Source organism: Harpegnathos saltator, unplaced genomic scaffold (genome assembly GCF_003227715.2).
Source record: "Harpegnathos saltator strain DR-91 unplaced genomic scaffold, Hsal_v8.6 scaffold91, whole genome shotgun sequence".
Lineage (NCBI taxonomy): Eukaryota > Metazoa > Arthropoda > Insecta > Hymenoptera > Formicidae > Harpegnathos > Harpegnathos saltator.
The window spans coordinates 1,339,374-1,483,552 of NW_020230719.1; the positions used below are offsets into that span (position 1 = coordinate 1,339,374).

Here is a 144,179-nt window from a genome sequence, read left to right on the forward strand (position 1 = left end):
CCCGCGATCGCCATTATAACGATTTTAATTAAACGTGACTCCAAGAAGACTCCCTTCCCGGCCCACCCCATCCCTCGTCCCGACCCCAGCCCACCCGTTTCACCCGTCGTGTAATGGAGCGACAAATTAATTGCAGTTCGAGGAAACGTTTGATCTTTTTCCGCCGAGACATCGGGCGGCAGACGAGCAGGTGGGGGAGGGGGGGAGGCCGAGGAGCGAGCAGCGTTTGCATCGGCGAGCACGACGCATTCTTCGTGCACGCTCGACGTGTCGCGGGTACTTCTGTCAATATTTTTCCGGAATGTAACTTTCCCCTCACGAGCGAGAGAGCCGCTTCCGCAGGTTCCAGGTCGGGGGCGCGGAAGAGAAGCCGTAGAGAAGGGCGAGCTCGAGCGTCGATCTTCGGTCATTCCGACTCGACGGCGATTGCATGCCAAGTGTGTGCCTTTTTGTGCAAAGACTTTTGACACGCTCACGTCCGCGCTTACGGCATTGTGCGATGTAATTTAACGCGGAAACGCGCGCCGCTCGCGGGAGAGGGAAGCGGAGGGAATTCCTGCCGTGGCGAAGGAGAGCTCGTCTCTTGTTTTTCGTTTCTGCTTGACACTTGTACTGTTTCCTGCGGAAGCTTCGCCATTCGTCCTACCCGCGCGAGGCGTTGAACTATAAAATGTCGTTAGACGGATTAAATATCCGCGCTTTGAGTCACGTTTCGCCCATTAATGCCGCGCGCACGATCTCTCTCTCTCTCTCTCTCTCTCTTTCTCTCTCTCTTTTACACACGAACACACACACGCGCGCGGTAAATATATAGAAAAGGGTACCTCACCGATTTTTTTCATTTTGAAATATGTTATAAAGGATGAAATTCTGAGTGACTTTTCCTAATACAATTATATGGGGGTATTATAATGTCTGAGTATCTTATGGTATGGCTTATGGTATGGCTTATGAGGGGGGCTTATAGTATCTGAGATATTTGACTTTAAAGTTTTATAATTGTACGTTGAAGTATATCTGAAGTAGACAAGTAGTTTTCATTCACTTTAAGTGTAGGAAACAGTACATATAAGCGGGAGAGGGGCTCCGCCCCTCCTCCGCACTCCCTCCCCAAACAAATCCTAACCTTTACCTAACTTACTGCATCTTTATATATTTTTAGACATTGTTGAAAAAAGTTCTCTTAAGATCTATCATCTGGCTCAACTTAACTTATTATAATATCTGCATATAATTAGGTGTTGTGGCTTTTAAAGAGATTTTTTCAACATATATAAAGATGCAATAAGTTAGGTTAGGTTAGGATTTTTTTGGGGAGGGGGTGCGGGGGAGGGGCGGAAACCTTCTCCCGCTTAAATTTACTGTTCCCTATATTTTTATGTATACACTATGTTTGGATTAACTGTTTGGATTGTACTGTAAATAATGTCAGCTTGTGATATCTGGAATTCAATTCCAGGATAATCAAAATTTCAAAATTTTAAAATCAAATATCTCGGAAACTATAAGCGATCCCCATATAGTTTTATCAGGAAGTCACTCAGAATTTCATCCTTTATAACACATTTCAAAATGAAAAAACTGGTGAGGTGTACCTCACCTTTCTATATATTTACCTCTACTTCAAATATACACTGAGAGAAAAGTATATGCTATTTGGAACTATAATGATATAGTAACTAAATTATAATCCGAAATATCATATTTATAGTAAGTTAATACCATAATATCGGTAATAATTACGATATAGGCGTAGTATAACCAACCATATAATATTTTTACTAAGAATTATAGTAAGTTAAACTAAAATTATTGTATGGATACAAATATAAAATGGTAGGTAAAGTAACTCTTTTACATAGTCAATATTATGCCAGAATATTTGCTAAATGATGACAGATGTAACTATATTAAATCTCACTATATTTGTGAATGAGAAATTATCATATATGTGGTAAAAGTAACTAAACAATTATTTAAGACAATCATTGACTATATATTTGTGTTTATTCTACTATATTTTGCAGATTCTACGAACTATAAGAATATGGTTGACGCTAAGCTATAAAATATAGTGAGATTATAATTAACTATAAAACTATAAAACAATAAATGAACTATAAAGTATAGTGAGATTATAATTAATTCAACTATATTTTTCTATCAGTGTACTTCAACGTACAATTACAAAACTATAAAGTCAAATATCTCAGAAACTATAAGCGACCCCCATATAATTGTATTAGGAAAAGTCACTCAGCATGTCATCCTTTGTAACATATTTCAAAATGAAAAACGTCAGTGAGGTGTACCCTTTTCTATATATTTACCACGCGCGCGTTTGCAAATTTCCTCCCCACGACTAACAGTTGACAATCCTTACAGAAAAAAACCTTCGGAAACGCCGCAGCGCGGAGATCCGTTTTCTCTCACCTATGCGTCAATTAAGCGAGCGCGATCCGTCTTTCGTATCGCGCTATAAACCTCCGATATGGACGGAGGGAAAAGGAGCAAGTAGTGCGCATAAAGGGACGCAGAGAGAGGGACGGACCGACTTTATTTCCGTCCAAGTTTCCGATTAAGTGACACTTAATATGAATTAATGCTCACTTCCCCGAGCGAAACCAAAACGGAGCGCAAAGCGATTCGACGAGCCGAGCCGAGCCGAGGCGAGGCGCGGCGAGACGCGCGAATATATTCTGCGAAGTCGAAACCACAGGCGACCGTGGCCACCAAGTTACAAACTATTTCGAGTCCCCATCGATCAAGTCGAAAGTCGCTTGTCGGCCGAACGAGCATGAATCAGCGAGGCTTATTGAGCAGGACGCAGGAGCACTCTCCGCGTCCTCTCTCTCTCTCTCTCTCTCTCTCTCTCTCGGCTTCTCGCGCTCTCTCAGTGTCGCGGGATCCACACCGCGAGATTGGGAGAATCCCGGCGGAGGAAACGCGAGCGGCTGGGTGAACGTTGTTTGTCGCTTTCCGGAGGAGAGTACGAGAGGGCCGGGGACGCGAGGGATCGCTGAGAGCGGGGACGACAGAGAGAGAGAGAGAGAGCAGAGCCGGTTCGGCGGCCACTTAAAAATTGATCGAAACCTTTTTACGAGTGGTGATCTGTACCGGGGTGGATGCTCCGAATATCGTCGATCGGTCGGTTGGTCATTCGCTCGTTCGCTCGTTCGTTCGTTCGGCTGCGCTACACACCGGAGAAGTGCGTCTCATTTCCGCGAGGGGCTGGGAGGAGAGACCGGTTCGCGGTTCTTCGTGCAAGTTCGGCAATCGAATCGCAAAGTCGTCCACCCTTTCCTCTGTCTTTCCCCCCCCCTTTCCTCCTATCTATCTATCTATCTATATCTCCGTCTGCCTTTCCGGCTGTATTTGACTCTCCGTTTGCTTCTTTCTCTTTTCCTCCCTCCCTCTCTCTCTCTCTCTTTCTCTTTCTCTCTCCCTCTCTCTCTCTCTCTCTCTCAGCCACTCACGACGACACCCTCTTCTCCCGCTCACCGGGGGTGCACACAGCAACGACGGACGACAGGCTGTAGCGGCAGCCAGAACGAGTATGCGCCGCGTATGCGTGGAGAGGAGAGCGCGCGCGGAATAGTTCTCCCGTGTGAGAGACACGCGGCTTTCTCCCTCTCGGAAGCGATCTCTCGAGCGGGATGGAGACGCGCGGCGGCTGATAAAGACGGCCATCGAGAGGGATGTCGAGGACCGTCCACGATTCACGTAACGCGCTGTATGCTCGAACTAGTTTCGGACGTGCGTTTCCCGGCCGTCGGCGTCTCCCTTTCTCCCTGCCTCCCTTAGCCTCCTGTCCACGCGTTTCCGTCGAGAGACGTAGGAAGAAAAGGAGAAAGAGAGAGACTCAAACACGCGTGGTCGCGATTTGCGAAACATTGCGCGGACGTTGGACTCCTTGCCTCGAGATTGATGATGAAATGCGTTTCATTAGCGCTGCGACGTCGCGCGCGCGCGCGCGCAGTTACATCCTCAATTGAGAGAGCCAACAGGAACGCTCGATGTTTGTGTTAGACTCCTTAACTCGGGATTGATTGTTAAATAAGTTTCAATGACGTTTGTGACATCACGTGCGCGCGGTTACACTTCGGTTACGCCGAGTTACCAAGTCTAACACGAGCGTTCGATGTTTACGTTTGATTCCTCAGCTCAGGGTTCGTTTATTAATCCTTTTTAAAATTCATTCGGACGGAACTTCTTTCGCCGCGGTCCGATTAACTTCACCTTTTTTTTGACTCTTGACTCTAAATTACAAATTACAAAATGTCATCGTTGCTCTGTCTCAATATTACAGGTATAATTTCGATTAGTATAATATCGATTACGATAACTTTGACTCTTCGAAACAAAAGTGATCTCCCGAGAAATTTTTAACGAGAAACGGAAAAAATAGTAAAAAATTCCTGTGACTGACAGGCATCAAAATAAGTAACAACTGCAAACGGAAAAGAAAAAGAAATATTTCAGCCCTATAAACATGTATTATGAATATACCTATCTTTCAAATCTTCGCCTTACCAAATACATGAGTCTACGATATATTAAAAATAATTGATACTAAAAAGATTAACAAAGCCCCTACGCGAGATAGTGCTAAAAATCGTAAAAGGGGGAATATTAAAAATCTGCTTTTTGGAAATCGATAAAAATACAGTCTTGGCAGTCGTAAATTATTTTTTACTTTTATAAGCAGAAATATGGAGTGTATATGCCTTTATATTTAATATAAACTTATTAACAATAACAAATATTAATCATAGAATTTTCTTACTACATGTGCTAAAAATCGCAATCGGAAATATTAAAAATCTGCTTTTCGGAAATCGATAAAAATACATTCTTGGCAGTCGTAGGTTATTTTATTGTATTTTTGTAAGCAGAATGTAATTTTTAACACAATATACATTTAAATATGGTGTGTACACGGCTTTATATTTAATATAAACTTGTAACAGTGACAAACATTGATCATAGACATTTTTTACTATTTTTCTCGTGTTAATATTGATGATAAAATTTCTTTACTATTTTCCCCATGTTTCTTGCTAAAAATGCTTCCGAAAAACCACTTTCATGCCGAGGAGCCAAATAATCTCCTCAATTTATTCGCGATAAGCAAATTGATCTTAACATCGGATTTGACTTTTGCAACGAACTGATGAGGATTGACCGCGGAACGTACGCAAGATTTTCGCTTCGATGGAAACCGTGTCTCGACTCACCTGCGCGAGAATCCAACAAAGCCCCGTAAAGAAGCAACGACACGTCTCGGGAGTGACACGCGCAGGCTCTCGCAAGAATATCAGCGCGATCAAAGCGCGCCCTATCGATCTCGGCATAATCAAACGCGCCGGGACGGAATTAAAAGTTCCGCGAGAAGATGCACGACCCGGTACCCGCTCCCCATCCACGCGGGTAAACAAATCCGACTCGCGTTCAATTATCAGCCATGTCCGATTGTTATTAAACAAAGTTCGATTATCGCAGCGGCGGGAATACAGAGAGACGTGGGCGCAATGGCGATACGTATTAAATAACCGCTCGTCGCATGCGCGTGAGAGAGAAGAAGAAGAAGAAGCGAAAAAGAGCGAAGGAAAGGACGAGAGGGGGACGGGGAGGGGGAACGGGGGCAGCGAGAGCGTAAATAGGACCCGTTTCCCCGACTTGCATGCGCCCGCGCCGGTGTGCAGCGATACTTTCCTTTCCCGATGCTAATACGGACATCGATATTTTTTGTCGGCTCCAGTAACGAGTGAAGTGTCGATGTCTTTTTCCGATACCGTGTCCGTAGCCCCGTCCCGCGCCAGGATCGGCGAATGGCGAGAAGATACAGACAGGTTGCGTGCAATGCCCACCGCTCGCTCGCTCGCTCGCTCGCTCGCTCGCGCGCGCGGCACTACGAAGCGCAGGATGTCCTCGTCCTACCCCGAGGTCCTGCGGTAGACGCGTGCTCACTCCACTTGGGTACCGCTCGCAGCTGTGTACGTGTACGCGCACGCGTGCATGTATGTGTGTGTGTAGATGAGAGCGCTGCCGCCACCGGCGCGCGCGGTGGGGGTAGAAACGATTGGTGGACGCTGCGTCGAGTTAGATGCTGAGGAGATCTCGCTCGTCAGTCGCGCGGTGGCCGTCGTAGCGAACGTTGCGCTCTTCGCCGTCGTACGGAGGCGATCTCTCTCTTTCTCTCTTTCGCTCAGTTTCCCCCTCGTCACTCTGTGTCAGTAATTGTCCGTTGCTCGCCGTTGCGCAGCTAGTGGAATTCGCGTCAGTCGCGCGTCGGCTCGACACTCACTCTCCGCTTCGCTTCTCTTCTCATTCACTCCGCGTCGGCGACGCGCCCCCCTCGGAAGCGGCCCTTACGCGCGCCGGCTGAATTCGGCCTCGGGGCTTTCCGTCTCGGGGTTTTCTGCTGTCCGATGGGCCACGACCGGGAGTCCCAGACGCACCTGCTCGGCAACCGGATCGCCGGCGAAACAGTGTGATGCGCGGGAGCTTGTAATGGCATATCTCGCGGCGCGGAACGGCGAGTTCGCACGAGACGCCAATGTCGGCACGCGGATAAACGCGAGGCAGCAGCACGTCGGTCTGATCGCAAGTATGCGGGATGCCGTAGCGAGACGCGACGTTAGCTTGTCAGCGAGTCACCGTAAGCGGGTGACATTCTGATACAGGCCGACAGGATCGATGCCCGTCGTCGAGCGGAGCCTGTGACGCGTGACTCGTGGATACGAACTGGCTCCGTAAGCGGCTCGAACCGCAGCTTCCGCTCTCGGAATCAGGAGATAATCGGAGGGTGCTTCGTCGTCTGATACAAGCCGGAAGAAGGGAAAAGTACTTTCCCCACCACGGAAGAGACCGGGAGGAGGCAGACGTGATCCGCGTCGGGCTTGAACGATTTCCATCATTCACCGATTAAGCCCTGAGCCCCGAGTGCATCCCAAAGTGTAAACAATTTCGATAGCCTTAATTGGGCTTAGCGCGCGCTGGTGCAACGAGTCGCGACGGCCAACTTGCCGGAGACTTCCCGAGCAACCGAGCGCGAGCGCGCGCGCTCGCGCGCGCGCCTACCGTCGATCCTTGAGTGAGTATTTCGGCGGCGAACCGTGACAGTCTCCGCAAGTGGGTTCTCTAATCGGGATCGAAGTGAACACCCTGTCGTGCAGCACACCGTCGCAGCAGCGAGCAGGCAGCAACGAGAGCACACGTACGCGCGACGCCGCCGTCTCTCCCGGCTCGACACGAAGCGGCCCGCTTCGGCGAACGCGCGCCGACCAAGAGAAAGAAGAAGAGCAAAGAGGAAAAGAGAGAGAGAGAGAGAGAGAGAGCGGGGTCGGTCGTGTGATGAACAAGAGACAGCGGAGCGGTACCGAGCGCAGGCAACGAGTTCGTTAAAGATGCGTGGCCTCGTCGGTGGTCTCGAGGTTCCCGGGAGATTGCTGCTGCTGTCATTGGCCGCCTATTACTGCCTGCTGCCAGTGTGCCAGCACCACGTGTTCGCGGTGACCAGCGAGCTGCCGCCGCGATTGGACCTGCCGGAGCATTGCTCGTGGGATTCGCGGCAGGATGGCGCGCTCACCTGCGTGCACCGGCACGCGGGGGGCAACGACTCGCTGCGGACCAACTTCTCGCAGGTGACGAGCGAGTACGTGACCGCGATGAACGTCGTCTGCGAGGACTCCGATCTCGGCGACGAGAACGGGCTCCTAAGCGTCGACGGCTTCCTGCACCTGTGGCGACTGCGCTCGCTCAAGCTCACCGGCTGCAAACTGATGCATTGGCCAGCGAAGCTGCTGAGCGGTCTGCGGGATCTTCGTAACCTGACCGTGCGGACGCTGAACGGGCGCAAGACCAAGTACAGCCTGGAGCTGGAGAGCGGAGCCTTCGACGGCACACCGCAGATTGAGAAACTCGATCTGTCGTGGAACAACATCTGGCAGATACCGGACCGCTTGTTTTGCTCCTTGTCAAACTTGGTGACTCTCAATATCTCGTGGAACACGCTAAAGGACATCTCCGAGCTCGGCTTTCGCGACGACGGCGGTGTCGGTGGCGGTGCTGGCGGCGGAGGTGGCGGCGGAGGCGGAGGCGGAGGCGGAGGCGGAGGCGGCGGCGGCGGCGAGAAGCCGCCGCCGCGACGTCAACAGGAATCAACGTCGGCGCCGCTCTCGTGCTCGTTGGACGTGCAGTCGTTGGACGTGTCGAACAATCAGATCTCCGTGCTGTCGAGCTACGGATTCTCGTCGCTCAAGCGTCTGCGGGTATTGAATTTATCCGGCAACGCGATCTCCATGGTAGCCGACGAGGCACTGCGCGGGTTGAGGTCCCTGGAGAGCCTCGACCTGTCGGCCAACAGGATCGTCGCGCTGCCGACGGAAATGTTCCGCGACGCCGCCAAGTCGCTGAAGGAGCTAAGATTGCAGAACAATTCCATCAGCGTACTGTCGCCCGGTCTGGTGGCCGACATGAATCAACTGGTCGCCCTCGACCTGTCGCGCAACGTCTTGACCAGCCAGTGGATGAATTCGGCGACGTTCTCCGGTCTGATACGGCTGGTGCTGCTGAATCTCTCTCACAATCGCATCGACAAACTCGACCCGGCGCTCTTCAAGGATCTCTACACTCTGCAGATCCTGAATCTCCAGTTCAACGAGATCGAAACGATCCCGGCCGACACGTTCTCGCCGATGAGCAACCTGCACACCCTCGAATTGGCGCACAATCGTCTGGCCTATCTGGACGCGTACTCCCTCAACGGGCTGTTCGCCCTGTCGTTGCTGGCCCTGGACTCGAACCTGCTCGAGGGCATTCATCCCGACGCCTTTCGCAACTGTTCGAGCATGCAGGACCTGAATCTGTCCGGCAACAACCTCGACAGCGTGCCGGTCGCGCTGAAGGACATGAGGATACTGCGGACTCTCGACCTCGGCGAGAATCAGATCAAGAGCCTCGGTAAGCACGGCTTCCGCGGCATGTCGAGCCTCTACGGGCTGCGTATGATGGGCAACGAGATCACCAACGTCACGCAGGAGGACCTCGCGGAGCTGCCGGCGCTGCAGATCCTGAATCTCGCGCGGAACCGCATCGAGTACGTGGAGGACGGCGCGTTCTCCGCGAACCCAGCCTTACAGGCGATACGACTGGACTCGAATCTCCTGCAAGACATGTCGAGCATCTTCGCGAGCACTCCCGACCTCCTGTGGCTGAACATGTCCGACAACATGATCGCGCAGTTCAATTACAGCTACCTGCCCGAGAAGTTGCAGTGGATGGACCTGCACAAGAATCTCGTCAGCGACCTCGGCGTCGCACCGCGGACCCTGAAGCTGCAGACCCTCGACGTGTCGTTCAACCGGCTCACGCGGATACACTCGCGCTCGATCCCGGACTCCATCGAGCTGCTGTTCGTCAACGACAATAATATACAGTCCGTGGAGCCCAAGACGTTCTTCGACAAGATTAATCTCACCCGGGTCGACCTCTACGCGAACATGATCGTCAAGATGAACCTGTCGGCCCTCCAGCTCGGGCAGGTGCCGGCCAGCCGGCAGTTGCCCGAGTTCTACATCGGCGGCAACCCCTTCATATGCGACTGCACCACCGAGTGGCTGCAGAGGATCAATTCGTTGACGCTGCGGCAGCATCCGCGGGTGATGGACCTCGAGTCGGTCTACTGCAGGCTGCCGTACGACCGGCACAAGTCCTTCATACCACTGCTCGAGGCGAAACCGTCGCAGTTCCTCTGCACCTACAAGGCCCATTGCTTCGCGCTCTGCCACTGCTGCGACTTCGACGCATGCGACTGCGAGATGACCTGTCCGAGCAACTGCACGTGCTACCACGACCAGTCCTGGTCGGCCAACGTGGTCGACTGCTCGAGCTCCGGCTACAAGAGCCTGCCGGGCCGCTTGCCGATGGACGCGACCGAGGTCTACCTAGACGGCAACAACTTTGGCGAGCTCAACTCGCACTCGTTCATCGGCCGAAAGAACATGCGGATCCTCTACGCGAACGACAGCAATATCATCGCGGTGCGCAACCACACGTTCAGCGGGCTCAAGCGGCTGCTGGTGCTCCACCTGGAGAACAACAAGATCGCCGTGCTGAACGGCGTCGAGCTGATGCCGCTGGAGAACCTCAAGGAGCTCTACCTGCAGAACAATCTGCTCACGTACATCGACAATGGCACGTTCCTGCCGCTGCGTCAGCTCGAGGTGCTGCGCATGGAGAACAATCGCCTCGGCATCTTCGCCCTCTGGCAGCTCGAGCAGAATCCATATCTTATCGACATCGGTCTCTCCAGCAACCCGTGGAGCTGCGAGTGCTCGTACCTGGACCGCGTGCGCGAGTGGATGTCCCGCAACCGGCTCAAGATCAACGACTGGCGCAGCGTCACCTGCTCCCTCGGCGTGCCCATAACTCTGCCGGCGAACGGCTCGGCCATCAATTGCGCCGCGTTAACCGGCACGACCTCCGCCGTGGAGAAGCGGCCGATCGAGGCGTACCTCGTGCTGATGCTCGCCACCGGCCTGCTCATCTTTGTCACGGTCGCGGTGATGTGCGCCGTGTTCCGCCACCGGCGTATCCTCCGGACCTGGGCCGCGAGCAGGTGCGGCCTGCGCGCCTGCTACAAGACCGCCGCGTTCGAGGACCAGGAGAAGCCCTTCGACGCATACATCTCGTACTCCGCGGTCGACGAGGCCTTCGTCTCGGCGATCCTCGTGCCCAGCCTCGAGAACTCGTACAGGCTGTGCCTGCATTACCGCGACCTCGGCGCCGGCAGCAACGTCGCCGACGCCGTCGCCGAAGCGGCCGACTCCTCCAGACGCACGATTCTCGTACTGTCCAAGAACTTTCTGCACGGCGAGTGGGCCAGGTTCGAGTTCAAGGCGGCCCTGAGGGACGCTCTCAAGGGCAGGGGCCGTTCGGTGATCTTGCTGTTGGTGGGCGGTGTGTGCCCGCGCGATCTCGACGCCGATCTCAAGAAGCGGATCTCGTCGCACACCGTGCTCGTGTGGGGGGACAAGTTGTTCTGGCAGAAGCTGAGGTTCGCCATGCCGGAGGTGTCCCCCCTGCCTGTTCTCGAGAGGCCCTTGCCGCTGCCGCCGCCGCCGCCGCCCCCGGGGCATCAATGGACGTAGAGCTGCCGTTACTTAGGTGAGCGAGAACGTCTTCTTTATCGTGCGTCAGCTCTTTTATAGCCTTTTAGCCTTAGCTCGAAACTGCGCACTCGCTGCGCGCACATACCTTGGGAATTAAGGAATTATGCGTTGGTAATTATGAGACTGCTGGTGGATTCGCTGATCCATTCGTCGCGCGTCGCATCGGAGGAATCCTCTCTGTTGCAACCCTTGCATCTCGCTCGAGATTGGCGGGTTGGAGTCACATTGACACATTGTTGTTGACGCGGTATATCGCGAAACGGATCGAACCTCAGTTCCGTCGGAGAACTTAATCGAGAGTCTATAAGGCTGTGATTATGTTGCAAACAGAGAATCGAATAAATACAATGATTAAAATTCACACAATGCGCGGCCCGGCGCGCGCAAAGTGTGAATCGTTGTTTCGCGTCTTCAACGTCTGAGAAAATTGAGAAACGCCGTCTCGCGTCGACAATGCGTTAAGGAAGGGGGAGGGGCTGGTTTTCTCGAATCTCTACGATCGTATCTGACATCAATTTGACATTGCTGCGACGCGACAGACTGATCGGTGCAGCAAAGACAATTGCTCTATGAAACTATGATGGAAAATTCCTTTGTCGTTTTGTTATCGGAGGGTACTTGTTTAGTATCGGATTGTTATCGGAGGGTGTTGATTAGTTGCGCCAACGACAAAAGTTGCTCAACGCGCAGCGATGGGAATCGCTGTTAGCAAGGTTAGAAAATAGTTTTATGTGATTTTTCAATTTTCCAGAGCAAGGTTAGCCAAGTAAGGTTATCGGTAGCAATATCGATAGGCCAATACTTTGATCGGAATATTACGTCGTCTCGTTATCATTAACAAATGAAAATGGCTGCGGAAGTTATACACGAACTTTCGCAAGCATCTCATAACTTAAAAGACGAAATAATTCGCCACCGGTGTTACCCTGACAACCCGCAACGGCAAGATCCATTCTCAGCGAGTCGCAGCGACGCGATTGTTTCGCTTCATTGTCAACTATTCCTGTTTCACCCGAAACCTTTGGGCATTCGGCTGATCCGATTTTGGCAATACCTACTGTTTGAGAATCCACTGGAATCCTTTGTGAGTCCAATTCCTTCGTCCCACTCTTAGAGACACACTCGGGACTGTCGCTATTGACGATTTAGCGTTGCAAATTAACGTTTTTCATTTCGTGAATACAAGTTGCGTCATGCGCAATTTTGAACGGGCCATTTTCTCCGAAACGGCACGTCGGTCCACCTTTAGGACCTCTGGGACCTTTGGGACCTTTGGGACTCGCACATTCGTGCACCAGCGCGCCGGAAACTACAGAACGAGACCAATCTCCGGGAGACCTTCTCCTTCAGAACCTTCCTCTCAAGAAATTGGGCCACCGGCCTCGGCCGCACTTTTTCAGCTCACCCGTCCGGCGTGGCTTTAGGATTTGCGATTGCCAAGCGGCGACAGGTCGCGTGCTCGCGCGTGAAACGCGCCTTTTGTATCGACGAGCTGCAACAGCGACGCAGTAACGCTGCTGCGAGTTCCCGGCCGGCCGGGCGCGATCGAAAGTCGAGCGGGCGCCGAAGTCGTTTGTCGCTAACCCAATAGAATTCGTAATCAATGCCCTCGCGGCCGCATAAAGGCCGAGAGGGGCGCGCTCTCCTCGCGCCGCGGTGCCCTTGCGTATAATGCTAACCGTTCGAATTATATATAATTCCTAAACGACAAGGCTAACGAGGCGCGCGCCATTGAGCGCGCGCGCGCGCGCGCGCGTCCGAACGGCCCCCATTTAAACGGCCGCGCATTTCGGGCTATTGTGATCGGGCCGTGAATGAGGCCATCTTTGGCGCGACCGGTGTTGCGGCGAACGAGCATATGGCCCGGGCCGGGAAATGCGCGAAAAGTCGCCTTCGATCCGAACGCCGGGAAATTGCTCGGTCCATCGATCCTGCGCCAGGCCCAGATTTGCGCTCTCACCCAATTAGCGATCGACTCCGAAGGCCCGTGTCCCCCCGTCGGGGGACACGACCGATCGCAAACCTGCCGTTCCCCCACCGACGGAGTGCCGACCGCTCCGGATAGGACGCGCGGCGCACCCTCGCACATCCTTACACACCGCCGTAGATCGCGTGTCCGTGTTGGGGCTGACTTTCACTATCCGTCCGGGCGGACACGAGTCCTGCGGAGATCCTCCGTCAAAACAAAGCAGCGATAAGGTAGCTCGAGTACGAGCGATAAATAGGAGAAGCCAATGGGAGCTCGCGCTGACGCGTTGCTGTGTGCGGCGGATGGGATTTATTATATATACAGAGTGTCCGGGATCTTTTGGAGACGAAAAATTGTAAAGATTAATCAGATCAAGCTGAGAAGAAAAGTCATGTGTCATTTTGCAAGAATTGCAAGTTAGTTATTAAGTCATTAATGATTGAAAATGTCTAGCAACAGTTATGAGTGTATGGAACTTTGAACGCTTTGATTCTTGAACTTGTCGCTGTATACATAATAACCGTCATATAATTAGAAATTAGGTCATTCTGAACAAAAAGTCCTTTGTCATTTTGCAGATAAGTTATCAGCTAAAAAAGCTTCTGAATGTAGTCATTTTCAATTATCAATAACTTAATAACTATTGCGATTTTTGCAAAATGGTACTTGACTTCTCTTCTCAGTTTCATCTGATTAATCTTCACAATTTTTCGCTTCTAAAAAATCCCGGACATCCTGTATTTCGTTTTCTTTTCGCTTAATTTTTTGTATCCCGACGGTGCTTGAAAATACCGTTCTATATGAACGTTCATATGCTTTGGAATTTTTTCTGTGTTTTACTCTGACGGTACTTGCAAGTGCCGCTTTAAAATTTAATCATTAAATTGTTATAAAATATATTTTCCCTTGTGTCTATAATATGCCAAGAGCCATTTAATTGCACAAAAATTTAATGAAGTCTTAGATAAATTAATTCAGGATATAAAGGGCTAATGCCTAAGCGCGTAGCACATTGTGCGTTTCCGATCCTCATGTTTACGATCCTCTTTAAAGTGCGACGCCTCGGCACTCGGCGCCATAACTCGAGCTTGAAAGGTAATACGTTCAAAGGCTATTTAAAAATGGCGATTTTAAAACCATCCTCAAACCGGTATGGACCTGCGTTATCCAGTCGTGGGGTACAGCTAGCAACAGCAATGTCGGAATCTTAGAACGATTCCAAGAAAAAGCTATTAGAACCATGCTGGACATACCATACTAGGTAATAAATACATCCTCAACGATTTAAAATTCAACACTGAAAGATGTCAACACCTACAGCGAAAGGTACCAAAAAAGTTTGCGTCATCATCTAAACGTGTCTATCCGATCTGCGTCTAAACTAACTAATGATAATGTTCGAATTCGAGACACTTAGAGGATGGAATATTCCGACACTACCTATTAGATTATAAGCTTCGCCATGACTCGACATCAATCACAGAATATTAATTAACAGATTACATTTTTTTTTAATTTTACTCAGGGCTGAGTAGTCATTTATAAGAGTTATTTACTGTAATTAAGTAGATTGTAACGTTGCAGAGAGGTAATAAAAAAAAAGAAAAAATCAAAAGCCGCCGGCGTTTGCTTTCTCGGACATCATGGGGAGAGACATGTGGAGGGAAGGAATATGTTATAATCGGGGTTGCTTGTACATTTTTTTCTAACGTTGAGACGTGTGTAGATAGATGACTGCATGTAGCCAATTTTTATTTGTCTCATTTTTAGCTAACCGATCGAGTCGCCGCGCGGAGGATTAGCGATACGAAGTTTCGAGTTGAAATTTTCATTCTACTTTGGACGTCAATGTTTCATTTAACGATAATTTCACATTCCGAGGTCTCTGCATTAACCCCTTCTTTTGTGACACTTAACCCACAGCTTTGCCGAGGAGTTTCTTGAAGAGCCTACAAGCGGCACATTGTGCGGTTTCCGCCATTTTGAGTAGACGTTGAGTAGGAGACTTTTGTTTCTACATAAATTAAATCTCCATTGGTCTCCTCTAAAATCCAGCAATATTAAACAGTCGAGATCGAAAATAGGACGAAAATTCTCGGGTTCTCACGATTCCCGAGACGTTTCCCGTCAATACATCCTTTCCGGCGTTTTGATCCAGAAATATTCACGGTACTCGTCACCGTCGCGCGTCAATCACCGCATCTCGAAGAAGAGAACGACAAGAGGACCGACAGAATCCTAAGAATCAAGCAACTCGACGAGTCGATTGGATTGATCTTGTAACCGTTCTCAGAGCTCCTCCGCGCTTTCTGCATTATTTAACGCCGCTAATGCACTTGCGCGAATTAGTTATATTCTCAAAAGTTTCATAACGAGATTCGAGGGCGACGTGATGAAGAAGTAACGCGATAAACTTTGGCTCTCTGCAGCCGAGATTACCGGAATATATAAGAAAGACTGCGCTCCCCTCCCCCTCCCCCTCCCCTCTCTGTCTCTCTCCGGTGCAGCGCGGCGTCGAAAAGAGAAGGACAGGCGACCGAAGCGTCGTTACTAATGTGCGACTAACGTTGCCGTGTAAATCATCGCACGACATTGTGCAACGTTCTGTCGCGGAGTTTGCGAAAGAGAGCGACACCCCGCCGGCTAATGTTACGCGCTTGCAAAATTCTCGCCCGCGCGCGCGCGCGCGCGCACGCTTTCCCCAGCTTTTACTCGCGCATTTCCTCGCTCTCGTCCCCTCTGTCGGGCCGTGCGGGCTTTTCGTCGCACGCGTGTCGCACAGTTCGGATTTCTGAAGGAAATGCGTTAGCCCGATGAAATTTCTCGCCAGCTCGCACGCTCCGCCAGCCGCGCCGGCGACGCGCTTCGTCTGCGCGACACGGCTCTGAGCAATCTTTTTTTTTTTTTCTTTTCTTTTCTGCCGACTGCGCAGCAGAGACTCGCTCACGCGAGCACACGGGGTTCCTCTAATTTGCTCGCGACGACTTTGGCGACGATCTCCTCGCGCTCGCCGGCGTGACACGGCGCTTTGCGTTTTAATTGCGTCGGTTATTCTTGCGGCGAGACTTTACACAAGCGCGAGTTTAGAGTACGGTGGAGAATAATTGAAAATATTCGCTCACAATTATTCCAACTCGCCATGATTTGTTAAAGATCGCTTGAGACCTCGGTAGGTCTCTCACTCCCCCTCTCTCTCTCTCTCTCTCTCTGTAAATTGATTATTCACGCTACATTTACGCGCCAATGACGTTCGCGTTGGCTCTTGTTTGCCTGCTCTGCTGCCAAATTAGGTCATTAGAAGACTGCCAAGCTTGCGATATTTTGATGATAATGAGTCATTAGCGAGGAAAGAATATTAATAATACAATACATCGTCGCGCTGTGCAGGGCAATGGTAATTTTCTTCTTCGCATTTTCCGTTCCGCTCAACGGTGAAAAATATGGCGGCTGAATACATTATCTTCCTACCGCGTTCTCCCAATTCTCTCCACTTTCTCATTCAAAGCGAAGAAATTTTTAACAAGGATTAATAATATATAATTATACAATCCTCAAAGGGGCGCGGTATAATTTTTTTGCGACCGTCCGCCGCCCTTAGCGGCGATTTTATTTCGTGTTCTACTTTCCCGCATCGGCAAATCGTGCGATGAGCAATTTGACGATCCGCCCGGTCGCCCGCCCTCCCGACCGACCGACTCGTGCCTTTGTAATCACCAGGCCGAATAGAATTATCTCCGTCGCGCAGATCGACAGCGTGGAAAAGGGAGAGAGGTCGAATACGATGCGAATACGCGCGCGGGCGCGGAACGTTACATTAAAGCCGCGCGCGAATGAGCGAGCGAGCGAGCTCGGCGAAATTAGGAAAGTCAATTGATCGTCCGATTCCCCGCAATCCCGCAACAATGCCTTGCCCCCGCCCCACCCCTCGCGCCCCTGACCGCAGGCTGCGCCGGGCCCCCCTCGCTCTTCTTTTGTATCAGCTGGCCATTCGACCCGCCGGGCCGTCGCGTGAAACTTTCCGCGACACGCTTGAATTTCAGCTGCCACCGCCGCGAAAAGGGCGACGGCCGAAAGCGCCGGGGAGCTCGCCGCATGCTATACGCCGGGTCTCTGAAAGCTCCCTTTTTACCCCATAAACTTCCACTTTAGCGCCTGCGTGGTCGGCGCTTCCATTAGAAGCTAAGCCGCCGATAAGCTGCATCGATACCGGCCGCGCGAGGCTCTTTTCGCGCCTCGCCGTCATCGTCTACCCCTCGAGCCGCGCCCTTCTCTCTCTTTTTGCCCTCGTCCACCACCCACCCCACGGGATTACCAGGGGGAAGATATTTAGGAAAGACGATACGCGCGCACGCTGAAACGCTCAGCGGCCCGGGCGATTTGACCGGCCGCGGTTGATTATCTCTCCCGTGCGAAAACCGTCGATACTCTCCACTGTGATCTCGCGTAATGCTCGTTTCTACCAACCTTGTTAACCCTTAAGAGCTGCCATCAAACGTCACTCCAAGCTAACTTTTCTTGTTTCTTATTGCTGATAGCAACGTATAGAGTATAATTTCACCCAGAAGCCTTCAACCCTTTCACTGCTGAATTAACTTCCCTTGAGAAAATTATCAAAATATTTGGTAGTCCTACGTTTTTTCAGTCGCTGATTACGAACCTAAAGTCAGATTTGCAACATTCAAAATGGCGGACTCAATATGGCGATCATGATGTACAAAATTAATGAAAATTCCAATTATTATTAAATAATGACCAGGTCGTAATAAGAACATATGATTCTAGACGATAGAACTCGATCGAGCTAGAAAAAAATTTATGTGGGAAAATGTTCAATACTGCATATTTATGCTTACTAGAGATTAAACATTCATTTTTGTGCAAAATAATATTGACAAGTATATAGATGAGATGGAGATACAGAAACTAGGAGATACAGAAAAAATTAAGAAAATAGAGCTAAAAAGTGCAAAAAAATCAAATTTCGGCCGTTTTTGTAGAAATATTTGTTTATAAAAACAACCTAAGCTGCAAAAGAATACTGAAAAAAAATATATGTTTTTGTACAACATCAGAAAAATATTTGGTGAAAATTTTGGACCTCTACATTCAATACTCTCCGAGAAATCGATTTTTCCCTAAAAAAAGCATTTTCTTTCAACTTTGATTTGTTATAAATAATCACAAATGAATAATTTGTGTATAAAAACCTATTGGAGTATGTTGAATAACTATTCAGTTTTCTGGAAAACTCAAATCCCCGATTAGTTCTTCAAAATTATGTGATTTACAACGCAAAATTGAATCAAGAAAAGGTGGGAAGTATACTTCCCACTAACAGTGAAAGGGTTAAGCGTTACCTTAACCCTTTGATGCATAGTGGCCTTCTCAGAGTGCCACTTATCATCCAAGCTTGTTTTTCCAATCATTTAAATTTTTTAGCATATCTTTCAGCATTTCCTTAGCATATTTGGTATTGTTGGACAACTAAGATGTTTCTCTATCCTTAAGTAACAAATTTTAAGCGAATTCGGCCGATTTTGAACGTTTTGTCCATATTGGATCCGCCATTTTGAATTTCGTATTTGTCACACCGGATTTGCATTCGGCGACCCTAGAAACCCCCGAGTAACAAGTTTCACAAAATTATATTCATTAAAAAAGAAACATGTACAAAAGGCTCAAAACAAGCTGACCAATCGTACCTGTCAGTATCAGCAAGCGCGATTGGTCGGTTCCGGTGGAACAACCAGCGGGTTAAATGAACCGCAGTTGCCGGAAACGGGCGCAGGTCGCGTCTGCCTGTTCATACGTCTTAGTGTTCTTGCGCGCGCTATGGGCCTTATCGCGGCGCGCTGTCGCTCAGTTTTCAGTCCCCTCTCTTCCCATTCCCGCGCGATTCGCGGCTGCCCGGAACGGTCGTAACGCGAAATCGAGCGGAGAGCGTCCTCGCCGGGCGCTTTCACCGGCTTCGCCGAGAAAAACGATCCCTGGCGCGTCCTCTTCGTCTCTCTCTCTCTCTCTCTCTCTCCCTCTCTCTCTCTCTCTCTCTCTATCTCTCCTTTCCTCTCTTCCTCTCGTTTCTCTTTTTCCCGGCTTTTTCTCTCTTCATCGTGATTTATCGTACGCTCCGTATACGCGCCCTCCGTACGCTCTCTTCGTACGCCTACCGTTAAGGGCGGGATTTCGTTGTCAGTTTCGCTTTCGAGTATGATGTACGACGCCACGCACGCGCGCGCGCGCGCGCGCGCGCGCGAGCGAGCGCGCAGCGGGGGGAAACAACTTTTTATCGATTGACCCATCATACGGCGGTCCGTAACGAGCGTTTAAGCGCTCGTCGCGGCGATTCGCTAGTGCTCCGCCGTTCTCGTCGCCGTCACCGGCGAGAGCTCGTCACCTTCGACTTCTCGACCTCGACCTCGGCGGAGGAAACTTACCGCCATGTAGAATAGGACTCGTTAGGGGTAGTTTGCCCGCGCGTATTTTCGGTGATGGGATTTCGCCGCCGAGGGAAGCCTCGCCCCCATCTACCGGGCTCGCCCGCGTGCGGCGCCTGTGGGTGGCAGAGAGAGAGAGAGAGAGAGAGAGAGAGAGAGAGGGGGGGAGGACCGTTTAATTGCGATAACGTCGTCCGCGACGACGACGACAGCGAAAACTTTTCAATCTCCGTAAGGAGAAAGGCGAAATCGCGATGACGCGGAGCGGACCTTAAGAGGAGCTCTCTCGCGTCGTCGACGGCGGCGGCGGCGGAAGAGAACGGTATTTCTCGGAACGTCTGCGAGAGACAGAGAGAGAGAGAGAGAGAGAGAGAGAATATGGTGGAGCGGTTAAGGAGGGTGAGGGGGAGGGCAGGTAGAAGAATCTCTTCGATCGTGTACCTGCGTCGGTCGGTCCGCGCTTGACAAGGGCGCTCCCGGAGTCCAGAAGACAAATGGCTTCGCCGTCGACCTTGCGTGCTACTCCGCGGAGAAAAGGAACGAGAAATTGAAAAGTGATTCGTACACACTAATTCCTTGTGCGCGCGCTTGAAATTTCGGGCGTATCCGAAGCGTCGCACGACGTAGCACCTTTGTTTTCGGCCGCTCTGCCAAAGTGTGTGTCACGACTCCTGCGAGTCCGTCGTCTTCGGGAAATGGGGCGCAGCTGATGCACGTCTACCCGACTTCTCTACCTGGACGGACAGATGCGTCCTAATTAGAAGATGCTGTTTAACCGGGATCCGATGGGAATGAAGATGAGCAGGTTAACGAAACAGAGGCCGAGAGATCAAGAGGCAACGATGTCTCGGGCGATCGCGATTGCTTCTCCCCATGTTCTCCTCTCCCCATCCGCTGCAGAGGGTTATCCGTAATGGCCGGCGTTGTCTTTATTCGTTGCTTCACGTTAACTATTATAAGTAATAAAGTAAATAATAATGAGACAATACTCTCTTAAAGCGAGTCAGTAAAAATGCTTCTGGTGACTGCGAGACAATATATTATTAATCCTTGATTGTACCAAGGGGAGTCCTTCGAGGATCCTAAAGGGTAGTCAATCATAACTTTTGGCGCATTGTTGTAATTATAACGTCAAACGATGCTCAGCCTAAAGTGCGTGTTAAACAACCTGAGAAACATAATTCAACTACAAAATCAAACAATCGAATAACTCCCAAAAAACGATAGAGTCTTGTGGGGACTCCGGCTTGGTAGGCAACATTGATTGAAGACGCTTGGAAGACATCAAGAATTAAAGTAAGTCTAAGTCTAAAAGATGCCTCCGGTAAAAGAAGCATATTTCGCCAATAACGAAACAATGCTCTCTTAAAGGGAGACGGTAAAAATGCTGCCGACTGAATCCGTAAAAGAAATATTTCGCCAATAATGAAACAATCTCTCCTTTAGAGAGGGAGAGAGTCAGTAGAAATGCTTTGAATTGAATCAGTAAAAGTTACATGTTTCACCAATAATGCGAAACAATACAATGCTCTCGAAGTGAGTCAGTAATAAAAATGGCTGCGATTGAATCGATAAAAGGGCCACATCGCCGATGATCAGCGTGCAATCGCTAATCTCCGGCGAGAAACACGCTCACTTTACTGCTCCGTTTTACAACTCAACCGGCTCCGACCGGTGGAGGTAAGATCCCGCCGTACCCAAAGTCTACAATACACAAATTCGTTACACGCTGTGGCAAATCCAACTTTCGGCGTTTGCGGCGCCGGAATTAATGGCTTCCGTGCGCCTTGCGCGCGATGTCGTTGTCTGTGTTTGCAAACTGCGTCAACAATGGGAACAATCGCCATTATTAAACTGATCCTTTCAGTGAGGTTTTACACTGTTATATCTGTATAATTGAACCAGCAGTTTATAAGTTTCGGCCTAACACACTCGGCGATTGTACCTTTACAAAGCGAGTCACTAAAATCATAATGCGCTGAAATTCATACGTCATACTTATATACAGGGTGTTTCAGAAATAAGTGGCCAAACTTTAAGAGCACTCCCTGTAAGGATGAATAAATGTCATGTAAACGCTTCTTCTCCAAGCTATAAACATTTTTCATTAAGCACATGTTCGGCACATTTCGAGAGTTTCTGAATAACAATTACGTCAACAAATGGATCAGTAAAGGAGAACCCGTTGCTTGGTTTGCACGATCTCCCGATTTAACTCCTTGGATTTTTACTTATGGTGGCATCTTAAGACTCTTGTTTATGAAGCTCTTGTTGCTTGTGCCGTGGAAATATTAGGAGTATGATTTAGTTTTGAAGGTTTAGCAAGAGACGGCACTAATGTCAGTCATTGTCGAAGACATTCCAATCGCAGCTATTGTTTCTTAATGCTTTAATATTAATTCATGATATTTAGTCATTTACTAACAATAGATACGGTAAAAATCATGTAAATACCAAAAATCTTAAAAATGGAGCTTCCTAAAGAGCATTCTTGACATGTGTTGCTTTTGTTTGTTTTTTGATCAGAAGAAATCGGCGGTTGAAGGTCATAGAATTCTGATAGAAACTTATGCTGATGTTCCATCGATTAAGACACGCGAATATTGGTTTAGACGGTTCAAAAGTGGTGATTTTAATGTTAACGCCAAAGATCGCTCGGGACAATCAGAGGAGCTTGAAAATGCAGATTTGCAAGCATTATTGGACGAAAATCTAGCACAATCCACTTCAGAATTTGGCAGAGTATTTAATGTTGATCGTACAACAATTACTAAACATCTACATGATACGGGAGAGATTGACAAAGAAGAAAAATGGGTTCCATATCAATTATCGGAAAATGCTAATGCAAACCGGTTGAACATTTGCACCGTTGCTTCGTTGACCGCCAGACAAAAAATCAAGGGTTTTTTGTATCGAATTGTTACTGAGGATGAAAAATGGTTCTATTCCGATAATCCCAAACGAAGAAAATCATGGGTTGATCCAGGCCAACCAGCAACATCCACTTCGAGGAGCAATATTCACGGTTCAAAAGTATCGCTGTGTATTTGGTGGGATCAAGAAGGCTGTGTATTATGAACTGTTAAATCCGAATGAAATTGTCACCGCTCATTGTTATTGACAACAATTATACAAATTGAAGCGAGCATCGGAGCAAAAACGATCACCAATTGCGAGCAAACGACGCAAAGTAATCCTTCTTCGCGACAATGCTCGATCTCTTGTTGCATTATCAGTGAAGCAGACGCTATTAGAGCTGGAATGGGAAGTCTTGCCACATCCCGCGTATTCTCCAGACATTGCTCCATCCGATTATCACTTCCGGTCGATGTAACATGTTCTAGAGGACACACACTTTCATAACCTTGAACTACAGATGTGCGAATCAAGAATTTTTACGTCGAATCGAATCGAATCGAATCGCATTTTTTAAATTCGAATTCGAATCGAATCGAATCTATGAAATTTCACTCGAATTTGAATCGAATCGAATGAAGTCGAATCGAGTCATTGAAAAATTTAGCATGACTATTAAACATGTAAATAATGATGGTAGATTTTAATATGAAAGGGAATATTGATATTGTCATTGTAATATCATCTTAAAGTAAAATATATATTTAAATAATTAAAGTAATTTGTAATTAAGTTATTAATTATAAGTCAAGTTAATTACAAGTTAAGGGTTCAAACCTTAACACTTAACCTTAACCTTACAGACCCAGATAGCCCGTTTTGTAGCTTTGTTTTGATGCACGCAAACGATAATGTATTTGATCCCTATTCGAATTATTCGGATTCGAATCATAGGGATTCGGATTCAAATCGAATCGAATTATATTAGATTCGATTCGATTCGAATTCGAATAGTTGGCGCATCTCTACTTTGAACAAGTGCGAAAATTTGTTAGAAATTGAGTCAACTCCAAAGAAGAATCTTTTTATCGCCGCGGAATTCATCTCCTGCCAGAAAGAAACGGGAAGAAAGTTGTAGAAAATGAAGGAAAATATTTTGATTAAGGTGATTCGTTCATTAATTTTTGAGCGCCTTCGACAATCCGTGAGACATCGATGCGAGGCGCGCGGTGGCGATGTGGCAGGAGATCATGCCCAACAATTTCCTCAACGAAAAGTTCCTACCAGAATCTATTGTAAATGAAGAGTATCTATTGGGTTGGCAACTAAGTGATTGCGGATTTTGTCGACAGATGGATTTTACACTTTCTTTTGTTTCATTAACGTGTTCAAAGTACCTAACCTATATTTTTTTCTTATTGTTTGGACTTCTACCTTTCATTTAGTACAAAAATTATATCGATTAGTTGTTTAGTTTTGTTTTTATCCCAATTTAAAAATGGAAGAGCAAGACGTGCACTTGAGACATATTTTATTGTATTATTTCCGAAAAGGCAAGAACGCATCGCAAGCACACAAGAAGTTATGTGCCGTATACGGGGATGAAGCCTTGAAAGAAAGGCAGTGTCAAAATTGGTTTGCCAGATTTCGTTCTGGTGATTTTTCATTGAAAAAATGCTCAACGATCTGGCCGTCCAGTTGAAGTCGATGAGACCAATATCACGGCCATTATCGATTCAGATCGTCATAGCACAACGCGTGATATTGCAGAGAAGCTCAATGTATCGCATACATGCATTGAAAAAAATTTAAAAAGGCAAATTAAAAATTTTGAATTTTCATTCTTATTTAAAATCCGCAATCACTTAGCTGCCAACCCAATATAACTTAATAAGCGTAAAATAAGCGTTTCTCAACTCACGTTCCTACGGCTTTGCTTCATCCTTACGGTGAGCAGAATATGCTCTCAAAGTTCGCCCACCTATCTCTGAAACGCCCTGTACGATATAATGATGCCACACCTCTCCGCACGTCGGAGTATCTTCTATTTCTGTCGGCGTGACTGACTAAATCATATTTATGGAGCCGTTACGCGGAAGTAACACACACGTCCCCACGTATCGAGAGACACCTTGTCGCCGCGGATCACCGGCTGCGCGCGGCAAGAAGCTATTCTCGGCGGTGAGTTTTGCGCGAGAGCGCGGCCACCGCGCCGTGCGCTTTGTCACGATAAATCTTATCTTAAGCAGCGCCTCGCATACGTAATCGAACGGTTGAAAGCGTGTTTGAGAGACACGCGTGATAAGGGAAATAGGAGTGACGCGCTCGAGCGGCCGAATGTGTTCGGCTTTTTCGTACGTGCGGCGCAGGTAAATCAGCCGGGGCGAGCTCGGATCGGAGATAATCGACGGAGGGGATATAACGCTCAGGAAAGAAAGAGCAACTGGTAGAGGGGCGAGGGCGCGGGAGGGGGCTGGGGGTGATTGAATATTCGGACGCCAAGTTTCTCCGTTATTAGTTTTGTAACTGCGCCCTAGTTAATCGTGACGTTACGCAGAGGGAAGGATTCCTTGCACTCGATATTTCTGACATAATATCTGATGCATCTCATATATTTCATATTAAATATTTAACATTTTTGTTAGCGAACGAGTAATACGATCTCGTGCCGGATGTCATTTACTCGAAGTTTACTTGAAGATATTAAATCGCTTAATATTATTCAGTAAATATTTCATCATTCCATCGAACTAAGCACAGTGCTGTTTGAAAGATTTATTGTTATTCTATATTTCTTTCTCAAGTAAAGCCGTTCGACCCAATTTAATATTCGCTTGAAAATCCAAGAGCAATCGTAGCGTCACAGTGATCTGCTAATTTGCATTATGTCGCGTATCACCTGTGTTTATGTTGTCAAAACATGTCAACAAGTACACCGTAATGTTTCCCGAACGCTATGAGGATACATTGTAAGGCCCTGTTCAATAATTGTGATTGTGGAATACATTAAATCTACGCGAAACGCAGCATGGGAGCAGCATGGGAGAGTTTTGCACGCGTGTAAAATGATCAGCGCGCAGTAAAGACAAAATATCAGTTGTCTCCGAGCGATTGAAGTAAAATAATGAATTGTCAAACGAGAAAATCGAGTAAAACGAGATGTCTGCTGCACTCGACAATAAAATATATATATTTAGAAGGACCGATGATAGGATATATTTCTCTCTTCAAAACATTTTTAAATATTTTCAAACGTTAAAAACACCTCTTTTGGAGTTACACTTTGACAGATATTTCTTTCAAGCTCGATCCGATTTATTAGATTTTAATATCTCTCTCTCTCTCCCTCTCTCTCTCTCTCCTCTCTCTCTCTCTCTCTCTCTCTATCTATCTATCTCTCTCTTTCTCTCTGTGTGCCAGCTCGCGTCTGTATGTGAGTACACTTTTCTGCGTGCGGATCGATCACTGGACTTGCGCGCCTCCCGAAAGGCGTCTCGTCGTCTCGAATTAATTGGAGCAGACGTTGTAACACGGTCGCTCATTATAATTTTCTACGCGTTGTACAAAGTACACGGATAAACTCGGCGGCTCGTACGACCACGAGGGAGATTGTAATCCGGTCGTCAATTATGGGCGCATGGGGAGAGAAAAAAGCATAGAGAGTTTCGAGGCAACCGAAACGCGCGAAGATCACGGCGAACTTGCGGCACTCGCCGCACTCAAATTGCGAGGACGAATTTATTTATCATTGAGAAAAGACTCGACGTTTTCCTAAAATTTCAAGATGGATATGAGAGGTGGAGGATGGAGAGGGAGGGATATTGCGGAAGCTCCCGTGCAACGGAAATGCCGTGTCGCGGAGATTAAAATGGAACGGCGGCAAACTCACGGTTTCGCGTCTCGAATTAGTCTTTGTTAAATTTATTCGCCGCTCTATCCAAAAGTATCTGACAACGCTAGTCACATTAGGGGAGTCATTGTGTATCTCATTAGCCGCATATATCATTGCCGAGTAGAAGTTTATTAATTTCACACACAGTTGAATTGCCGATGAAAACTACCAATTATTATGTTTTCATTTCCTGTTCCGTTCTCTTTCGAATTAGTAAATTGTTATTATTAGGTATATTTGCGAGTATGATGAGACCAAGAATGGGATTTATATACATATATACATATATATATATATGTGTGTGTATATCTAAGGAGCCAGAAAACGTTTAGTTATGAATCAACTGAAGCCATATTTATTTCCGTATAAATGTCTACAGCTTTTCACACGATATTATATTTCTTTAGTATCTCGCAACTTAATATAATTCTAAACAAATATTATCAAGATTAATTAGTGACGAAGTAACATCGTACAAATAAATTAATAAATAAACGTCTCACGCTATAAGCACGCAAAACTGATTTTATTGAAAGCATGAACACATTTAGAGTTAATATATCATGCTTTTCTAATTTGTGGAAAGTCTTTTAATTTATCTACAACATTTTCTCAGAAATAACCAAAACATCATTCAGTGATATAATAGTTAAATATATGATATTAATCATCAACTTCTGAGGTGTAATAAGGCGACTAACCGTCACCGTCGGCAGTATGCTTGCGATATTTTCGCGATACTGTGAGTCTTAATTTTACTCGAAACTTGTCGCAACCGAAAGTATATAAAATTTAAATTCATATCAGCTAATTTATTGAAAAAGAAAAAAAAAACAAATAGAACTGTTGCAATTTGGCAAACTGTTCACCTTGTGTCCGTTTTCCCTGTGCAATTGTTAACTTATAAACATTAATATTTCTTCTTCATTAAAATACTGCCTCGGTCGATAATATGTCAATTTCGGATGAAGGACACGTGCTCAGAATAAATACAGACTCGTGTATTAGCCGATCCAGTTACGGAAATCGGACTGCGCGACTGTTGGCAACCGGCGCGTCGCCCCGCCGAGGTAACAAGAAATGAACAGCTCACGCAGGCTGAAGCCGCAGACAACTGGGACACTTCGCGCGATATTAACCGCGCGTAGAAAGAGAAACCGCCGTCCGACAACGAGCCCCACGTCGCGCTCGTCGAAGAACGAATCCCCGCGCACGTCCCGGAGCGTGACCCGATGATCCGGAAGACCTCGGCGCCGGGGAGGATCACAAGGAGAGGAGACCTGACGAGGGTCGTCCCGATGCGCATCGAGCCCATGCGTATCGACAACAGCGTGGCGTTACATCCCCGAGATTGGCGTATCAGAGAGACAGAGCGGGCGACCGCGAACGGTGGTGGGCATTGTCCGTCGTCGACGTCGAAATGCACTTCGGAAGCGCCCCGCGCGCGCTCGCGCGAGCCCTCTGGCCCTCTCTCATTGTCAGTTCGACGCGCGGTGTTTTACGGCGGCAGCTCTCTCCGTGGAGGAACTCCCGCCCCCGCCCTCACCCACCGCCACCGCCGCACCTCCGTATTGCTCCGAATTGTGCTGCGCACCACGTCGTATACCTCCGGGAGGTCCCATTCTCTCCGGCTGTTCGCCATTGTGCGCCCGCCTTTAGTGCGGGATCCCGTCGGAAGCCGGTGGAAATGTAACGCCGTGGCGCGCCCGTACGAAACGAGTCAAATAAGCCGGTGACGAGTGAAAGAGGGAGAGAGAGAGAGAGAGAGAGGGGGGGAGCACACGCCCTCTCCCTCCCCCGTCTTTTTCACAATACCCCCTCGACTGCGAGAGAGTCCCGGAGACCGGCGTTGACGCTCCTCCGAGCTTGCGGCGGCGGCGACGGCGACGGCGACGGCCCGGTTGTAAAAGTGCTGCAACGCGCACTCGGGAGATCGTTCCCGGCTTCCTTCGGCGTCCCGGCTGACAGCCGAAACGTGCCACGACGCGGCGGCCGCCAAATTCTCCAGCCACGACGAGTCGCCCGTGGAATGGATAAGTAACGATCGGCGTCGCCTTGACGCAGACGGAGAGCGGCCGAGTCGCCCGCTGCGACCGGTCTCGTTTCCGCTGATATGCGACATCGATATCTCCAAGTGACGGAATTTCCCTTCCTCCCCCCCCCTCCCCCTCCCCCGCCCCTTTCTCCTCCTCCGCCACGTGGATACAAATTGGATGCGAACCTGCGAGAGAGTCTACTCGGAAGTCTACCATCGTTCGGTCCTTGAGTCGCCGGCGATTGTTATGCAGAAGCGTCATTCAGGCTTAACTGGACTTGACGAGACTAACGGAATATTGCTCGCGCTTGACTGCGCTTTGTCGCGCGACCGATTAGGAAAAGGACGAGGGAAGGACTACAGGGTCGGCTATTAGCTTGCGCTTGCTCCGATACCCGCGACGTGTTTGATAATTTCGTTGTGTTGTCTGATGCGTAAGTCGCGTCTGTTATTTACAGGACACTGTGTATAATTTTTCCTTCCTAACGGAGGTGTCATGGAAGAGAGATTATTACCTGCAGCGAGTTCTTGTTAGCACTTGAAAGCACCTGAGCATTCGGTCGGACGATAGTTCTCATAAACTTCCGCGAGTCGGAGAAACAAGTGACGAGCATAAACGGAAGCGACAGGAGGCACGTTAGGATTTTTCTTCTTCATATTCAATGAGTGACAATTCAACGTATCGTTATCTGCGTGTAAATAAATTAAAGAGGAATTAAATGTCTCATCGCAGTCGCACGTGAAATCCACGGGACGTTCCTCGTACGATATACAGGGTGCCCGGTAATACGCGTCACAGCGCTATTGGTGATAAAAATTTTTATCAATCGTCTCTTAGCAAAAATGCCATTGTTTGTAACAGTTTCTCAATTTTCAACCGAACATATCGTCGAAATTGAGTCCCGGATTAAAAGTTTCTTCGAAATAAAGTTCACTCGAAACTGACCGCGGGATATCGTTTCGCCCGGATCCCGCTTGCACCCTCGATGTCTCGGGGCACTCCTGTCCAGAGAGGAACGATAAATTCCGCGTACACGAATTGCGCGACACTCGGTATATCTCGGGAACTGCGTCAGCATCTCGGCATTAGTCGAAAGCGAGTCAAAGTCGGCCGAGGAATCCGTTATTGAAACTGAGACCAGCGCGACACACCGGAACAATCCAGAGATATACGAGGCGGGCGAATTCCAAAGAGAAGCCGAAAAAGAGCGAGGGGAAAGAGGAGGGGGAGAGGGGGACGGACAAACGGCTCGCAGGCAAGACGGAAGTGGACGTGGCTGTGTGTAATATTTCTAAAACGAAGCGCGCGCGTGACGGATCGCTCGCCCCGGCGCGACGCGGCGACGCGACGCAGCAGGTATGCGGCTCTCCTCTCCCGCTCTCCCGGCGCGGCGCGGTGAGCCCGCGCTGCTTCTTAGAATCCTCGCTAATCTTGTCGAGTGAAACGGTACGCCCGTAAAACACCTGCATCCGCGCGCGCGCGCGCGACACTTAAGAAGCAGGCGTGCTCTTTTATGGTGCTTTTAGCGCCGCTCCGCACGCACGTCGCCGTCGTCACTGTCGCTTCACGACTCCTCTCGCTCTCTCCTTGCCTCTCCTGCTCCCTCTCGCGTCCTCTCGCCGCGCGAGGCGCACGCACTTATGAGAAAACAGTGACGGGACGGCTTCCCGGCGAGGTCATTAACGTACTTATCTCGCGGTGTGTTTGGTCAATTTGGAGAGAGCATCTTTTCCCTTTAGCACCCCACGATTTCCACAGCCGCGACTCGCCACGCCCGTCTCCCGCTCTCCCTCCCCCCTCTCTTCTCTCTCTCTCTCTCTCTCTCTCTCTCTGTCTTTGTTTCTCTCGCGCGCTCTCCGCTCTCGCGTCTCACTTAAGCACCCCATTCCGACTTTTAATACGCGCGCCGCCGCGCTCTTCATCTTATCGCGACGTTTTTCTCCCGCCTTTTTATTAGCGCCCCCGGAGTTGCCCTTTGCGTCGCGAGGCTCTCTCTTTCTCTCTCTCTCTCTCTCTGCCATTCTGCCCTTAAACAATGGAAGTGGGCGACAGCTCGCGCGAAACGACGCCGACGACGCCGACGACTCGAGGGGAGTGCTCTTGAAAAATTTACGCGGTCCTCTTGCTCCTGCTCCCCCTTCGCCTCCGCCTGCACCGCCGCCGCCGCCTCCGGAGACGCACCCCGTTTGCGATTTGTATACTTTATTTCGCCCTCGCGCGCGACACGCCGATCTTAATAGCAAAATATTTGCCATATTAATGGATTCTCCTTGTACGCGCTAAAACCCTCGGCCATCGATGTATTTGTACTCGCGCGGGCATAATGGGCCCGGCGGCGGAGGGGGGAAGGCTGGGGGGAGGAGAGGGGCGCCCTCGCGCGCAATTACGGGCGCTTCTTCCTTACCGAGATCGATGCGTCGCGCGCGCCGGCTATGGATATAAATGCCGACGCCATAAAATATGGTTACATTGACTACCTTTTTCTTTAGCTCGTGTTCTTGCGAGCAGCCGCCGCCATTCCGCCGCTCCGGGCGGATGGCCCGTGTACGGTTTGCGTTTTGTCTCCCCTCGGTCTAACGCAGAAAGAACGGCGGCGGATATGACTCACCGCACTAAGGCCGGAAGAGAGAGAGAGAGAGAGAGGGAGGAGGGTTGAAATTTCGGCGGATTCATCGGCGGTCGCACAAATCGATACGTTCTGCGCCACAAAGTATCGTCGCGAGACTGCGTGGCGAAAGAGCGGCGCGGGGGGGGGGGGGGGGAACGCGATACTTTTCCCGCGCGCGCGCGGAATCGTTGCGCTGCGTTGCGTTGCGCTGCGCATATATCGCCGCGCGGAATCGACTCGCGAGCGCTGCCCCGTGTACGTGATTTACAAATTTACGAGCGCGGAGTTAATTTGCAATTTACGCGTTGCGAGCCCGATCGAGCCGAGAAACGCGCGGCGGGTAACAAATATCGAAGTTAATTCGCTCCCCGATTCCGCGATAAACGAAGTTAGCGCGCAGTCACGCGCGTTGCGCTCGCGAAAACGGGAGAAAACAAGTGAGGGGAGCGGGGAGGGGAGGGGGGAACGGACAAAGAGGCAGAAAAAGGGAAGAGCGAGAGGAGGGAAGGGAGGGGACAGAAGGGGCCTTAAACGCGAGGAGAAGGTTTCACCTGTTATGAATGAAAACAACGCGCAGTCTATCGCGCCCCGCAGCCGTGTATATACCGTTTTATTTCGCAAATGAAAACACACGCACGCACGCGTTTCGCTACGTCGTCGTCGTCATTGCTGGAACGAATCCATCTTTCAGGCGTCTTTCCGTTCGCTTTTTCAACAGCGCCTCTCCTCCTCCCCCGTCTGCTCCTGCACTCGAGCGTAAAAACATTTCTGCTTCGCGCTGAGAAAATCCACGCGCAATTTTTAATTCGGCAAGTAAGACTCCGTTTATCACGGAATGGTAATAAGAGATATTTGTAATGTAAATAATTTGTACACATTTATCTGTAACTTTTTTTTATACATGTAACATGCCGATGCGATTTGACCTATACTGAATATGTGTGATTTTTGTACTCGAAGGTAGAAACATGGGAGGTGATTATTTCAAGTTACTATCTTATAAAAATTCAACAAAGTTGCCGATAATTATAGCATATTTTGATAATTTTCCACTGAGAAAAACTTGTGATAATAATAATATTTGTGATAATATATGCAACTACTTGGAAAAATAAATAATTTATAATCTGAAAGTAATTTTTATTCGGTATCAATAATTTATTATCAACGATAGCGTTAACGATGCAATAAAGTTACCAATAAAAGTGTCACTTGCGCATGCACTTTGATAATTTCGCACTGAAAAAAAAAAGTACTTGTGATATAATATAATTACTTAGAAAAATAAATAATCTATAATCTGAAAGAGTAGTAATATTCGGTATCAGTAATTTTATATTATTTACGATCCAATAAAGTTAACGATAAAAATGGCACATTTTGATAAATTCCCACTGAGAAAGAAAATTTGATATTTTTCTATAACCACCATAGAAAAAGAAATAATCTGTAATTCGAAAGTGATATTTGGTATCCATAATTTATCATTGACGATAGTATTAACGGTCTAATAAAATTACCGATAAAAATGGCATATTTTGATAATTTCTCGTTGGAAAAGAAAATTTGGTATTTTTTTATAATATGACTACTTAGGAAAGTAAATAATGTGTACAATTTGAAAATGATAATCGGTATCCGTAATTTATTATCTACGATAATATTGACGATCCGCCGATTAATTATCAGCAGAAACAATCATGGGCACTTTAATTACAGTCAGTTTGGAATGAAATGGACAATTTTTTTCCCAAGTGTGCTCAAGAACGCCAACGTGCTCGAGGCTGCCTACTTCGACGTAACGAAATAGGCGAGCAATTAGGGATCGCATAGGGTGGCGTGCAGCCTCTGCGGTATCCACGTAGGGTTGATTAAAATTTCGGCGGGCCGAACCGCGTGGCCACCGCTTGGGACTAATTGGAGAACGCGCGCGAGGGCCGAAGTGGCGCGGCGCGCGTCCCGAAAACGCGCATCGTAGGGGAGAGATTAATAAGAGCCGTAAATAATATTGATTGTCGCGCGGCCGCTTAACGCGCTCGGGTTACGCAATTCGTGCGAGCACATGCGGCTGCGGCTTCGTGGGCTTGCCGATGAAGTGCTTACGCAGGTGACGCGCATCGCGCGACGCGACGCGAGACGCGACGCGACGCGGCGCGATGACGATTTTCCGGCGCGCTGCCGTGTAATTAACACAACTGTAACGCCACAATGTTGCGGCCAAAGTTTCAGGAATGTAGAAGGCGGCGGCAGAGTGGCGGCGGGTCAAGTCTATTACGCGCCGCGCAGCCGGCAATGGCAGACTAATTACTGAAGCTGCTAGAGCGGCTGACGCACGCGTTACCGTGTCGTCGTCATCATCGTCGTCGTCGTCGTCGTCGTCGTCGTCGTCGTCGTCGTCGTCGTCGTCGCCGTCGCTGTCGCCGTTGCCGTTGCCAGTTAGGAAATTGCCGCCGTGAGGCGAGATTATTATATGTCCTGGTCCCTTCTCTCTCTCTCTCTCTCTCTCTCTCTCTCTCTCTCTCTCTCGTTGTTTTTAAGTGAGCCACACCTTCCGCAACGTCGAGAACAATCCGGAATCCCAGCCGCGGAAACGAAACAGCGACGTGGGGCGACTGCTGCGGGCAGCGGTGGGTGGCGTGTTAAAAGGAGGCGTAGCTCCGTATAAAATCATAACGGAGCGCGCGCGATGGAAATTCGGCCGTGCTGTGCTAACAGCTGCAACGCAGCCGACGAGAGAGCGAACGAGCGGGCGAGTTAGAGAGAGAGAGAGAGAATTTCGAAATGCAATCAATTTATCAGAGAAGCCGGGTACGGCGAACGTGACCAGACTTAAGCATATGGCCGATTTAACGATGTCGGCCGAGGGAAGGGATCCATGACTACTCTTAGCGCCGGGAGATTATGCGTTCACGCTGTTCCCGGAATATATTTTCCGCGTCCGACACAAAGCCGCACGTACGGGAAAAAGAGGGAGGAGGAGGGCGGGCGGGGGGAGAGGCGCGACAGAAACGCGGAGAATCGCGAGAGAAAGAGAGAAGAAAGAGACGCACGCGTACGCAAAAGGGAGGAACGACCCCAATTATGCAGCGCACCAGCGACGAATTTGTTTCGGCCGGCATTGTAACCGAACGTAACAATGAGAGAGAGAGAGAGAGAGAGAGAGAGAGAGAGAGAGAGAGAGAGAGAGAGAGAGAGAGAGAGAGAGAGAGAGACCTCCCTCCGACGGTGAGCGACGGGAGTGGAGATTTTCGAATTAGCCAACGCGCCCCCGCCGGGATTTGCCTCGGTTGTCGCATCGTGCCGGCGATCGAATTTTCTGTATCGGTGATTTCGCGATTGCCGGTGAGCGGGAGGGGGGAGGGAATTCAGTGGGGCAAGGGAAAAGGCATAAGGAGCGCGTGATTTTCGCCGTAACGAGTCCCATGCGTCGCATTTCAAAGTCAATGCGTCCGACTTGGACCGGGCGAGGGGGCGGCAGAAGGTGAGGGAGAGGGGGCAGGAGGGATCGCCGCGCTTGGAACGTGCGGCGATAAAGTTCGCCCGCGGAAACGTCTCCTAGCCGGCCCTTCGCCGCCGAGCTTGTCCCGCGCTCTCTGCGTCTGGCGCGACGCAAAAACGGTCGCAAAAGCGGCCGAAGTGTCCGGAACCCACTTCGGTTTTTGTCGCCCGGAGGGTGAGCGAGAGAGCGCTGCACGCGAGTTTGCCGGGCAGAGGCCTCGGCATCCGCGAGAGGATGCGACGGCTGCACCGGGACGTCGAAGGGACGCGCGCTTCTCCTGCGCCCTGCCTGGTCGCCGCCATTGTCAAACGAGCGGTTTGAAGAGGGACAAATTTTTTCGAGAACGCCTTCGTCGCCGATCGTCGGAATCTAGGACGGAAGGGCGGCTGCGCAGCGTGTGGCGGATTCCTTTCAGGGTGAAACGGCTCGGGCTTTTGGCGCGCGGAAGCCGGCAGCACGACATTTCCCCCTCGCTCCCCCCCATCTCCCCCGCCGTCCTGCCCGCCCGTCCTCGGGCCGTTCTCAGGCCGGCTTCCTCCTTAACGTGTTCCCTTGTTATTTCAATTGCCGTCTCTTTACCTGTCACCGTGGCGTCAGTCAGGCCGTGTGGCTCCTGAAAAGAGCAAAAGCGAGGGAAGAGCGGCGGAATTTTCTGCGGCCATTGAAAGCAAGATAAGCGTGATCCGATGCCTCCAGCGGCGAGCTGAGAGGCGGAGGGGGGAGGGGTGAAGGAGGGAGACGGGGAAGACGAGTGGCCGTGGGACAGACAGAGAGAAAGAGGAAAGGCTATCTCTCCTTTCTCTCTCTTTCTCTCTCTCTCTCTCTCTCTCTCTCTCTCTCTCTCTCTCTCTCTCTGTCTTCCTCTCTTCGGTTTTCTCTCATCGTCGGGAGAATCCGCAAAATGGAGCGCCGCGCGCGGTGCCTATCATAACATCCTCGTTTTACGGTAACAATGCGGGAGGGTAACAAGACGTTCAGCCGAGGAACATCGAGCGTGAAAAAATAACGCGCACGAATGACTCGCGGCGGAGAGCCGGCTGGCGGACCGGAAAAACAGCCGCATAATTTTGCAGCGTTTCGCGGCGCGCACCGCGCAGCGAGAGCCGCATGACCGGCGGAATAATTCCATAATATTATCAGGCGTTCCTCCGGTGTTTCTTTTCGTGTTGGCTGCCAACTAAAGTCGCCGAAAACTCGGGGAAATTCCGCCCCGTTCCCCTCGTTGCCTGCCTCGCTATTGCAGGATGCGCTCCCGCCTTCGGAAGCGTCCACACGTCGTGCCCGAAGAGAGACGGACAAGCGGAAGATATCCAGGAAGATCGCGGAAGTTTCCAGTCGCGAACTTCGATTCGCGCTGCGACTCGTGCTGCGAAAAATGACACGGCCGCGCAATTGTTCGCAATTATCGCCGGGGAAACCGCATCAGCGAAATCAGAGGCGTTTCCGGAGCTTCGCGTATCCTTTGAACTTTCCTTCAAATGGAGACGCCACGTTTGCCTGCTCTTGTCTGTTTAATTGTTTTCTTGGGTGGTGCAATATACAGAGTGTTTAAAAAAAGCGGTCCAAGACTTTAAGGGCAGATAGCACTCGCAAAATGGAGGAGGGAGGTCCAAGTAATCATGGGTCGAAGGATTGGTATTGTTGGAGCTGTGAGCAATTATTTATATTTTAATTAACCCCTTGTCCTACGCGCTAAGTCTCGATGGCGCGGGCCAGAATCAACAAGAAGATCGATCGCGCGTCGAGCTATTTAGCTGTTCACCTGTGTGCTCGAACTTGTGCAAATCGTATGCGCTTGTGATATGTATATTTCGTCGCAACGAAAGGAAATGTGAAATAATAAACACGTTTCGGCACAACTAATTCTTTTATTATTCTCATACATGTGTGAGAAGGTACAACTGATTTAATGTTGCAAGATGCCTGGGAAGCAATTACGATCGATTCATCAGTGAACAAAAATGATTTATTATTTGAAAGTGAATAATGTATCGGTAACAATTTGTAAATAAATGTTAGTTCAAATTAATAATGTTTTGAGAAAAACTCGCAGAAAATTAATAATCTACCACGAGCCAGGCTCGTGTTTCTTGTTTTTGGCCCGAATTTCTTACCACGAGTCTTACTCGATATCGTAAGTTAAGGGGTTAAGGCAAGTGACTCTTACTCGTTTCTCATGAAGTGCATTTCTGCCACTTCTTGATTATTAGAGCATTTGCAATGTCATTCTTGCCGTACTGTGAAAACTGACAACTCTCTGCGACTGTTAATTGCCCACGAGAATGTGCGATTAACAATCGCTTGGTGAAGCGTGTGTACAAAAGAAAAAAATAGATATTTGTTTACATGTCCGAGCAGGAGCGAGGAGACTTTTCGGGGGAGAGTCCTTTGAAGCATAGTATTCTCATCATCGATAAATGACATAGATAAATTACATCAGATGATACAAAAGCGTCAGAAGCGAGCAAGTCACTTGCTTTAATTAGGATAAATAATTGTTCATAACTCTAAGAATATTGATTTTTCGACCCATGTTGATTAGGACTTTTTTCTCCATTTTGTGTGTATTATCAGCCTTTAAAGTCCTAGACCTTTGTTTTAAATAACAATGTATAATAAATAATGTCGGACTTCTCGCAGATAAAGTCAATCATTTCTCCGCACTTCTCTATCGTATCGGCGCAGATCGCAGATCGACACGGCGCGTACGTTGTTTCGTGAAATTATAACGACGTGGAGAAAAGCGATCGTTTCGATCAATCACCAGAAAGAAAGCAAAAGAGTCCGAAATCGCTTACTGCACAACTCGGTATTTCCTGCGTCGTATGTGCAGGCAGACAAATTGCTCCAGCTCGCACCTGCGTTTCTCGCGAAGACCCCCGCACGACGCACCCCTATATTTATCCCGTATCTTTTTCATACGGATTTCATACATCAGGAATTCGCAAAACGACACACACATACACACGCGCGCACGCGCAGCCTATCATAATATTCTCGCTCTCGCGAGACGGGGACTTATCCGACGCGAATAACGTAAGAGGAGCACAAAGACCATCGGGTGTACGAGGCGAGCGAATGGTCCCCGGACGAACGCACGGAAGAGAGGAGAAAAACATTACGCGCGCAAAATAGCCGTTTCCGGGTGTATCCTAATTGGAAAAAATTCCGGAAATATTCCGATGGCACGGAGAGAGCGAACGCGCGCGCGCGCGAGACAGAGAGATAGACAGAGAGAAAGAGAGAGATAGAGACAGAGGAGGGGAGGGAGAAGAGAGTTGCGAATGGCGGGGCGAGGGGAGGAGAAAAAAGAGAGGAGAGCGAAGCTGCGGCACGACGGGGCGGAAGCGAAAGGTCCCGCGCGATGCTTTGCTACCCGCTACTCGCGAACGCGATGGCGGCCGGTCATTAGGCTCTTTGAGCCCGCGGACGAAATTACGCTCTCGGGATCCCCGCGTATGATCCGCGCTTTATTATATCCACTATGTAATTTTCATTCCGTTCGTTCCACTTCGGACCGCGTGCGTGCGTGTCTTCGGCCCGTTAGATGCCTACTTTTTCAACACCGGCCCTCCGGCATTTCTTCCCCAGCACCCCCCTCCCGTCATCCCTCGCTCATCTTGTGCACCATCAACCCTACGTGCGAGCGCTGTCATAAGTGACGCCTTTGTCTTGGTGTTCGCAGCTAATTGAGGCGATACCTCGACGTGTTGCAACGCACCGTCCGAAACATCCGCTGCCGCTGCGCGGCTTCTACGCGGCTTATCGGCCAAGCCGATTCGTTTCACGCATGCGAGGCAGCCCGAGAGTAGAAAATCAGGCGAGGTATAGTCAGCAGCCGGCCCGGAATTTTGGTTACTCCCCCCTCCTCTCTTGCGCTTTTTATTTTTTATAATTCATCAGCCGGTATTTTAACTCAATATATAATTGCCTCAGTTGGCTATCGGTAATTATTTAATAAAACCTAATTAGTTAAAGTTGCTAATTTTTGCCGGCCTGGAATCTTGGTTATTGCCTTCCTCTCTTGTGCTTTTTATTTTTTTACAATTCATCAACCGGTATTTTATCTCGATATAATTGTCTCAGTTGTCTATCAGTGATTATTGAATAAAACCTAATTAGTTAAAGTTGCTAATTTTTGCCGGTCCGGAATTTTGGTTACTGGCCCTTTCTCTTGTGCTTTTTATTTTTTATAATTCATCAGCCGGTATTTTATCTCAATATAATTGCCTTAGTTGGCTATCGGTAATTATTTAATAAAACCTAATTAGTTAAAGTTGCTGATTTTTGCTGGCCCGAAATTTTTACCTTTTATCCTTTTACCTTTTCTCTTGCGCTTTTTATTTTTTTATAATTCATCAACTGGTATTTTATCTTAGTATAATTGTCTCAGTCGTCTGAAAGTGATCATCTAATGAAACCTAATTAGTTAAAGTTGCTGACTTTTGCCGGCTTGGAATTTTGGTTACTGGCCCTTTCTCTTGTGCTTTTTATTTTTTATAATTCATCAGCCGGTATTTTATCTCAATATATAATTGCCTCAGTTGGCTATCGGTAATTATTTAATAAATCCTAATTAGTTAAAATTGCTAATTTTTGCCGGCCTGGAATCTTGGTTATTGCCTTCCTCTCTTGTGCTTTTTATTTTTTTATAATTCATCAACCGGTATTTTATCTCGATATAATTATCTCAGTTGTCTATCAGTGATTATTGAATAAAACCTAATTAGTTAAAGTTGCTAATTTTTGCCGGTCCGGAATTTTGGTTACTGGCCCTTTCTCTTGTGCTTTTTGTTTTTTATAATTCATCAGCCGGTATTTTATCTCAATATAATTGCCTTAGTTGGCTATCGGTAATTATTTAATAAAACCTAATTAGTTAAAGTTGCTGATTTTTGCTGGCCCGAAATTTGGTCCTTTTACCTTTTCTCTTGCGCTTTTTATTTTTTTATAATTCATCAACTGGTATTTTATCTTAGTATAATTGTCTCAGTCGTCTGAAAGTGATCATCTAATGAAACCTAATTAGTTAATGTTGCTGATTTTTGCCGATTTGGAATTTTGGTTACTGCTCCTTTCTCTTGTGCTTTTTATTTTTTATAATTCATTAACCGCTATTTTATCTCAATGTAATTGTCAGTTGTCTAAAGGTGTGATCACTTAGTAAAATCTAATTGGTTAAAATTGCTGATTTTTACTTCGTGATTAGCTTTTCCTGAAAATGTTTCTGCTTTCTTTCTCTTCTTTCTCTTTGACGGAAACGTTACCGGAACACCTGATTATGAAAGTATTTTCCACTGACAAAATCTTCTCCGCATATCCATTAATCTAGATTTCTTTCAAAGCTTCGACTCGTCAAAAAATTTAATGCCGAGAGGTTGAAAGGTTGCGAGGGAGGATTTTTATTGGCATTCTCGTTAGGGAAAAATCCGCCCCAAATTCATCGAAGACTTTGTCTCTAAAACGCCATTTCGAGTACACTCGGAATATTTTTTCTACAACAACTCACATAAACGGCAAGTACCTGCGCAATATTTATCTTACTTTTTTATCCGCTGGAAAGAACTTGACCCTTACTTCCGTTTCTATCATCTATCTTTGATACGCTTCAACGTTCAGTAATACTAAAAATAAACTGCTCGCTTTGTATCCAGGAGAAGCAACCGTTATAATCGCATCGTCTCTCATCTCTAAAAATAGGGAGGTCTAAATATATATATATTGTAAACGCGATTAAGGTCGACGTATTTTTAACATATAAGCATTGTTGTATAGTTGAAAAGGTTATTCTAAATTCGATAATTCTGTTTGTTTAACACGGTTCTGTTATGTCGGAACAATACGGTCTTGCATAGAATATCACTTTTATTCGATAAATATTTTGTTGTTTTGTCGGATCACTCGTGTCGTTCGATGGAAAAAGAAAACACAATTACTCGATATCTTGTTTTCCTCAAACTAATTCGTCACTTCAACCAAATGATGTTTGGTCAAAAAATCAAGCAATCGTGGCGGCAACAGCTCGCTGATGTGTAGACATATCACGTCGATCAGTCGCACGTTGTCAACAAAGTTTGCCAGTAAATACGCAGTAATAATATTTGGTGGACGCTGTAAAGGTGAACATTATAAGAACGTGAGTCATAAAGGTACGATCGGATCACGTATGGAGAGGCAGCGTTCGTTCTTGTTCGATCATTGCGGTTAGGGAGCACGATTGGATGAATAACCGCAACGGACAGTCATACGAAACAAAAGAGAACGTCAGATACCTTATATTACCGAAACGAAGAAGATTAAAATTTTTTTGGTAACATGAGAAAATTGGGCGAGAAACAACTCTCTCCCTCTCTCTCTCTCGCGTCGAATGACGAGATGATTCGGAAGGTCGGGCGGTCGTATTTGTTGATTCTTGTTGACGAGTATTTGTGTTTGGACCACTTCAATAAATAAATAAATAAATCTCTTCGGGTGTGACGAAACGCGTCGAACGCAAAGAAATGTTTTTCCCCGCGGAGTGGCCGCTCTCGGAGGAGAGCCAAGATTAGCGATGAATTTACGAGGAAATTAAACGAACTCAAGCAATTACGACGGAGTATAATCGACAACCGGACGAAGGATATTTCAAATATCCTTCTTTCCGATTCGACAGTCCGTGCACAACCGTGATGGGTTCTTTAACAACAAATCTAGGGCGCCTCACGCACGACTGACGAATAAAAGCCGACGAGGGTTTCGATTGATTTTTCAAGCCGAATTCACAAACGTTCATAATCGAAAGTTTCGACGACCTCGGCGGCGGGGGACGAAGTGCGAAGCAAAATGAGATCTCGCGGCGAGATAGCGGGGGGGGGGGGGGCGCGCGGCGGGGGGACAGAATTAACGTCGTTAGCGTAAATTTTAAAGAAAATATACCGAGGCGAAGTCTATTTCTCTTATGGGTTCGCTTTAATTAATAACTGAGCATATATTTGCGCGTTCATATGTACAGAGAGAGAGAGAGAGAGAGAGAGAGAGAGAGAGAGAGAGGTGAAGCGAGAGAGAGAGAGGGAGAAAGAGAGGGTCGTTGCGCCACGCGCGGAATAACGTTTCGCGTCTAATATATTTACTCACTCCCGAGTATATTTACATTTATGGAAAATAAGCGCGCTGTGCAAATCCTCTTTATTTAAGTGGAGATGTTCCTTAGAGCCACTTGTGCGCGCGCGCGCTCTCCTCTCCCTCTCAACGTTTTTTAAGAGATTAAAATTAAACAATCGTCGTGCGTCCCATTGTGTTCCCCGAATCGGACGGCACTTGAGCGACATTCGGCGGCGCGCGGCGGGAACTGCGCCGCGTTGTTATTAACTCAATAACGTTGAAAATTGCGCTCGACATTTCGATGTAGTTGCGAGCCCCCCTCCCCCTTGTGTACACACTCTTGCCGAACCGAGACACGGTCACGTAAATTAAACTCAAAAAGAAAAATGGTCTCTCGACGAACGGACGCGGCGATAGAGTGGCGACGGAACGGGTTAAATTGGAATATTTAATGAGAGAGAAAGAGAGGGGTGGGAGAGGGGAGAGCAATCTCTCTCCATCGACCGATCGCTCTCGAGTCTCGCGCAAATTAACGAATCTTTATTAAATAACAACTGCTTGCCGGTGGATGATTAGCCGGGAGGAATCACAGCGGCAACGGCGCAAGATCTCGCGAAACAGCGATCCATCCTGCCGCCGTTTTTTGCACACAATGTCGCGCCGTCCTTTTTATCACGGTGCTACGCGGTGCGTTGCGCCGAGAAAGAGAGAGAGAGAGAGAGAGAGAGGGAGGGAGGGAGGGAGGGAGGGAGAGAGAGAGAGGGGGGAGAGAGAGAGAGCAGGCGAGAGAGATGCGTCATGTCAAGAGAGACAGAGAGAGAGAGAGGGGGGGGGAGAGGCGGAAAGAGAACGGCCTGTTTGCGCGCATTCACAGAGGCAGGCGGAAAACAGGAGAGAGGAAAGAAAGAAAAAAGACGAAGAGTCAGAAAGAGAGAGAGAGAAAGAGAGAGGAAGAGAGGATGAGAGAAGGAGGAGGAGGAATAAGAGGACGAAAACGGACGAACAACGAGGCATTGTTCGGCTCGCGGAGATTGGCGAAACAACGATTGTCCTTACTGCGAGACGACGTAGCGATCGCGGGCATTAGACAGGTGTTACGACGCGGTGCCCCGCGTGTAATCTCGTAACGGCGCTCCGGTAATAATCGTTAGAACGCGCATAATTGCGACGGCAGTTTGCATACAGCGTTTCGTTAGCGGAATCTCCGACTTTACGTTCGCGAGGCGACGCGGCGCTGCGGCCGCGACAGGCTGCGAAAAAAATCTCGCTCCGAGCTCCGCTCTTCCCCGAGCGTCTTTGCGCCGTCATTGTCGTCCTTGTCGTCGTCCTTGTCGGGGTCCCTCATCGGAGTGGCAGATTTTCCAGACGTTGTTTTGTCTCTTCCTGATATCGCCCGAAGGCGGCTGAATCTTGGCATATCGCGAACGTCGCAAAGCGATTAGCGAAAAATGCCACGAGGACGAAGTCGGCCGCAAATCTTAATTCCGCTTAATTCCGCGCTCGGCTGTTGTTCGTCTCGGAAATATTCGACGAACGTGTTTGGATAAGCAAATAAGAGGGAGAGGCTAAATTGAGGGGATATGTTATTTTGTGGGGGATCTCTCATTACCATCTCGACAACCCAGTGCCAGTGAGATATTACCAAGAGATTTCATTACGTGAGTTAAATAGATGTAGGTCCAAGCGTTACCATCTGGCCGAATCGTTAGAGAGAATTGGAGGGGGAGAGGGTGTCATGGAAAGAATGGAAAGATTTTCTTAGGCTACGTTCTTAGACCAGCATATGAAATTCATCGGCCCGAAATGTCGAGTACTTTAATTCCCGAATACTAGAGGATGTTTTTGTTACCTCCTTACTAGAACGGTGAATTTTCATAATTTATTTTATTTTTTTGATGCGTATGAACTATAAATATTTGATAAAAATTTGTTGTGGCAATGTGGTAAACCGTACTCAATTTTTTAAAAGAATATATGATAACTTTCCACTGTAAAAAAAAAACTTTAGTTGAACATAAATGGTTCAAGACGACATTTATGAACATATTACTTGGCTACGTATTAATTTTTTTATTTATATATTGAATTTACTAATTTATTTTTTTTTCTATTGTACCTATAAACATAAATCATACACAACTTTTTAAAGGAATATATGGTACCTCCCATTGTAAGAAAAAAGCTTTCAGTTAGCATAACGGTCTAAGGCGTGACATTTATGAACATCGCGCATTAACTTTGACGCATTAACTTATCTAATTAAATTACTTTTATCCGTACTCAATTTTTAAAGAATATATGATAACTTTCCACTGTAAAAAAAAAAAACTTTCAGTTGAACATAAATGGTTCAAGACGACATTTATGAACATATATTAACTTTGGCCTACGTAATTAAATTTACTTTTATCTGATAAAAAATATCATCGGGTGAATCTTCACCCATAATTTATTTTTTTTCAAGTGTACATAAACTATAAATATTTGGTAAAAATTTGCGGCAATATGTAAAACAGTTTTAAATCATACACAACTTTTTAAAGGAATATATGGTAACCTCCCATTGTAAGAAAAAAAGCTTTCAGTTGAGCATAAACGGTCTAAGGCGTGACATTTATGAACATCGCGCATTAACTTTGACGCATTAACTTATCTAATTAAATTACTTTTATCTGGTAAAAAATATCATCGGGTGAACTTTTACCCACCTCGATGTTCAACTCGCCGCGCAAAACGAGTGTCTCACTGAGGAGGCGAGTAAAAGAACGGCGCAACGAGCCGTTCATAAATTCGCCGAGATTAATCAATTGTGTGTTAAACACAAGCGCGAGCGCGCAAATACCCGCTCCGCAGCTGAATAAACCTGTAGGCGTCTGGGAAAGCCTAATAAAAGAGGAAAGACGTAAAGCGCCGACGTAATTGCGCGAATACGAGCGTGAGGCTGCAACCGGAGCGGCGGGCTGGCGGCGGACGTATCTCTCGACAGTTATTCGATTAGTCGCGCGAAAAATATCGTAATGCGCTAATTAACAGCGGAAAGTGCCGTCGTGTTGTACGTACGTACGCGTGCATGGAAAAACGCCGTTGCAACGTTGCCTTCGTTTACGAGCGGAGGCGGAGGCGTGCACACCTCCGGCCGTGTCCCTCTGGCATTTTCGCAAAGTGCGCCTCTCCCCCCGCAAGACTCGTAACATATTTATAAAATATCGATCGCCGGCCGAGCTTTCCGCCGCTTCCGACCCCGACGGGGAAGGGGGAGGGGGGGATAACGGGCGGAATATTAAAATGAGAATTTTCTACTTTGCGATCCTCGTGCTCGCGCTCGCTCGCTGCTCGTTTCGTGTGTGCCGTTTTTTTCCCCTATTTTTTCTCCCGTTTCCGAGATCTGTTTGTCAGACGATCGAGCTGTCGCGCGTTTCGCCTGTCCGCCGAGGGGAACCGCGGGAAATAAAGCAGCGGGGTCGCAGTTTAAAGTCAAGATCGCGAATTGTCGTCCGCGGCAATGGAGATATACGAACGCGGGATGCAAACGCGAGATACGTCGAGATTAACGCGAGCAACGATAGTGCGGTGAAAAGCGCGCAGGCGACGGGGACTCTTGCTCGCGAACGCGAGCGTGCGATGCTTCTCCTCCTCCTCCTCCCGTCTCCTTTCGGCATTTTTCCGGCATTTCCATCCGGCAGCTGCGGAACAATGTCGAAAGATTATTTAGTGCGCCGTACATACAGTCTGTAAAGTAAGAGCGTGCACGGGTGAATGTGTAGAAAAATTTATTTTTAATGATTTTTAAGTACATGGATTTGTTGTACTCCATGAGAAGAAAAATGCTATACCATTAATAATGAGTCCAGTCACACCACCGGCATTGATAATTGCCTGGCATCTCCGAGGCATACTTTCCACTAAGTTGACTGCGTATTCGTTCGGTAAAGACCTCCAAATGAGACGAATTTGTCGTGTCAGCTGCTTCAAAGTGCACACTCTTTATCCTCGAAGCTTGTGCTTCGAGATATGTCCACACATTTTCAATGGGATTTGCATCTGGCGACTGCGATGGCCAATCAAGTGTGACGATGCCAGACTGCACTTTCCGCTCGGTGCAAAGCTTGCTCCGGTGCTTTGGCTCGTTGTCTTCCTGTAAGATCCAGTCCTCGTTTTTTTTTTTACGAAGCATCGTTCAGCAGTCGGCAACAAACACTTCTCATAAATTTTAAGCATTAAGGTCGGGTTCCGCTTAAACAAATTCACAATTTTTTTTTCCATATTCGGCGTCACTTTGCCTGTCGAGCCACGTTCTGGCAAGTCATCGACATTTTTGATCTTCTTATATTGCTGAACCCACTTAGCGGCGAACGATTTGGACTTTCCCATGTATTTAGCAGCCACTGCATATGACATTTTGGGTCCTTTGGGGTGGGAACAAAGGAACACAGCCTCGTAGCGCGATGCGTGTGCGGCACTCATGGCGGTTGACGTGTTTCTCAGATTAGAGTTCGACGCCAACTGAATCTTTCGTGACAAAGCATTCGCGACAAAGATTTCATCTATCGGCTCGCAAAAAAGCTAGGACGATATTTGAAACCAACTGCCATTTATGCCGTGCACGCTCTTACTTTGCAGACTGTACGTTCCGCGCGTATTTCGCGAAATCTGTACGTGTGGCGCACACGCGGCGGCGTTCATTGTTACATCAATTGAGCACTCTCGCGTCCGGGATATATCAAAATAGCTCTTTGTAAAATGGAATCCAAAGCTTCCGATTGTGCGCGCTCCGAACGCGCGCGCGCTCTCATTAATGCGACAGAAACGCGCCATTATACACGCAGGCGAAACGTAACGCGGTCAAAAATGAAGCGATAATGAAGCGGGATCAAATGTTCTCAGCGAAAACTCGATTAACGTGCGCATAAATCTACCGTGTCGATTAAATCCCTCGCATACGCACGTCCGTCCGTCCGCGGCCGTGCGTATGCGTGCGTGCGTGCGTGCGTGCGTGCGAGCGATCGAGTTCGCACGTTAAAAAGTAACTGAAATCGCTGTTTATCGCGATCCGTGGAAACCGGCTGCCGTTACCGCTGCAAAGTGGAGGCTCAATTTTCCCGGGTAGCCGAAGGAGAGCTGCGCCAACAGCAACGCGCGCGCAAGCCTCTCCAGCTCGGAGGGAGAAAAAAGGATTGGTTGAATTAACGTGACAATGAACGAGTCGGGCGCGAGTCTCGGTCGGAGGAGATTTTCGGCCGTTTGCCCTCCCCAACTTCACTTATTACGACGCGAGAAGCGGGGAAATTCACGATTAACCCTTTGTGAGGTGAATCTTTTTCCACCGGACGGATTCCCGCGGAATCTTGCATTTCTGTGTTTTTTGCCTCGCTCATTACAAATCTGAAGTTGGATTTCGAATATAATTTCCAAAATAGCGCATTCAGTATGGCTGCCATATGGGGATAATTAGCGTAAGTCTGAATAAATGTAAATCAGATGCACGATATAATATTTCTCAAATCGTTAAAATTAGAATTGTATGTCACTAATAATATTGCAATATGCAAAATTGATTCAGGTAACTTGTTTGTAAAAAAAAGTATCCAATGTACGGAAAATTCTGAAAAAAATGTATATTATGTTTTGACTCGTGAAGAATATTCAGTAAAATGTTCAGCCTCTCGAGTACCGCCCGAGAAATTAATTTCCTTTAAATCGCTTTTTTTACTTCATTTGTTTATAAATAATTAAAAATGAACGGTCAGATGTGAAAACCTTGGGAACAAGTGAAGTAAATATTAATATTTGAGATTATACTTATTTTCATTAAACTGTAAGCAGTGAAAATCGTAAAAATGAAGGATAAAAAGGTGATAAGTATACTTATCACTTCCAAAAAACAAATGGTTAACATGCAAAACAAAGAATTAACATATTATAGATAGCTGATGAGACATCTCGCGTTTCCTGCATATCAATCAAGAAAGCGGTTGCAGTGCAAAAAGTGGCAACAGTTTGAGAAGTTTCGGTGACTTGTAGCGTGAATCAATTTTCTAAGCCAAAACGATTAACAATATTACAGAAATATTTGGGTGGATGTGCGGATGATTATGACTCTCAAAGAGTTCACGAAGTAAAACTAAGGTTATAATAACTGTAAGATAAACAACAGAGAATTTCAAACAAAGCGGAAGATTGTTGAAAATAAATCCTTGACACGACAATAATTTTTCACTGCTAACAAACAAGTAATTGAAAAATATCTGAGGCAAAAAAGTAACTACTGAGTACAATTAGCAATAAAATGTCTAATCCGCAACGTTAACATTCCTACGAAGTAGCGTGAAAAAGTCTCGATAAAAAGGAAGAAAGACCGACGTGAATATCAGCAGTGCCGTTTCCTTCGACTAAAACGCACTCGGCCCGTCCAATGTCGCGCTCATTCGACCGATCCTTTTTCCCCGTCAAAGGAACACGCGCATGTGGGCGAGAGTGACGTCTTTCTTTTTTTACATGTATGTGTATGTGTGTGTGTGTGAGATGTGTTTTTTTCTCTCCTATTTTCGCCCGCTGCGAGGGCCGAGGTCGTCCCGCGGCGGCAATATTTCGCGCGGATGATTGGACAAAAAGCAGCAACGGCGGCAGCAACAACTCGACGAGTGGTTCGTGGTGCAGGCATCTCGCTCGCTCGCTCGTTCTCGCGCGCGGAAGAGAGGAGAGGAGAGGAGGAGACCGAGGGAGGCAGATGCTCACGCCGCAGCCTCACGCCCTGATACAATGGGGCGGGTTGGATGCGCGGGGAAAATAATGGCAGTAAACCTGCGGACCGGACTCAATAGGGTCTCGCGAGCGGCAGCTTTCTTCTTTCTTCCGTCGCAACGCCTTTCGATATCTCCTGATTTCGCGCCCCGCTTCGCCTCGCGTTCGCCACCCGCGTTCCGCTCGCTCTCGCCTTTCCATTCGCGCGAAGAGACGAAAAGCCGCGAAGCGACCGCTGAGGCGACGGTTCTTCGCGCACGTGGAGAGCGCCGCTGCACAGTGGAGCCAGATGACATTTTTTGGTTGAAAATTCTCTAGAGACCTGAATTTCCAATCGATCGTCGACACCAATGGATGAGGTTGATCCTGAATAAATTCCAAAGAGATCTGTCTAGCCGAAATTTTGAAAAAATTATCGGTTCAGGGTTCATGGGTTTAGGGTTTGTCTTAAAAAGTTTCGAGGCTCGAACCTGATGTTTTATAGCTGAATATTCAATGTCGAGTATTATTAGGTTCTCGAGTTATGGCTAGATTGGGTTCTTGGACTATTTGGGGCTCTTAATATATATATACGGATTTATGCATCCACGAGCTAAAAAGTTCTCGGATTGATAGATTCCTAGGTTGATGGGCTTAAGACTCAAGAATCCCTCGGTTTTGTGCTTAACGGATCTATATTTGATGATTTTGTATTTTGGGCATATGAGTTTCGGGTTAATGGGTTTCTGGTTCAAGATCGATAAATCTCGAGGTGTCTGTTGATTGGTTTCATAGTTTCAATTCGCTGAATACGCTATTAGATAGAAATAAGTGTCGGATAATGAGTATTTCACAAGTTTCTCGCGTTTAACGATAATTTTTCTCTTTTCGGGCTAGTAATTCGAGAAAAAATTTTTTTTTATTTTGGCAAAGACAGATCTCTTCGGAATTTATTCAGGATCAACCTCATCCGTTGGTGTCGATGATCGGTTGGAAATTCAGGTCTCTGGAAAATTTTGGACCAAAGAATGTCATCTGGCCCCATTGTGCGCCGGCGCGAATTTTAGCGAATTCAGTGCGAGACCAACTTGCAGCGGATGGCCTCTGATTTTTCATCCAGGCCGATTTCAAGTTCAGCCCGACTTCAGTATTCAGACTCGATCATTGCGAACGTGAAATTTACCTTGCGCGTTACCGCCATCTTAAAAAGTTATGAATTTTCCTGCATGTACGTATGCACGCGTCGGCGTTACAACATCCTTCTCATAATATCTCGCACCTTTCCCGGAGTCTCTTTCACCTAAGCGTCCCGGCTGTCTTCCGTTAGCATATCTTATATTCCCCTCGGCTCTTCCCCTCCCTCTCTCTCTCTCTCTCTCTGTCTCTCTCCCTATCTACCTATTTATCTACCTATATACCAATCTGTCTACCCATCTACCTATCTCTCCATCTATCTCGCTCGCTCCCGTCCCATCCTGTCCGCCGTGGAGAAGGCATACGCCCAGCATTGTGCTGATCCTCTGAGTTACGTCGGAGTGGCAATTGTGTCAAGTTTACGGTCGAGCGCTATTCCATTGACTGCGGCGCATGTATCTAATGTGTGTCGCAGCATGAGCGGCGACTCCGGGCGCAGCTCCGGGGGGGGGGAGGGTGGCCGGAATGAGCGAGGGCGAGGGAAAGGTAAGAGGGATCGCGGGGACACACGAAGATGCAGCAGCGGGGACTCCTCGTCAAAGGAGGAATTACCGGGAACTAGTTTTCTATGGCATCCCCGCCGTCGGCTTCCTTAGGTAAGGTCAGAAGGATGATTCCATTATAAGTTTCGCCGGCTCATCGGGCTCTTCCTCTCCCCCTCCCTTCATCCCTTCTGCCCCCTTTCACCCTGGCTCTGCCACCCCGCTCTTCTTCCCTTTCCCCTCGTTCTCTCTCTCTCTCTCTCTCTCTCTCTCTCTCTCTCTCTCCCCCCTCCCCCTCTCCCCCTCTCTCTCTCTCTCTGTTCAATCCTCGAGACACTTTCCCGTTTCCGTATCGCGCCATTCGGCCGGTCGTTCGCTCGCACGTCGGCTCCTACAAATTACCGCGGCTGTCGCGCAGCGTAGTACTTATTCCATCAGCGGTGTGTGATTCATCTTTTTCCGGACTATAATGTATTCCGCGTTTCCGAGCCTTTCCCGCTCTCCGCCTTTTATTTTCTCCGCCTGCCCGTTCCAGCCTCGCCGCCGCGTAGTCCTTCTCCACCGCGTTCTCCCTCGTCGCTCTTTCGCGCTCTCTTCGTTCTTTCTCATGCTCTCTCTCTCTCTCTCTCTCTCTCTCTCTCTCTCTCTCTCTCTCTCTCTCTCTCTCTCTCTCTCTCCCGTTCTTCCTCGTCCCTCCATTTTGTTCTCTTTGTCGCTCCCCCTTGCCTCACACGCACGCCTCCGGCATCCTCGCGCGCGCGTGACGACGAGATTCCAGATGTCACGCATAGTCCTCTCGTCCATTAATTAACAGCTATCTCGCGCTCATTCATTCGGCAACGGCGGCGACGGCACGCGGGATAAAGAGTGGCGCAGCCGGTCCGAGATCGCGTGAGATCTCTCGCATATCAAACGCGAGAGCGTTGGCATCCTCGATGCGCAGCTCGGTCCGCTATCCGCCGTGAGTTCATTCGTCGCTTGTCAACGTCGCTCTCGCGGCTCTCTCGCGCCGCCGGACCAGTTTCGCGCCGCGAGAGCGTCGGCCAGATGAAGGGGAGAGAAATTGCCGCGTTTGATCGCCGAGCGCAATGGCAATTCGTTGTATCCGACGAATTTCGATCGCGAGAAAAAAGGCTCGTAATAGCGCGCAGCGCGACGCGAGTTAAAAACGGGTAAAAATCATATAACGGATCGTTTGCTCGGTGTTTATCGACAAATCGAGCGTAGACTGGATAACGCCGGTGGTTTGATTCTCCGGTGGCGGTTTATGTGTTTCGCTTGTCAAAATTGAACCGAAACAACGCTTGTTTGCTCAACACGGCGCCCCGCGCCGTCTGTTTATTTTTTTCTTTCTCCGCGGGACGGCGGATAAACAGAGGTGTATTATTATTAATTTCGAAAATCGTGCCGCCCCATCGCTTTTCTCGTTTTTGCAGCATTTTCGGAGCAGGGATTTCGGCTAAAGGGGGAGTTCATTTCGCATTCCCCCGAGTTTACAGAGGTAGCGATTCGTCGCGGGTTATGAAAATAATCCGAGTCCGCGTAAATTGTTCTCTCAATTTCCTCGAGCGATATTTTGCACTTTCTTCGAGGAGCAAAGTGCCGGACCAAGCGTGAATTCGCGTGATTTCTTCTTACTCACACACGTGGTGAATCAGTCGCTCTGTGTATTCGAAATTGAAACACGTAAATCTGATGTCTTGTTGGGACCAATTTATTTTATTCGCTTGAGCTGATCGACGATCAGCTCAGAGTTGCCGACGTGGAAATTAAAAGATAGTTTGTCCTTCGGTTAAAACGAGTGAGGTTAAATTCTCGTGCTCTCTCATTATAAACTGTATTACAAAATTGCTACCGCTGACATATCAGCAGCTCCGTCCTGCTCGTGTACACAAAATTCTCAATTTCTTATTATCGCAAGCTGGCACAGATACGGCACAGTTAAAAATTATCGTCGGCAATTCCGCTGATTAATCGTCGATTACATTAATCAGACCTCGCCGGGGAGTTTAACGTCCGCTTTTGTCATTCCACGAGTGACAGTATTCCCAGCTTCGAGGGAATTTTCACTCGCGTTTCTCGCGAGGTCTCGCCACAAGGAATTTACAGAGCGCGACAAATTTGACGAGCGAAACGAACGTTCGCGAGTCTCTCGGGAATCCCGCTTTGAGAGCGAGAGACGAAGTGAGAAAGAGGGAAGAGCCGAGGGAGCGGGAGAGAAAGGGACGGAGAAAGAGACGGGGTGAGTCCGCGCGCGGGAGACCCATCGAAGAATACGAATGCAACCGCGAAGGCTAATTCCAAATTCCCCCTCCCCCCCGTCCCCTTGGCCGACGTACTCGACCCCTCGGCGACACGGGAACGTGATCGACGCGTCGATATCGAGCGGCGAACCGGCGCGGCGTGCCCGCTCCGCTCAGGTCCTCCTCCTCCTCGCGGAGAGCTGCGCCCACGACGACGTCTGATATACTCCGTATAGATACCGCGGGTTATAGATGGCCGGGCGATTCGGGCAACAAATATTCGAGTATCTCTTTTCCACCGCGAGGAAACGCGCCCAAGGGGTCCAGACGGGACGTGACCGAGATAACGAAACGGCGCGTTCTATTCTGGCCGGGGTGCATCGCCGCCACGGCGAGAGAGTCGACGCCCTGCCGCCATTCGGCTGGCGCCGAAATCTTGAGACCGCTCGCTCTCCCCCTCCCCTGGCTCTCGTAGGTGTACGTATCGCCGGTAGTCACACACACACACACACGCACACATACACCACACGTGTACATGCATGTGTGTGCATCGCATATATCGGAGATCCGAGCGGCGGTAACGTTTTCTCGTTCGAGTATATCTTCCTTTTACGCGGCGCGATACGCCGCACGTGGTGCACATCGAGCACCGCCGCCGAGAAGTATTTATTAGACGGTCCACGCGCTGAATTCTTACGAGTGCCTAACGACTCGGCGGCGGCGGCCTGTGGCGTGGCGAGGCGCGTAGCGCGGGCGCGCGGGGAGGAGTACGTGGCGCGCGCGTAGAGCACGCACGCGGGATTGCATATGCATTAACGCGGGGGACCGTGTGAACAATGGTCGTCATAAATCGCCGGGGCTAGGGAAAGCTACGCGCCAACTGAAATGATTACGAGTGGCTTTTTGTGTAACGGCAACTGCGACGACAACGACGACGACGACGATTGCGGCGCGGCGCGGCGCGGCGCGGCTGCCACGCTGATTTCCACCGATTGTCTCAACGCGCGAGTCGACTTTCAGTCGCTGAAGACGCCACTCGCGAGATGCGCACATTCGCGGCAATATCCTCACCTCACTGGCTATACCGGGATTTGGAATATACGTTAAACTGAACGGACGAATCGTCTGCCATCTTTGATGCGTTACCTTGGCAATTATTCAGATATTAATTATTATTTATTATTGGTCGGCGGGAAACACTGTGCACAGTAAGATGTTGTTGCAAAATTTCAATTCCAGTCATTTCAGAAGGATATCAATGTGACGTAAGGTAAGGGCAGCTTCAGGTACGATTCCTGGCTAAGTGAGGCGGCGGTATTTCCGCAACACTTGCCAAAAAATATACAGAGTATCCGGGATCTTTTGGAAACGGAAAATTGTAAAGATTAATCCAAATCGAATTGAGGAGAAAAGTCGAGTACCATTTTGCAAAAATCGCAATAGTTATTAAGTTATTAATTATAATTGCAAAAATTGCAATAGTTACTAAGTTATTAATGATTAAAAATAACCGCATCTAAAGGCTCTTTTAATTGATAACTTGAAAATTTACATACTTATTTGCAAAATGGTACTTGACTTTTCTTCTCAGTTTGATCTGATTAATCTTCGCGATTTTTCCTCTCCAAAAGATCCCGAACATCTGTATAAAAATGCTTATAATTTAATGGTTATATAAGGAGAAGGCGATGATGCATTAAAAATAATTGCGATATATTAAAACTGAGAGGAAAAGTCAAGTGTCATTTTGCAAAAATTGCAATAGTTATCAAGTTATTAATGAATGAAAATGACCGCATCTAGAGGCTCTTTTAATTGATAACTTGAAAATTTGCGTACTTATTTGCAAAATGGTAACTTGACTTTTCTTCTCAGTTTGATCTGATTGATCTTCGCAATTTTTCCTTTCCAAAAGATCCCGAACACCTTGTATAAAAATGCTTATAATTTAATGATTACATAAGGAGAAGGTGATGATGCATTAAAAATAATTGCGAAATATAAAAATTGCTGTATTAAAAATGATCGATACAGGGACTGAGTTTCCGTCCCGCGCGGTTCTGGTGGAAGTTTTCCTCTCCGCGTGTGTTTCAAAGTTCCGAGCATTCTCTGACACGCGCATGTCGGAACATTGTTATCCTCCCAAAATAATTAAAGAGGCTGTCTAAAGCCGTAGAAAATGAAGCATATGCGGCCGTTGGCTAAACCTGGCCTCAACCCTTAAAAGCTGCCATCAAAGAAGATCACATTAATGCCGTCGTGGATGAAATTTCATCTCGGTATATATATTTTTTTATTTTAGAAATAAAAAAAGTCAAACAAATGTGCAATTAAATGTTTGATCATTATTAGATGGAAAGTGGAGAAGTTATTGTTTGCAGCGTGTCATGTAACATTTACCAAGAGCGAAACAAAATTCGCACGGGCTGCAATTTTTCCACCCATAGTGGCCTTTAAGGTTTAAAGAGCTCGTCTCGCCGCTCGTTGCGTGCTTTTAATTTTTTTCGTTTTTGCTCCCTTCAATTAATACCTCAGCGACGGCCGCGTACAAAATGGCGGATGGATTTTTCCGTTCGGCTCAACGAATCCGAACCGCACAGGCCGCACACCCAAATTGAAACGACCTGTGCCATTAGCTCGCTGCACGCACTCGGTTGCGTTTTAAACACGCGAATTAATGAGACGCCGCGATATTATAGCGCCGGCGCGCGGCGGTCGACGTGTTAATTAACAGGCTGACCGCCGCGCTCGTTTCCGTCGATTGTGCGTAAACTTCACCGACGGCCGAACCGCTCGAAAAATCCGTCGGCGAGGAAGCGTAGTCTCCAATTATGCGTGCGTGCGTGCGTGCGTGCGTGCGTCTCTCGCCATATCGTCGCTCTCCGTTGGCCGCGAGCGAGCGATTTTCCTCCCTTCCACCTGCGTCGTCTAATTACGTCTCACGTGTAACTTAACGGGACACGGCGGTATCACGAGACGTCGTCGGCCGCATTCAGCGCGTTAATAAGACGCGCGATCCCCGCGCGAAGGGGACGAGAATACCGAAAGAGAGCGCGAGCCTGATGAAATATCCTTCGCGCGTGTTAAACGACGCCGTAACTCTTTTTACACGTCTCACACACCGGAGCGCGAAGTTACGCCGCGCGGCGCGGTTTCAAGCGAGGAAGATTCTCTCGCGGAGGAGCTGCGCTCCCCTCGCTCGCAGAAATTGCGAAGAGCGGCAGCGCGACGGACTTAACAATGTAACAATTTAATGGCTTCGCCCTCGCGCCCCGCCCCGCCTCCGTTGTTATACTCTTCACCCCGCGTAATCGATCGCACGTAATTGTAATTAATTACGCGCGGTTCGCCGCGCAAGAGGCGAACGGGAGCCCGTCCGCGTTTTTGCATCTCCGCGAGTGCCGCGCGCGCGCGCGCGCGCGCGGCATTTAATATCCCCGTGCGTGCATCGCCGCTACACGCATCCTGCGAGAAAGGAAGAAGAAAAAAAGTGGGAGGAGTGGGAAAAGGAAAAACAATACGGCGGCTCATTTTTAAGGGGGCTCCCATTGGTCGAGACGTATCGCGCGCACCGCGCTTATGCTTTTATGTAAATTTGCGCGTGATGGGCTTTTACGTATCCGCGCGCCGTTCGTTATCCTTTTTCATTTTTGCCGCTCCTATGGCAACGCATTAAATCGATGAGGGATTGCGACGTCTCTCTCTCTCTCTCTCTCTCTCTCTCTCTTCTTTTTTTATTTTCTTTTCTTCTTTCTTTTTTCTCACCGCGCTCACTTCGCGTCGTTATTTATACGCTTGTCCTCGGGCGTAGCCCGCGCGCGTAATTTCCGCGGAAAGCTCTCGCCGGAAGGAAGAATCGATTATATAGTTGACCGCTCGATCGCGCTGAATCTCAAGGCGCGACGTCGCGACGCGTCGGAATTGTACGCGACGACGATGCTGTCGAAATTCGGAGATTCACAGCGCGAGACTCGGCGCGATGCGCTTGAGAGGGAAAAAGAGAGAGACAAGAGCGGTGGAATGTTTAGAGAAGACCCCACACACAGTTGCGCCCGATCGATTGTCTAATTACGCAAAGGAGAAATTTGAAGAATTCGCCTCGACTCAAGTGGGTCATCGATCGCGCGAACGTCGGCCACAACGAAATCCGGACTTCCCTTGCGCGCTGTTGTTTTCGGTCTTCAACTTCGACGGACGTCCGAGCGAGCGAGAGAGAAAGAGAGACAGAGAGAGGAGGAAGGAGGGAGGGAGGGAGGGAGGTTGCACGTCGAGCGAACGAAAATACTTGAAATAGTATAACCGGTTTTTAATGGAAATATCTCAAACTTCCTGCAGCCCATTTCCACTCGTTTCCACCCATTCTCTCTGTCTCCCCCGTCCCTCACGCTCTTTCATGCCTTCCCCCCTCCCTCCCTCTCTCACCCTTTTGTTAGTTCGCCCTCCAGAGTTACGAGCAGATATTGGTTCGAGCAGCATCGCTCGCTGGTAGTCGGCGCGCGCGAAATCGCGCACGAAACTGCGGCGCGGCGGCATCTATCTGGCTAACTGAGCCGTGTCTGTCGCTTGGAATTGCGATTCGTGTCCCATTGTACTTAAACAGCCCGAAATGTCGCCGGTCGATTTCATTTCGGGGATACGGCAACTATTTCCATTTACGAGATTTATGTTTACCGCCGCGCGCGCCCGGACTCCTCGCGCCGCGCCGACTCGACCGGCGGAAAATATCCGCGTGTCGCGCGGCCGCTATTTTACGATGCTTTATTAGCCCGGCTGGCTGCGCGCGTGAGCCGATCTGTTAATGTATATTAACTTGCTCGTGAGCGACCGAGAGCGAGCGACAAAACTCCCTTACGCCGGGGTAACTTGGGAAACTGACGACTTAGAAGTTGCCTTCGCAGCGCGCGCGCGCGCGCGCGCGCACGTCCTCGAGGTAGTTCCATCTCGAAAACAGGACGGCGACAATTCTGTGTCCTGCGGCAGGATGGCGCTAAGTGCCGGCGAAGAGCAGTTTGACGTTTCACCCATTAGGCGCGATGTTTAAGACCCGTAAAGTTTCCCACGCGTCTACGAAAATGTATGAAATTCGAAAAGTAGCCGAGACAGAAGTCGCGGAGGGGAGGAAGCGTCGTCCCCGATCGGCAGAAGGAGAGACGGAGAGGGCGAATATCAAACTCTGGTAATCAGAACTATCGGAAATTCGGGGAGGGAGTATGTGTGATAAAAAAAGAAAAGGAACTATGCGACGCAGCCTTTCCACGCTTGGTTTGTTTTCAACGCTAAATGTTTCGTAATTTCGTATAAAAGTTAGGTAAATATGTTGTTTAGGGGACCCCAGTTCCGATAACTTTCACCTTGACATATGTTATTAAGGTCATTCTCCTAAGTATTGTACAACAAGTTTTAACCGTCGCTCATTGTTTATTAAAAGATTATTAACAAAAGAAATTTCATAAATGGAACGTAATTTCTCGACACAGTATATATTTACATATTGTACACTGCACACATATGTGAATAGGGGAGAAACTTCCCACTTTCTAGCACTCCGTATCACATACTTACACATTTATTAGATTTATTAGAAAGTTAGAAATAAATGAAATTTTATAGATAGAGCCCAATTTCTTTAGACACAATATATATTAAACAATATTAAACAGTACATATAAGCGGAAGAGGGGCTTCGCCCTTCCCCCGCACCCCCTCCTCAAACAAATCCTAACCTAACCTAACTTATTGCATCTTTATATATCTTTCGGCGTTGTTGAAAAGATTTCCTTAAAACTCACAACACCTAATTGTATGCAGATATAATAAGTTAAGTTGGGTGATAGATCTTAAGAGAACTTGTTCAACAATGTCACTCAATAAACATTGTAAGAAGCTTAGTATATATATATATATATAGAGTGTCAGAAAATTATATACTATTTAGTATATTTATCTTGTTTATAACTTTGTTATAAACAATGAGTGCGGACTAAAACTTTCAGAGCATTACTCGGGGTGATGACCTTGATAACATATGTGAAAATCATTGACATCGGGAGGTGGCCTCTATTTCTGCATAATTACCAAAAGTTATCCCAGTTTTCACGCAGCCGAAAATAGTAAATTTTAGGACAAGCAGAATCATCAAAATTTTATAGGTTTTATTCTTATATATGGCCTCAAGAGGATTCCTCTAAGATTAAGAGGAAAATATTATAAACACATTATTTTTAACGTTAGAGGGATTATATGTTGTATGTATAATGCAAATCTTATTGATTCTAATATAAATTTTCTCTTATACATAGATTATTTAATCTTTTCTTCAGAGGATTATTATTTATTCCTACTGTATTTTATTTTTGCTGGTTATACAGGTTAATTTGAAAAAATTGTAATGTATAACGAAAAGTAATACATATATAGATGTACTTCTGACTTTGGTTCTGCGATAAGTAGGCATGAATGAAATAAGATTATCATAACAAATAAATTTGCAATTAGTTTTATCATGGACTTTATAGCTACAAAGATATTCATCATAACCAATTATATGAAACATGACAAAAAGGAAGAATATATTATTCAAATTTTTGCGATAGATTATAAACTATATTTGACCAAATATGGGTAAATTATTTTCGTTATATGTTACAGCAACACATATATATATCTTTTTTAAAAAGCGTTCCAAATATTCCTGACCCATGAGCATGTCGTTATTTTTTCGTTTATGTCTGGAGGTAGAAGTATGACTGAACAAAAGAAGCCGACATTCAAATCAACACATCCCTCTTCATATAAGAGGGAAATCAACTGATATAAGAGGAAATCCTCTTGAAATAAGAAGAAAACAGAATAATATCCAATCAATTTAAGATGAATGGTTCACTTTAATCGCTTAATCGAAAGAGGAGAATCCTTTTCCTGTAAAAGGCATCGCTTAGAATATGAGACTGTAGAAAAAATCACTTTACAAATAGAATACTTTTTTCGGATACGACGACGCTTTCTATGTTCCTGACGGACATTTAACGAAACAAAAAAGCAAATGGATGAACTTGACATAACGTCGCATAACGTATTCTTGCGAAAACCCTCCTTGTCGACCGCTCCGGTGGAAATAGCTCGCTTGAATCATCCGTAATTTTAGTTTAGCGCGTTAATATTTACCAGGCAGGCCTCGCTAATCTTTCCAATCGTTTCCCCATCGTATGTTTGGATATAATATGATAATAATATGATCGCGATGCGGTAATGTGCGCGTATATATGTATGTGTATCCTATAATAAAATACATGATATTAATACGATAATGGTACGATAATGACGTGTTGTGATCAAATCAATTTCCGATTCGGAGGATCGAAGCGCGAGGTAATCAGAGCACCGGGAGGAGCTCAGGCTCCGCACGGGCGATATTTTTGACAGGGGAACAAAAGGAAAACGATCAGACGGTCCATTTAATTGGAGCGATCCAATTAGATTATCCGCGAGCGCCGAGTCCCCGGGGAATTCGATTCGATTTGCGGAACTGAGGATTTCGTAGCGAGCTGTCCGGGACGAGACAGATTTGGCGGGTAAATCTAGTTGCAATGCGCACGCATGCGGTCCAGATACGATTAGAAAGACCCGGGTCGGGTTTTAGTCTAATAAATGTTAAAGGCGCTTCACACTCCGGAGCTCGGTTTACGTAACGGCGTTTTACCGGCGCGGTGCAGAATACACTCCGCGCGTGCGATCGTTTGCGGATTGACGAGCTTTCAATATTTCCCGAGCGTGTGTTCCTGCCGCGTACGGTGACATTTTACGCGTTTATATTCATTTCGCGCGCGCGCACTAATTAGCGCAAAAGTACGGCCCAGGCGTCGTTTCGTCGAGAGTGCCGCTTCTCCGGAAGCGCGACACTCTGTTGTGTTTTTCGATTCTCACCACGTGAATCGGTCGTCTCTCTCGAATCCCCTCTCCTCCTCCTCCTCCTCCTCCTCCTCTCTCTCCCCCTCTGTCTCGCTCTCGCTCCTGCCTTTTGACGAGGCTCGGCGAGCATTCGTCGCGTCGCGACGTCGCGGAATTCCAGTGACCGAGCGCGCGATTATGCGACGACCGCGAATACAAATATCTTTATGAATTTAAAATAACCCTCGTAAATTCCGCGAAGATGCATAGCGCCGGCGGACTATGCGTTCTCACCCCTCGCCGGCGCTCCCGACGATTCGTCGGGAAATTTATTCGAAGCGCTGGCCATCGCCGTCGGACTAACAACGGCCGAGGGTGAATCTCTCTCTCTCTCTCTCTCTCTCTCTCTCTCTCTCTCTTTCTCGTGAAACGCGCGAGGCCTGGACCGTGTGTTGCCCCCCCCCCTTCTCCGCGCCTTCCTTTCCTCCTATAATAAATCGACGTTGTTATATCAGTGAAGAATGAAACGCCGGGACACGACGAATGAAGCGGCAAGCGGAATTTCTTCATAACGCTTCGTAAGCGAGTGTAAAGCGCGACGATGAATTTGGGGGGAAATAATTCCGCTCCTTTCCTCCTCCCCCCTGCCGCGCGTCCACGTCGACTGTGCGAATATCGACATCTAGAATATTTATTTCGTGCTCTTCGTGCAATCGGAGAGCGGCGACTGCATGATCTTTTGCCGTTAATAACGTTGTTAAAGCCGCTGAATTTTAATGCGGTCGTCGAAGCGTGAAATTTTCCGAGTACGTTGCGTTGTTAAAGTATATCAACTATTTGACGGTGATGGATAATGGGAGATCCTTTCTCGCCGCTTTGCAGTTGAAACGCGTGTGCTCTCTCAGGTAATTTTTCGTTCGTTATTTTCAACGAGGAATACGAAAGAAGGCCTCACGTCACTCCACCGCTGTCTCGTAAATTCGTAAAATGCTTCTTTCGCGAAGCTCGGCTGCAAATCTTGTTTCGGTAAACGGCAGTCGTAATTCGCGCGATAAAGATCGTGTCGCTTTTGCGCTACGATCTTCATCGCGCGAATCGTCGGAACGTTGTTTGCGCCGTCTCTCGGCAATCCGCGAATCTCGACGGCTTTTTTCTCGCCGATATCGGGATCATTTCCAGAGGCGATAATGTCAGATTCCGATGTCGAGGACGCGTTTTCGCGATTCTCCGCGGGTAAACGGCGGCTGTAATTCGCGCAATGAAAATCCAATCGTCTCTGTGTTGCCGCATCTCGCTGTGAGAAGTCCTGACGATAAAGTTCCATCGACGGAAACTCCTTCGCGACAGGAATGATTTCTCTCGAAATTGTTCGCTCGTCGCACCGCGCGCGTCTGTCCCGGCGGACTCTCGATGAACGAGTCCCGCATTTCGAGGCGTGCATTTGTGATTAATTAATTCTAGCTATATAATAAGCCGCGCGGGATTGGCCTCGCTCGGATGCGAATGCAAGCCGCACCGCGCTCGTTCCCGCTTTACATATTACACTTGGAGCCGCGCGAAACGAAGATACGCTCTATTTGGACGGCACCCTTTACATCCGAGTCGGGCTCGCTGTCATGATTTGACATTTCCCGAAAGCTCGATCGGTTTTCCATCGAACGTTAGCGTCGGCACGTTCTTTGCAGCGGGCTTTATCGTCCGGTCCGATCGATATCCCGGTGATTTTGTTATTACTGATATTATCGCGTGTGGCGTACCTTTATTATCACGAGGGCGCTGAACGTCACCCCCACCGGCGGCGGAGGACGCCGAGTTAACGCACTCGGGAAGAAATCACGCGCGTGCGAATTACGTCCCGCGGCCGTAATCCGCGTCTCAAAAGGACATAAAGCTGCGCGCGCGGAGGTCTTTAAAATCGCCGAGCCGCCGACGCCTAAATGGATCTCCGAGCCCCATCCTGCCGCGCCGGCCGCGCCGGCAGAAAGAAAAAGGACGACGCGGGCGGGAAAGGGTTACGGGGCGACCATTGAAATCGGGGAAATCATAATCGCGGAAAGTTTTTAATGCGACCGCCATCTGCTCCACGAAGAGCGCCGCCAGCGGCGGCGGGTGGCGGCAGCATTGTGTTTTCGCCGAGTGGGAGGGGGAGTGTGCAGGCGGTGATGAGTGATAACTACCCGGCGGCAGGAGGAAAACTACTAAATTCCGACCACTCACCCCCCCCTCGCCCTGCCCCGGAGTCGGCAGCCGACCTGCCCCCGCCGCTTCTCACGCCCGGGAACGCGCCGGCCCGACGAGGGTCTCCAAGTTGGCCGGCTCGTTCTTCGGAAATGTTTAAGTGCCACACGCGGGGCGGAGGGGGAGGAGGAGGAGGAGGAGGCGGAGGAAGGCACGTCGTCGTCGCCGTCGTCCGGTAGTGGTTTGCAAGCGGAACGTCGTATCGCCGCCGAGCGACGAGAGCAGCAGGTGTTCGCCAGCCAGCCAGAGTCATGGGTCCCCTATTCGAGACGAGCGCGTACGCACAGCTTGCCCGGCAATTTCTTTCGCCTTCCCCCTTTCGACCCCCGAAAATGATTGGTCGCACCTTGCATCGCTTATGCAGTTTTTACCGCGCGCCAGTTTTACACACGCAGCCGCGGCGCGGCCACAGGAGCTTGCCTCTGCACGCAGAAGCTAATAATTTCGGAAGCCGGGCCGAGTGAGATAGCGAGAGAGCGAGAGAGAGCGAGACGGGTCCTCCTTCCCTCCCTCCTGGACTCTCTCCCTTCGCCACCCTTCGTGGAAGAGCGCGCGTTTTACGTTCGCGTCCATTAGAAAAGCATCTCTCCTCTCTCGTAAAAGGTGAGAGAGTAGTATAGTAGAGAGAGAGAGAGAGAGAGACAGAGACAGAACTCTCGCTTCTTTTTCACGAGCAGATGATAATGAACGGTTACGAGGCTCTCGATCGGCCGGTAATTGCGCTCGCGCCGAACCGACGTGCGGCGGCGGCTGCTGCTTCTTCTCTAGATTATGCCTCTTCGCGCCTCGTTGTCCCGATATTGTCCGAAATTCGGGAGATCATCTCGGCCCGTTCGCACTTTGTGTTTCCTCGCTCTGTGTGGGACGCCTAGATGTGTTTTCCGTCACCGCGTGTGCCGCGGTTGGGGGAAATGTTGCGTCCCACAATAGCAGAGCAAATTCACACGCTTTGGCAGCATTTTTTCCTAGCTGGAATTCATGTCGAATATAAAAGTTTTGCTCATCTCTCATTGTTATTTTTTAAGATTATGTGCAGCAATGAATCACAGTGGACGGCGTTTTAGAAAGTTCCAATACCAATCTTACAAAATCGCAAAACGGTGGGGAAATATTTCAGTTTAAAGTAATTACATTAGAGGGCTGAAGGAAAGACTAAAACATTTGCACCTAATAGTAATATTTGCATAAAAATGTGATCCGCCTGACAATAATTCTGCCAGTGTGATGATAGTTACAAATATCAAACATTTCTTCTTCACAGTGTATTATAAAATTCGTATTGAGCGTTCGATACTCAATTCTTTGTTAATAACGACTCATTTTTGTCAGTATAGATATGAATATTTTCTAGTGTGACTTTTTTAGCAATTTATTAGGGAGAAATAAGCCCCATCCCCATCCGAAGACTTCTCCATTTCGGGAGGCTGATTCGACCATAAGTTTTTGTATACTCGTATAATTAAAATATATAATAGAAATGCGTAAATCGAAACCAGCTCACAAGTATCGAACTACCATCTCAATTCTTTTTCATATACTGAGGCAAACACTATATTCTCAAAACGCGATTCGTCTCTCTCCGCTTTCTTCAATTTGCTCGAAGCCGAATTAAAATCACATTTTCCTTCGAAGAGAGAGAGAGAGAGAAAGAAGAGAGGGAGAGTAAGTCGATCGATGTTTCTACGTGACGTGAAATTAATTGACGATATGAAGAAACGGTCGTTCCCTCAGCCCAAGTGGGACGTTCTGAGCTTGCGAGTGCAATTTATCGCACGACTTTTCTGCGCGGAGACATCTACCTGCGGCGAAATCGTCGAAAGGGGATCGCAGCCCGCGCGAGAAAATTATACACGTAAAAGATTGAAAAGTTTTAAAATTAGATCCGTTCCTCGATTCGACCAGGCGACAAATTCCGCATTTCTCGAACGTCCGTATTCGAGCAACATGTCGACCGACCTTAACACTCGGTACAATTTCATAACCAATATTTTCTAATTATACAAATTCCGTTCTTAATTAGGCATTAACATAAAGTTATACCACCGTGATGAATTTGACACGATCGTTGCCTCTATTTGAAACAATCAATAAGTAATAAATCAGTATCAGTCAAGACCAATCCGTACTATGAAAAAATCCCAATTCGATTATAATTATATAACATCTGATATAAATCATTATACAAGGTGTCCGAGACATCTTTTGGAAATGAAAAAATTGTGAAGATTAATCAGATCAAACTGAGAAGAAAAGTCAAGTACCATTTTGCAAAAATCGCAATAATTATTAAGTTATCAATAATTAAAAATTACCACATCTAATTGACCGCTCTTTTAACCGACAACTTGAAAAGCTGTGAAAAGGTTGGTGCAAAAATAATTGCGGTTTTTATCACTTTAAGTTTGGCATCGATTTTTCTAATTACCATTATCTTTTCCAGAATTCTATCTTGTAGGAATAAACAAACTTGTTTCTCGTTGGAAGAAATACGTGCAGACCAATGGTCTTCTTCATTTTGATTCACAAATATAATTTTTAACTGATATATGCGTCTTCATACGGCAAAAGCCGCAATTATTTTTGCACCGATCTAATACAACTATATGACAGCTATTGTGTCTAGCCTAGAGTAGTGACATGAGTGACATTGAACTTTGAACACTCTCTTGAACCTGTCGCTAGGCACAATAACCGTCGTATAATTGTAGATCAATTCTGCAAATAAGTACGCACAATTTTCCAGTTATCAATTAAAAGAGATCATTTTCAATCATTAATAACTATTGCGATTTTTGCAAAGTGGCACATGTCTTTTCCTCTCAGCTTCATCTGATTCATCTTCACAATTTTTCGTTTCCAAAAAATCCAGAACACCCGGTATATCTCGTGTAATTAAAGAGAGAAACTCTAATAAGAGTAACTTGCTCGCACAAAATGCTGACGAAATGCTATTGTGCCGGCCACCGTGCGAACGTGAGACAACCGACATTCACCACGGCGGCCAATCGCGCCGGCCTTCTTGCTACGACACGCGACCACGTGTATAATTACGACACCCGATACACGTACGATATATCGTTTTACAAAGCCGCCGGAATATATTTGGCCGAGGGAACGGCAGAGGAGCGTCGAAAGTCTCCACCGCACAAGAGGCACAAAGAGGAGCTCGCGCATTCGCGCCGTACATTCCCGCCGAAAAGAATGTCGTAATGAGCGAAGCGGAAGAAGAAGCGAAACGCTAGAAAAGGACTCTCTCGAGAAAAGCCCGGACGGACGAGGAATACGTAATTGACTATCGGCCGTCGTCGACTGGCAGGGGCGGAAGCTGGAGTTAATAAAGCCGTGGTCGTGGAGGAGGAGGGGGGAAGGGGGCGCCGCCGATTTGATGGAGCCGCGATTGCCGAATAGCAGCGGGCCACGTGGCGGCCGATTCATCACGCGGGATGCTGCATGTTTTATGCCGCCGAGTGTCGGCCGACAAAGTGTTAAATCATCGCCCACCCCCTGGCCCACTGGCACAGATCGCCATTGTGCGCCGCTCGCTCCCCCCGGCGCGAGAGAGAGAGAGAGAGAGAGAGAGAGAGAGAGAGAGAGAGCGCGCGTGAGTTTCCCGATTGCGCGACAGTGTATCAATTATGCAGCTTCAAAGAGCGACTCGGATCGCGAATTATCGAATTGCCGACGGCGGCGGCGGCGGCGGCGGTCGACGCGGGGAAACTCGCGCGACGGAGTCGCCGAGAATCGCGGGAATCCTCCAGGGCCGTCTCGGCCCTTCGGCGCCTGGCATGCATCATTGAAACGACATTGCGCGGAATTGATACGCTTCCCGGCGTGATTTCGCGTCGTCGTTCACGCGTGTAAGCAAACGTCGCGCGCTCCTGCGAGAGAGCCGAGAGAGAGAGAGAGAGAGACCCGCGGATGAAATTATTTCCCTTGCGGTATCTCTGATAGCAGCCGCGCAGGGCTGGGATTTGCGCAGGGAAAGGGACGCGATATCGCGCGATTTATTCTCCCGTGCCTGCCGAGAGAACTTCCGTGCAGCTTTCGTCGGGAGAAAAATGTCTCACTGGTGTCCCCCCCCGCCTCCCCCCCCTCTCTCTCTCTCTCTCTCTCTCTCTCTCTCGTCGCTCTTCTCTTTTCACGGATTAAGTTGTTAATTATGAAGTTAATTGTCAGCGCTCGAGATGTCCGAGGAACGTAGGACGGCCCTCGAGACGTGCGCGTGGTTGTCGGGATTTTCGAGTTTTCCGGTTTATTGATTTCCGAAGAAACGGGAACGCTGATTTTCACCCTCAATCACGCTAATAGCTTCACGTCGGGGACGAATATGTGTAGTTGAAAGAGAAGCGTAGCCAATTACATCGCGCGTGCGAGCGCTATCCCGTCGGGCGGTGCATAAAGATCCACGGCTCTTCGAGTTCCGTTGCAAATTGGCAGTGCGCCTTCGTTTGAATTCCCGTCGAAAAAAGAGCTCTTGTATACATACACTCGAGTTACGAGCGTCCTACTTGGGAACAAGCGCGCGCATGCCCCCGGCGTGGCGCGGCGCGACGAAGACGAGGAACGAAATTCATAAGAGGAATTCCGGATCGCCGCGCTCGATCGGGAGGAATCCATATGTTGCGAGTCTCGTCGAAGTTCGCAGCGAGCCGATCGCGATGCACTTAGGAGATTTTCGCGGGACGCTCTTCGCCTTTGGCGCAACATCCGGCGGCCCGGATGGCGTAATTGCAATTGGACAAACAACGTCGGAAGTCTCCTCCCCTCCCCTCTTCTTGATCCCGTCTCCTCGCTCTTTAACCTCGCTCCTCCCCTCCCTCTCCCTCCGATCCTGCCGATGTGTTTTTCGCTCCCTTTTGCTCTCCCTCCCTTTTTCGACGCCTTCCGCCTCTCTCTCTCTCTCTCCCTCTCTCTCTGTCCATCCTCCTGCCAGTCATCCCTCGCCTGCTTCCCCCCGACCAGCCCCACTCACCCCCTTTCTCTATTTCACCCTGTCGTTGCAGCAGCCGGAATCTGATCGTAAAGGTCAAAACGACTGTCTCTGATTGATTTACCCACGGTCAATACACGGTGAAGAATTGTTTGAGAGCACCATCGATTCCGCGCTCCTCTCTCCCTCTCTCCCTCTCTCCTTCGTCCTCGCTCTCCTCTATCCCGAACATCCAATTCCCGTATCCAATGGAGAGCTTTCCCGGCGAACAGTACTTATTCCTGGCGCTATCGTTCAACCTGGAATAACCCCTCCGGTCGTTCCGGATTGCTGCGAACGTTCCTTCTGCCCTCCCCCTCTCCCCCCCTCCGCCGCCAATCGTACATTAACCGTTTGCGCTCTCCCGCGAAACGCGATCTAACTTCTTCCCTCGGTTCCGCCAAGGCCGCCGTCGCCGTCGCCACTATCGTGACCGTCGCCCTCGCCGTCGCGGTCGCCGTCGCCGTGCCCCCCTCGGAATACGCTGCTCTTCTCCCCTCCCCGCCTTCTCTTCTTTCCTCCTTCTTCTTCATCCCAGCACCAGCGACGAAAAGAGTCGTTAATTCCGGGATCTTCGTCGAAGACTTCTTGCATCGCGCGCGGCTCTGCGGATCATCTCAACCCATTTCCGAATGGCCGTATATTTCCGCCTGGCTGGCCCCTTGTTTCCGCGAGAGCTCTCTCTCTCTCTCTCTCTCTCGATAACGGCGTGTTCGCGCGAACGCGAAGGTACGTACGGTTCGAGCGAGCGAGCAAGATTGCGGTAAAATATCACGGAAGCGACAGTTTTATGAGCCACGTCAGAAAGGGATAAACTGCGACTGTTCCATCATTTCGGCTTCCCATCCGCCGTTATCTGCCGCCTATTATCTGTCCCCTTCCCTCTCTCTCTCTCTCTTTCCCTCGCTGTCCGTCCGCCAGTCAGCCCATTGTCGTACGGAAACGTATGGCCGCGCGAACGAGCGGAGCGGCTCGCCGGTGCGTCGCGTGATTTGTGAATGAAAGAAAGTCGCGGAAGCACGCGAATTGCGCGTGCCTCCGCGACTTTCGGCCCGCGCCGCGCGGAACAACGAGGAGCAATTTCGCTCGACGCGAGCGCGTGCACACCGCGACTTCGGCCGCGAAAATTGGAGCTCGTCGGAAATGTCGAGGGGGGGGGTGTCGCGTCGAATAAACTCGTGTCGTGCCGCGGCGCGGCGCGGAGCTGAAGCGCGGAGAAATAACCGTGCCCGGGAGGCCGAGACTCGCAATAAAATAGCGAGCGTGCCGCCTCCGGTTCCAGCCCCGAGTCCTGTCCGTCTTCCCCTCCCCCGCCGCCGCCGAACTTTTTGAACACGGCGAAATAAATAATCCCTTCCCCGCGCCCTCCCCCTCCCCTCCGCAGGCGTTCCCGCGTTCGACCGCGCTCGGAAGATCGTAGTCGATCGTCGATGTCAGCCGCCTTATGTCACCGGCGCGGCGTCCGCCTCTGACGCGCCCGGTTATTTATATGTCCGCGCGCGTGTGCACGCGAGTGTAGAGAACAAATAGATCGGCCAACGCCAATCTGATACGCCCGTGATAGTTCCGCGACGAGCCGGACTTTTATCGGGGATCGGGGTGTCGGGCGAAAAATCGCGAGCGCGAATGCAATCGGATGCAATGTTACCGAGGTGGGTAAACGGATAATAACAACAACAATGGGGGAACAGGGGAGTTATTGTTCCTCACCCTCCCCCTCCCCGACGCTGCGATTGATTATAAATAAAATATAGAGACGAGATAAGGAAATATCCGCTCGCGAACGAACGTCCGTATTGTGTAGCCAGGCGCGCTCTGTGTTTACCGGGAGATGGAAAGTTATATTTGCTCCTTGCTCCTTGTGTCCTCGTGTTTACCCGCGCTCTCGCTATCAAAGTCCGCAAATATAAGCCTGACAATTAATAGCCTCTCCCCCGAGATCGTATCTGCTCCTCGGCAATTTTTCCCTTCATCTCCTTCTGCCGCGAGTGGGAAAGAAACTACTGGCGTACGGGGAGAAGGATCCGGGTCTCTCGAATTAACGCGACGATGAAGGAGTCGAGCACTTTTCGCTCAGAGGATACGGGATTTCTGCTTCTTGCGAGCCGAATTCCATCGTCAGCCGGGACGCTCTCGCTCTCTCTCTCTCTCTCTCTCGTTCGTCGTCGCCGATCGCGTAACTCGGCCGATCTTTTTCCTCCATGTGGCTCATTACCGATTGTAACTATAAAGTATTGTCACCGTGTACTTAATATACTTGTAACTATACAGGACAAGATAGAAAAAAATGTTAATTACAGAGGTTGCAGTTGATTTCTTCAAATTTGTCAATATTTGTTGTTTGGACAAGCAACTGACCATGTGCATTCTTATTGACTCGCGACTCTCCCCCCCCTGCCTCTTTTGTAAACTTGACCTTTAGAAATTTCAAAATCGAGTTAACGAAGGTTAGGACACTGTTGCAACAGCATGTTCCTGAGACCAAATAAAGTAAAAAAGTCTACCACTAAGTCTACCCATTTTCTCTCTCGACAGATAATTACCGAGATATCGCGAGTCAAATATTGAAAGAGTTACCAAGTTTTCCTTAAATATCTCAAAAAATATTAGGCGAATAAAAAAACGTTTCAGACAAAAGTTGCTCAAATTAATTGGTGGAAAAAGGTGATAAAATAAAGAATGGGGGTTTCCGTGTAAAACATTCAACAAAGGGAGGTCAACATAGACCTTCCTTTAACCTGAATAACGCTGTTCAATGTCAAACTAGTATCGCCATGTGATGCATCACTTAAAACCCTGCAACTTTTGTGCTTGCTTTGTACATTTTTTCTGAATCCTGAATATTTTCAGAGTTATTCAGATGGCTTGTTTCAGGTCCCTCACTCTGTATTTATATGATATAATCGCACAGTGAAAGAATCACAGTCAGGAATGATAATAACTACGTGTGCATATGGCAACTGTTACTTTTTTGTTACCGCATCCGCATTGGGGGCAGAAGGAACTGTATTAGGTGTGCGCGAAAGTTTTAGTCTTTTCCGAGTTTCTGAATTTTTCCCATTTCATGCAGTCGCCTTGAAGCTGCTGCTGCTTGGTCAACTCCGAGCTGTTCTGCAAGTTCTACTTGCGTTTGGGACGGATTCTCCTTCAACAACGCTTCCAAATTGTCGGTCTCAAGCTTTCGCTGATGTTCCAGAACGTGGACGTCAAGATCACCTTCTTCACCGTCTTTAAAGCGATATTTTCTGGTGGGACACGACATTTTCTCCAAGAAGCAAATGGATTCAAATGCTCCGGCAGCATTTTTTCCTTATTGGAATTTATATCGGGCATAAAGTTTTTCGTCGCTCACTGTATCAACTGTTATTTTTGAGGTTAGGTGGATCCGCCAATGGATCGTAATGAACGACGTTTTAGAAAATTCGATACAATTTTACAAGAACTTAACAAAAACGCAAAACGGCGAGAAAATATTTCAGATTGAATTAATTACATTAGAGGGCCGCAAAAGAAAACTAAAACTTTTGCACACAGCTAATCATTTCAGTAACATTCACAGATTTTTTTCTCCCAGTGTGTATGATATATCAATAACGATAGGACCTTGATACGGTAACTCGACCCAAGCAAGAGAACAATAACATTTCACATGTGAGCGAATGGGCTAATGTTAATATCAATTAAAATAATCAGTAAGCCGGGCTGAAGGGTCGGTTTAATACGGTGGAAACAGCAACGTTTAAAGTCCGAAAACCCTTCCGGCGCGAGCTATCGCTCGTACGTGAAATATTGTTGTCCTGCCGCGGATGAAATTGTCACGTTGAGAGGGCCGAGAGAAATCCGATGGCTCGAATTAGCTCGAATATCTTATGCAACAATAAACAGCGTATATCCCAACGATAAGATCGCGCATTGAAAAGCGGAGGAAGGGGAAACCTTCCCCTTCCCGTCGGATCGCCTCTCGCCGTTGCATGCCCTAAGAAAAAAAAAAGAAAACTATTCGCTACCTGTAACTATAGTCGTACAATGAAAGAATTATAATCGGCACGTAGAATCATTTTTGTACAGTAAATGGCAGCGATATAATAATCACATGTGTATATATCGCAACGGTTACTTCCTTCTCGTTAGGAGATCGCGAGAAGATACAGTTAGGGGCGAAAAGTAACTGTAACTTTAGCGACATTAACCACCCCTTCTTCCCGGCGTATTCACGCCGCGTCCCGTTATTCCCGCCGTGCAACATCTCGTGCGAAACTTTCTCGTACTTCCGGTTCATCGGCTTGTCGTTTCGTCCGCTATCGATCTCTAAAGCCGACAGCACGTCCCTTCGACTGTTCGCTTCTTCTTCTTTTCTTTTTTTTCTCTTTTTTCTCAGCGAAACATCTCCATCGCGAATAAACGCGCGTTTTCTTGAGTTCCTCGCTCATGACGACGTCGGAGTACCTCCAGTGATGAATACGCTGCACACATTCTCGGACAACCAATTTCCACCAACCGTCAGGCTAGTAATTATTTCCTCGGGCTGAATAGAGAGGGAATGGCATACCGCGAAAACTTTCCAACCCCTACGTGGGCGAAGTTACTTTCCGAACTTTTGCATAATGCTGACCGAGCAGCGTATGCACGCGTGTGCATGTGAGTGCGCGCGTGTGTGTGTGTGTGTGTGTGTGTGCGCGTTCTACGCCGACGATCGCGAGCGTACAAGTTCCACGGGAGCGTACGTGCGTAAGGGCGGAGGGAGAGGAGGAAGGGGGGAGGGGGGAGGTACCGCTTAAGCGCACTTTCGAAGTAGTTGTCGAAATGCAGCTGTGTGCGGCGGAACGTGGCCGCGATAACGGAAATCGTGACATATGCCATTTTCTCTTGGCCCGACGTAGCCAGGAACGAGCAGGGAGGCCATTTTACTTATCGTGTTTGGACTGCTCGATCGCGTTCGTTCGTTCGTTCGTTCGTTCGTTTATTCGCTCGCTCGTTGCGAGCCCGTGCGACTCGGTGCTTAATCGAGCACGATTCGCGACGTAGACTTCGCGGACGAGCAAACGAAAACGAACTCCTTCCTGCGACCGTCGTGGCCAAATGGACCCGGCTAACAACCGCGGCGTGCGCGGCTCGATTCGACTCGATTCCGCTCGGCGACGAGCGATGCCCGGTCGCGCGGAAGCGGGCTGAGTTACGCGCGCGCGCGCGCGCGCGGTTGGCGCAGTTCGCGCCAGCTGGTAAAAAAAGGCTCGACAGCGAGATTTCAAGTTTCCGATTACTTCGTGAGCCTCAATCCAACTTGGGCCATTACGAATTATGTTACTCGCCCCCTGTAAACTCTTTCGGCGAACGGCGGCGAGACGGTGGTGCGCGCGCGTACGTGCGCGTGCGGACGAAAAAATGCGCCCGCGAACGCCGGCCACGGCAAGATTCCGGGCGCTCCCATTAAGGAGGAATTAAATCGCGACGAATATCGTTTTTGTTCGGACTTGTCGTGAGCCCCGGGGTCGCGTCCAATTACCGGCTAATCCCGCAAAAACTCCGCGACCGGGCGCCGCCGTCCTCGCGAAACTTTCGCGGAAAGCCGAAATCTCTGCGGAGAAACAGAGGGAGAGAGAGAGAGAGAGAGAGAGTAGGTGGGGGAGAAAAGAGAGGAAAAGAGAAGGTCGCGAGTGAAGCTGCAACCCCGATTGCTATTTAAATTCAACTGCGCGAACTATGTTAATTTGACAGAGAGGAAGAGAGCGCGTATCAGGAGTGAGCGAGAGAGAGAGAGAGAGAGAGAGAGATGGAGCTGCGTCAGGCGAAGCGGAAAATGTAGTAACAGTTTTCGGGGGCGGACCCCAAAGCTTTATCCGGCAGAGCTGAAGCGCGAGAGCAGCCGCGGGCAGGGATGGGGGGAAGGAGGTTAGGTGGCGAACAAGAACAAAGCTGCGCGGAAGAGGAGAGGAAGTGAAGGACGCTTGAAAAAAATTTATCGAGCGCAGCACTTAACTGCAGGGCACCCTTTAAACCAGTTCCGCGAGAGATCGCGCCGGAGACCACGACGATGGCGCGATGGCGAGGCTCTTCCGCGCTGCGCGTGTTTGCCAAGAGAGAGAGAGAGAGAGACTCCCGATCTCCCACTGCGAGCGTTTCTTATTGGCGGTGTAACACGTTCGCGCGTTCATTTTCCCGCACGACACTACTGCTACCTCTCCCCCCCCTCCCTCCCCCGATGCGGGCCTCCGGAGATTTGCCCGATAACACGCGTCTGCACGGGGCGTGTGTTTAATCACGCGTGCAGGAGAAGACGCCGGCCACGTCACGACTTTTGGACTTCGTCGCGATGAGAGCGACGGAAGAGTGTCAACGTCGCTGAAATTATGGCTACCTCTGGCCTCAGCTGCATCTTCTTCCCGTCGCTCTTCCGGCACAAATGTAGCAGTTGTGCGACGTACATACGAGGTTTGATCGAAAAGTAAGGAGAATTTTTAATTTTCTCGGAAAGTATTTATTTAATTTTCAATGTTTATCACATCTCCTTCAAAGTAGTCCCCCTGTGATATTATACACTTATGCCAACGTAGTTTCGAGTTTGAGAAACACTGGTGGGACGCCTCTTTAGGTATCGTCTCGAGCTGGATCTGTGATTTCGCCTTTATCTCATCTGTTGTTGAAAAACATTGTCCTTTGAGTTTGGGAAGTAGGAAAAAGGGGCCATGTCTGGAGAATAAAGTGGTTGCGGGATCACAACGGTGTTGTGTTTCGCCAAGGTTGGACAAGCAAAGCGGGTATGCTCTCTGATCCGCGACTGATTTCGCCAGACAAAAAGTCGTCAAACACACTGAAGTACGTCTTGCTCATTCGCTCGCCAGACACAAACTAAGCGTCGCAGCTACCTGAAAATTGACACGTACGTCACTGGTAGTGCTACCAATACACAAGAAAAAAAAACGAGTCAACAGAAAGGACAAGATTCTCGTTACTTTTTGATCAAACCTCGTACATGGATGTTGTCGTCGACACTGTAGGAACACCCGTTGGAAAAGTAATTCGTCCGATAATTATAATTCCCTCAATTAGTGCAATTATAGTTACAAGTACCGAGCAACTTTTTTCTGATGTAGCTTGACGTGAAGCTGCGACACGCGGTTGCGCTGCTTGTCCGTGGCGCAGTAACTTGAAAAGCGATCGTGTCTGATGTGAAGTTGGGATAACTGAGCTCTTGGCTGTTGCACCGTCGGAGATTTGCTGCGTTAATTTCATTCTAACTACTAATTAGCCGCTCGAGCGATATACAAGTTAGCTGAAGCAACAATGTTCACGGCGATAGAGATCGATGCTTCATAGTGACAGAGGATTGTACTGGGTAACGCTGGCGTGTACACCTGTTAAAACAACGAGCTACAATACTACGGGCGAGATCGCTTCTCCGAAAAACAATGGGAAAACATTTCTTCGTCGCTCCTTCAATAAATATGCAACCTGACTGTTTTGCAGAATTAATGAATTTATTTCGCAAGCTCTTTGACGTTGGCTTGAGATATGAAATGCTTCGCTGCAATGAGGGTAATCTTTGTAAAAATAAGTTTCTCCATCATGTTGACAATTCTTCCATACACAATTTCTTTACCGCGCGAACAGATCGGGAAAGGATGCACCATTCGATTGATTGTTGTCTTGTTATAATATTAAGTCTAGTTAATTCTTCCCGATAAAGTTTACATGGCTCAGAGCAAAATTGGAAATTGACATATTCTCCCGCTTTTTTGTGGCTTTAAAGTGCCGATATTTAACTTTTTGAAATGACATATGGTTTGATGCGCATAACCTCAAATAATCAATGGTATGTTCACGATGGCTATTAACAAAGGGCATATTCGACATGTTCAAAGATATCTATATTTTCAAAAATCATCCAAGAGGTACTTTCGCCAATTTTTGAGATATCGCAAAACGGTCAACGTCACTCGAAAAAGAATTGTTTGTACCTGTTTGCATCTCTCTTCAAATCGTTTGTACCTCAAAAGGACCGGAAGTACGAAAGTAACCTTCCGACATATTTTGAAGATCCTATACTTCCGGTTCCTTTGAGGTAAACGATTTGAAGGGAGGTACAAACGGCTACAAACGATTGTCTTTCGAATGGTGTTGGCCGTTTTGCGATATCTCAAAAATTGACGAAAGTACCTTTTGACCGTTTCTTAAAGATCCTGTATTTCCGGCTCTTTTGAGATACAAACGATTTGAAGGGAGGTACAAAACGGAGGTACAAACGATTCTCTTTCGAATGGCGTTGACCGTTTTGCGATATCTTATACTTGCTTGCTGGCTATTTTTCCCCCTCCCCCTATCTTTTTATCCTTCGAGATAGGAACGAAACAAAAAGTGGTACAAACATGTACAAACGAAGTACAATTGAACCGTATTGTAAATTTTTTTTTTTTCTTTTTGAACAAGTTGCTTGCCAAATTCACATCGGTATAACTAAAGCGAAAGTTTCCGAAACCGATTTCCGAATAGGCTTATTATAGTAACGAGGTAATACTGATACTTTTAATGATAGCTCTTCCAGCAAACTATAGATTTCAGACAAGTCAATCCACTTTCTCAGGCGCACACGTGCGTACGTGCTCGTCGCACATTTCCCCTGAAATTATTCGGTAACGATCACACCAATAATCCGAGTCACGACCGTTTAAATTCTGATGCAACACAATACCGCTGCCGTCACACGTGCGCTTGCAGCCGCCTGGCGATAAGTATTTGAATGTCGCACGTACACATACACATACACGTGTGACCGCGATTGCGCGAGTGTGCGCCGCGTGTCGAGGAGGAGAAATGATCACGAGAGTTTCACGCTTCTTCAAGCTGAGCGCAAGCCTCGCAAGCGCAGGCCATTATTTTCCAAGCGACGCGCCGCGACACGCGACATACCGCGACCGCGATATAATCAAGCTAACGACGTTTCCCAGAAAGATCATATTCGTGAGTGTATCGCGATCCGTCGCGCGATAAACTCGCGTGCACATTGAAGCGTCTTTGGGACGCTGCGCGTGTTGCTTCCGAAGGGATACACACCGGGAGAATGTCTGCGCATATCGCAGATCCTTTGACTCCGACGCGACGTCCTCCCTCCCCCCTCCCTCCCTCGCCTGCCGCCATAGCGGCTCACTAGAATCCGGCATTAAAGGAGTCCGAGCCGGGGAAATCCTCGAATGAATGGACGGGAGCGCGCAAAAAGCGAGATAAATTATCATACACTCATACGGAAGAATTAGAAAGATCGGCCACGGGCTCTCTCGCTGTCGCTCTGCGCGCGTGCGCGGGCAGAAGTTGAAAACACAAAGGAAAAATATAGCCGACGGCGGTGAGAAAGGAGCAAAACGCCGTAGATTACGTTCTTTCGACCTAATACATAATTTCGCAGTGTTTCGCGGAGCGACGGGGCTCGTTGCTCTACGCTACCCCTCCCGGCCCCGCCGGACCCCTCGTTTTTTTTCTTCACAGTCGCGGAAAATAGAAGCAGGGGAAAGGTGAAGGAGAGAGGAGGAGAGCCGCCATCCATCCTGCTTCCGGCGACGTGTGGTACACGCGCGCACAACACACACACACACACACACATGCACATATACAAGGACGCGTAGCGCTTACGTCACCGGTGTCCCCTCGACAAACCCCGGGCTCGTTTGCACGAAATGACTCTTACATCGTGTCGGGCGAGACAGCTCGATCCGTATCAGGATCGCCCGCCGAGCCGTGTTAGTGAGACGCAGGATCGGCCGGCGAAACGAGCTCCGCGTTACGTCCCGCGGCGTAAACGCGTCGTGACTTTATATTAACATTTTTGCAGCCGGCAGTCCCGACGCGATCCTAAAGGCCGAGAACCGCGTGAACCCGCGATTAAAATTCAGCGAGAGCGAGAAATAGCGTCGAAGCTTCTTTCTTCTCGTGTATCGTGCTTATCGAGTCACTTATCGTGAATTGAAACTGCAGTAAATTTGTCCGTTTCAACCGAGAGAGATTATAAATTCCCGAAACAGGAATTTGACACCTCCAAACCGATTCGCGTGCAAGTGTTTAATTTCGGAGATATTTCTGTTTTACATGTTTCATACATATTGATTTACGTATCAGTTTATAGTAGGTTTATAGATACATGGGTTTATATCAATGTAGATATATAAATTTATAAAATTGTCATAAATGGACAGATTATAAATTTCCAAAACAAAAGTTTGAAACTAAAAGCTCGGTTTGTATGAAGCTAATGTTTAGTATCTTTTTCATAAATGTTTTGTATCATTTTTTACGTACAGAAGTTGGCATGTCAGTTTATACATTTATAGATATATAGATATCTATAATTACAAATATATGAATATGTAAAAATATTTGAAAAATATATGGAATATATATATATATATATAATTAATAGGTTATGTTACATTTGATATAAGATAATCGAATATATAGAATATCTTTATAAATACAATATATCTTTATGAATACGATATATTATATAAATTTTCAAAACAGAAATTTAATACTAAAAACTCGATTTATACGAAGCTGATGTTTAACATTTTTTTCATAAATGTTTTATATCATTCTTTACATATAGAAGTTGACGTGTCATTTTATATGTTTATAGATATATAAATATTTATAATTATAAATACATGGATATGTAAAAATATTTTAGAAATATATGGAATACATATAATCAAATAGGTTATGTTATATTTAATAAAATAATCAGATAGAGTATCTTATAAATATATAATCAAACAAAAGAATCAAAAAAAGATTATCTCGTAAGGTTAAATAATGCGGCAATGTTGGATATAATGGATTATGATCCTCTCTCTAAACTAACAGTCAAGCAGCAATTTCGGACTCAGAATCATAAAAGATGTACTGCATTAACGCAATCATCAGCTGTAACCGTGAAGAAACAAACGTAGGCACTGTGTGTATTCAATTGAACAAACGGCACGCTTTAGGGACTTTATTTTCCACGACGCAGATGCCCAAGTCCTTCCGCACGAAGCTTAAAAAGGTCTCAAGGCCGAAAGATTTGACGCGAATCAGCTCTCATGTTTTTGAAGGGAAAATCAAATTGCTCGGACAAAATCCGTTCGACTAGCCGGAGTCGAAGTTGGGGACAGCCGTCTTTCGTCTTACCAAATCCGCTGCCGAGGGAGCTCACGCGTAACGTCGTGTTTATCCGAGATTTAATTTTCAGCCACAGTGTGTACACTCCCGCAGGAATGTACATCCAATTCTGCGCGGTATCATGCGGCATATTACAGTTTGCAGTCGCATCGTAAATAGTTTATAATCGCGCAGCTTATGACGGTTATCATTGGCTAGTGCGCACGCTCGTCAATAATGGCGAAAATACACGGACCGGGCCTCTGGGGCCGGATTAGCGAAACGAAATGGATTAACGAACGCCTCGGGAGCGCGGGCTAGGCCGTTTTAATTTGATCGTGAATCGCGCCTTCAAATAACTCGCTAGTCAATAGCGATTTTTCGAATGGAAACGTTCGTTGTTCGTTTTAACGCGCCCGCTCGAAATTTCGAGATGAAAGCCGAAAGCGCTGAAATTGAGAGTCGAAAGTTGCGTTTTGACGCACGGAACGATTACAGAAGATCGATTAGCGAGGATTGCCGCGATTGCGAGGATTACGATCGAATAATTCTGTGGGATAACCTCTAAAATCTAAAAGCCGAACGCAAAACTGACCGATCTATTGCATTGTTTTTCCACTCCCTAAAAAGTGCGATTAAATGCACCAACAATAAGAAATCTGAATGTGTCGCTCGTTGTTGTAATGAGAAAAAAATATTTTTAATACATATATTTACAAATTACATGAGATACAGCAACACTTTTGTATTACTACAATATATTTTTCCATATTTTTCATGTTTCCGAAAATACTTGTCGTAATCTAATAGGTGTGAAGGTAGGAATTTATTTTTCCAACCCTTAATATGCAAGAATCATTTATAAAATGGAAATTTCTTACTCTTTCGGTCATTTCTCTTAATATATCTGTAAAAATTGAAACCTGTCTCTAGAATTATTATATGAGGAAACGATAATTTTATAAAATTTATAATATCCCTCTTCTATTTCTCAAATGAGACCTTTAGTATTACATATTCGTATGAACTTTTCTCCATCAAATGGCTTCCTGAAGCTCCTAAAATACTGGACAATATTTACGAAACATCCTGTATGTAAGCGTGGATTCGCTTAAGCCTCTATTAAGTGATATCGGAGCTCTGATAATCTTCCAATCTCTTCTTAATGCTCGCGTGCGCGCGCACGGTCCGTATTACGGTAATAAGTTTCACTCATCCGTGATTATTTCCTCACGTTGACAAGGCGGGGACTGTGTGCGTCGCAGGGAACGCCTCGGTCACAATGCCGCTAATTAACTCGCGTTCCCGCTTTCTCCAGATTTTTTAACGCAACGTTCCGCGTTTATCCGCGTCAGAATCAAAGGAATTATGTAACGCAGAGCGAATATGCTCGTTATTATTACTCGCTGTTTGTTTGCGCTCTTTCTTTCTCTCTTCCATCTCTCTCTCTCTCTCTCTCTCTCTCTCTCTCTCTTCTCTCTCTCTCTCTTGCTTATACATACTTGTCCTTATTATTTTTTATTATTTAAATATTTCTATTGTATAATACATTATACATAAATATTATACATAATATTTATACATAACATTATACATAACATTATACATAATAAATGTATAAATACATTTTATTTATTTTGTTTTATTTACTTTTTCTTTCTCTTACATTCTTTTCTCATCATTTCGTCTCTCTTTTTATGTACTTTTTTATCTTCATCTTGATCTTCCTTATTCACGTATTTCTCACGTAGAAAATACATCCCAGAATATTAAACAAACATTCTCATCTGATATATGAGTAGACACTTACACGTTATATAAATAAACGCTCTCATCTCGTATTTATCCATCTGTTGACCTACCTTGCGTATCCGGCGCAAGATAGACCGCGAGCAACCGCTCTCACCTATTTATTTATCCATCGACCTGTCTTGCGTATTCGGCGAGACGCTTTTCAATTCTCGCTCGCACGCAACTTTGTGCGGCTGCGAACGAACGAACGAACGAACAAACGAACGAACGAACGAACGAACGAACGAACGAACGCGAGTGAACTTTATATCGACCCCCGCCACGACTCCCCGCCGTGTCCAGCCTTCGGCCCGCCGCGTTACGCTGTTTGCGAGAGAATCAACTTTATCCCGCTATTTCCATAGGACTGCACGCGAAAATGTCAACTTTATATTGCCACTATCGGCCATATTATACGCGATATCGGTGCGCACGATTCCACGTTCTCCGGGTGGGATCGCGGGCGCGCATACGCGCTGACCGCGATGGCCGATCGGACGACAAATCCGTCGCGCGTACGCTTTGCTCATATCGAAAGAGCTTTCGACGTTCCGCGGATCCCGCCCCGTCCATCGCGGATGCACCGCGGCTCGCATAAAAATCGGCATAAACGGAGCGGGCGAGCCGCGACGCGCCGACAACTCGCGTCGCAAACGCGATATTTTGCTTCCGCTGTCGCCACCACGATCACCGCCATCGTCCTCTCCGCCCATGGCGTCACGCTTTTTTTATACGCCCGCGGAGCCGATGGAGGCGTTTTAAACCACTGGACTCACCGAATACCACAAATACCGGGGGCCGGGGGAGAGGGGAGAAAAGCGATTCCTTTGTGTAATTTCTCAGAAAGATGCCTCGAGTTTCGAATTAATCGATGTACGTCAGAATCATGAATCTAAGGAAAACTGAATGAACATTTTTCCTCCCGAGTTACGTATTCGTTCAGCTGCTCGTCACGTTTCGATCGTTCCGATAGAAATATGTAAGCCGTTCGTCGGAGCTTCTGATGTTGATCACGCGATTAATGACAGTGTACTTTCGAGGCTCGCTTCAATATCTACAAGACGAGGGGACTTGACACAAATTATCTTTGATGATTTCAAACCACTTTTTTCACTGTTCGAAGTTGTAATCAGTCAAGTAACGATGAGAGAATTAGGAAAGGAATACAGGTGATGCAATCATGAATATTAGATTAAAATGTTCAGTTTGGTTTTTAATGAATGATGTCGCAACAATAGTAATAATATTAATAATGATGATAATAATAATAATAATAATAATAACAATAATAATAATAATAATAGCAACATTCACCAAGTATTATGAACCAAGAATATTGTGACATAGCAAATTTCTATATATTATTAATCGAAGAGAACGACCAAACGGCAATAATCTTGCAATTAGCACAACTATCTACTTTGACTATTACTAAAAATAAATCATATAATAGATTCCTGTAATACAGACGAAAATGCTGACAACATTCCAGTGCGAAAGCGTTGATCGCGGAGAAACGTTGACGGCGACATCAAAAAGTCAAAAATTAAAAATCAGTTGACTCAGAAACCATATCTTTCGCCTTTTCAACCCTAGTATTATTTACAAACGTGAAAAGGTATAATACACACACAGCGAATGATAAAATTCATTGAACGAATCCTCGACCTGACGGCCGAAGACTCGACCCGCGTCAATCTAAAGAAGCAATTACCGGGATCGATCTAACACGATGTGGACGAATTATCGCGCTACTACATTATCAACGTCATGTCCGCCATCTTGAATTTAATTTTGGATCTGCCGCGCGCACCGCGCGCTACCGCGCCGAGATGCGATTAACAAATAACGCGCCGCGCGATCAGGTAAACAAAATCAGCCGGTTAAAAATATCCTCCCCTTTCCGCGCGACATTTTCAAAAACGCGGCGCACTTCAACGATTGTTCACCGGGCTGAAAAGCGCGCGCGTGCGCAAGCAAGCTCGAAGGCGCCTCGGTACCGGCGTAAACACCGAATCGAAACCGGTCGGACAATTGGTCGCGCCCAGGTCGACGTTCTATGTGTCACTCGACATCAAAGAGCACGCCTCGCCCCGGCTTGAACAGCCGAAACCCACATAGTGCGTCCCCGAGCCCCTCGCGGGCCCCTCTGTGGTCCTGGCGGGACCTCGCGGGACTCGAAACACATTTAAAAATCATTTGTACGAGTCGCGGCCGCGCGCGTTCGACGATACCCATTGTGCACTTTTCACATTCTTCCTCGAAAATGTTCCAGCCGAGAGCGCGCGGCTTTGTGACGTTGACGGTTCGTCTTTCGCTTCATCTCTCTCTCTCTCTCTCTCTCTCTCCCTCTCCTTTCTCTCTTTCTCTCTTTCTCTCTTTCTCTCGCGCCCTCCACCTTTCTCTCTCTCTCTCTCTCTCTCTCTCTCTCTCTGTCGGAGCGGGCGCGCCGGCTGTCGGGTGTCCTTAAAACATGTACCTTTGTAAGGGCACTTTTGTTAATGGATGTCTCGTATTCAGTTCACAAACTGCCGGTTGTATCGTCCTTAATGGACTTTATCTATTCAACGGCAGCAGTATTAATAACACTGCGGTCGGGGGGGTCCTGCTGTAAGCGATACTCGGAATATCCGGATGGTGTTGCGTTTGTTTTGCCATATCGAAGGCATACATCGCGTGTACATGCGAGTACCTCCGTTAATATCGGCCGTGGCAGCGAAGACGAATATCGCACTCCGCGACTTAACGTTTGATAATCTTCGTTTGCAGTATAATCAAAGAAGACTGTTGGCTACGGCTCGTCGGCAGGCGAATTTAACCTTTCTGGAAGCGCGTATATCGGTCTCTCTCGGACCGGCGAGATACAAGATCGATGCTTTTCCCATAAACGTTATCGTGCGCGACCACTTTAATCAGATAGCCAAGTTTGTGCCAAAAACAACCCTTCGTTACGATTATTTGGATTATTCAACATACTCGCTCTCACAGAGTACGTATTTCTTTATTCCATTAGGAAATCGCGTGGTCAAGTTTACGGAAATTAAGGAAGAAAGAATGTATGAAAAGTGGCGACGACAAAATCGAAAGCAGGCAGTGACAGCTAACATTTCTTTTTAAATCAAAATTTTTTACACGATACATACCATAAGAACTATGGTAAAATTTTTATCTGCCATTTCTGAGGTTGAATTAGAAAATTTTCCAACGCGATTTTGAGGTACGAATTTCTTTATCGCATATGCATGGGCATTTATGTCTAAGTGTTTATTTATACTGTGTGTAGATTTATTGTATAATGCGGTATAAATACATTATATATTTTTGTATTATTTACTGCATGTATAATTTTATTCCTCTTATTAAGGTGTATGACAAATGTCAAAATTGTATATTGCACATTCGATGAATATCTCCACCGAAATTCTCTCTCACATATTTTCGAGGGACAACGCTCGAAAAACTAACCAGCGTTCAATCACCTCCAATATTGCATATTCCAAAATTTTATTAGCATATTTCCATTTATTATATATATATATATATATATATATTTATAATGATATTTTCCAGATATTTTCGAAAATTGTTTTCGCCCCCCGTGAGGACTCTACGCGAGAGAGAAATTCTTAAAAGGCGAACTTTCATTTGTCCGAGTTGCACGAAATTTGCAACGAAACCAACGAGGCTCATCAGCGGAAAGAGAAAACCACGTGATTCGAAGTGTCTCTTCGCGCGAGTTTAATTGTCAAAAACTTGACGCAGCCCGATGATCTTCGCCGCCGCCGCCGCCGCGTTTAGCCGCGCATTCCTGTGTTTATTGCATTTCCGATACGGACGTATCCGCGCGCATCGCGTAATGCATTCGCCGTTGAAAACTTGCGGCCGCTGTAGGAAAGCGTGGGAATACCGTGGGCGAGCGCGAAAAATACGCATGTGAACTCGAACGTGCTCGTTTACACGAGAAAGATGCACTATTGTGCTCGCTCGGACGGCTCAACTTGTATCCGTATCCGCTTAAATGACAAATGGAAGCGTACAGAATGCGGATCTGGCGCACGTTTTACCGAGTCTCGGAACGCAGCGCGATCGGGAATGTAATCGAAATTAGAACACGTTCCAGGCCAACGATATTCCCGTCCCTTCTTCTGTTTTTCCCCTCATTCTCCTTGTTCCTCCACCGCATTGTTTTCTTCCTTTTTCCCGCTTGTCGTCGATTTCTGTATTTATTTATCTTCGTTCTATCTCTCGTCTCTCCCGCGCCGCCCACTCCCTCCCCCCTCCCCCCTCCGCTGAAGCTGCAATTCGGAGAGAGCGCGCGGCGCGTCGATTTAATAAACACTCGAAAAAATAGAAAACTCCGTGTCCGAAGGGAACGAGGGCGAAACTTCCCTCGGCCGTCCGAATCTCTAATAAACGATTTCTCAGGCGGAGCGCTGGAAGTATCGGTTGCGCTGGGGGGTGCAACGCTCACTGTGCAATTAGCAATTGACGTTTCATGCGTTCGAAATATTTTTCACGATCTCGCTCTTTAACTCTTTCCCTCTCCGTTTTTCTTTATTATTATTTTTTTTTTTTTTTACCATTTTTCGAACCGATTCCTTTATATACACTGGCCGATCGAGGTAGGTAATGCCGCGCGAATAACGAACGTTCGCCCTCTCCCCCCCCTCTTCCCCCGAAAGATAAATATTATATTTCGAGTTTTTTTTATTCTCCTCTTTTTTCCCGAAAAACAATGTGCCGCAATTGGGTTGCCTCAGTCCGAGCGAAATCGATTAACATCGCAGCAGTTTGACCGCCACACATTGTGACAGATCGCTCGCGCGCGCGCGCGTCACTTTGTAATCACTCACGATCGGAAATAGAAGTCAATTTATCATTGCAACGCGATCTGTCTAAACGTCGCGATACCGTTGTAAATTATTCCTCGACACGCTCCCGAGATCATCTCGGCGTCTTCGCCGTTGAAAACTCGCGGGTGCACCAAGCGTTAACGATTAATACAATTAAATCGTTAGCATATGTCATTAACAATTTTCAAGTCTTTTGTTGTCAAGCACTCGAAGTTGAATATATCTCAAAATTTAAGACGCTTTCTCCTATCTTACTTTAATCATTGGTATGTGTAGCGTACCAAAGATTATATTCATACGAACGATTCCCGCGAATAAAAAATAAATAAATCTTATTTGCGGATTTAGCGGAGTTTACCCGATATTTTGCTTGGGCTATTGTAATCGGTCGAATTTGACGATTACGATTGTTCATTATTCATATTCCATCAACAACTTTCAAATCTGTTATTCTCAGGCACTTTGAGTCGATTACGCCAGAAATTGATGCAAAACGTTTTCTCCTCTCATATCTCCTCTCATTTTGACTATTAATGAATTTTACCAAAGATCATTAACGGACACGATTCTCAATAATAAAATATGAGTAACTTCTAGACGTCTTCGCGGTCAGCGTTTTGCACGGGCTTTTCTTGGCGCAATGCGACCGTTGATCGCGCACCTGTCGGGACTTGATACAGATAAGGCACAAATAAATATAATAAAAAGAAAATAATATAAAAAATGAAAAGTAATAGAACAATAGATAAATGTAATATTGAATAAAGTGTAAAAATAAATAGAAAAATGGATCAGAAAGGGGATCTTGAGATTAAGCTTGGAGGGCGCAACTGCTCGGAGCTGCAGCGCGAGCGTGCGTCGTTCGAAATAATGACCTCCGTTCCGCGGGAAAATCATCGAGTCCTGATATGGCCGACGATCGGACGACAAATCCGGACTCTCAGTCCGAACGAGCTGGCCTCGTTTCGCGCTAAAGAGCTCTCCGCGCGCCGTTGCGTCCGATGGCAACGGCGGCGGCGAGATGATGGCGGCTAACGGTACGGCTAGAATCTGGCCAGCCGCTGGGAATAGCGGAAACAGCGAGGCGAAATGGCCGGAACCAAAATTGGCATTATTTCGGAATGTCATTCCCTTTTCGGGGGCGCGCGCCCACGTTTACGCGAATCCATTCGAAAGTCGAATGACGCGTTACCCGATCGCATCCTCCCGTCATTTCCTCCCTCGTTCGGCCTTTCGTTTTCTGTCCTTTCTCCCTCTCTCTCTCTCTCTCTCTCTCTCTCTCTCTCTCTCTCTCTCTCTCTCTCTCTCTCTCTCTCTCTCTCTTCCTCCCTTTCTCTCTCTCTCTCTCTCTTCCTCCCTTTCTCTCTCTCTCTCTCTCCCTCTTTCTTTGTCCCTTTCCCTTCGCGGCCGTTCCGAGGGTTGCATCGAAATAATCGAATTTCGATCGCGTTTCCTCCCAACGGTCGGAATTATCCTTTGGCGCTCGATTAATCGGCGATACCACCGGCTACTTTCGACCGTGACAATTATCGTGATTTTTTATTCCCACCTTTCGTCGGTTCACACCGGACTCGCGCGGAGCGATCTCGCGGATTCTCGTGAGTGAGAAACAAATTCGGGCATTTTCCACGAGATACACCAGCGCACTGGAAACAAGATTCCTCCTGCGCGAAAGGAAGTGCATAAAGCGTGCGGAGGGAGAAAAATTTCCCGAGGTCTCGATGTGTGTGGAAATTAAAAAGAGATCATTTCACGCGTTTCGCTGCAAAAACTCCCACGGATCATCTCGCGTGAATATGCGCAGGGAGGAAATTTTCTTGTTCTTCTTTTCTCTGCTTAAAGTCTCGATGCAAAAATGAACGGAAAAGAAGAGAGATTACTTCGCGCGATCGGAGCGCGCGAGGAGAGCGTAAAAACAGTTTCCCAAGCGTGTGAGAGTATCGCGTGCTTTCAGTGCGCTTCAAGAGAGCACGGGAAGCGCAAAATGAAATATATAATATAAACGTGCGCGTAAGATAATCCATTATTTATACGATACTCCATTCATCGCAGGATCATGTTCGATCGTTCCTTCGCGTCTTGTTTTTCCCGTTTGCCTCTCCCCGCCCCATTACCACCACCACCACCACCACCGCCACCCGTGGCCTCCTCCTTTTTTTGTTCTCTCAAATTCTCATTAATCTCCGGTAACACCGATTAATCGACGGATCGGACCGAGTGTTCTCGACGAATTGGCTATCCGTGGGCGCGCGCGCGGCGGCGCTCGTCTAGCCCCATTCTTCTCCCCGGCTTGTCCTACCCGCCTCTCTCGTCGGCGCCGCGGTGGAGCGCCGCGCCAAATTTTCCCTCTCGTTCTTCGTTTCCGCCGTGACGACCGATCTCGGCCGGGTCTTTTTGTTGCCGGCGAAACGCCGGCGAATCGGTCCGCCGCCGCCGCCGCCGACCGTGGATCGACCGGCGCCTCCCCTCGGCGATTTTCGCCCGCTATTTTCCTCCGCTTTTCCGACCCCGCTCCTGTGAACCTCGCTCTCGCTTTGTTCGCGCTCGTCGCGCTTTAGGCAGGCCAATTTTGCGATTAAGCGATCCCAAGCTCCAGCGCCGGCAATAATGACAGCAGAGAGAGAGAGAGAGAGAGAGAGAAGGAGAGTTTATTATCTCACCTTGGAGTTGATAAATCCTTTGAGAGCGAACAGGAGAATATTTTTAAGAAAGTCAAACGTAATAAACGGAAAGAAATAAGCATAAAATGAATCTAAATATACTTGACAACAATTACGGGTACTACAAATTGCAAGAGAGAGAAAGAGAGAATAAAGGCGCTTACAGAGACCAATGAATGCCGCCACAAAAGAAGGAGGAAAGGTTCCTCTTCTTTTCTTTTCTTTTTTTTAAGTAGAATATAGAAAATAAAATAGACAAGGAGCGAGGAAGAAATGAACAAGAAGAGAAGGGGGGGAGAAAAGAGAGAGGGAGAGAGAGAGAGAGAGAGAGAGAAATGACGGAGAGATCGGTCCTATTCATGCGCTTTCGCACAGTCGCAACTAATTCAAAACGCGTCCAAAAAGAGAGAGGAGGGTGGGGCAGAGGGCGAGAGAGTCTCGCGGACGAATCGCGTTTATTACTCGGCGTCGCTCGCGCGTGACGTGCATTTTTCGGCGCGTCCGTATTATCGAAAGCTGATGACGCGCGTATCGAAATGACCGCGTCCCGCCTCGCTCGCCTCCTGCGGAAAATGGTGTTTGCGTATCGCGTAACGGCGAACCTCTCCGAATCTCTTCGTCGTCCCGTCCTCGTCGATCGAGATGTTCCGCGGTGTCGCGTGACGCCGAGGACGCGAGGGGGGAGGACGCGAGGAGGTCCGTCCGATCGATTGGTCGAATAAACAGTCTCGCGAGCGGCGAAAGCGAGCGCATCGATCCGAATTAAATGGCGCGAGAGAGCCGCCGGGGCTTACCTGGGAGGGGGAGGGAGGGAGGGAGGGAGAGAGGCGGAAAGAAAGAAGAAGAACAAGTGCTCTTTAACATCTCTTTATTCGACCTCACAATTGACCCAGCGACTGGCTGGCTGCGCGCGCGATCACCGCACGGCCGACTCTCGGCGACGCCGGAAACTACGCCGCGCGCTCCGTGTTCGGCTTCCGCGACGGTAATCAATGTGCAATCCGTCGACGGTCGATGCGATGTCCCCCCGGTGACGAGGAGCGGATTATAGAGCGGACAGTTTGCATCTTCTCGGCCGACAGCCGCCGCTTGACGAAAGAAACACGACGACGAGGGAGTAGCCGGCGGTCGAGGTCGAGGAGTTCCTCGGGAATCCCTCCCGGAGAGGGTCTCCTTGAGGAGACTTCCCGGGGAAAAGAGGAGTGGCCGTGCGCTCGCAGGGGCGGGCCGGAATGTGTTCGGGAAAGAGGTAAGTTCGCAAAATGCGTGGTTTATGTATCTATCGCGAGGGGAACGGAGGAAACGGGACGGTAAAGCGTTCCTTTTAGGACGTAGGTACTTTTCCCGGAATTTCATTAAAATTGGGGGAATATTGCAGTGGGAAAAAGAGGGAGCTTCTCTCTCTCTCTCTCTCTTTCTCTCTCCCTCTTTCTCTCTCTCTCTCTCTCTCCCTCCTTGAGCCGAGAGAGCGGCCGAGTAAGTTCCGAGCGTCTCGAAATTTCGTCTGAGCGTTTATCCGTCGTGAGTGAATAAACTTAAGTGACGTGTTATTGGGTTGTTAGGATGAAGCGACTCTCTCTCTCTCTCTCTCTCTCTCTCTTTCTCTGATATGTTATTTACGTAGTAAAAGTAATTTTCGTTTATCAAACGGCTGAAATTGCAAAAACGAGCGAATACGTGGGCATTTGCGAACGAGAGAGATACGCCGGACGAATATAAAATATAAAAAATGACAGACCGATGTCCCGGAATTCAGAAGAGAAGCGCATGTAACATCAATTTAAATAAAAAAAGAAAAAGAAACATCTGAAATCGCGCTGTGTTCTGCGCTGCGATCGAACTGTGTCTTTGCTTCTTCTTTTTTCTTTCTTTCGAAGCGACGGTAAAGCATATCTGTTACAGAACAGTTTCACACGACGAAGCGTTTGTGAAATTGCGCGAACGGTGCTGCTGCGCGTTGACAGGAAAAAAATGTGCAGTCCCCAAAGTCGTTGGTAGCGCGAGCTCGTCGAAGGGAGAGTTGTATTTGTCGTTTCCGCACACACGGTCAATCTCGCGACAATTAGCCGACGGGCAAGTTTCCTCAGCGAAATTGTGAAAAGTTCGCGAACGTGTCCCGCGCATTGTTGCCTGTCGCGATTGCTGTCTGTCGAGTGTAAAGTACAAGATACAAGAGAGCCCGGAGCACAAAGAGGGGAAAAGTAGATAATGCACGAAGGATTACGAGGATGCCACGTGCGCGAGAGGGGGAAAGAGCGAAAGAGAGAGAGAGAGAGAGAGAGAGAGAGACCGTTTCCAGCGGACGAGATGTCTAGTCTGTTAACGGCGTTAAAACGTGCGACGCGCGCGCGCGCGCGCGTGCGATATCGCGGGATAAACGCGCGGCATTAGACGGGAAGCGCCGCGGACTTTTCGAAAACTCTTCTCCTCTCTCGCGTCACAAAGGACTTTTCGCGACTCCGGCTGAAAGCCGAGGTGCGGTTCCCCCCACGATTTTCCCCTCTCCCATCCTCTCTCTTTCTCTCTATTTTCCAGCGCGCTCGGTTTCTCGAGGCGCTTGCGGGGCGAAGACGACCGGTTTTAAATACAGCGACAAAGTGCGCGGCACCGTATCGTGTTTGTTACCGTCGTCGTCGTCGTCGTCGTCGTCGTCGTCGTCGTCGTCGTCGTCGTCGTCGTCGTCGTCGTCGTCGTCGTCGTCGTCATCGTCGTCCCGTCGAACGACGAGAAGCCAAGCGAGCGAGCTTCCCGCAGACTTTCGAGCCGGCTGCGGCTGCGGCGAGGAACCTTCAATTTTAATGAAGCTACCGCGGTGCTGAAGAGAAAGAGAGAGAGAGAGAGAGAGAGAGAGAGAAAGAGAGAGAGAGAGAGCGGAGCGAGAGAGGGTGAAGGTAAAGGCAGTTTCCCCGGAACCGAGGAAAGTTTCGCCCTCGGATCGTTCCTTGAAATCCTACCGGGGGCGAATTTTGGCCCCGGTCGCCTCCGCGCCAGCCGAACCCGAAGAGAGCCCGAGCAAATAACCCGTTCTCTCTTTCCCGGCGAACGCGCGCTACGCGGAAAGAAGTGAAATATACGATACACACGCGTACACGCGTACGCACACGCCGCGGCGGCGGCGGCGGCGGCGGTGATTGGGACCATCTCTCGCTATTAATTCGCCGACGCGAATTTCGTCCGTCCGTCCGATCCGTGGAAACGCATGCAGATGCACAGATGGACGAACGAACGAACGAACGATATTACGGCGATGGCGCCGCGCCGGTCGTGTCGCCGAGTATAATAACGCGGCGCGTGGGGATGATAACGGGCGCGCGTGGAATTTTGTAGAATAATCCCGTCGAATAATAACAATGGCGCGATCGGCGGCGAGTACCGCCGGCTCAATCGCCGGCGAATCGCGGCGATATTCGGTTTAATCGCGGCCGCGCGGCGTGTTGCTTTTAGATATCCGAATGAGATGTCGCGTTTTCATTCGCGCCGCGATTTCATAGCCAGCTCTTTCGCCCCCTCTCTCTGTCCCTGTCTCACTCAGCTCTCCTCTCCTCTCTCATATGCTCGCGTTCGATCGGCCGTTTCAGAGTAACTGAAATGAGGATCGGGATTAGAGGCGCGCATTCGGAGCGACGCGTTCTCGCGCACGGCGCTCGGATTAGTCGCGGGCACAACGTGAATTAACCAACAGCGGCTGCGATTGCGGACACTCGCGTTTCCGGTTGGAGTACACACGCGACTCTCCCTGTAAGAAGCTGCTTTTCGCTCAGCGACAGCGCGACCCGTCCGCGAGCGGGGAGAATCCTCGATCTTAATTTCCAACGACAGACGCGCTCCGGCGAATCGCGGAAGTTCACCCGACCGAAATTACAGTCCGTAAGCAAACCGTCGGCGACCGGCTTTAATTAATCGATGTAGACCCAATTGAGACGTCACGCCTCGCGCGTCCACCGGCCAGGCGCGAGTTTGTTACTCCCACGCTGGGATTCTCTCGCGCGCAGCGCTTTAACTTGCTGCGCGGACACGTTAATTCGCGAATCCGTGCGGGGAGACAGGAGTGGAATGTTGAAACGCCAAACGAAGGGTCGTCGGCTCTTGTCCATCCATATGAAACAAAAAAAAAAAACAGAAATGTAATGTATGAAATTATATATTCTTGCCTCAAAGATCTTTCTGTTTCATAAAATCATGCTTTTGTTTTATAAAAGTATTTTTTTTGTTCTAAGACGGATTTTCTTAGACGGAGATACACATAGTCTTTGTTTTAAATAAATACTGCAGTTTTGTTGAAAAAATAAGCCTGGTTTTGATAATTATTATATTCTTATGTTTTTTATGCATGTATTAATTATATATAATTATGTACAGGATGTCCGAGATCTTTTGGAAACAAAAAATTGTGAAGATTAGTCAGATCAAACTTTTGCAAAACTTTTGCAAAAAGCACTTTGCAAAAATTACAACAGTTATTAAGTTATTAATGATTGAAAATGACCGCACCTAGAAGTTCTTTTAATTGATTTAATTAAACTTGAAAATTTTCGTATTTATTTGCAAAGTGGTGAAGGATTTCTTTGGTCAGAATGATCTAATCTGTAATTATATGACGGCTATTATGTCTAACGATAGATATGAGTATATTGAACTTTGGACCCTGAATCTTAAACTTATCGCAAGGCACAATAAACCGGCATATAATTGTAGATTAGGTCATTCTAAATAAAAGAGTCTTTTACCATTTTACAAATAAGTAAGTAAATTTTCAAGTTATCAATCAAAAGAGCATCCAGATACGGTCATTTTTAATCATTAATAACTTAATATCTATTGCGATTTTTGCAAAACACTTTTCTTCTCAGTTCGATCTGATTGATCTCCATAATTTGTTGTTTCCAAAAGATTCCGGACATCCTGTAATTAATCAAAATCAGTCATCGATTCGGGCTCGTGAAAAACACACAGAACAGAAATATAATGTATAGAATTATATATTCTTGCTTTAAAGATCTTTTCGTTTCATAAAAACATGCTTTTGTTTTATAAAAATATTTTTGTTCTAAAGATTTTCTTAGATGAAAATACACACAGTTGTTTTAGATAAATTTTGCATTCCTGTTGAAAATATGCGACTGTCAGTCAGACTGATTTTGATAATTATATTTTTATGTTTTATGCATGTATTTTATTATATATAATTATATACAGAGTGTCCGAGGATCTTTTGGAAACAAAAAGTTGTGAAGATTAATCAGGTCAAACTGAGAAGAAAAAGCACGTACCATTTTGTAAAAATTGCCACAGTCATTAAGTTATTAACGATTGAGACTCTGCTTTTATTCAAGTCAATCTGTCTTACGGCCTCACTTCTCGTGTCGTTTCACGAAACGTCAAACCGGATCTCTCGATTCACCCCCACCCTCCCGTACGAGGGTCAATTTCACGAAAGATTCCGCGCGCATTCGCGGCCGAAATTTCCGCCGCAGCGGCCGTGGCGGCGACGACGACGGCGGACGAGCCCAATGAGAGAGGGACGATTAATCGAGAGATTTCCGGAGCGTAATAACTCGGCGAAAGAGACCGCCCTGAGAAATCTGATTCGAGAGTTCTTTTAGCACCGATGGACACGACGGATAAGAACGGGCCGGGATTTATGTTCAAGCGAGCGAGCTGCGCCGTCGTCGCCGCTGCCGCCGCCGCTGCCGCCTACGCTGCCGCGAACGCCGACGAAACGTCCACAGATTTTCGTCCGATATATTTCTTCACGGCGCATATACACGGCCCGACGGCTATCCCGCCGTCGGTCTTAATTAACACACTCGCGTTAGTACACATCCTCCCCGTGGGCTGCTCGGAATGCTTGAAACAAAGGATAGAGCGGCCGCTTTATTCCTCCTCCGTACGTCGAGGCTCTTTCGCACGCTCGGCCAGGGCGTGTCCGCTCTCTCTCTCTCTCTCCCCTCCCCCCCTCTATCTCTCTCTTGCTCACATAAGCGCTCCCTTCGGAACCAGTTTCACTTGTTTGTAAACACGCCGGAGGATTTCCATTCATCCGGAGGAATTCTCTCCGGGCCAGGACTTCTCTCTCTCTCTCTCTCTCTCTCTCTCTCTCTCTCTCTCTCTCTCTGTCTAGCGCGCGCGCGCGCGCGGGCCCTTCGGTCCATCTCATTACTCCGGGTCGACCGGCCGGCCAGCCGGCCAGGAAACTCGAGTCTCGCCATTGTCGCTCGCCGAAAGTTCCCTCGTCGGCGTCTCGAATCGCCAATACGCTCGAGCGAGCTCTCCTCCGCTTAAAAACAATCAAGTCGCCGCCATGGAACCCGCGACGGCGACGCGGAACGTCTCTCTTGGAGGCGGCAAAACCCGGCTTGCAAATTGACTCGTAACGCTCGCAGGAAATCCGCTGGCTTCTCCCCCCCCCCTCTCTCTCTCTCTCTCTCTTTCTCTCCGACTCTCCGTCTCCGTGTCTCTCTTTCAGCGCGCTCGCCTTCGTCGAAGCGAACACGTCGTACCGGCCGCGCGCAAGGATATAATTTCATTTTCCGCTCTTTGAGCGCTTTGTTTTGCGGATTATTCACGCCTCCGCTCGGTTCACGCTCGGGGATTCCTTTCCGTGGAAAAGCCTATTCTCGTAGCCTTTCGCGCTATAGCCCCCCCCCCCCTCCCCGTTAACTTCCGAAACAGCCAATGGCAGCGTAAAGTGAGCACATTTATAAATTGCAAGGGCGACGGCAATCGGGTGCGTTTCAGACCTCCGGGCGTCTCCGCGGGGCTCCGGAGTAGCGTGGCCTCCTTTCAAAAGAGAAATATAGCGGTCGACAGCCGCTCCGGTCGAGGGTTATTTTTACACAAGTACGAAGGTCGACGAGACTCGGAGAAGAACGTTTCCTTTAATCCGCCGCCGCGTCGCGCTCGCTCCTCTCGCGATTACTCGGCGAGAGCCGGTGCTTGCGCGCTGCTAGCAGGCTCGAGAGCGCGACGCTCGCAGGATCAATGAGACGGACGTCGTGTTATTTGATATTGCTGTTGTTCCATGCGGAACGAGCGAGCATTTCAAATGTAGCAATTTGAATTACGTCGAAGCGGCTTAGAGAGCGGGCTGTACTTTCCGTACGCGAGAGATGATTCGATACGCGTTCGACGTTTGCCTCGGCACGACGTTTGGTTATTCAACTCGAATTCGGAAGGGAAACTTGTCGGGAGACCGGATAGAAACTGAATAGAATTTGTCTGTAATACGACTGAAACTTGAGGAGTTACGAATCGGAATAATGTTCGTTAACCCCTTCGGTACACCACGGCCAGTAGTCATCGGGTCCGATCTTGGTTTTTGAATTCCTCCTTGAATGAGTGATTTCGTAACTTTCATTCTCTCACGAGGAACTTTCGCGGAGGAGGGAGAAGATTTATCTTTAAATAGGATGGAAATGAGAGTTGTTTAAGGGAAAGCTTCGGAAGAAATGATTTGAAAAGGATTGCCCGTAAAGGATTTCTTTCATGGAATAAATTAAACCTTTAGCTTAATTAATATCACGACAATATATACCGAAAGCTAAATAACAGTTAAGGATATATATATATATATAAATTTATAATAATATATAGATATATGATTATATATAAATATATATATATAATTTTTTTCGCAAACTTTCCTTGTGAAGAGGTCGGATGTAATATTATCGGCGATGTAGGATTAGTTCACACCAGCTGTTTGATGTCGCCTGATATATTCGTGCTAAATCGATTTGGTTTCAGTAGTGCAAACTATGATATACGAACCGGCTGCGATACACTTACCAGAAGACACACCGCACCAAAACGACATCAAGCACACTCGCGGCGCTGTAAACTGCAGTATATCAAATAATGGTCGATGTTGGTATTTTACAAGGTTAGCTTGGGTTAGATTGTTGCTGTATTTTATGGCATACGTTCAACGTTCACATCACGCAGGAAGGAATTCGACCGAACGGAAACGCGTAATTCCTTAGAAATATACGCGTAGAGGAAGAAATTTTAGAGAAACAAGTCGACAGAGTGGACGGCAGGAAGCAGGACGAGCGTATAATTGCAAAGAGAGAACCAACAGCGTCTCCTGTATTTATTTTCATGTTTTTCGTGCAATTATAAATCTTCAATCATGAACGATGTGATGTTATAACGTAGCATGTACCTCGTTTGAACTTAACCTTATTATATATTGCGCAAACCCAATACGCGTGATGTAAACGTTGCGATCGTCCGGCGTAAACGCGGGCGAATTAAACATATACGGTGCGCAACATTTTCTGGTTCGCGTATTAAAAAGACTTTTGCGGTGTAATGTATGAAGCACACATCGACGGCCAACGCGTTAATCCGACGACGAGGTAACGCTACACGGCTTCATCAATTCTCGGAGCGTTTGGTAGATCGAGAATCGCTAAGTACTTTCGGCCAGAAAATAACATTTTCCCGTGTGAAGTATCCGGCCAACATAAGTATCTAGTAGCTCTCATTTATTTCTGTGTACAGGGTGTCCGGGATCTTTTGGAAACGAAAAATTGTTAAGATTAATCAGATAATCGTAATAGTTGTTAAGTTATTAATAATTGAAAATGGCCACATCTAGAGGCTTTTTTAATTGATAGCTTGAAAATTTGCGTACTTATTTGCGAAGTGATAAAAGACTTTTTTGTTCGGAATGATCTAATCTACAATTATATAACGACTATTGTGTCTAGCGATAGATACCAGTACATTGAACTTTGAATCTTGAATCTTGAACCATGAATCTTGAACCTGTCGCTAGGCGCAATAGCCTAGCTCGTGTAATTGTAAATTAGGTTATTCCGAATAAAAAAGTAAATTAGGTTATTCACTATACAAATAAGTAGACAAATTTTCAAGTTATCAATTAAAAGAGCTTTTAGATGTGGTCATTTTCAACAATAACTTGATAACTATGGCGATTTTTGCAAAATGGCACTTGACTTTTCTTCTCAGTTTCATCTGATTAATCTTCACAATTTTTCGTTTCCAAAAGATCCCGGACATTCTGTATACATTCGTCACGACTGTTAATTTGAACTTGCTGATTATGCGTAACACCGGAAACGTTACCTTATGCGCAAACTAAAACTAAAACTGTTGTGGCTGCTTCGGAACCCCGTTGCCGGTTTCTCGGCTAATCAACGGCCATGATAAATGAGTAGAAACGAATGTGTCTGGTTGAAAATTTCCGGTAACTCTGGATTTGATGTTCGAGCATTAATCAAAGTGTGTATACAAATTGGCACGATAGCCTTGACATTCGATACAAAGTTACTAATGTTTCCTTATCATACGGGTTCTTTTTTTCATTAACATAAAGCTACTACCGTGACAAATGTGTTGCTTTGATAAAGTCGCTCCCTCTGTTTTGAATAATCAATAAATAATATATATATTTCTCTTTTGCTACTAGCTTGTGGAGATTTTATACTTCTACGCGATATTTATTTATTTCATATATACTTATACGTTACATATTATACTATTTATAAGTATATATATATATATATATATATATATGTATATGTATATATATACAATGGTATACACAATAAATAAATATCGCACAAAATTAAGAAATCCCAATAACCCAGTGGCACAAAATATTAAGGCCGTTTTGCCGTTCACCATACGCGATCGGAAGATATTTACATAACACGAGAGACGATAAAACGCACGCGTACTCGAGCGTAGTCAATACTCGAAGATACGCTCCGTAGCAGCGCGACATGGTCGCTGAAGAAATCGAATCTGGGCAAACCCAGAGGGTTAGGGACGGAGGGGCGAGGGGGAGGGGGAGGGGAGACATTCTCCGGCAGGTGCGAGTCGGAGATGGATCCCAAATAACATTAGATAGGCAATCCGTTCCCACCGTCCGGGCTGACAATCGCGGAGTAGACGTCTCGCGTAACCGCACCGGACTTTATTGCCCGACCGAAATCTTCCGCGCGTACGCTACAATTTAAGTTACCCGAGTTCTCTTTCTCTCTCTCTCTCTCTCTCTCTCTACGGCGCGCGCACGCGCGCGCGCGCGCGCGCGACGGCGGCAGCGCGTCGCTCTGCCGTAGAAAACACAAAGGGGTGTCCATTTGCCATCTGATAATAATTGGAAAAGTTATCGTCGGGATGGAGTTTTGCCCGCAACTAACGTTTCCCCTCTCCGCCCCGCCCTGCCGCCGCCCCCGCCGCCGCACCCCCGACCGCACCGCAACGTCGTCTTCCTTCCGTCCGAAACTATTCCGGCCGATGTAAAATGGAGAAACTTTCGCATCAAGGAATAACTTCCGCCGCTTTTGAATGATATTACTTCTTTCCGCCGCGAATTCCCGGCAAGTGCCTCCGCGGCTTCTCGGCGCGGGACTTAAGCGCGCCCAGTGATTTGTCTGCGCGCGCGCGCGCCCCGCGTTGTTATCGTCGTCTCTCGCGCGCCCCCCGTATTTTCCGGGCGGGGCAAGGATGTGGGGGAAACTTGTTGTTCGTGAAATATAGAATATTTAATACGCCCGATATGACGCCGGCCTCTCCTTCTCTTTCTCTCTCAGTGGTTACGCCCCGAAACTGTATCTCGAAGTGGCGGCACGGAGGCCGCCACTTGACGTGGCGTGTGGAGAGCTGCGACGAGAGGGGCGGGGAGAGAGCTGGCGGAACCACGGCCGAGTGGCCAATGTGTCAAATGATAACAGTCGCCGACGGTGAAATTCACGTCGTGGCGGCGGCGATCGAGAAGATGGCACGGCGGTGGCGAGATATCGTCCCGGGTGCGACGCTCTCCGCCGACCCAGTTACCCTCGTGGAGTCGCGTCGTAAACTCGATCTTCGATCAGGACCTCGCAGACGCGAGCGAACGTCGCAGCTCTATATTAGGGACGCGCGGTTCCCCCCGCGGTAATTATTGATGGTACCGGTGTCTTTCCGTATTTTAACCCTTTGAGGCATAGTGGTAAGTATACACTTACCACCTATTTATTCTCACATTTTCATGAAATATTTCGTATTTGAGGGATTCTTGTCGGGTTTCTTGCGTTTTTTAGCTTCTTGTACGATACGGGAACATACATGAAAGGTTGAAAAGTATTTTGCGTAAGTTGCCCATTTATTATAAATAAACAAAGTATGAAAAATACACATTTTTACAGAAAAAAATCATTTTCCACGAACTATGAGCGAATTTTTTGCTCAAAATCAAGATTTGGGTCGCTGATTACGAATCTGAGGTCCAAATTCCAAAATTAATTTTCCAAGATGGCGGATTTAAGATGGCGGATCATAGAATGTACAACAAAATTAGCTAAAATTGTACTTTGGTCAGTTTTTGAGCTCGCTGATTGGGAATCTGAGGTCCAAATTCTAAAATTTATTTTCCAAGATGGCGAATCATAAAATTTCTATATGATTAGATGAAATTGTGCTTTGGATAGCTTTCGAGGTCGCTGATTACGAATCCGAGGTCCAAAACTCATTGTTCAAGATTGCAGATTCAAGTTGGCGGATCATGGAATTCTAATATATTTACCTGACATTGTCTTCCGGTTAGTTAATTTTTCATATTTGTGACCGCCATCTTGAATCCGCCATCTTGAATTTTGAAAATCTGTTACCGGATTCGTAATCAACGACTCCAGAAATACTCACAATACCCATCGTCACCGAAATTATCGCGACTTTTCATTTTTACATCCGCCATCTTGGATCCGCCATCTTGAATTTCGAAAATCTGATAACGGATTCGTCATCAGCGATTCCAGAAACCCGCGTACATAAATTTTCATGTGATTCGGATTTTCTGAAAAATACGTGCCTCAAAGGGTTAAAACCTTGAATTTCCGCGGTTGTAGTACGGGTTCTTAATTTTAATCCAGAATTAATTTAAATTCCAGGTTAGTTAACATTTTTTTATTGTGCATATCAACTTTGATCAGGATCGGACTTACTCTCGGAAAATAGCGGCATTTGAACCAAGCAAAGAACACGGAGAAATGAAAAGACTGTCCGGTACCCCTGATAAATACCCAAAGGGCAGTCACTCGAGTCGGCGCGGAACAACGGCGAAGCGTGTTCTGTATCTCGTTATTTACCGGCATCTCGAATATTTGCGTACCTCTGCGGGGTCGGCGAGAGCGGCAGTGGGGTTGCGTTTTATTTTCATTCCGCTCAACATTCCGAAAAGTGGTCGCGTGTCGATGTTTCGGTATGTCCGAGCGTTTTACTTCTCGCGGTTGATTTTTTTCGAAATCTAACCGGCGCGCGCGAGCGTCCGGTATATTTATTTATATATTATTTATATATATTACGATATTATATTATAGTGCGAGCTGCAGCGCGTACGTAGACGCTGATTATCGATAGTCGTCTGTCTGCAGCGGACAGCCGCCCTCTCAGCGTGCTCCCCTTTTTCTTATTTTGTTATTGACCGTTTTTCACGGCTGAGTCGGGACGCCGCGAAGCGCCGGCGCTGCAGATGCAACTCCTCGGCCATTGAGGGTGTACGATGCAAGAAATAATTGCAACGATGAAAGTAACAGAAACGTTGAAAAGAAATAAAAATGAACTCTGTGAAGAAAAATAATTAACACAGGCCTGTTTTGCCGATATACTGTCGAGGAACGACATCATTTGCAATCATCTTCGAACGCTTTGGAAGCTGACGAAGGAACTACTTCGAGCCAACGGGAAACTCTCTGACTTTTGATACTCGAAGAAAGGCACTTTGGCGGCGAGTAGGAGCGTGAAGGTTAATACAGCGATTTATATCTCCGTAGCGGAAAGGCTTAAAAATAGCGACGGATTCAAATTTAATGTTTGCGGGTGTAAAAAATATCCGAATGTGCTCGCGGTCGAAATCGATGGCGGTCGAACTTCTCTCTCTTTCTCTCTCTCTCTCTCTTTCTCTCTCTCTCTCTCTCTCTCTCTCTCTCTCTCTCTCTTTATTTTTCCTTCATCCTCGCGCGAATAGTTTGCGCCTTTTCAACCCGAATCCCGACGACCCGATCGTGTAATTCTGCCCGATGAGGCGGTGGATGAAAAATGAAAATTTTCCCCCACGAATTTGTCGAAATTTCGTTGGCGCAACTCTTTCCGGCGCCGCACGATTGGACGAGAGACCAAGGGGGCGGGATTCAGAACGACAGAGCGCGGAGATTGAAATTGGAAAAGTTCACCGTGACAATTACGCGATTGACCTCTCATGGAAACGACGAATGTGCGTCGTCGAAACGCGACTCGCGTCTCTTTCGCGAAGAATCGCTTTACGTTCGCGGACGTTCCGCGCTCCGGAAACGTGCGAAAGTTGACAGAAGAGTCGCGTATGTTCGATCTATTCTTTGTCGAAGAACTAGTGTAGCGAACACTTTCGGAACTTGGGAACAAATAGTTTCACGGTTGAGACTTGGTGGGGGGGGGGGGGGGGAGAGGAGGAAAAGAGAGTTAGCGCGAGGTAATCCAGGGGGTGCAGCGGAAAAGAACTGACTAATTGTCGTCTCGACGAATTTCAGTTCTGGGAAGGGAGAGGCAGAAAGAGAGAGGGAGAGAAGCGTTTATTAGTGTTGCAGCGCGCACTCTCTAGGAACAAGCGAGTTTTGCAGTTTTCTGTTCCACAATTTCACAAGAAGAAATCAAAAGCACATGTACAAGTGAAAATACACGCTGCAACGTGAGGTTCGCATAAAGGCCGGAGAAAATTTGCAATCAGGATAAATAACTACGAGGGAGGGAGAGGAAGGGAGAGAGCATCACAGAGAGGGGCCTGTGACTATCCCTGAAGTCACCGGCGAGGCTCGATACATTTGCGGGAATGGAAAATCGACAGATACGCCGGAGCTTATGGACCGCGCAGGGCGTACCGCGAATCCGACGCTTTCATTACCCGGGCAAATCGAATTTCGCGAGGATTGTGTTACTTTACCACCGCCTCGCCGCCGCTATTTCCATTTTGGTCAACTGTCCGCGGATATAATATCCCCGCGCTGCGCACCGCCGCATGTACGATACGTTTATTTGGCTACTTGGCGGCGGCCGCCGGAGGAAAACGAGGTTGCGTGAGCGAATTTTAAAAAAGAGTGTGGGAGATAGCGGGGGGGAGGGGGGGGGACAGGTCTGTGAAACTGACGTGCGTATAAAATATCGTTTCACAGGTTCGCGTTACTCGTTCGCGGAGAAAGCTGCAAATCCGCGCGACGGACGGTTTTTCCGTGGAGCAATGAGGGATGATCTGTCGTGCTGTTTGTTCCGCGTTTCCTCCCGATAATGTAATTTCCCGATACTTGGTTTATTCTTCAAGTTTCTCCTGCGAATCTTGCAACGAGCGAGAGTACGTCGCCCGCGGCCGCGCCCGGCGTCTTCGGCAGCGTCGGCGCGACCGGGAAAGTTAATCCGAATCGAAATTTCGGTTCTACATTAACCCTGCAAATTCCGTCGAACTTGATGAGCCAACGGAGAAACTCCCGGCAGAATGCTGTACAGGCTATTGTTCTACTTGGATGCTACAAACGAGTACTTACTGCCGTTTTCTCCATGCCTTCCGAGGCTTAAAGCGGAACTTTGCCAAGAGCTTCTCCGGAATGGCTTCGCGTCCTCCGCTACGAGTACTTTTAGCAAATGGACCTTCGAAAGCGTTCAATATTCGATCATCTAAGTATCCGCACTTGATCCTTTGTGCCCGAGTCCTGACAATGTTGCAAAAATAATGTGGCGAACGGTGAATTAGCTCAAATAGATTCTCACGATCGGTGATGGAAACTTTGCAATTTCTGTTTTTTTTTTTTTTTTTTTTTTTTAGATTACATTTATGAAGCTGTATTGAATTGATTATTAATTTTTCGTTATATAATAAAGTGAATTTATTGCTGAGTTATTGAATTAAAGTGAATTTTGTGTTGATACATATTTTGTATTGCGACGAAATTGCTAAGAGTTATTCTCAGATTTTCGTGTTACATTGTTTTACATTGTTATGTTTTACATTGTTTTATATAGCATATTGTTTAAAATAAATTTTGACGATGTTTCCTGTGTTTCCATTTTGTCTACCTGTCATATGTAGTATGAGTGCGATATGAATCGCTCATAAAGGACGCATAAAGGACGATTTATGAATCGACTGCTAAACCTGCTGTCAATTTTACATCCGGCCGTTTGCATAAAATATGCGAGACTTTTTTTTTTTTTTTTTTTTTTTTTACGAATTCGTGGACACGCAAAATTAACGAGACTACAAACCGCGCGAGTTTGCGCATTGAGGATTTGGAAAGCTATCACATTTTCAGATACGAGGTGTAGACTCGGCCACAGAAATAGCTCGCATACATTTTTCCCGGTGAAGTTGCAGCATTCCACGTTGCTCCAAATGAGAAACATTGCTGACACGTTTGCGCAGTAATCGCTTACGACAAGAGCCGAGTTGAAATTTTCATCTTATTCTACCCGGATCCTTTGGAAACGAAAAATTGTGAAGATTAAACTCAGATGAAACTGAGAAGGAAAGTTATGTATCATTTTGCAAAAATCGCAATAATTATTAAGTCATTAATAATTGAAAATGATTCAGAGGATCTTTTAATTGATAGCTTGAAAATTTACGTACTTATTTGTAAAGTGGTAAAGAACTTTTTTGTTCGGAATTACCTAATCTACACTTACATGCCGGCTATTGTGCCTAGTGACAGGTTTAAGATTCAGGGTTCAAAGTTCAATGTACTCATATCTATCGCTAAACACAATAGCCGTCATATAATTCTAGATTAGGTCATTCTGAACAAAAATATCCTTTGACACTTTGCAAATAAATACGCGAATTTTCAAATTATCAATTAAAAAAGCCTCTACATGTGGTCAGTTTCAATCATTAATAACTTAATAACTATTGCAAGTTTTGCAAAATGGTACTTGACTTTTCTTTTCAGTTTCATCTGATTAATCTTCACAATTTTTCGCTTCCAAAAGATCCCGGACCCACGTTGAATATATTTCGACCTCAGTAATGCCGATGTAATATGCTGAAGTTTACATCGATCTCTTTTGATTGTACTGAACTTACAGCTTTGCCCAAAAGTCGACTTTTGAAAATCTACAAGTGGCAAAATTTCTGCCATTTAGAGGCACCTCAGTTTGTACATGAATTAAACTTCCATTGGCCATTCGGAATCTATAAATTTTGGACTCTTTGAAAATAAATAAACAATCAAGATTCTTCAACTCGGGAATAAATATAACACGTCACAACTGCAAAGGATTAAAAAGAATGTTAGTATCTTTACTACATTCTTCTTTATTAAATTAAAATAAAGGACCTAAATATTTCTACCCTTGACATTCCGTGCAAATTTATTAATATTCCCTGATCATACAAGATTCCTTTTTAAACATTAACCTAAAGCCACCACTATGATAAATGTATTGCTTCGATAGCATAATGCAATAATATAAATAATAAATTAGTATTGCGTGCGATTAAAAGACCCCAATAACCAAGTTGCACACAATCCTAAAGCTGCACCTTCATCTTCGCTCCTGTTATGAGCGACTGCTACTTAAACGCGTCTAACAGCGTCCGTTAGCTGTGACAAAATTTCGAAGCGCTGTATTGGAAAACAAAAACCGTGATATTCAAATCATCCTGCGGCTGAGTGTGCAAGATGCAAAAGCAATTTACAAGCGGAAGCGTGAGGGAAGTGTCGGAGGAAGCGCCGTGAATTCGCGCGAGCCACTTCGGGGTTGGCCATGAATTCAACTTAACACGGAAGCGGACTCTCGGCGTCAAAAGGAGGAGATCGCCGCGCCGCAACTTCGGACGAGATGAATTGACGCGTCATTAAGTGTAAAACTGTAAACGCCATGGGATTGTCGAGCCCCGGGCCGTGGCAGCCGGCGGAATTGACGATCGGCGAACAGTCGTGCCTCCGCGCCGCCGACAGCGCGGGGACCCAATCAAAGCCGGTATTCCGGCTTCGTGTATCTCGTTGCTGTTGCTGTTGCTACCGTCGCCGCCGCCGCGGCTGTGTTTGGCTAGAAGTGATTTTTCGCAATCAATAACTTGGCTGTTTACGCACCGCTTCCTATGCAGCGCCGCCCCCGCGGGGCCCCGCCGTTGTAATTACATTTGCGCCGCGCCGCTGGCGCCGCCGCCGCGCGCGCGCGCGCGCGAGCTTTCAGAATTCCCCCGAACGGAATTCCGTCGATCCCCGGCGCGTACGTCGATCGGGGCACAGAGGATTCGCCGCCGACAGAGAAGGCGGCTGCGCGCCAGGCGGAGGGGCAGAGAGGGACAGCGAACGGCCGCATCCAGCGCGACGAGCGCGTATTTATTGTTTCTTTGAGCGTTTAATTAAACCCGACGCGAGAGAGCGATACACGCGCCGAGCGCGGCTGAATTTCTCTTATTTCGTCGGCGGGGGCGGCCGATCTCTTCGATCCCCTGCCGGCCGCCGGCCACAACCGAGTAGCGCGCTTCTTGTACACCCTCCCTCCCTCCCTCCCGCAGCTCAGCGATATTATTCGCGGGGGTCGCCGGACACGCTGAATGCGGCGCGTGACCGTCGAGTCTCGCGCGTGACTCGGCGAATTAAAGGGGTTACTTCGGCCTGGGGCCTCGAGTAAACGGTACAAATTCCGGGATCTTTTCGGGATAAAGTATAGCTGAAGATTAAATCAATTTTCTCCTCGCTGGGAGACACGTTTGTGAAGTATTATTTTCTTTTCCTCGTGCGAAGGTGTTAATCATCATGCAATGTAGCTGACGGTAAGGAACGGTGTTTTGTCGGAGGTTTTGCCGGTCGCTGGACACCGTCCAGTCCGAATAGCACATTCGAAATTTAAACGCCCAATTATACACGCTGAATATGGCGTATGCGTGACCGTCGAGGCGCGACGAACTAAAGGGGTTACCTCCGCCTGGAGGCTCGGGGAAACGACGCAAATTCGGGGATCTCTTCGGCAGAAAGTACGGACGAGAATTAAGTCCATTTTTTTCCACGAAAGACATGTTTGGTTTCTATTTTTATTCTTTTTTTGAGAGGGAAAATGTATTAATAATTATGAAATATCGCCTCTGATAAAAGGGATGTAGCTTCGTTGGAAGCGGAGATTAAAACGTTCAATTATTAAAGTAAACAAATTAAAATGATTATCAAGATAAGTGAGAAATAACGGTCGTTGACGATTCAATCTTCAAAATCGCATTGCTTAGCAAGTAGCAGCCATTTTAAGGACAAACATGACGTTCCATTAAACGCATTGTTTCTTCTTTTTTGATCGCTGAAAAAAGTGCTTCCAAAAGAGTGAGATATCGTATGGCACTTAACGTGTCGTATGAAATCCGCACGTGAGCGAAAATATTCCGTCCTCGAATCTCTTCAGGCTTTGCCATCATTGCTCTCTGGTAATTTTATACATATCATCAGAGAAAGATCAGTGGGGACACAATTCATCGTGTTAAACGAGCTCCACTCAGGCTCGCGTATGACGAACCAACTGTTCCGATTCTGTCAGCGAAATTTCGTCGTCCGCTTTTGTATAAAACACAAGCTCGAAATTCAGTCCGATGAAACGCGTTATTGATCGCATTTATCGCCCGATTTACTTGAGGGGGGAATTACATGCGGAAAACCGTTTTTAAGGCTGATTTTACGAATTTTTTTTACAGAAACGGTAGGATTAATGGACTTGGAATTTTCACAGTGTACTCTTTAATGTTCAACGTATAAGTTTTATTGAATCACAAGAACCGATCCGATTTGTAATTACAGATAAAAATGCAGTCATCCGTTTGCGAGCTCTAATGTTTGCTATCGATATAATTCCGGGCCTCTCACCACTCTGAAACCAAAAAATGAGAATGATTTTTAAAATATACGGCTACCACATTATAACCAAAATGAAGACAACGAAGCCAGGTTTGGAAAAATGACAAAAAAGAAGTATCGAAAATGAAACTTTTTTCAACTTGTAATCATATGTAGAAAAAAATGAATGAAATAGAATATAACTTTCGTTATATACTTTCGTTTCGTGTTCGATGTAGGAGCGAAAACTACATGTCTACATGTATATTGTGTAAAAACTTCAATTTATTCGGTTCAGTAGCTTTTGCGTAATCGTGTCGACAGTTTAAGAAAATGGTGTTTCCAGCTGATAAACGCGTTTAAAGTTTTACGTGTATTTCCGTATAGTAACGTATAGTAAAGAAATATAAATTACTTTATATTTCGAACATTAATGAATATACTGTGAACACTCAAGTCCATTGATCCTACCGTTTCTATGAAAAGAAATTCGTGATAAAAGATTCGTAAAAAAAATAGCCTTGAAAACGGCCTGCCCCGCACGTAATTCCTCCCTTAACCCTTCAGCTAGCGAGCGACAAAATTACTCGTATCACGTAATTAGATCAGCTTGCCGGCAGCTGAAAGAACGCGCGCGATAACACGCTGCATCATATTGTCGACACACCTCATCGTCACGCGTATATAACCACGCTTCGATTTCGTCGGCCTTTCATCGCCGACTGAATTCTTACTGCATCATTTCCGGCCCGGCTCGATTCCCATTCCATTTGCTGCGACTGCAATCTCCGCGCAGCTACACCCGCGTAACTACACCTCGAAACTCGCCTCTTTTCACCCGATCCGGTTTTCCGATGCGGTTACGCAGGTAGCCACATCGGGACGCGGCACTCAGGAGCGAAGGGCTCGAAATGAACTTCGCAGGCGGCGAACGCACTTCCGACGACCCTCGGCCGCGCGAGAGCTGCCCCCGATTACGCGGCTGCACCCGGCCAGAGACACGCGGAGGGCTTTTCGAAAAATTGGGATCTCGTCTAGCTAGGCGCAACCGCCGCGCCGTCACACCGTAACAGTAACAACGGTGACGGCGGCAGCGGTGGCGGGGCGGGGCGGGGCGGGCCGCGGGTCGGGTCGGTCAGTCGACGTGCTCGCCGAGGCGTAACACAGTTCGAGCCAGCAGAATTTCAAAACGGCGGACACATCCGCCGCGATGTCTAGCGCCGGCCGCTACCGCGGCCGTGACATCGCACAAATGTGCTGCATCGCTTTTTCGCGCTGCTCGCGCGCGAGAGAATCTCCCTCTGATGCGGCGCGACGTGCCGGCGACGCAAAAAGGAAATGCATTTTGACACGGAGCACAACCAGGCGGAAGTTTAAATGCATTTCTAAAACCACAGGGAAACTTTCAGCGGCGACGCGCCGCCGCCGCCGCCGCCGCTGCCGCCGTGGGAAAAATTAAAAAATATAACTTGTTATAGAACCGCCGCGGCAGTAATGCGCGCATCTCGCACTTCTCACCCGGTATAGCGGAAAAGTTTGATCTCGTATTCGGGAAAAGTTCCCCGTCGCGTCGCGTAAACTCGCGCCGACACTGTAAGACTCCCCTCATGCGGAGCGGAATCTTGCCCGCCTCTTTGGATTTCGCTACTTTGCCCGCGAACGATCCAAGTGTCCCATTCGCGAGACGCTTCTTTTTTAGCGCTGGGCAAGGTCGCTAGACCGACATTTCGCTTCAGCGGAGACCTCAAACACAGTATAAGAAAGAACAGTAGATTCATCTCGGTGGCGGTGCTTTCGATCTCAGCTTTTGCTACAAGATCGCCATGTTATTGGTTGTGCGCGGGTTATAATTTGAATGATAATGAACAGTAGCTAAAACAGATTTATTGCTGTTTTTCAATATTTACTGTTAAATCTATAATATATGGTACATTATAAAATAATATAAAAATATGAATTATTATTAATATAATATGTTAATAATATCATAATTAATAATATATAGCATATTACTAATTATAATATAGAAAAATGTATATATATATATATATATATATACAGGGTGCTAAATTTCAAACGTAACAGGTAAAAAATCTCGGAAACTAAATGATATTGATGTCCGCCTTTTTTTTTATATTGTATTGTTTCGGAAGGGACACATTTTGATTAAAACAAAATTTAACACTTTGCAAATTTAAATTTGCACTTTAAACTGCATTTGTTATACAACATTTATACCCACCTCTTTCATTCATTTCACTGATTTTAATAAAACAACGATATTATATTAAAAATTCGGTCATATGGTTAATCGTTGCTTACACTTACACATTTTGACAGCTATTAACCGCCATATTGTTGATCATGCAGTTCGGTCATGCGCGACAAACGACCGTTCGCACTATTTTGTGCTGAGTGAACCTACTGTTCTTTCTTATACCGTGCCTCAAATAAATACTCACTTTCACTTCTTCACATCCGCGGCGCCTAATTCTCAATTAGCTGGCGAGAGTGATCCGCTTGTATTTGGTATATGTGAAAGTTTTAGGCTTCTTTTCAGCCCTCTAATGTACTTTAAATGGAATACCCCGTCTAAGGTTAATGTCGAACTTGTAAAGCGCCATTCATTACGATTTATAGATGCACATAACCTTAAAAATAACAGTTGAAGGAGCGACGAAAAACTTTATATTTGGCAATGCATTTAAATAGTCTTGCCGCTGATGTAGAAAGCTGTCCAGTATCCGCCCACGAATGTCTGCGTTTAAGATTGTTACACATAATTTATTTTTCGTCGCCAATAACAACTTTCGACAAAAAATCTCTTTTGAAACGCACGAACTCAACCGGCGTATAATTCGCGGATAAACCGGCTATTTCGCGACATCCATTTTCCGAGCTTCTGAATTTTTCCCACTTCATGCAGTCGCCTTGAAACTGTTGCTTGGTCAACTCGAGCTGTTCCGCAAGTTCTACTCGCGTTTGGGATGGGTTCTCCTTCAACAACGCTTCCAAACTGTCGGCCTCAAGCTTTCGTGGCATTTCAGAGCGCGGACGATCACTCACGTCAAAATTACGCTTTTAAAGCGACGAAATCAGTATTTGCACGTATTGCGGGACAATATTTTCCCCAAGAACAGAGCAAATGGATTCACATGCTTCAGCAATATTTTTTCCTTGCTGGAATTCACATCGAATATAAAGTTTTTCATCGCTCATTGTATCAACTGTTATCTTTAAGCTGTTATGCGCATATATAATAACAATTCTAATGCGAAAACGCACGTAGAACGAGCCTTCTAGCAGGTAACGAGACTGTTCTTTTAAGAAAATATTTTTTTCGTGAAGTAACAATCGCCTTTAATATATGAAAAGATTCGAACAATAGCCGACGCTATCGACGGTACCGCCGCGTGTCACTAATTTACGTGTAAGGCGCCACCAATGGCGTACAACGAATTAAACAAACGACAAAGTGTCACATGGCGAAACGAGTGTCAGCTCGCGTCACGAATTGCATTTATTTACCGTATCTGTGGTTATTTGGCTAAGCTTTGAAATAACAAACGGAAAGATCAGCACTGCATCGGATGCGGATTGTTGCCTCCGCGATCTCAAATTCCTAATCGGCTTCTTTCGACTGCCAGCAACTATTAACACACTTTCTGTTCGTCGCGCTGAAGGAAGCAGCGCGACGAAAGAAAACATCGTGACTACTCTTTGCCGAGCTTTTTGCAGTTTTTCCGCTGATCCCGTTGCCGATCTCCGTGCGATGTACATTTTACGGTCTGATTCTCCGCCATCCGCCTAACCAGCGGCGGACTGCAGTCCGTCAATCCATCGTCAAACTTTTTTTTTTTAATCGGGATGATTGCGAGGCATGACGGAGAGATCTCGTGAATATTCCGGTGCAAAAAGTTGAGGAGTGTTTTGACGGAGGATCGAAAGAAGAGGAAAAGAAGGACTGATCGAATTAATGCGATAATGAACGAACCAGACGCGTTTCGGTTGAGGGGAAGCGGGACGGGAAGAATGTCCGCTTCTTGCGAGGCTAAGTTCGGCTCTGAAAAGCAGAAATTCTGTTTTCTCGGAATGAAAGTACACAAGAACCGTCTTCTATGCAATTACGGCTATGCAAGATCCGAGCGTTCTCTTCTTCGCAAGTTCAAATGGAATGCTCAAAAAGCAGGGCTGAATCTTCCATTTATTCGATCATATCCTTTGGTTAATTTTGCAATTGGATTACTCGCTTCCGTTTCCTTTCTCCGAAAGCATTTCCCTCGCCGACATATCGGTGTCGCGTCTATTCCCGCGAAATTGCCGTCGAATTATTCAACCGGGACGCTCGAGTCGACGTCGCCCCTTATTATGCACGACGCTCTTTAAACTGCATTTGAATGCCGCTCGCGACTGCCCTGCTTCTTTTAGCCGTGAATTCGAGTGAATTCGCAGAGCGACGCGCGGCGAACTGTATCGGCCGCCAATTGATATGTCGCAATTTTCTCTTTGTTTCAGATGTGAACTGTTCCCAAAAGTATTATTGAATCGCGTTACGTATGGTGTAATTGGAAATCGCAGCGAGGAAGGTAAGCTTGAAAAAGTCGTTATACACATATCGTTACACACATCGTTATAACAGGCAATTACGATGCGAGCGCGGGCGAGCGATTATAAATATTTTCCGGGAATGGTCACAGTAATATCCAGTTTTGGGCACTGTAATCGTATTCCATCTGCGTGCAAACGAAGTAATACAGAGTACCATTATAGATAATGATTGATCGCTCGCTTATTGAAACTCATTATAATAATAAACCGTTCTATTATTATCGTGGATTTATTAACGCAGTATATTAATGTTAATGAATAATTCTTTCTGCGTGATCAATAATTGCATCACATATTGCGCGGGGCTGTACAAAGCGGCGTATTCAATTATTCATTGTTCAAGTGTGTCGTTAAAGTGCATCCCCCCTCCCTTCCGCGCCCCCTCCCTCTCTGTGGCGCGCGCGCGCGCCCGCAGAATCACACCAGCTTCGCATAGTTCCGCAATATGCCAGTGAAATCGTTTCTCTTTCTGTTGCAGGGCTCCTGACCCCTAACCGCGACTTTTCTCCTCTACTTATTATCAGAAGCATCTCTTACTATCGCAAGTGTACCCGTAACACGGTGTCCGAATAAGTAAGCGGTTATTCGTATTTTTCGAGAATCGTGATAGCTTCGTAGTGTGCAACATGTAATTAGGGCAAGCAAGAGAAAAAGACAAAAAAAAAAAGAGAACAATGGAGCATACTACCTGTAACTCGTAATTGCAACGAAGTAACGTTTTTTCTCCCCTCTTTCTACTCGACGATAGTTTTAATCGCAATGATCGATTCATTAAAAGGAAAAAGGAAAAAAAAGATAAAAAATAAAGTTCTTCGGTAACTCTCTTGTTTAATCGAAGCGGAGATCGATGTACATATAGCGAGAGTTTTGTATATTTGTAAAATAGATAGGGCATTTTATTATATATATATATATATATATATATATATAAATATAAATATAAATATGAATATAAATATATAAATATAAATATAAACAATAAAGTTATTTATATATATTTTAATCACAAGGCAACAGCGTACTTCTTTCTCACATCCTGACACACCGCTCGCGACTCGCCGTCCGCGCGAAGGCGCGCACGGGCCGGCCGTAAGATATCGCGACGCTCAATCTAAAATTATGCTCTGTGGTCTCGTCCGGATGGATATTGTAGTAGTGTCTTTTGCACACGCACTCCCCAATAATTCATATTTCAGCCAGAGCGAAAAAAGGGGGCGCGCACGCGCGCCACCGCTCTCCCGCGCGCTTGCGCAGGATCATCTCATTGTGTTTCTGTTGCGCGCAACTCACAGTTCGTCGTTTTTTCTATGCTGTGTTTGCTGTGTTTTTCATCATCCGCTCTTTTTCAGGTTAGTCTCCAGGATGTCTAAGCATAGGAGCCATCGTTCCCGAAAGCGTCGGCATAGTTCTCGCGATAGATGATCGCGTGAACGAGACTTCGGCAGTCGCTCGCGCGATTTGGAGGTTAGGCCGCGCGCTTCCTCGCGCGATGCTTCACCCTCGTCGCGAGCAGGCCTCACCACTATCCTGCAGGATATTTTTGGCCTTTACGAAGACCCAGCGGGCTTCCGCTTCTCTGCCTGCCGACGACGTCCGGTCTGTTCCCGTCTCTGCGGTGCAAGACGCTGGCCCAACCCTGGCGGACGATATTCTCATCGCCGTTCCAGAAGACTAGCAGGCAGATAAGCATCCGGTTCTTGAGAACCGGAGCGGCGTACCAGATACGTTGCTTTCGTTACCCGAAGGCACGTATCCGATTGCTCTATCTGACCATGCTTCTTCGCGGGCCAGCCTCCGCTAGCTACCGTCTCCTTCGCCGAGTTTTCTCCACTCCCTTTGGAATTAAACGACTGCGAGAAGGAGAATACGTCGTATTTGGCGAATGAGCTCTTCGGCTCATCTCCTGCCGTGGCTGAATCTTCGTGAGATTCACTCATCCTCGCCTTTACTTGCAGTGAGGTTCACTTCGGCTTGAAGGAGGACACTCGCGCGGCTTTACTGTCCAAGTACCAGCTTCAAGACGAGTTCCTGCAGCTAGGTTTCCCCAAGCTCAACCAGGAGCTTGTTTCAGCACTCGGAAAACGCTTAAGCGTTCTGAAACGAGACGAGCACCAGGCGCGGGAACAATAGCAGGTTGGCGCTTGTCTTAACGCGATTGGCTCAGGGTTCGCTGACCTTCCGCGCCATTTTCGCGGGCTATCGCTAGATGCTCCTGTAAAGGATGCTCTCGCGGGGGTGACTCATCTTTTGGCGGACCACCTCTCTCTCTCTCTCTCTCTGGCTAAGGTGCATCGTGTAGATCGCGTCATACTCGTGATTGATGGTCGGCGTCTGAACGGTCCCGTCATATAAATTTTCTTGAACTCAAAGCTGTTTTTTATGCTTTGCGGTGTCTTGCTGCAGATCTTCGAAACTGTGACATTCTCCTCCGCGTCGACAATACTACGGCCATTGCCTATATCAACCGTTTCGGCTCGGTGCAATATTCACGCCTTACATCGTTAGCGCGGCAAATCTGGACCTGATGCGAAGACCGTAACATTTTCGTCTTTGCTTCTTATATTGCCTCTATTCACAATACCATCGCTGATAGCGAATCACGAGCCGTCAGCTTAGACTAAGCTGACGGCTCGTGATTCGCTATCAGCGATGGTATTGTGAATAGAGGCAATATAAGAAGAATGGTCATTGTCGCACGCCGCTTTCTCGAAGATCTTGACTACATTTGGACCATTTGACGTAGACCTGTTTACATCTATTATCAATGCAAAATGTTCCGTCTCTTACGTTTCTCTTGGTTTCCCGACCCTAGCTCTGTGGCGGTGAACGCGTTTACACTCTCCTGGGCAGATATAACATTTTTTCGCTTTTCCCCATTCATTCTTTTACCGCGCGTTCTTCATAAAATTATTAACTACCGCGTAGAGGGGGTCGTCGTTGCCCCTTCATGGCCATCTCAAGCGTGGTTTCCCCTATTCAATCGTCTTCTTGTGGGGACGCCTCTCATCCTTACGCCATCTCCTGATTTGCTTTCTTCTCCTTTCAGAGATCGTCATCCGGCTAGGCGGATGCTTTCCCTGGTGGTCGGGCACTTATCCGACTAGCTTTCCTCGACCACCAGGTACCACCTAGTGCGGAGACTACTGTCGCTTCGCTCAGGGACGCTACGGCGTCCGTCAGCATTCTCGTCTTCTTCGCGACTGGTGGTTTTTATTGTCACTCCTCGGACGTCCCTCTGTTCTCACCAGCTCCGGAGCAATTTCTAAATTTTCTCGCTCGCGAGTTCACGCGTGTCCGCTCGTATTCGACACTCAATACGATTCGTAGCGCCGTCTTTCTTATCACACATAGCGAGATTGGTATCCATGCGTTTGTTAAGCGTTTTTTGTGGGGGGCGGGGGTGCTTAGGCCTCTCCGCCCTCGCTGCGATTTCGTCTGGGATCCAGAACCTATTATTGCTCACCTCGCTACTATATATCTGTACAACTTGCTTCCCCTGTCGCTCTTATCCAGAAAGTTGGCCTTGCGCCTAGCTCTTGGCAGAGGTCAACGTGCGCAAACGCTCGCCTCATTCCGCTTTTTTCAGATAATCCTTTCAGACAAATTTATTATAAAAGTCCCGGAGCGCCTCAAGAATTTTGCGTCCGGACGTTCCCAGCCTTTCTTTCCTTTTTTCCTCCGTTCTCGGATAACACGAGCTTAGGCATTTACTCCTTAGTTAAGCATTATTTAGAAGTTACTCACAATCTGCGTATTTCCTCGGGCGATTCCTTTTTTATTCCTTATGTATGCGAGCATCGTGCCGTCGGGACGCAAACAATCAGTCGCTGACTGCGAGCAAGCCTTAGCGAATACGATGTCCGCACTGATTTGTTCACACCGCATAGTACCCGTCATGCATCCATCTCATTGGCGGCGCGGAACGGGGTAGCTTTAGACTTAATCAAACGTGCGGCCGGTTGGCCAGGCTCCTCCAAAATTTTCGCTCGTTTCTATAATCGATTTTACGAACTCCGTCCTTCGCGTTTAAGCTCATGTTTTCTTTGTTTTTCGACTGCCTCCTTGCAGTTTAATACACTTCGTTTAATACACACTTTTGCAGCCAGTTGCGCTCTGCAAATCGTCTTCTGGACATCTACAATATCCATCCGGACGAGATCACAGAGCATAATTGTATAAGCAAACGAACTCACCGAGTGAAGTTCGTTTGGAATTATACTTGTGGTCTCGTCAGGATGGACCTTTTCTCCCACAGCTTCCGCGCTTCCCACCCGCGGTCTCCACACTGGGCGATTTGCTGTTTCGTTCTGAAAAATGAGATGGTCCTGCGCGAGCGCGCGGGAAAGCGATGACGCGCGCGCCCCCTTTTTTCACTCTGGCTGGAATATGAACTGTTGGGGAGTGCGTGTACAGAAAACACTACTACAATATCCATCCAGACGAGATCATAGAACATAATTTCAAGTTATTCGGTTCAGTAGTTTTCGCATAATCGTGTCGACGGTTTAAGAAAATGGTGTTTCCAGATAAATACATTTGATGCTTTATGTGCACTTTCCATATGGATAGTAACAAATTCATTTTATACTTTGAACATTGAATACACTATGAAATGAATATACTGTGAAAGTTTCAAGTTCATTGGTCGTACCGTTTCTGTTAAAAAAAATTCATAAAAATAACCTTGAACCTGAAAACGGTCTGCTCCACATGTAATTTTCCCCTTAACGCCGGCGTCGCGTCGCCGGACCGGCCGTAAGGAACAACTCCGGCCGTCCGCTTCGGCCAGATCGAGAGCTCGGCGACAAATCGCGTCGCCGAAAGCGCCGGAAACGCGATTTTACGCGCTCCCCCCGCACGCGCGCGTCGGTGATTAATAGGAATACTCCGCGCGTGGCGCGGCGTCGAATGAAATGCGCGCAGTGTAGAAACCAGCGCCCGCGAGAGAGAAGGAGAACGAGCGAGTGAGAGGGAGGGAGAGAGAGAGAGAGAGAGAGAGAGCCGAGAGGAGAGAGGGAAAGAGCTATATGGGTTCGGATGGATTAATTAGTACAAATTACTGCGGTGTCAGTTCTCGCGGGCGGCGAATGAATAGCAACGAGCCGGTGTCTTCGCTGCCCGGGGTGGGTAGATCCGACGGAAGAATCGAGACTGTGTGTAAATATTAGCCGCCCTCCCCGTTGTATCGATGTACCGTAATTGTATTAAAAGCAAATGTTGCCGCCCCTCCCCTCCTGCCCCCTCTTGTAAATGCACTCCAGCACAGTGCGCCGAGCGCGAAGCGAGAAATGGTAATTAGCGCAGATTATTCGCGTCTCCGTTCTTTTCTCCGTTTTTTCTTTTTCTTTTCGAATAAAAAGGCTCAAGTGACAAAACAATGACGGCGTCCTTCACTCCACCCCTGAGACACGAGCGCCTTTAGCGTCCGACGTCGCGCCGCTGGGAGCGCTTAATTATCTCTCCCTCGACAAAGGGCGAGATAATTCGTTAACGGAACTCCCCCGCCGACGCCGCGCCGGGCGTCCCCGTGAGATATCGACGTTATCTCCGATCCGGGATCGTCGCCTCCTCCGGCCGGATACACCGTGCGTTTCCGATAGAGGGAAACGTGTGACTCGTCCTGCGAAAACGGCTCCAACGGGTGTGTTTTTCTTTTCTTTCCTTTTCTTCCGGTGAAATCCCACGGGGGAGAGAATGCACGGCTGGGTGAATGTTATTCGTTTCATTGGTTTATACACGCGCAGATCTCGCGCGTCACGTGAGCGTAAGGATGTCCTCCTTTGGGAGGAACTGTCCTTCTTTCTAGCGAAAATTTTCATGTCCTGTCAAGAACGCCATTTGTCCTTCCCTGCCGCGTCGCAGGAATTTTTCTTTTTGCTTGTCAGACGTGCTGCCACGGTGACTCGTGTAGTCACTAGCTAGTGACATTTTCGTCGCTCTCCTATTGGATGTTTGGCTCTAATTTCACCGAAAAGAAAGTAACATTTCAGAACAAGCGAATCATCTAAATTTTAGAGGATTTTACTCTTATATGGCCTCAAGAGGATTCCTCTAAAATTAGGAGGAAAATATTATAAACACATTACTCTTATAAAGTTCGGGAAATTATAATGTTACATATATAATGCAAATCTTACTGATTTTAATATAAATTTCCTCTTATACACAGATTATTTAATCTTTTTTTACGAGGATTATTATTTATTCTCACTGTACTTTATTTTTACTGGTTATTATACTGTTAATTTGAAAAAATTATTATAATGTAAGCGAAAAGTAATATATATATATATATAAATGTATTTCTGGCTCCAGTTCTACAATAAGTAAGCACGCATGAAATAAAATCATCATAACAAATAAATTTCCAATTAGTTTTGTCATGAACTTCACAGCTACAAAGATGTTCATTATAGTCAATTGTATAAAACATAGTTAAAAGAAAGAATATATTATTCAACTTTTTACAATAGATTATAAACTGTATTCGACCAAATATAAGTAAATCATCTTCGTTATATGTTACAGCAACACGCACACCTTTTTCAAAAAGCGTTCCAAATATTTTGACTCATGATCATATAGTTATTTTTTCGTTCATGTCTGGAGGTAGAGCATGATTAAACAAAAGAAGCCGACATTCAAATCAACATATTCCTCCTCATATAAGAGGAAAATTAATTGATATAAGAGGAAATCCTCTTGAAATAAAAAGAAAACAATTAGAATAATATCTAATAAATTTTAGATGAATGGTTCACTTTAATCGCTTCATCGAAAGAGAAATCCTTTTTCTATCAGACTTCGCTTAGAATATGAGACTATGGAAAAAATCACTTTACGAATAGAATACCTTTTTTGGGTGTTTAATCAATAATAAGTGCTTGCAAAATACACAAATATATGAAATATATAATACGTATATTTCAGTCCAGTCGAAAATTGACGTTCGGATAAATGACAGACGCATTCCACTCGACGATCTTTTTCTTTTTGCTCATCAAGATTTTCGGCCGCCCTTCCCCGCAAACTTACAAGTCTGGCAATCCTGCGTGAGCGTTAGATTCGCTCGAGATGTCCTGAGTCCTAAATAAGCTCGCTCCTTCAGTCAAGGATATTAAATTGGATACTGAGTCAAAGGAAAAGTTCGATCTACATCTTATACACGAAGCGGAAGTTTTATATTATTTTGCTGAGAATTTCTCTCCCATGGCGATAATGAGCTGCCATGAAATTCACGATAATTCCATTTCGAGATTACCAAAAGAATCGTGCATATCGAAGATAAATCAACTGAATAATCGCTCTTTTCAATGGTGCACCGAAAAAAATTGTATTCTTAATATAAGAAAATTTTATACCTTTTAAGCTTTCTTAACAGATATTCTTAATCTATAAGAATATTTTCTTTTTTTTATCGATATGTCCAAAATACATACTAAAATTAAGAATATACTCTTTTAGAATAACTGCCTAGCAAGAAACAATTCGTCGATTGGTCATTAAGAAGGAAGCATACACTCTTACATAAAGGCATAATACACAATAAGGAAAGGAATCAACCAGAATCCTCATTTCTATTGCCACGTTTGAAATAAAAGACTGATTAGTTTATTTCTTTATGCGTTGTGCATTATGCCTTTATGCAAAAGTGTGTGCTTTTTTATTTTTATCTCAAAAACAACTTTCGCAGTATATGTATATGCAATAGATCAAAGGCAAATAAAAACTAACATTGAAATCGGATTGCAACTTTAAAATTGCATTAAAAAATGTAGCATTACAAGAGGATTAATAGTGCAAGAGGTTAACTAATTAAATATTACAAATTAGGAATTAGAATCAGTTCGACGCAGAAAGTGTATACACGGTGAATCAACTTTCTACGTCGAGCAGACTCTGATACTTAATTTTTAATATTAAATTAATTAACCCCCCCTCCCCGTTAATTTTTTACGACACTAAATGTTTTAATTTCATTTTAAAGTTGCGATCTGATAGCAGCGTTGTCTTTTACTTACTTTGATCTATCGTATATGGTTGTATTATGTAATATTTATATACGTTAAGAATATCCATTAAAAGTATCCGTTAAGATTATTTCTTTAGAATATCTAGTACTAACACATTCTTAAGAAGATTCTCCTCTTAAGTTAAGAAAATGTTCTTGGTGCCTATTTTAAAAGAAATTATCCTAAACATAAGTGGGAAATTCTTAAAATAAGAATACAATTTTTTCGGTCTATGTGTGTGTGTGTGTATGTGTGTGTGTGTGTGTGAGACGTTTTTTCTTATGAGCGCGTCAAGCGGATTGCGAGCCGCTGTTCGTAGATCCGCGCGGTGATTTCCTACGATGAGAGCCGAAGCGACTGAAGCGTGTAGAAGACATCGGACGTCCCGATCGCAGCGCGGGGGATCCAATGGAAACACGTAAGTATCTCGGTTACGCTCTTATCCGTCGGATAAGAACGTAACAAACGGCCGATATGTGTGCTGCCACTCGGCTTCTCACCGCGCGAGCTTGTAAACTGGAGCGCAATCGCGACAATTTGATACGCCTTGAACTTCATCGGAAGAAACGCGCCCGAGGTATTTCGTAGACGGGTGTACGGCAAATTTCTCTCGTATCGTGCATTTCTCCTCTCCCGCTCCCCTCCCTTCTCTCCGTGCAACTTCTCAAGCGACAACGCGATTCGCTGCGACGTCCTTCTTCTTCTTCTTCTTCTTCGACGCTCGGGATGTCCTTTGTGCATCGCGCACTCACCGCACGCGCGTTGTAAAGACAGAGAGAGAGAGAGAGAGAGAGAGAGAGAGAGAGAGAGAGAGAGAGAGAGAGAGAGAAATTCCTGGCGCGCACGCGACTCCTCGACGTCGGAAGTTGCTCATGGAGCAGGGAGAGAAGCGAGTTTCTTACTTCCGTAATTATTCGGTCCAAACGGAGCCCGGAAAACTGCGGGAAGCCGGCAACGACGGGAGCGAGAGAGAGAAAAAGAGAGACAGACTGTACATTGCCGGCTGGCTGGCTGTCGACGTAATAACGTCCCAGGAAGAAACTTAATATCTCTAATGCCTCTGTTATCGACAGCTTGGACGAGCGGGCGAGTTCTTTTTTGACGAGTCTCTTTATAGATACGCGACACACTTGAGGCGATCGCCCTTGCGGGCGGCGAGGGGGAGGAAAGGGGGGATCGCTGCGACCGCGCGATTAAATCCACGTCGATGGAGACAATCGCACTTACCGCCATCGCGTGCGCCAAGTCGCGCGGGGTTCTTCCTCTCTGCGAGGAGTCCTCGTCACGCCTGAATTTTCGCCGCCGCTGAATAAGGATCGAGGCAACCGCCGGGCTCTCTCATGGAATCGAAGCCACGGTCGAAGGATACAGCCGGCACTGATAACGAAGCGGTGTCTTCTTCCCGTTTGCCGTGTCGATCTGGAACTCGGAGATCCCTCGCAGGCGCTGCGCGGCGCGGCGATATTGGAAGCTTCAAAGTGCGTCGGGGGCGGGGGAGAGGGGGGGGGACGATCGGCCCCTCTCGACGTCCCATCTCGTCTATGCGAGGAGAGTTTCAGAGGGGAAATAAAATACAGCGTGAGAGAAGAAAAAGGACTTTCAACTTGCCGGCGGAGTCCATTCCGGAGTTCAAGCCCGCTGGGTATTTCGCTTGCGTGTGCGTGCGCGTTCGCGCGCACGCGTGTGCGAAAATCGCGGGTCGCACGGCGACCGAGCGAACTTTGGCGGCGGGAAGCGCGGGGAAAAATACACGCAGCTCGGCGCCGGTAACTGCAGTAATGACATCAAGCCGGACGGAGAAACGAGCGCACATCCGGCAGGAATTCATCGACCAAGGCTGAACGCGAACTTCAGGCCGTCGCTGCCGCGACGTCCGGTGAGCGAACAAACGAACGAAAGAGGGAGAAAGGGAGAGAGAGAGAGAGCGAGAGAGAAAGAGAGAGAGAGAGAGAGAGAGAGAGAGCGAGATCGATCGATCGCGACACAGCGACGACAGATCGCTCCTTCGTGCGCCACCACGGAGCTTACCTTTCGAGTCCCGATCTCTCCTCATCTCCCGTCCCACTTTTGGTTGCCATTTGTGTCGCGCAATGGAGTGCACTGCTCCTGACAGCACTTCAGTCCCCCGCTTTCGCTTTGTCCGCCGCTCCGTTCCGACAATGAGACTCGGATTCGCGATATGAATGAATCCTTCCTAGTCCCGGGCACATCCCCCTCGGGCTGCAAGTGCAGCTTCCCCCCTCTCTCTCTCTTCCTCTTTCTCTCTCTCTCTCTCTCTCTCTCTCTCTCTCTTCCTGCCCGCGCTTCCTCCAAGCCCCTCGTCCGCGTCCGATTCCCGGCGTACCGGGAATACCTTGAGCGCTCAGAGCGCCGCAACCCCGCTCATATTTCCTCCAATAAAGTCAAACGTCCTCAGGCGTGACCCCTTCCGGCGGATCAACCGGCGATTCGTCCGTATCGATACTCGGGGTGTCTCTCGAGCGATACGTACGTCTCGCCCGGAGAAACGATATTTCGCCGAGCGCTGAGCCGCGGAAGACCTCGGCGATGATCTCACTGCGAGGGGCGGCGCATCGTCTCGTCGTGTCGACCTCCGAGGCGAGGTGCGAAGCTTCCGCGTGGGTTACTCGCGAGCGGGATGTACTGTCCGCCGGGATGGACAAAGCGGACGACGAGCGGCGCGAATCTCGTGCCCGCATCCGAGAGTGCGATCGATCGTGATAAAAAACGGCCGATGCATTTTCGAAAATAATAGATACATCAATGAAACATAAATCAGACGCGGGACAACAGCGACGCGTCGCCATCGCGCGCGCGCGCGCGCGCGAGAGAGAGAGAGAGAGAGAGAGAGAGCACGCGCGCGAATTGTAGGCGTATTTGATGGACTCCTATTTAATGGAGTCTATTGAGCTTTTGCAACTTTCCAGATTCAGCGCTTTAACGTTCACGTCAATTTTGTTATTCGCTCGGTCCATTAGTGCGCGTAGCTCGTCGGGGCGCACGCGCGCGCACGTGAATCTCAATTTCTGCCAATTTTTAGCAATCGCGATATTTTTATCCCAGCTTTTTCGCAGCTATCGCCGAAACGCGCGCGCATGTAACGCACATCGGCCCCTTCCCGCCCACTGCCGCTTTCTCTCGCGCCGGCGAGGACGCGCGTGAGCGCGATGTCAACTACATATATTAAACAGCGCATCAAACCATCGCGGAATCGCGGCGGAAATTTATGCGCTTATTTGTCCCGCAGGCGGCTGCGCGCGTTAAAGCGAACGAACTATATACTCCGGTCTATTTATCTTCCCTTTGGAAATCCGGATTGTCCCTTTCCTCCTCGTACCCGCCCTTCCCTCCTGCCCCTCGCGTTCAACGTTGAGTCCAACGAAGGATTCGACGAGGGAAAGTTTTCCCTCCCCTCTCTCTCTCTCTCTCTCTCTCTCTCTTTCTACACGCTCCCGTCGCCGTCCGGCGCGTAGGTAGTCTGAGAACGGTGCAGATAACAAGACGACGGCCATTTTTTCTTATTTCCTGCGAGGCGCACGAATGCTGATTTATTTCGTGGCACGCGACGTCGCCCGTCGTCGCAAAAGTATATTCCATTTCCTCGACGTCGACGTCGTCGTCGTCGTCGTCGTCGTCGTCGTCGCGGTCGCTCGAGATACGGCACGGCGATACGATGAAGCACCATGGCGGAAGAGGAGGAGGAGAGCGAGGGCGAAGGCGAGAACGAAGAGGGCATCTCGTCCCGTCTCGTCTCTCGCGCTCGTGCTGACGCTGATGTTCATTTAATGATAATATCGACTATCGGCGATCCTCCCCCCGAATCGAAGAGTGCAATCTTTCTCCAGCGGCGAATCGAGAGTATCGGCCACGTCGTTTTCTTCTTCCTTCTCCTCCTTCTGTTCCTCCTTCCTCTCTTCCTTCCTTGTTCAGCTGCGAAATATCCGCGAGCGCTCGCCGCGCGATATTTCCAGACGCGTGACGAGCGATCGGTCATTATCGTTACGCGCGCGCGAACGACTCAATCTGATCGGTCGATCGATCGATCGATCGATCGATCGATCGCGCGCGCGTGCCTATCATCGTCTCACCTCTCGATCTTGTGCCGTTGTTAACCGGCACAATGAGCGACGGCGAGGGGGTGCACGGGGGATAGGCGACTTCGCCGGCTACTAAAAGTTGCGCGAAAGACTAATTAAGACGAGGGACGATCATTATGCGGTATAAAGAACCAGCCGAGATTAATTGCTCAAGTTCCGCACTCGCGCGAGGCGAGGCGAGGCAAGACGAGCGAACAAGTCGGCAAAGAACGCTCTTTCCCCCTACCCCTCTCTCTCTCTCTCTCTCCCTCCCTCCCCCCCCTCTCTCTCTCTCTCTCTCTCTCTCTCTCTCTCTCTCCGTCTCTCCCGTTGCCTCGACCGTACGGCGCAATAATAGCGTAAATTGCAACGTAATGAATGCAGTCTGACAGAAAGTAACGAAGCTCGTCGTCGGTCGCTTCTCTATTCCATTTGTGACATGATCTGCGGCGAACAAGCACCGCCAGCGTATGCGTGCGTGCGTGCGTGTGCGAGCGAGCACTAAAGCAATGTTTTGCCGTTCTCGCAAAGCCAAGTCCTAATAAATTAATTGACCCTTTTGTGCGGATGGCCTTTGTACGCCGAGCTACACGCGGCGATTATAAGTTCGCCTTTCGCGAGGCAACGCGAATCTTCTCGCGAGCGAGCGACGCGAAGAAAGGGAGACCCGCGTCTTCGTTTTCGCGAGAGAAGAAAAGGAAGACCCGAGGACGCGATATGTCGCGCTCGCTAATTACTCGGAAAGTTGCGCAAGAGCGAGAGGGTAAATGTTTGATGGCGCTGTCGCGCCGAGAGTCGCGATCTTTTTTGCAGTGATCAACAACAAAACAAATTGTAAGAAGATGCATTTCTAAAATTTTTATCACTCGTTTGTAGCGTTTTTTTAGCCTAGAGTTAGTTTCGTCGGGTTAGGTTAGATTTCGTTAGCTGTGGTGTTGCGTACAGGTCCTCTTGAGGATTGTGGGATGTCTGGTTGTGGGATTGTGAAACTTCGGCGCGAAAAGCGCCGGTCGAGGTAGAATACATTTTTCAGCGTTTCGAAATTCGTATACGTATAATTTTACAGCTTGTTTCCGTTGAAACAAGAGCAGTACTTTAACATTTAACAGCAAGAGTAACAATGCCGCGACATTATGATTATTATTATTATTATTATTGTCATTATTCATTTACGTGATTAGTATCCTTTGATGTGCATTGTGAAAGAACGGGATATAATCCGCAGAGATACCCGGTAAAGTTAATACAATATTTATGTAAAATATTTAATAGAATGTTATATATAATATTATATTCAGATTCTCTTCGGGACAAGAGGACATGTTTCAGACAGCGTCTGAAAGCGCCGATTGAATTACAAAGTGCGTCAATTGAGAGAGACCTAGAGATTTACTATTAGACAGCATACAAATCCGACTGAAAAAGTTGAACTCGTCATACGCTGTCGATGAGATTCTACACGGAGAAAACGTTACATGAGCGAACCGCCTTATAGGAGAGATACGTGTGAACGAGACACTCGGAGGATCTCAGGACACATAACATGAATTAATAATAAAAATTACAATTAGAATTAGATATGTTAAATATAAATAAATAAGTGGATAATACATGTAATTTTTTCTAGATATTCTGATTGTCCTGGCCTTTAAATTCAAATATTTTATCCTGCAACGTATATAGAATGCATATATCGAATATATACAAACATTCTATGGTGAAGGTTGAAATATTCGCCAAATTTAAAAATTCGAAACACAATAAGTATGGCCAGAGTTAGATGCGTGACTCGGCATTTGGCATTACACTTTTGCTTTTCGAGTCACACGGACCGTCGCGGTTTCTTTCGCACACGAACGAACGTGAAAGCCTCTCGGCGGGATTTCCATTCCTTCGTGAACATCTCTTATGAGGTAAAAATCATTAATTTATCCCTTATTTATCCTTTATTTATGCTCTATTTAATGCGTGAACGACTGTCTATTATAGATCGTTGAAATCATCTAATCCGATATCCGACATTGCATTGAGGTTAAAAAAGTATAACACGCCACTTGAAGAAATGGAGGTGACCATTGAATGGCCTCCGAAGCGCCTCCAGCCGCAGAAAAATTATTACCAGTAATTTATTAATACCATTTTAATTAATTAATATTACTGGTATTAATTAATTAATACCAGTGGATTATTGCTCTCTGGACCGTGAAACTTTCGTAACTACAATATTTTTATGTCTCCAAAAATTCCAGATGGATAAAGTTAGTGAACTACCCTGTATGTATACAGGGTGTCCTATTGTAACAAACCAGGCAAAAATCTCGAAAAATGTGAAAGAGTGCCCTAACTTTTGTTAACTTCTCAACTTTTGGAAATTTTAGAATCGTCATATTAACAAAAGTCAGGGCGCTATTGTAACAATATATTCTTGAGATCAAATAGAGAGACCAATAGTGAAAATGTCCAGTACCATTTTTTCTTCCGACAAATAGTACCGAGATATATCATAAGCTAAGTCTTGAAAAAGTTACTAAGTTTTCCTGAAATATCACACAAAATATTAGGCAAACAGAAAAATGTTTCAGACACAAATTGTCCAAATTAATTAGTAGAAGAAGGTAATATAATAAAAAATTGGTGTTTTCATTTAAGAAAAGTGATAATCAATGAATATCTCGAAAGTGGCACCATCTGTAAACAAAATAATATAGTTGTTTTATGTCTCTCCTGAAACTATACAACTTTTATTTGAAACGTTTCTTGGTATCTTTTATATTTTGCAAGACTTTTGCCTGGCTCATTTAAAAAGGGACACCCTATACGTAGCGAACATACGCAAACATTCTATGTTGAGAGTTGAGATATTCGGCAAATTTAAAGGCCGGAACACAACAAGAATGGCCAGAGTTAAATACGTGACTCGGCATTTGGCATTACACTTTTGCTTCGAGTCACGCGTTACGTCGCGATTTCCTTCGCACACGAGCGAACGCGAAAGCCGCTCGGCGGGACTCCGTTTCCCCACGAGTCGATCGCTCGCGCGTTGCGCCTTCCGCAATAATTCCCAGCAAACGAACCGTTTCCCCGCGAACGATCGGCGGGAGATTGTAAGAAACAGATTCGCCGGTACTTGTAAGCTGCGCGGCGCGGCGCGGCGCGGCGCGGCGAACTGCTTCCGGCTTTTGTATCGGAAGCGAGCGGAGCGGCGCTCGGGACCGAAATCCACGTCGAATCGCAAATAATTACTCGCGACAATTACCAGCGCAAACGCGCTTCATTGGGCGCTGACGCATAAGACGCCGGCGACGGCGGCGGGCGGAGGAATTAAATTATTTAGGAGGATTAATGCACTCGCAAACGCGCGCTCGCTCGCGCGAGTAACTGCCGCTCGAGTTACCGTCGCGCCCCGCTCGCGCGGATATTACGAGGACGCGTCATCCTCGGCCGGGAAATGCATGCGTCCTCCAGCGGCGAAATCCGCGCGACCTTACGCGAATAAAACGAGCGAAATGATGGGGGGAGAGCAAATAATTGTTATCGTGCATCCGCTTGTCCGTCTTGGCACGCGACGCGACGTGCGCAGGCGAAATTTTTCCGCAAACCTGTGCGTGTCTGTAAATTGCACGCGTAATGCGAGTTGGAATATTTTTCACGAGCCGTCAGGCAACTCGCGCTCATTGTTTACCTTCAGCGCTGTTTCCTCGCGGAAACTCGGTTATTAAATTAATTAGAAATATCGCGACGAAAATCAGCCGGGGCATCGTTAGCGATCGAGCGGCAATTCTTTCTCCGCGGGCTAACAGGTAAACCTCGGGGAACGTCAGGCGTCGATTTGTTTCCAATTTTTTATAGTTATTTTTTATGTCAAAATATGAAGAAATCTGTTATCATGTTTAGCTTAAATTAATCTTTTCAATTTTTTCGAAATTTTCCAAGTTTTGCACAAGTACACTATTTTATACATTTTTAAAACTATATTTCTTAAAAATATATATATCTGATTTGTTGAAACTTGCACACACACGTCACCGATTATGAATCAGAACCATTTTGTAAAATTCAAAATGGCGGATCTAATATGGCTGACGTCATTGTTGAAAAAGTGTTCAATTTTACGCTACATTCGACGTTGAGTAATCTTTCGGGTCACTATCCAGCAAACAAGCTCATTTTAACGTCAAAATCTGATAAAAAATGAACAAGAAATGAACAAAAAGCTTCAGAAATTTCGAAACAATTGAAAAAATTAATTTAAGCTAAAAACGATAACAGGTTTCTTTATATTCTGACATTAAAAATAACTATAAAAAATTGGAAACAAATCGGCGTCTGACGTTCCCCGAGGTTTACCTGTAAGCTTCCGCCGACCGAATGAACGACCGAATTATTCCTATTTCGATTAATTTTCGATTAATCTCAAGTGAACTTTTTGTCTGGATAAAATTTCCATCTGAGACTCGGAAGTGTACTTCCGTGTTGAAAATTGAAGTCGCTTTAAAAATAACGACTCTCCTAGGGATTTTCGCCGAGAGAAGCTTGTTGAAAATTTTAACGAGGAGTAATGGCCGCTGATTACCGCCGATCACCCTATACATTAGTATTCTGCAAAATATTCCACCCACCTTATATTATCGACAGCGTCTGGAAACGTCTGCCTTTGCTTTTCGTATATTTCGGATCGTGCGTGAGAATTATGCGATTTTTAGCAAGCGATCTGTCTGATTGTACATACGGTTGATTTTGATGTCGGCTCGAAAGGATACTTGAACAAAGTCTCAATTAAGCGCTACGACGTGCAAATTTAAGCTCCAGCGTGAACATATCTCGGCGGCGCGCGTGCGGTGTATTATTACTCAATAAAAATTCCCTCCATCTTAAGGAGCCCCGGCTGCCGGGGCCCGCGTTTTCGCGGTTACGCGAGGACGCGCATCCGCGAGAGGAATGTCGAAAATAATCGAGCTCGACGCTTCTCTACTTCCAGTTTGTTGCACTCGCAGTTTCGCGAGCGCGGCCGTGCGCGAATTGCCGGTAGTTGTCGGGGCCGAGAGAGCTGCCGCGTGAAAGCGACGGGACGGGAAAGAGACAGAGCGCGAGCGAGAGGAAGAAAGAGAGAGAGAGAGAGAGAGAGAGAGAGAGAGAAAGGGGAAAAAGGAGAGCGCGTGGCCCCGCGTGCCTCTCTTAAGGAGCGAGAATGCGAGGGTCGCTAAGAGAGCCCGCGGAATACCGAAAGTTTGTCACTTTGTCGGGGGAGAAAAATACCGCCGTCAACGCGAGGCCGAGTGCCGCTCGCCTCGCCACGTTCTACGTTGCCACTGCCGCGAATGCAATTAGCTCGTCGCTGCACGCGCAACTCGAGCGGTTCTTTTCCGCCCTGCAGGAGCAAAGCGGCACGGCGTCGCCGTTCTCTCGGCACATTCAACGTCCTCTTGCGAATCCGCACGGCGGCCGATCTCTCGCGAATTTCTTGCGACGCGGCGAATCTCTTCTCTAAACTCGCTCGAGTACTCGCCGGAGATTGTCCGCTCGACCGTAGCCGATTTTTTTTTCAAGCAGATCGATTTAAAGATCGATTCGAATCACAAAGAAAAAAATCGATCTTTGAAAAGTCGGTTTGTAAAGAATCGATTTCGGAAAATCGATTTGAATCGATATGCATGTAAAGTGAACCACTCATTAAAGTATACTATCTGTCAAATTTCTATATTCTAAAGCAGACCTCGTATAATCCATATAAAGTTTAATATGAATTAAAGAAATTAAATAGATGGTATTCTTTTGGTTGTGTTGTGTGTGGCCGCAACAAGATAGAAAAAGATCTTTAAATCTTTATGCTAAGGATTTAATTAATTTGATTAAACATCAGTCAAGGATTTTTGAGCGTTATTAAATAAGAAATCACGTTTATTATTATATGCATATATATATATGTATATAATATATACTATTATATGGAGTGGCTGTGATTGGTTCGCGCGTTCCGTTCCGCTGAAAATTTTCGCCCATGGGACATCGGCCTAAAGGCAACATAATGTGCATCGTGCAGCCATTAAGTGAGTTCAAATATTACAACTAAAAAAAATTAAAGAAAAAACGATATTACTAATAGAAACTGAAAAAATCGTGTTGGCGATTTTCAGAATTTACAGATCGTTCCTTAAATCGATTCAGTTCCAGAAAATCGACCTTTTACGCTCCGCTTAATCGATCTTCGATTAAATCGATTTATAATCGGCATCCCTACTCAAACGTCGCACGCAAGTCGGTCTCGAGGTCGAGGAGTAATAATATTTTTCTGTGTGTTACTCGGGGTAAGAGTCTTCTGAACGAACACATCTAATGGAACGATTGAAGAATTCAATTATTCGTCATGTCTGTCCAGTTTTCTAATCCGCTACCGTCACGTTTTAACGTTACAATTACTGATGATTATCGCGACCTGTTTCTGCAGGAACGGTCGAAATAACAGGATCTAAAAAATGTGTTGCGCGAGGACAATGTTCTTTCATTTCCTTTGTTCTTATTCCACGTTAATTAACAATACAAAATCCACCGTTAAGTAAGCTCGAGTAACTTTTAAAAGAAACTGCAGAAGAATTATGTTTCGTAAGAATTTACAGATTAATTTTTATACAAAACTCGAGTAACGGTAAATATTCACCTTTAGAGGAACACCTCAGAACGGCTCTAATTTTGACGTACAGGGTGTCCTATTTTAAATGAGTCACGCAAAAATCTTGAAAAATATGAGAGATACTAAGAAACGTTTCAGACAAAAGTTGTTCAAATTAATTGGTAAAAAAAGATGATATAATAAAAAATTGAGATTTCCATTTAAGAAAAGTAATGATCAGCGAATATCTCGAAAGCAACGCCACTTGTAAACAAAATAATACAGTTGTTTTATATCCCCTTTGAAACCATATAGCTTTTGTCCGAAATGTTTTTTATCTTTCATACTTTTCCAGATTTTTGCCTGATTCGTTTAAAAAAAGGACATTCTATATCGTAAAATATCGTAAAATATCGTAAAAATCACGCTTCTAAGTAACATCTACCGTACAAAAGTTGGCGATCAGTGAGAAAGCAACATCCTAAAGACAAAATATGAATCCTACCATCACGTACCACGTACAAAGTGCATCCTGATACTTTTGCGAATGATTCATGATATGTCCTTGCGTACAGGATATTGGTAGAAGAATACATTTATTAAATCTTCGTCTCTTACCAAATTGATGAGTTTATAGTATAGTAAAAAGAAATGGATACTGAAAAGATCAGGGAGGTCCCTACGCAAAATGAGGGGTTAATGAAAATGAGTAACAAGTATTAATTTTTTCTATTCTCACAAGTATAATTATTTTTTTGTCTATTTTTTATACTTGTCTGTTAAATTTGTTCACAAGTACCAGATAAGTTAATTAACCACAAGTGAAGGAATAATGGAAATATCAATAATAAATGTCAAATTTCTCGTATATTTATACCTTAATATTTTATTTTATTATTTATTTTGTTTTATTACTATTTCTTTTATAATTTTTATTTAAACAATTGTCGCTTGTTTTCTTATAGTAGTGGAGATTATTTGGGAGTGTGATTTTTACAATATTGTCAAAATCAGAATTGCTGTCTGAGGCGTTCCTCTGAATATTTTCCCCGAGTAATTTATATATGTATATTACAAGAAATTATACAGGAGATACGATCATTTTGACCACGCTGGTAGTTCCAGTATTAAAGACACTCCATCGAGTCGATCTTCCCCCGACAATGGACTTCCGCTTCCAATGGACGTTGCCGAGAGGAGAGCTCTCGAGCGTCTATCATCGCGTTTCTTATACGCGTTTCTCCTGAGTTTTTGCTGGCGTTCTCCGGTGAGCTGAATCCTGATACCCGGTGTCCTACTTTACACTATACTCTTATTTGCTTATTTAGATCTCTAAGATTCAAGACTCACATTCCGTTCGACTTTCGAGTCTCAAGTTCAGTGCTTGACTTTGACAGTTTTCTTATTCTGTTCCACACATTATGAGTCGTTAATCAGTAGCGAAACGGTCAAAAATCAAACTGAATTCAAATAAAAAACCATAATTGGTTACTGATGAACGGATTCTTCTCGCATAGTTTAATTATATTTTCGAGTGCTTCGTCAATGCCGCGCAAAAATGTGCCGAGCGGAATATAACAAAATTCCATCTCCGCTGTCAAGCGAGTTACCGTACGCGCGAGCGGTAGAATGCCAAAACTGTCGAGAGATTAAATTCAATTTTCGTGTTTTTGTCTCATTATCCTTCCTCCTTAATAACGGCATCCTCCTTAATAACGGCTCATTCCGCTTATCGCTTTGTCTTTCGGCGAAACCACGCGGCGACTCGCCAGTTTTCCCAGGCGATTCAAACAGCTCGCATGACGGAGCTCGCAGCGCCGACACAACATCGCGCCGCGAAATCACGCTCGCCTACGCGTACGTGGAGGCGAGCTCATCAAATTATATTTTATTCCGCGACACGCGAGGCTTTATCAATGGCGACCAGTTAAAAATTACAATCGAATCGTTGTTGAAACTCGCATCGAGACTGGCACGCACCAACGAATGAAAGAGAGGGGAGAGAGGCGGAGAGAGCAACGCGCATCGTTTAATAATTTCCCTCGACATTCGGCCACTATTGTTAACTTTTTACACACGGCGCTGCGCCATTGTCGGGCAACCTGGAGGTGACGGCGGGAATCGCAAAACCGCTACACTCCGCGGCCGCTTCGCGGCGTTCCGCGAAACATGGCCGCGGCGCGGCGCCTCGTCCGGCGCCCTTAATACGCGCGCCGACCGAGTACTTTGATTAGTTTCACGTGCTTTTTTGCGCCGCCTTTCCTGGGAAACTCTCCAGAGGCGTGCTGCCGACACGTGTCCAAGGACACACTCGTCCACGTGTCTATCCATAATGTAACGAGTCAGTCAAAAAGTCGCTTCGATTTTTAATGCCGCCTTCGGCGGCGAACCGGCGGCCATCTTGTACGCGACGGAAATACGCGAGCGCGCTGCGGAAATGCTGACGCAGGTTCATAGGCGACGACGACGATGATCACTTCGTCGATGAATAATTCGTCTTCATTGAATGCGAGACGCTATTAAATCCGACTGAGAGAGAGAGAGAGAGAGAGAGAGAGAGAGAGAGAGAGAGAAAGAGCGAGCGAGCGAGCCGAACTTTTCGATATTATTATCGAAGAGGCTCCAGAACAGCGAATCGTGCTCTTAAATTTAACTGCGTAATATTAACGTAAATTTAACTGCTATAAATATTACTGCGCTGAAATTATCGTCTATTCGCACAGATTAAAGCAAAACACCGCGCATGCGCTCTCCCCTCCCCCTCTCACCCCCTGTCGCCGATAACGTTTCTCTCGCGTAGCAGCCCGGCGTCGTCGTTATCTGCGGACCATGATTCCGCGGAACGACGTGCACATTAAGTAGCAACGTAAGTACACGTGATAAGTGACTGCTGGAACATTCCGGACAGCGGGGCGGAAGTAACGGAAGGAAGCCGCCGCTGGCAAGAAAAATGCGCGCCGCGCGAACCAGCGGCCGCCACCGGTCGCCGTTCGCGCGCTCCGCGAATCTCGCGATTTCGCGCGATGGCGTTTCGCTTCGAATAATCCGCCCGCTCGGTACGTGTGCTAGGGATGCCGATTTTAAATCGATTTAATCTAAATCAATCGGAGCCTAATAGATTGATTTCAAATCGATTTTCTGGAACTGAATTGATTCAAGGATCGATCTGTAAATTCTGAAAATCGCCAACACGATTTTTTCAGTTTTTACTAGTAATATAGTTATCTTTTTAATTCTTTTTAGTTGTAATATTCGAACTCACTTAATGGCTGCACGATGCACATTATGTTGCCTTTAGGCCGGTGTCCCGTGGGCAAAAATTTTCAGCGGGACGAAACGCGCGAACCAATCGCAGCCACTCCATATAATAGTATATATTATATGCATACATATATATATATATATATATATATGCATATAATAGTAAACGTGATTTCTTATTTAATAACGTTTAAAAACCTTTGATTGATGTTTAATCAAACTAATTAAATCCTTAGCATAAAGATTTAAAGATCTTTTTCTATCTTGTTGTGTCCACACACAACGCAACCAAAAGAGTAACATCTGTTTAATTTCTTTAATTCATATTAAACTTTATATGAATTACATGAGGTCTGCTTTAGAGTGTAGAAATTTGACAGATAGTATATTTCAATGAGTGATTTACTTTACACGCATACCGATTCAAATCGATTTTCTAAAATCGATTCTTTACAAACTGATTTTTTAAAGATCGATTTTTTTCTTCGTGATTCGAGTCGATCTTTAAATCGATCTGTTAACAAAAAAATCGGCATCCCTAACGCGTACGTTTGCTGAAACGAGACATTCGCGAGCCCCCCGCGCGCCGATTCCGCGTTATTCTCTTCGGGCGTCGCGCGTCTACCTCGGACTTGAAAGAAAGAGGAAACGCCTTGAAGAAATTTCTCTTTCTCTCTCTCTCTCTCTCCCTCTCTCTCTCTCTCTCTCTCTCTCTCTCTGTCTCTCTCTCTCTTTCTCTCTGTGTCTTTTTCTCCCTCTCTCTCTCTCAGGGTTTAAATGCTGCGTGGATTCCTGTTAGAATGCCCATATTTGTCCCATCGTCGGTTATTCGATTGTGACACCAATGAGGAATCCCATTCTGACGCCAAACATGAGTCCCCTGTATGGAAACGAAAAGAAAATATTTATCTGTTTATTTACCTATCGGAGGAAATTTGTTGAACAATAGAGAAGAATGCGAAAGTAAACTATATAGGTAATTATAGAGGATACGATGGAAACTCGTCCTCTTCTCTAATTGATTTCCGTATACTCTCGTATTCGACACAATAAAAAATAAAAAATGACACTCTAATATAAAATGAAGAGCAAAAATATTTAAGGAGTACTCCGGCTCTTTTTTTATTTAAGGTGAAATGTTAAAGTTTTGTATTTAAAGTGGGGATGTGGTATATACATCGCTTTATCATGCACAATTTATCTCAAAAAGATCGAGCCCAAGGTACTCGAAACAGCTTGAGTATTTACACTTTTTAAACTTTCGTATTTGTTAAGAGTTTGCGTCGCTTAGCGTCACATTTTTGAGGCATTATATTTCTAACCCGAATCTTAGTACATTTCCCAATCAGAGTCGAGGATTCATCTGGGAGATCGAAACGGATCCCAATTAGATCCTAGGACGTTCTCTATGCGCGCGTCGTTGAAGCGTATCTTGTCGAATTTATTATTAGACGTCACACACACATACACACACACACACACACACCGTCCGTATCTTCTCTTTACGTTTCGTCGGTATATAACGCCGAGAGCGTTATTACATTATGGATGAGATTTAAGATACACACGGCTTCGACGGTACAGATTAATATACATATACGCCCGATGGAATGCACAGCGCGGAGTGGCTTTCTCGAAATTTAAAAATGTACGCGCGCCAGGAAGAGGAAGATAGAGAGAACGAGAAAGAGAGAGAGAGAGAGAGAGAGAGAGAGAAAGAGAGAAAGAGAGAGAAAAAGAGAGAGAGGGAGGAAGAGTGAAGTTACCTCTACGACCTGTTAATTACGCGCGGAAAATTTCCGAGTCGAGAGGAAGAGAGAGAGAGAGAGAGAGAGAGAGAGAGAGAGAGAGAGAGAGAGAGTGAGAGAGGGAGGGAGAGAGAGTGGAATTTTTCCGGACGCTAAATGCACATGGCACGTAATTGCGGAACTATTACGCGGTTTTCGAGACTGTCTGCGTTTTCGAAATTGCGATTCTTTTCATCCTTTCCCTCTCTCCCTCCCTCTCTCTCTCTCTCTCTCTCTCTCTCTCTCTCCTCTAGCTACACTGTAATACACAATGACGACGATTGTGTGTAGCGGCGAATGCTGCGTGTAATTCCCTCGAAAATTCGATACAGCCCGGCTGGCACGAGGGGGGGCAGGGTGAGCGAGCGGCGTATATTTCGTTTCCGCGTAACGTCGTTAGAAACGTTGCCGGCGCGTGATACCAGATTGCAATCTCATGAAAATATTATACAGGCCGCGGGCCTTCGATTTGTCATGCGTAAACCGCGATTCGACGCAACCGCAATTCCCTATCTACATGCTGATGCGTCCCCGCAACAATGATCGAGCAGACGTACCATTATTTGACGGCGGCAGGGAGAGACGGGAGAGACGGGAGCCGAAGTTCGCAAGCGCGATCCGCGACGAAAGGGGAAGGGAGAAGTACCTTCCCTCCCTCTCTTCTTCCCACCCTCTCTCTCTCTCTCTCTCTCTCTCTCTCTCTCTCTCTCTCTCTCTCTTCTCTTTCTCTCTACGGCTTCCATTCAGAATATCCCCGATGTCATCCCTCTGGTTACGCAGTTCGATTAACTCTTTGCCCCCCCCCCCCGCCTCCTCTCTCCCTCTCTCTCTTTCTCTCGAGTCAACTTTCAAGTATCGTTTGCGAACGGCGAGCTCCAGCGCGTTATCTTCAACGTTCGCCTGGTAAACGAGGAATACATCGCGCGTATCTTGGGGAGATTCTTCGGCAATATCTCCGGCGAAATTCCGCGAATCAGCGGTCCACGTAATGGAACGTGCGCCATCGATGCGCACGCGATACGCCCGATGATTATAGTATCGTTTCTCGCCGACAATACGCGCGGTACCGTCCGCGGTACCACAGGAACGAGATTTCGATACCATCGTTAATTGGTACGCTCGAGGTGCCGGTTCTGGCCGCCTACGCGTCGAGGATGCTCGTTAATGCATCCGTGATGGAATACCGGCGCGATAATGATAATTCGACAATTATTCGTCTTAATGGGCGCAGCTCCGGTGACCTTGACCTTGACGAGTTATGTTGTCGAGGACGTCCTTCTGAGTGACTTCTTCCGCAAGCCTCCAGTCGTCGGTCTTTGCTTGTAAAAAATCACCAATGATTCAAATTTGCGAATAATAACAACATTCAGTAGGTACAAACGTCATGTGAAAACATCATTTTATCAAATAAATATGCGGCTGTAGAAATATATATTTTAACTTATATCTGCTGTCTAGGGGTAAATCGACGAATGGAGATTCGTGATGAGCACTTTCAGGGATTTCTACGAAGATTTCTTCGCGTCGCAAATTATACGGGTAGTGCTGAAAGTGTTTAAACGTATACGCATCCTTATTTCTTCAACACTAAAAGAGAACTTTAACTTGAGATTTATATTTTCGTTATCTTTAACGAATTTTTAACGAGTTGCTTCCCTTAACGAGTAACAATGAGCAGGTTTGAGAAAGTAACTCCCGTCTCTAACTCTGCAGGGTTATCAATAAATATTTGTAGTGTCGATATCGATGCAAAATTGTTGCAACACGATGCTTGACATAAAATTATGCCCATTTGGCGCAACTAGTTAAGATCACCGCTTTTGCAAAAACAACGGTTTGAATAATAATGCTTCACTCTATCGGTTTTCATTTGTTATTCTATAAATTGGAATGTTTTTTTATTAGATGCTACATATGGCGATTGCAGCGCTGTTATATAATATGCAGCAAACATTGTGACATAATACTATATCTGTTGGATAATAATGAAACACAAGCGAGAGAATGGAATACTAATAATTTTATGTGACCACACTCTTAGCGCAAATTTTTTCCGTGACATCATCATTTTTTTAGAAAACACGAACGAAATAATATTTTTAACATTCATCACGCCAAGTCCTTGCGATTGATTCTTCCGAATGCCCTATTTTATTGATACTGGTTTAGAAACTGATATTAATCGAGAAATTATACAGTGTTAATTTAAAAGTAATGTATGCGAGAAGCTCGGAATCTCGGCGCAAACAACAGAATTCTTCGTACGTATTCTCTAGAGGCGTGTAAAGACGGTGATAGGACTCCAAGGACCTTAATAATAGGGTTACGTGTGTTCCCGCATGGCTCCGGAATTGTTGACAAACTAAATTGTAACTGGCGATGTAACGAACTACAAACACCTGCTACGAGGTGCAATTCGCGAATATAATACATATAACATGTGCTGTATAAATTAGCCATCATTCTTACGACGCTAACTTTAGCGGTAACTTTCGGAACAAGTGAGATAATTGCCAGCCAAAGATATGCCGCAGTAATGTAAATTTATTATTTATTCACGAAAATGCTCGAATTATTGCAATACATATGAGTATATTGTAGTTTGAATCCTGAATCTGTCGCCAAGTACAATAGCCGTCATATAATTGTAGATTAGGTCATTCTGAATAAAAAAGTTCTTTATTATTTCGCAAATAAGTACGCAAATTTTCAAATTATCAATTAAAAGAGCTCCTACATGTGGTCATTTTCAATCATTAATATTTAATAACTGTTGCGATTTTTGCAAAATGGTACTTGACTTTACCTCTCAGTTTGACCTGATTAATCTTCACAATTTTCATTTTCAAAAGATCTCGGATATCCTATATATCCGACAGAATCATTCTGCTATCTTACATATGGCATATATTGTATATTTTTAGAAGTAAATAAAGAAACGACGATTTATTTACGATCGAATGGATTCTTCAATGAGAAATTCATATTTTATCCTCGAACACTGTCATACTTGCACATAATTTATAATAATATAATTAATAATAATGTTGCCAAATTGAGGTCACAATCACATGTCGCATCAATTTTGGTCTTTGATTGGATCGCTTTTATGATTTAAATTCACGAATGCACAATTAAATGAGAATTTCAAAGAGAAATCCCACCAGTTTCGTGGTCTCTGTAAGGTCTCTGCGACCGTGGAATTTATTTTTTATAAATGAAAAAATATCATCGTTGTATGAAACACATGCGTTAGATCCAGTAGTTAATTCTTTCCTATGAAATTTACATAGTTCAAAGCAAAATTTGAAACTGAAATATTCTCCCGCTTTTTTGCGATTTTAAAATGTTGGCGTATAACTTTTGGAAATGACATATGGTTTGGCGTTTGATGCATATAGTTTCAAATAATCAACAGTGTTCACGATGGCTGTCGACAAAGAGCATATTCGATACGCGATGTATTTCGCATTTTATTTAAACAAAAACGCTTCGGAAACAGCCAAAATGATTGGTACTGCTCATGGTGAAAATACCGTGACCGATCGCACGTGCCGAAACTGGTTTGAACGTTTTCGAAGTAGTAATTTTGATTTTCACGACTAACCACTTCGGCCCGGTCGGCCAAAAATATTTCAAGACCTGGAGGTGCAAAATCTACTGGATGAAAATGCGGCACATACGCAACAAGAACTCGCGGAAAAACCAGAGAACCATTTGCGATCGTTTGAATCGTATGGGGAAGATATAGGAAAAATAGAAGTGAGTTCCACATGAGCTAACTATTGACAACAAAAATCGCCGATTGACTACATGCGTTACCTTGCTCGCTAGAAGAAAAAGATATTTTACACAAAATCTACTAGCGACGAACTAACTAGTGACGAAAAGTGTGTTATGTACGAAAATCCTAAACGCAAAAAATCATGGGTCAATCGACAACGTCGACAGCAAAACGCAAACGTTTCGGCAAAAAGTTCTCTGTATATGGTCGCAACAACAACTATTCCAAATTGTCGGTCTCAAGCTTTTGTAGCGGTCCAAAGCGCGGGCGATCACTCACATCAAAACCATCTTTAATGTCTTTAAAGCAACATTTGCGCATATTATGGAACACGATATTTTCCCCAAGACAGAGCAAGTGGACTCACATGCTTTAGCAATATTTTTCCTCGCTGAGATTTATGTATATCGAATGCAGTGGCAAATATAATGTTTTTCGTCGTTTATTGTATCAACTATTATTTTTAAAATTATGTGCACCGATAAATCATAAAATGAGTGACGTTTTAGAAAATTCAATACCAACCTTACAAAATCACAAAATGGCGGGAAAATATTTAAAATGATTATGTTAGAGAGCTGAAAGAGGAGACTCTAAAACTTTTGTATACATCTAACATAACGATCTGGCACATAATTTAAATATATATAATTATTCAAATAGCACAGGTGAACTTATATTTTTCTTGAAACGTCGCCCTATCCATTACATCGTTAAAAATGCAATCGTGTCAGAGACAGGCACATCAGAAAAGGCGTATCAGAATCTCAGTCTTGGAGAGGACGTGAAAAGTGGGAAACTTTCTCCACAGCTTCAATATTTATGTTCCACAATATTCGCAGTCTGAGCAGCGTGGGGCACCCACGTTGTGTTTTAAAATCCATTCCGTGCTCGCTGCAGTAGTTGGCGGAGCAGCAGATGCCGCAAGCCCGCAGATTAATCTGTCGGCGACAAACAAGACACGATTTTGCGCGCATGAACATCTCTATTTCGTATAATTCCTGGTAGCGCCGTACTTCTCACTGGATTAATATCGTAAGTGCCTCCCATAATCTCGCCCGCTCTCTTGAGTTATAACAACGAATCTTCCATTCCGGCAGCGAATGTTATCGCCTTCGCTGCGGCTGTGCAGGCCGACAGCTGCGATTGTTGTTGTTGACGCAACAACTTGTGCCGCTCGCTACAGCGGGAGATTTATGCCGCACCGGTCACGTTAATTCGTCACTGCTTCGCGACTCGCCAGCATGACAAACTAGTTTAGATTGAAAAACTGATCATACAAGTATATCCTGTTGTTAACTTCGCTACAGCTGCGCGGATCTACCGGTGTGATTCTTTAAGTATCGACTTGTGTCGCTCGTTATAACAAAAAATCATGTACATACTTTACTGCTCGCATAATTATATTTGTTTCCTGTAACTGATAATGTATGTATGTGTTCAGTCTTTCACGTGCAAAGTCTGGGAATCATCAGTTCCGTCACGAGATTAAGAAAAAGTATTCCGATATTTCTGAGGATGAATAATACAACTTCGCCTTGAGTATGTACAAAAAGCTCGGCAGAATCAGTAACTTTGCACAATGCCGTACTCGCAATGTCGTTCAAATGTATATTTCTTCGGTCTATTGTGTAATACATATCAAAGTCCTTTAAACATACAACAGTTAAATACAGATAAAATATATAACATTCTTCCAAATATATATAGAGCAAAGTCTTTCACGTGCAGTCATCGCGATATACAGAATGAGGCACCTAAAACGGACCACCTGAATAACTTTGAAAAGATGTAAGATAGAAAAAGAATGTTAAGTATAGGTTTTAATTAAAAGTGTTCTAGAGAAAAGTTGTTCAAATTAATTGGCCGGCAAAGATAATAAAATAAAAAATGGCGGTTTCCGTTTAAAAAATTCAAGGCGATCTTCCCGTAACTTTGATGATGATGATGATGATGTTCAAGGCCACTTAAAATCCTATAACTTCTGTATTTAACATTTTTTCTTTCTTGCATATTTTCAAAGTTATTCAAATGGCCTGTTTTACGTGCCTCACTCTGTATATGTACGCGCGTGTGTAATTGACATTTACAACCACTTTATTCGTAAAACTGACTCGGAAACAATGGCCGAAACTTGGCATCTCAGCTGAAATAAAAACGGTTACGTACGAATTCGGTGTTCATAATTCGCCCGGTGCTAATTCAAAGAACACTGATAACGGGTATAAATGCGTTCGTACGTGTCGGGAGAATTGTTGACATTCTAGATTGCAGCGGTCGATACGGCGAATTATAAATATCCGTTACCAGATATAATATGACAAATATAATATACGCGAAATGTGCTGTAATTATTCAGCTATCGCCCGGCTATGACACAGATAATACTTAACGTATGTGCAAATACACACAATCGCGTTAAAACACAAGTCTCAATAAATTGTACATTTGATATTTTATACCGATCGCAATGAAACATTTCAGAGATTTAGATTTGAAGCGCATACATTTAGCGCGAATCACCTCCCCGTCGAAGGTCTCCCGATGTAAAATTATACAAAAATATGATATAATAACGATCGATATAATGAATTATAAACATCCAATCATCATACAATATTATACACGTAACAATGTATGTTTTTTTTTTTTTGCTTTTTACATATTGTCGCGCAACGATGTTACATTTATATCGTATATATTTATTTTTGCGTAAAGGATACTTCTTCGCGCAGCGATTATACAATGAATAATTGATTTCCATCGAATGCAATGAGATGAAATTTGACTTACAAATTGAACTGAACTTTTTGATTAATTCAGTACACTTCGTTTTTCCATCGCCGATTGTTTTTCTCCACCGATTTTTGTCGACCGTCACGCAACATGACTGCTACGCTCCGCTTACGCCGTTACAAATAAGCGATACCATGAAAAATTCATCTTGTTAATTATTCTTTATGTTATTTGGTACAATTACGCTATATTATCATATGCTGTGTTTGCATGTTTCACAAACGCGCCCCGCGAGATGACAAGAAGGAACGCGCACGTAGTTGTCGTAGACGGTCTTTTGAGAGAGAGAGGGAGAGAGAGAGAGAGAGAGAGAGAGAGAGAGAGAGAGAGAGAGAGAGAGAGAGAGAGAGAGACAAGAGAGGAGCGCGCCGACAAAGTCGAGGGTTATGCTTGAAGAATCGATCCTCCGATTTCCCTGAGTATGAGAACAAACGAGGTAATTTGATTCTTAGGCATTTGCATATATCTTTCAAGCGGAAGCTTCTCAAGATTACGTAGTCCCTCCCGCTGAAATGCACCGCATCCGCGGCCTTGCTTTATTTTTCGACCCAGTTTACTTTAGCAGTTTTCATAGCGAAGGGGAGCGCGTCTGCACGAGGGAATACAGGATTTCTGAAATCTGTCCCGGCACTCTTGAGGAAAAGCACGCTCTTTCCCTCCGCCTCTCTTCCTCCCTCCCTCCCTCCCTCCCCCTTCTCGCTCTTCCCTCTTTTTTTCTCCGTTCCTTCGTGTACTTCTACAACTCGCGAGAGTAGGTACTCAAGGCAGCGCCGATCGCGCAATTAATTAAGCAATCGACACGCGTGCGTTCCCCGCACCCCCGCGCGCGCGTGAAATCGCCCGAACTTTCGAGCCGCGCGACACCTTGGCGCCTCTCGCCTCCCTTTCGCTCGCGGTTGCCGTGTATTTCCGATATGTCCGATAATTGATTCCGGATAACCCGAATTTCGAATCGACACGATGGCGTCGCGAGAATCCGCAGCGGCTCCGCGCCGAATTCTACGTATATAATGTATGTAATGTGTGTGTGTGTGTGTATATGCGCGCGCGCGTATGTGTGTGCGCGTGTCATAATGTGTCTGGAATCGCGGGTATTGTACATTATTCAAATATCTGCTTTACATACGATAATGGAATCGGTTCCACGAGAGTCTTGCCTTGGGAGATACGAGACACGAGAGATATCTCGCAGTAATTTTTCGGCAGCGTTCTCGTTATTACGGAAACATTGCAATGTAGCTCAAAGGGGACTACATTGAAAGTACATAAAAAAGGAAAACGCGCAAAAAGACGTCCCGTAGACGGCAAAGGGCTCAACCTTCGCTTATTATTCCGCAATCTCTGACTAGAGCCGGCCGGTCTTTCGTTCATGCGAATGCTCCCGTTTTCGCGTCTCTTTTCTTTCTTCCGTTTTGTCCTTCTCGTCTTGCGCTTGTTTCCAGCGTTTCCTCTTCTTCTTCTTCTTCTTCGTTTTTTTTTTATTTAAATAATACGATACGAAAGAGCATGTGCATAATGCATGAATCGCGCCGGGCATCGACTTGGCGCGACGCGGCGTGGTCAGATTCCTCCGCGGTGATCCACAGACGTAGATATCCTCAGTATGCTCCATTTAATGCGAGGACCACAACGCGCTGCGGAATAAAATATGTGATACCCGTAAGAGTATGCGCGAGATTGAAGAGCGCGAGACCGGAATATCAAAGTTTTGCCGGTTCGTCGAGGAAGAAAAATGCCCGGTATCGCGGAGCCCGTGCATGACCCTCCTATATGCAGTTGTACATCAGCTTCGCTACGATACAGCTCTCTCTCTCTCTCTCTCTCTCTCTCTCTCTCTCTCTCTCTCTCTCTCTCTCTCTCTCTCTTCTTTACGTCTCTATATGTGGCAGTCGCGAGCTCTCTCTCTCTCTCTCTCTCTCTCGCGCGCGCGCGCGCGTGGGACGGCGGAGACGTTTCGCGGCGAGTTTATGGCGTCTTTAGTTTGATTTGCCGAGATCGCCGCGCAGGCATTATGCGAGGCGCATTTCTAACTCGTCGCTTTTCAAAAAGAAAAAGAAGGGGGAGCTTTTGCTTTCCGATCCGTCTCGGCGACGACGATTCCGACGGCACGGCGAATTTCGAATTTCCAAATAGTCTCCTTGATAACGAGCGCGTGCGGGCGCGCGTTTCGATTAATTTCGCGAAAGCTCGACTGGATCGACGTGGATCGCACGTACGGCGTTACGGTAAATAACTAGCATTTTTAACGGATATACACTCGTTACCTCGTTTAATCTGCCTTCTATTGACACTACTAGCTCGCGCGACTCGCTAAATACAGTTGATTGCGTTTTACATGTATTTCAATGAGATACGTCAATATCAGAGGATTGGTCAGCGGCAATCGTCGCGACACACAACGTGTTAACTGAAATGGCCGGATGCCAATACCTATATCCGGGTGAAGCGATTAATAAAAAAAAAAAAAAAGGAAAAAAATAAATAAAAAATAGAAAGAGTGAAATGAAACGAAATAAAGCGCGAAGCCGCTGAAAATGGGACGAAGGCGCGAGAAAATCTTATCAGGACTCATCGAAATTTAAGCGAACTTTCTCGGTGGGGGAATTCTTAATTCGACTTTCAGAGCTCCGCTGAAGCTGTTCGCGCGACTCTCTCTCTCTCTCTCTCTCTCTCTCTCTCTCTCTCTCTCTCTCTCTTCCCCTCTGCTTCCCCGCGAATAGCCGCGCGTGAAGCGAGACT

At 46.5% G+C, this 144,179-nt stretch overlaps 1 protein-coding gene across 1 annotated transcript; it reads left to right on the forward strand.

The window, feature by feature from the left end:
- Positions 1–6,247: 6,247 nt before the first annotated feature.
- Toll-6 (Toll-like receptor 6) lies at positions 6,248–112,006 on the forward strand. Its single transcript, XM_025307602.1, has 4 exons — positions 6,248–8,055; positions 8,119–11,169; positions 111,025–111,095; positions 111,596–112,006. Exons 1-2 carry the CDS (start codon positions 7,410–7,412, stop codon positions 11,151–11,153), a joined length of 3,681 nt encoding a protein of 1,226 aa, XP_025163387.1. The 5' UTR covers positions 6,248–7,409; the 3' UTR covers positions 11,154–11,169; positions 111,025–111,095; positions 111,596–112,006.
- The last annotated feature ends 32,173 nt before the right edge of the window (positions 112,007–144,179 follow it).

What these genes read in the sequence shown, in the direction of transcription:
- Toll-6 (XM_025307602.1), top strand. Translation starts at nt 7,410, where the DNA reads ATGCGTGGCCTCGTCGGTGGTCTCGAGGTTCCCGGGAGATTGCTGCTG. An exon ending in CGGCTTTCGCGACGACGGCG is followed by an intron (nt 8,056 to 8,118) that starts GTGTCGGTGGCG and finishes GCGGAGGCGGAG; the next exon opens with GCGGCGGCGGCGGCGAGAAG.